Source organism: Typha latifolia, chromosome 5 (assembly GCF_019914945.1).
Source record: "Typha latifolia isolate L0001 chromosome 5, TyphaL0001v2, whole genome shotgun sequence".
Classification (NCBI taxonomy): Eukaryota; Viridiplantae; Streptophyta; class Magnoliopsida; order Poales; family Typhaceae; genus Typha; species Typha latifolia.
In genome coordinates, this window is record NC_133090.1 from 10411633 (window position 1) to 10551835 (window position 140203).

General features: G+C 35.9%; 17 protein-coding genes across 25 annotated transcripts in view; 11 read left to right on the forward strand and 6 right to left on the reverse strand.

Moving 5' to 3' along the window:
- Positions 1 to 12908, forward strand: part of LOC140789351 (outer envelope protein 80, chloroplastic) — a 23853-nt gene extending 10945 nt beyond the window's left edge. Inside the window, exons 9-16 of the mRNA XM_073139016.1 lie at positions 5110 to 5263; positions 5342 to 5485; positions 8613 to 8683; positions 8841 to 8919; positions 9013 to 9128; positions 11268 to 11415; positions 11963 to 12032; positions 12438 to 12908. Of these exons, the coding sequence (XP_072995117.1) occupies positions 5110 to 5263; positions 5342 to 5485; positions 8613 to 8683; positions 8841 to 8919; positions 9013 to 9128; positions 11268 to 11415; positions 11963 to 12032; positions 12438 to 12592 (937 nt within the window). The 3' untranslated portion in view covers positions 12593 to 12908. The remainder of the gene's footprint in view (positions 1 to 5109; positions 5264 to 5341; positions 5486 to 8612; positions 8684 to 8840; positions 8920 to 9012; positions 9129 to 11267; positions 11416 to 11962; positions 12033 to 12437) is intronic.
- Positions 12909 to 19365: 6457 nt separating this feature from the next.
- On the forward strand, positions 19366 to 21182 carry LOC140788598 (zinc finger A20 and AN1 domain-containing stress-associated protein 8-like). Of its 4 annotated transcripts, none has more exons than XM_073137904.1 (3): positions 19366 to 19594; positions 19735 to 19783; positions 20326 to 21182. In XM_073137904.1, the coding sequence occupies exon 3, from the start codon at positions 20355 to 20357 to the stop codon at positions 20868 to 20870; it is 516 nt and encodes a 171-aa protein (XP_072994005.1). In that variant the 5' UTR covers positions 19366 to 19594; positions 19735 to 19783; positions 20326 to 20354; the 3' UTR covers positions 20871 to 21182. The 4 variants fall into 4 exon arrangements, with proteins under 4 accessions (XP_072994005.1, XP_072994006.1, XP_072994007.1 ...); XM_073137905.1 differs by having other exon boundaries at positions 19437 to 19600; XM_073137906.1 differs by having other exon boundaries at positions 19524 to 19594; positions 20315 to 21182.
- Positions 21183 to 23655: 2473 nt separating this feature from the next.
- LOC140788599 (transcription factor bHLH48-like) lies at positions 23656 to 28720 on the reverse strand. Of its 4 annotated transcripts, none has more exons than XM_073137911.1 (7): positions 27933 to 28720; positions 27699 to 27833; positions 27517 to 27582; positions 26724 to 26792; positions 26413 to 26487; positions 25262 to 25505; positions 23656 to 23992 (listed from the first exon to the last, which is right to left on the reverse strand). In XM_073137911.1, exons 1-7 carry the CDS (start codon positions 28416 to 28418, stop codon positions 23955 to 23957), a joined length of 1113 nt encoding a protein of 370 aa, XP_072994012.1. In that variant the 5' UTR covers positions 28419 to 28720; the 3' UTR covers positions 23656 to 23954. The 4 variants fall into 4 exon arrangements, with proteins under 4 accessions (XP_072994012.1, XP_072994011.1, XP_072994010.1 ...); XM_073137910.1 differs by having other exon boundaries at positions 26724 to 26795; XM_073137909.1 differs by having other exon boundaries at positions 25258 to 25505; positions 27933 to 28714.
- Positions 28721 to 32090: 3370 nt separating this feature from the next.
- On the forward strand, positions 32091 to 38314 carry LOC140788509 (SURP and G-patch domain-containing protein 1-like protein). Its single transcript, XM_073137773.1, has 10 exons — positions 32091 to 32228; positions 32839 to 33289; positions 34519 to 34645; positions 35027 to 35130; positions 35216 to 35359; positions 36552 to 36686; positions 37130 to 37309; positions 37418 to 37596; positions 37753 to 37803; positions 37964 to 38314. The coding sequence occupies exons 2-9, from the start codon at positions 32890 to 32892 to the stop codon at positions 37777 to 37779; spliced, it is 1296 nt and encodes a 431-aa protein (XP_072993874.1). The 5' UTR covers positions 32091 to 32228; positions 32839 to 32889; the 3' UTR covers positions 37780 to 37803; positions 37964 to 38314.
- Positions 38315 to 40967: 2653 nt separating this feature from the next.
- Positions 40968 to 44204, forward strand: LOC140788510 (ras-related protein RABA4d-like). The gene is made up of 2 exons (XM_073137774.1): positions 40968 to 41443; positions 43606 to 44204. Exons 1-2 carry the CDS (start codon positions 41217 to 41219, stop codon positions 44051 to 44053), a joined length of 675 nt encoding a protein of 224 aa, XP_072993875.1. The 5' UTR covers positions 40968 to 41216; the 3' UTR covers positions 44054 to 44204.
- A 376-nt stretch (positions 44205 to 44580) lies between these two features.
- LOC140789134 (uncharacterized) lies at positions 44581 to 44982 on the forward strand. The gene has a single exon (XM_073138742.1). It carries the CDS (start codon positions 44581 to 44583, stop codon positions 44980 to 44982), a length of 402 nt encoding a protein of 133 aa, XP_072994843.1.
- Positions 44983 to 46142: 1160 nt separating this feature from the next.
- LOC140789678 (DNA topoisomerase 6 subunit B) lies at positions 46143 to 55897 on the reverse strand. The gene is made up of 19 exons (XM_073139466.1): positions 55589 to 55897; positions 55459 to 55511; positions 55258 to 55355; positions 55076 to 55181; positions 54723 to 54860; positions 54578 to 54629; positions 54405 to 54469; positions 51359 to 51465; positions 51148 to 51250; positions 50916 to 51001; positions 50624 to 50820; positions 50122 to 50237; positions 49910 to 49995; positions 49584 to 49656; positions 48109 to 48200; positions 47866 to 48004; positions 47701 to 47795; positions 46513 to 46687; positions 46143 to 46404 (listed from the first exon to the last, which is right to left on the reverse strand). The coding sequence occupies exons 1-19, from the start codon at positions 55689 to 55691 to the stop codon at positions 46258 to 46260; spliced, it is 2031 nt and encodes a 676-aa protein (XP_072995567.1). The 5' UTR covers positions 55692 to 55897; the 3' UTR covers positions 46143 to 46257.
- A 3525-nt stretch (positions 55898 to 59422) lies between these two features.
- LOC140789827 (protein EMSY-LIKE 3-like) lies at positions 59423 to 64789 on the forward strand. Of its 2 annotated transcripts, none has more exons than XM_073139681.1 (11): positions 59423 to 59607; positions 59698 to 59779; positions 60939 to 61141; positions 61243 to 61352; positions 61463 to 61709; positions 61821 to 62048; positions 62132 to 62200; positions 62790 to 63035; positions 63612 to 63680; positions 63766 to 63829; positions 64348 to 64789. In XM_073139681.1, the coding sequence occupies exons 2-11, from the start codon at positions 59752 to 59754 to the stop codon at positions 64350 to 64352; spliced, it is 1269 nt and encodes a 422-aa protein (XP_072995782.1). In that variant the 5' UTR covers positions 59423 to 59607; positions 59698 to 59751; the 3' UTR covers positions 64353 to 64789. The 2 variants fall into 2 exon arrangements, with proteins under 2 accessions (XP_072995782.1, XP_072995781.1); XM_073139680.1 differs by having other exon boundaries at positions 64417 to 64789.
- A 730-nt stretch (positions 64790 to 65519) lies between these two features.
- On the forward strand, positions 65520 to 69275 carry LOC140789340 (non-structural maintenance of chromosomes element 4 homolog A-like). Its single transcript, XM_073139006.1, has 7 exons — positions 65520 to 65701; positions 65804 to 65884; positions 66965 to 67211; positions 67320 to 67413; positions 67818 to 68034; positions 68126 to 68217; positions 68863 to 69275. Exons 1-7 carry the CDS (start codon positions 65584 to 65586, stop codon positions 69091 to 69093), a joined length of 1080 nt encoding a protein of 359 aa, XP_072995107.1. The 5' UTR covers positions 65520 to 65583; the 3' UTR covers positions 69094 to 69275.
- A 640-nt stretch (positions 69276 to 69915) lies between these two features.
- LOC140789136 (VQ motif-containing protein 17-like) lies at positions 69916 to 70341 on the reverse strand. The gene has a single exon (XM_073138743.1). It carries the CDS (start codon positions 70339 to 70341, stop codon positions 69916 to 69918), a length of 426 nt encoding a protein of 141 aa, XP_072994844.1.
- A 7826-nt stretch (positions 70342 to 78167) lies between these two features.
- Positions 78168 to 79519, forward strand: LOC140789711 (uncharacterized). Of its 2 annotated transcripts, none has more exons than XM_073139506.1 (4): positions 78168 to 78270; positions 78419 to 78595; positions 79011 to 79151; positions 79220 to 79519. In XM_073139506.1, the coding sequence occupies exons 1-4, from the start codon at positions 78199 to 78201 to the stop codon at positions 79337 to 79339; spliced, it is 510 nt and encodes a 169-aa protein (XP_072995607.1). In that variant the 5' UTR covers positions 78168 to 78198; the 3' UTR covers positions 79340 to 79519. The 2 variants fall into 2 exon arrangements, with proteins under 2 accessions (XP_072995607.1, XP_072995608.1); XM_073139507.1 differs by having other exon boundaries at positions 78428 to 78595.
- Positions 79520 to 86230: 6711 nt separating this feature from the next.
- LOC140788012 (3-hydroxy-3-methylglutaryl-coenzyme A reductase 1-like) lies at positions 86231 to 90091 on the forward strand. Its single transcript, XM_073137091.1, has 4 exons — positions 86231 to 87202; positions 87868 to 88049; positions 88306 to 88652; positions 89363 to 90091. The coding sequence occupies exons 1-4, from the start codon at positions 86352 to 86354 to the stop codon at positions 89600 to 89602; spliced, it is 1620 nt and encodes a 539-aa protein (XP_072993192.1). The 5' UTR covers positions 86231 to 86351; the 3' UTR covers positions 89603 to 90091.
- An 8182-nt stretch (positions 90092 to 98273) lies between these two features.
- Positions 98274 to 112056, reverse strand: LOC140787913 (mitotic spindle checkpoint protein BUBR1). Its single transcript, XM_073136939.1, has 10 exons — positions 111760 to 112056; positions 111610 to 111669; positions 101787 to 101931; positions 101540 to 101697; positions 100358 to 100439; positions 100209 to 100275; positions 100088 to 100142; positions 99185 to 99433; positions 98626 to 98706; positions 98274 to 98536 (listed from the first exon to the last, which is right to left on the reverse strand). The coding sequence occupies exons 1-10, from the start codon at positions 111972 to 111974 to the stop codon at positions 98476 to 98478; spliced, it is 1173 nt and encodes a 390-aa protein (XP_072993040.1). The 5' UTR covers positions 111975 to 112056; the 3' UTR covers positions 98274 to 98475.
- A 7272-nt stretch (positions 112057 to 119328) lies between these two features.
- On the forward strand, positions 119329 to 124254 carry LOC140787912 (subtilisin-like serine-protease S). The gene is made up of 11 exons (XM_073136938.1): positions 119329 to 119830; positions 119930 to 120024; positions 120104 to 120201; positions 120289 to 120447; positions 121065 to 121176; positions 121269 to 121815; positions 121916 to 122010; positions 122092 to 122334; positions 122442 to 122556; positions 122670 to 122856; positions 123521 to 124254. Exons 1-11 carry the CDS (start codon positions 119753 to 119755, stop codon positions 124072 to 124074), a joined length of 2283 nt encoding a protein of 760 aa, XP_072993039.1. The 5' UTR covers positions 119329 to 119752; the 3' UTR covers positions 124075 to 124254.
- A 2369-nt stretch (positions 124255 to 126623) lies between these two features.
- LOC140788937 (uncharacterized) lies at positions 126624 to 127439 on the reverse strand. Its single transcript, XM_073138484.1, has one exon. The coding sequence runs from the start codon at positions 127388 to 127390 to the stop codon at positions 126827 to 126829; it is 564 nt and encodes a 187-aa protein (XP_072994585.1). The 5' UTR covers positions 127391 to 127439; the 3' UTR covers positions 126624 to 126826.
- A 4414-nt stretch (positions 127440 to 131853) lies between these two features.
- On the forward strand, positions 131854 to 132655 carry LOC140788207 (uncharacterized). The gene has a single exon (XM_073137375.1). It carries the CDS (start codon positions 132018 to 132020, stop codon positions 132537 to 132539), a length of 522 nt encoding a protein of 173 aa, XP_072993476.1. The 5' UTR covers positions 131854 to 132017; the 3' UTR covers positions 132540 to 132655.
- Positions 132656 to 134584: 1929 nt separating this feature from the next.
- Positions 134585 to 140203, reverse strand: part of LOC140789463 (kinesin-like protein KIN-14I) — a 12129-nt gene continuing 6510 nt past the window's right edge. The window contains exons 14-24 of the mRNA XM_073139171.1: positions 139692 to 139856; positions 139423 to 139575; positions 139141 to 139281; positions 138729 to 138923; positions 138497 to 138623; positions 138193 to 138395; positions 137863 to 138045; positions 137409 to 137504; positions 136960 to 137157; positions 135739 to 136010; positions 134585 to 135071 (exon numbers count right to left, since the gene is read on the reverse strand). Coding sequence (XP_072995272.1) covers positions 134897 to 135071; positions 135739 to 136010; positions 136960 to 137157; positions 137409 to 137504; positions 137863 to 138045; positions 138193 to 138395; positions 138497 to 138623; positions 138729 to 138923; positions 139141 to 139281; positions 139423 to 139575; positions 139692 to 139856 — 1908 coding nt within the window. The 3' untranslated portion in view covers positions 134585 to 134896. The remainder of the gene's footprint in view (positions 135072 to 135738; positions 136011 to 136959; positions 137158 to 137408; positions 137505 to 137862; positions 138046 to 138192; positions 138396 to 138496; positions 138624 to 138728; positions 138924 to 139140; positions 139282 to 139422; positions 139576 to 139691; positions 139857 to 140203) is intronic.

A 140203-nucleotide genomic window follows, 5' to 3' on the forward strand; every position in this document is an offset into this window, starting at 1 on the left:
CTTTTTTTTTTCTTTTGGTTCTTCCACTCTCTCCTAATTTTTTTTAAAGTTTTGGGGCTTCATATGTGAGTAATTATTATTTTTTTAATTTACTGTCTATTGCAAATTGTTTAGAGATTTTCTGCATTTTTAGATAATATTTAGAATTTTACGTAATTAAAAAATAATTTGATCCAATACGGTGATATATTTCCTTCCGTTTAGTGATCTAAAAATATATTCCAACCCTCAAGATCGAGGAGAGTCCGAATATACCTTCGGATCTAAGTTTCGACATTTGTGGCGAAAGTTGGAACTTACTGTGGATACTTGAGATGGTGAGATTTTAAGATCAGACGGTTAGAACGACTTAAGATTTTGAGGGTTGGTAGACCGAGGCGAAGGTCACGGATCTATAGGAGTAGATGGTGGAATGGAGGCCGAGAAGGCGATGGTCGACCTTAGTGGTGCAGCAACAATGGTGGTGGTGGCAGCAATGGAAGGTTAGGGCTTTTGATGGTAGAGAAGGTGATAAAAAGAAGTAGGGGCCATCTATCCAGGTCAAGATACACTGGCCGGATGTCACGGGAGGCAACAATGGTCAACCCTAGGAGGTGTTAGGGTTGGCCAAGGTTGGTAGGGTTGAACAAGAGGAGGAAGGAGATGATCTCAGCAATTTGATTAATCCAAGATAAGTGAATTAGGTGCACACCACAAGTTTATATAATGGCTATCTAATTGGACTCCAGTTGGCTTGCACCAAATGGAAGGTTTTTGCTACCCTAGTAGCACTCAAGATACTTTGGTTGAAAGAGCATATTTCATGTGTAACATAGATAAGCTAAGCAATGCTGCCAACCACAATCTGTTTTGTGGCAAGAATTTTGTTTACGGGTCCCTACAGAAGTTTTATCTAATAGCTCATTATGAAAGTTTTGTTGGCATGGAAGTAGAGAGGGGAGAGATTTACTTAATTCCTACGTAGTGTTAGTGTTCTATCTCATATGTTGCATTCATAGTTCTATTTTGTTGTACTTTCTTTTGTTAATGACTAGAAGATGATCTGCTTGAGCTCGAGGCAGATGTGATGGATAGATTTTCTAACTTCACACCTTGAGGACTAGGTCAGAAAGCATGGTGGGCTGATATGGCTCAACCAGACCGAGCCAAATCAAGAGCGAGGAGAACATTAGGTTCATCGCCCAAGGCAAAATCTAGAAAATGTAATGAAGAACATTGAATTCTGCTATTTGCTTTCAGCTTTGAATTTGCTTATTTAAGTTGTAATTCAGTATCGTTGGATGGCTTACCAAGCCACTCGACGAGTTTCTCCGTCTCAGTCAACACATGGACCATATCGACGACGCTATCTAACCAACACATGGACCGGCGCAATCGTCTCAATCTCCTCCTCGGGCTCGAGCAAAACCACACCCACAATTTGGAACACCGAGTGCACTCAAATCCCATCAAGCAGATCCAAATGAAAGGTGACGGGTCTGATCCTCTCTACCAACTAAATGGACCAAAGAAACGGTGTGATAACTTCTGGTTTCGCACTGAGCGCAACGTCACTTGACGATATGGTTGCACCCGCCCAAAAATTGTCGGTCACCTTAAAGTCGTGCTCACAGTGACCATAGTCATATATTTGCTTCATGAAGTTTTGGGCTGTCTTCATGTGAGTCCTCAACCTTCTCAAGATTTCACCTTTGTCCATTAAGGCCACGACGGCTTCCGTCTGGTTGTAAGAAGCTAGTCGATCAAAACTGTGGAAAACCAACACCGTGCACCCATAAATTGCCTCAAAAGGTGTCATTCCCATGATGTTGTGATGCGTGGTGTTGTACAACCACTCTGTTCATGGTAAATACTCTAACCAGCGCCTAAGACGGTCTTCCACAAAGCACCAAAGGTATTGCTTGATCCCTCGGTTCACCACCTTCATTTGGCCGTCAGTTTGTGGATAATACGTCGAACTCAAGTCCAAATGGGTCCCCGGCAACATTAGATAATCGATCCAAAACTCACTAATGAAGACACGATTGTGATCTAAAACGATACTGCATGGCATGCCATGAAGTTTGAAACTTTGACGACATTTTGGACAAATGATTCAGCCACTGTCTTTATCGATAATGGATGTGCTAAGGTTGAAAAATGGGCGTATGCGTGCAATGATATCTCCACTTGCATGTCCTTCTCATACTCATTTACGATTTGCTTATGGATCTCCTCAGCACTCTCCTCGTCTGTAGCAAGGTCCTCCTCAACATCATCATGGCTATTTATCACCATCACACTCTTCGTCGTCTTTGTACACTGGTGACCGAGCGTGAAGTGCTCTATCATATCGGAAGCAAAGTCCTTTTACCTATCGCTCCACTTGTGCAGGTGTGAGAGTCCGAACAGCTAGTCAATTGCGTCCCCTCACATCAGCTAAAGGCCGTAGTGGAGCTTTCAACCCCCCATAAGCTGCTGCTGGTCTTAGAATTGCAGCAAAATTGTCTTTCGTTGCAATTGATCGAGCTGGGTAGGGGGCAGCCGCTACCTGGCTCGGTTGATTGCAACGATAGACATTTTTGCTGCAATACTAAGACCAGTAGCAGCTTTTTGGCCATGGTGCCTTATTTTTATTCCTCAGGTCTCTATGCTTCCTCTTCATTAAGATGGCATACTAAAAAGCATTGTCCAAGGTTACTAATCGAAGTACCTTGACGTTCACTTGGATGTCTCCTTATAGCTCGGATACAAACATACTTCGTAATAGCAGATTTGGCCATGTTGGGTTGCAACGGCTACTTATTTTCTCAAATTCTTCTTGATATGCTATTATTGTAATCCACTGCTCTGATACCGGTTGATATAGCTCGACCAGGCCAAGCCAAATCAAGGGCGATGAGAGCATTGCCAAGGCAAAATCCAGAAAATGCAATAAAGACCCTGGAATTCTACTATCTGCTTTCAGCTTTGAATTTGCTTATTTAAGTTGTAATTCAGATTAGACTCTAAAGTCTAATCATTTAATTTTTTCTCCTGTTTACTTATTAGTTAGTGTTAGTTGGACCTAAGCTCATCAAGCTAGGCCAATAGAGTTCAATTAGATAGCCACTATAAACTTGTGGTACACACCTAATTCACTTATCTTAGATTAATCAAATTGCTGAGATCATCTCCTTCCACCTCTTGGTCGACCCTAGCAGCACCTAGGGCCAATCGTTATTGCCTACTAGTCATCTCGCTAGTGCCTCTTGACCTGGAGAGTCGATCCCTACTTCTTTCTTACACATTCTCTACCATAAAAAAAAGCCCTTACCTTCCATGGCCGCCACCTCCACCATTATTATCGCACCACCAAGGTCGACCACCACCACCTTCTTGGCTTCCACTCCACTATCCACTTCGATAGATCTGGACCTTCACCCCTGATCTACCAACCCTCAAAATCCCAAGTTGTTCTAACTGTCAGATCTTAAGATCTCGCCATCTCAAGTATCTGCAGTAAGTCCCAGCTTTCGCCACGAACGTCGAAACTTAGATCCGAAGGTATGTTCAAATTCTTCTCGATCTTGGAAGTTGGAATATATTTTTAGATGAAGGAGTTCTATCATACAGATTGCTAATATGATCGACACATATCATTTTTCTGAGCAGCCGATCCTGATCCCGAATTTTGAAACCTTGCTCATGAGTGCTGATTTGCTATCATGAAGTACCAAGAGCATCGCTGAATTATCAAGTTCTTTATAATGGATGTTTGCTCTTTCATTGGCGACCTTATTCATAATCACTATAATCAATGACCTCAAAGAAAGAAACTTAATGCTAGAGACTAATGATTGCAACATTTAATGCTAGAAATTATCTTTCACATGAGGTAAGATATAACACTACTTCCGCTCTGTTTTGCATTGGTTCTTGGTCCTTTTCTTGTTCCACCTGAATTTCTGCAGCCACCTATGTTTTCTTGAAACCTAGGCCTAGCTTTGGCTGGCTGTTGATTAATCCACTCCTTTTGTTTATTTGGTCGCATTTTGCAATTGGAAGTTCATTACTGGTTTGATAAGTTCAAGACTGAATTGTTTCTAACTTTCTATATTGCAGTTAGCAACCTTATGTTGTTGTACTTCTAAAGTTGGAGCAATTAACATGTAAAGTCTCACATAGAGGTGTAAGAGAGCGGAGCTTGAGTGAGCAGACTCTAGCTCAGGCTCGGCTCGATTCAAGCTGAGCTGAGCCAAATCAAGCATAAGCTAAGTTCGAGCCTAAATCGGCCTATTTTCAAACCAAACTTAAGCTGAGCCGGATCGAGCCGAGCAAGCCCAAGCTTGAAATTAGGCTATTTTTAAGCTGAGCCTATCTTTAGATCAAATATCTAATGGTTATGGATATAATTGTATATTAATATATATATATATATACATATATATAATTTTAATAAAAAAATTGAGCCGAGCTTGAGCAAGCCAGCCCCCCGGCTCATGCTTGGCTATAGATTCAATTTGAGATTTATTTAGGCTCAGTTCAGTCCAAGCCGAGTTGAGTCGAGCCCAAGGTTTAGTTGAGCGTAGCCCGAGCTAAGCCCAAGCAGCTCGTTTATTTTGACACCCCTAGTGCCACGTGATTGTTGAGTGCTGGACACAGCACAACACTGGAAGTGTATGGATGATACGGATCTTCATGGCACAGCCCCGTTTTCATTGCTGGCAACCTTTATGAGTTATGACATTGGCACAGGCTGCATGGCAATCCATGTTTTCAGTAGCTACTAGCACTAAAACATGTAAGAAAGAATGTATTAGAACTCAATAGGAGAGTTTCTTGGTTGTTAGTTAATATGCTGACCTTGTACGCATGCTCTTTATTTTTTAAGTTCTTAGTCCTGTGTCTGTTTAACCCTATTGTGCCATCTAGCACTGGTACAACTGATGTTATATTTGCTATGTTAGTGAAAGCTTGCTCAAAAATCTTAGCTAATATATCTTCTACTAGCATGGATGTACTTACCAAGTAACTCGATGTATTATTGATGAATGATCAGTACATGCTAATTTCTTTTCTCCAGTATCCATGGTTTGTCAATGTTCTTGTATGATATGCTGTTTTTCTCATCTCTGAATGCAATTGCAGCTTTGCGTATTCCCATCGAAATGTTTTTGGGAGGAATAAGAAGCTAAATCTTTCACTAGAAAGGGGTCAAATCGATTCCATATTCCGCATAAATTATACTGACCCATGGATTGATGGAGACAATAAGAGGACTTCTAAAACAATCATGATTCAGGTAATTTTTCTTCATTCTAATGATGAACTTTGATGTCATGATAATAACTATTTTGGCAATAAAATTTTCTTGTTCTAGAATTCTAGGACTCCTGGAACACTAGTTCATGGGAATGACCAATTTCATCATGGTGGTCTAATAATTGGACGAGTGACTGCTGGAATTGAATACAGTCGACCTTTTAGGCCTAAGTGGAGTGGAACACTTGGCATGATTTTTCAGGTATTTAATTAGAATAGCATGTTACAATTTTGTGCTAATACCTTTTATTATTTGATTGTTGCAATTCTGTTATTCATCAATTTTCAGTATATTTATTGTATAATAGAATAGACATTTTTTTTTTTGTAGAAACCTTAGGCCTTGTTTGTTTTGAGTTGGTAGTCCGTGAACTTGGTCAGGACTCTTTAGTAACCAAACTCTTTTTAACTTTTTTTTACCTAATAAAGTTCGGTCATGAATAAATAAATGAATAATACATAAATTCTAATATTCTTTCAAGTTGATTCTAATTTTAACCTTGACATGATTTAAATCTATCAATTTCATGTCTTGTCAATCTTCTATCATCTCTCTCTCCGTATTCTCTCCTCTCTTCCAAAAGAATATATAATTGTTTACTATAAAAGAGCTCCTCTTTCACCATGGCTTATAAAAATAATATTTATACACAAATGAAAAAAATATTATTTAATACAATTTTCTGATAGGTTAAATATGAGTTTAAAATAGCTAATTTACATTTATATATTTTTTAATTTAATAATAATATTTTAGTAATATTTGCATGACATTCAATTTTCCTAAAAATATAAATATTTGCATTGTTTCATGTCGCATCAAACTAATAATTACACCCCTATTTTAAATCTTCTCTCATCTATCTATAATTGATTAATTTCCCTCCAATCTTTTTTTTTAATTTACTAAATCTACAACAATTTGTAACTCGCTTCTTTATTTAATAAAAGTTTGCAATACGACAAATTCTTAAAAAATATTAAAATTTTAAATTTTAAAAATAATTTGTTAAAAAAATAAATTATTAGAAAATATTTAAGAAACTAAAAATTAATATTAGAAAAAATTTACAATTATTATGAAATGTTAAAATAATAATATAGCCTTGCATGTGGGCTTAAAACCAAAACAAGAGAAAATGAAAATAGTAATTTTATATTATTATTTAAAATAAAATATTAACCTTAGATTGTTTTAGGAAAAAAGAAAAATAATAATAATATGTAAGCCCATTTGCGGGCATGTAAGCCTAGACGTAATCATTGGGTGAGCTGGGCCGGGTTCGAGTCGTGTTTTTCAGGCCAATCGGGCTTAAATATTTGTTTACGACCCGACCCATCAATCACTCGGGTTCAGGCCGGGCTAGAATATTTTAGCCCGTTACCGCCCACTAGCCCATTAGATATTGGGCTTGGGTTGGTATAATAGTTTTAACATAATGGGTTAAATATAAAAAATATTATATTTTATTGGGCCGAGTTTAATGGGCTTATATGAAGATATTTTAGTTATCTTTCATGGAAACATACTTATATATTGATATATAGTTTACTAAATATCCAATTTGAGACTAAAAAAATTATAGAAATATGCATGCATTATGGGTTGGACCAAGCTTAGCCCACTACCATCTCGGGCTCAGGTCGGACCAGACTTAGCTCGGTTAAAACCGAGCGGGTTCGAGCCGGGTTTGGGCGGGTTGGGCCTAATGATCATGTCTATGTAAGCATGTGTACGGGCATACACAAATCAGTATTAAACATTTTAATTGATTAAAAAAATTTATTTTTAAATTTTATCATTAAAGTTAAAGGACATTTTGTTCCACAAATTTTATATATCATTTATTTTCTCTCCAAAACTAATACTTTTTTATTTTTTCACGTCACATCAAAAATAATTATTACACTTTAGTTTAGCTCACAACTAAATACCATATTTTCTTATCCTAATTCAAGGTATTTAAATCAAAACTAAGAAATGGGCCTGCTAATTAAGTTTAAGGCTTAACCTCAAACCAAACAAAGCCTAAATATTATTTTTTATTCAAGAGATGTAATCACAATTGATTATAGTCATAATTGAAAATTATACATGTTCACTCCAAAGATTGATTTCATTTGATCATTTGATGAGTCAGTCCACTCTGAATTATGTTAGTTGGTGATTGTGTTGATGGCATTGATATCAATCAAAATTCAAAACCTTTGATTTTGTTGTTATTCCTTTATATAAGTATTAATGCTTTCTAACTTGAATATTTATTTCCTTCTCATTTGTGTATAAACTCGATTAAATCTATAGAGGATGTCTTTACTTCATATTCTTAAAACAATTAAACTCAGTGGATGGCTCTGCTCTACCTCTCCTATTTGATTTGCCACCTGAACTAAGAAATAGTTGACCAATATTATTTTTTGTTGTCGTATTGGATCATTCTGTTCTACTAGTTGCAGAAGTCTGTCTACCATGTTTATTTTCTTATTTTCATTTGAAATCAATGTGGAGTGGCCACATTTTCAGCTTGCTAAAAATTGCTTACCTTTCTTATTTTATTAGTTGTAGATGACTTTTTCTGTACTTTAGTTGCTTCAAGTGATGTTTCTATAATAATTTTGAAAATTGAAAGTGATATGCTACTCTAGCTTAACTTGTAACATAAGTAGTTGATTTTCAACTATTTATGTTCCTACTATTGCCTAGTTATTGTTTTTCTGTATATATTCTCTTTGCCCTTGTTTGCTTTAGAATTATCTTTTTTTATTCTAGTTTAGGGAACACTACTATAGATTAGAAAGCAAAATCAAACTATTTTTACTCTAGATTAGAAACACTATTCAAGTTATTTCACACATAAGATCAATTATAATTTACCCTTGATTTGACTCAAGTTATTTAAAAAGTCCTCTCTCCTCTCTCCTACATTTATCTATCTCATTCCACAAACAAAGAAATTCCCGCTCAATTGTCCCATCTATCTTGTCTCTTGCGTAATTGTCCCATCTATCTTGTCTCTTCTTACTCAAGTATGCAATGTATACGAATGCATACCTACAAGAAATTAGAATGCTTTAATTTAAATGTATATATCAAATTAAGGGTATTTGAGTCCATTTTTACTTCTTATTTATACCTTTAAACTTCATATCACATCAAAGGTAATTATTACACTATTATTCTAAATTACAAGCAAATATTAGAATACCCGACTCTAAATTAGAGATATAATTTTAAGAGTACGAATCTAGAATATTTACTCTAGATTTTCCCTTAATCTCAAAGCAAACAAGGCGTTTGATAACTCAAAATTAACCTTCATTACTTTTAGCATGCTGGTGCTCGTGATGATAAAGGCAATCCCATCATCAGAGATTTCTATAACAGCCAATTAACTGCAAGGTATGCAATTATTCATTTACCTTTGCTGGACATCAGATATAATCAGTTCATTATATCATTTTATTTTATATTAATCTAGTTATCGTTCTACGAGGTCATTTTTTGGGGGTTTTAATGTAGTCATAGCTTTGTGGATTTCCTTTTTGGCCTATTATAGTGGAAATGCTTATGATGACACACTACTTGCAAAGTTTGAAAGCATCTATACAGATTCTGCTGATCATAGCTCCACAATGGTTAGCACTTTATCTTATCCCTTTGGTATGGCCAAGATTGTTATTAGATGGTTTCTTTGCCATTTTCTTAGACTTCCATTACCATACTTGCAGTTTGTATTCAGCATGGAACAAGGACTTCCTTTACTTCCTGAGTGGTTGTGTTTCAACAGAGTGACCGCTCGTGTTAGGCAAGGTTACGAAGTTGGGCCTGCTCGATTTCTCTTAAGGTATGATATCTGGTCTCAGTTAGTTACTTTCTTCATCAAAGGAAATCTGATCCTGAGTATTATGGAAATAGTTGGAATGGGCATTTCTTTGAAGCAAATGGAAAGGAAAGTTCTGATTCTTCTGTTACAATTTGAAGGCATTTTGTTGGATATTATAATAATGCATTACAACTCGTCAAAGTTGAGATTTAGTCTTCCAACCTTGGAAGTAAGTTGCAGAGTTATCTGATGGAGACAAATCAGTATATCGTAATGCAGTCAGGGCAGCTGCCCTGCAAACAAAGAAGGCGGGTGGCCGCCTTGGTGGTTCTGGCAGCCCACCTTAGCAGTTTTGTTATAATTTATAAAAAAATTACTTTTTATTCAGCAGAATGTGTTATTTTTAATATTGTTTTTTGCATGTTTGTTTGCTAATTACTATTCTGCTGAGAAATTGAGAGAGATTGCTATTTGTTTCTGCAAGTATGTGATTAGTATTAATGTTTGTGATATTGTTTGTAATTGTGATTACTGTTTATTAAAATAGTTGCTATTCTGCTAGAGGAATTATTGTTAATTTTTTATATGGTATATATTACATATCATATATAATTTTATTAAAATAGTTGCTATTCTGCTTTAGCGACCACATACTGCCTAGACGCTATGAGGTGGGTTGGCCACCCGCAAACCACGGCTGTCTTTTAAAATATTGAGGCAAATATTTTCTTAAGACTATCATAACTATTTTTACCTCTTACTGTTGTCTATATAATCTACAGATTAAATGCTTTCAGTGATCTAAGCCTCATAAGACATTGAAGATGTTTTGTCTTACTGCCTCTCTTTGGAATTACTGTTTCTATTTCACTAGTGCATTTAAGTATTAGTAAGAATGCAAAACCATGCTATAATTTGTGAAGGTTATGGGAAGAGTTTATGAATGGGTAATTTGGTTGCTCTTACTATAAGTGGGGAAACTCATTTGACACTTTGCATTTTAATGATACTAGGTGCACCTTATGTTTTTATATTGCCAAATTGGGTCAATAGTTTCGAGTCGTTAACCAAAACTCCCTTTGAATAACTGGTCATAAAGTGCACCAGACTCAATACTAGGCAAAGTGGTCCGATCAGTGGCTGTATTTGTTGGTTTGGGCAATTGTTTGGATTGGTAGTTGTGTCAAAATGACCTTCTCTTATATAAGATAGACAGTATCTTTGGTAATCAAAGTGAAAAATTCCAAAGAAAATTATGTCATTTTATCATAGACATCTGCTTAGATCTAACATAGGGTGTAAAATCAGTAGCGTAGGACTGGATTTGTAACTAACAAAATCATAGGTTGCAAAGTGGAATGTTCGGCTTGAAATTTAATATTTATTATGAATTTCAATAATAGAGGTCTTGAGATCTTATAAAGGAATTAATAAGTAATATTGGTGATTTTTCATGAATGCTAGTATTTTATATATGCTTCTTGAGATCTTATAAAGGAATAAATAAGTAATATTGGTGATTTTTCATGAATGCTAGTATCTTATATATGCGCCCTTTAATAGAAGACCTCGTATATGTTTTGCTCAATTTATGTAAAACTTCAGATAAAATTGGAGGAATAATGAGAGAAAAAAATAGTTAAAATTGATTGACATCACATTTTTATGCAAAATTTTCTCTAGTATTTTAATTCATTATTACAAGTCAAATTTGGTATTAGAATACTTAAACAGAGAAGCCAGCTCAAAACCATTTTTACTCAATCTGGCATAGCAGGATCATCATAACTTAATTGTTCTATTTAAATGGTGTCTTCTGATGTTTCTCCATTATTTCGCTTGTGCTCCCTAGAGACTTGTATGAGTGCCAAAGTAGACTCATAGATCCCATGTATATATGCATGAACATTTACTTTGTAAGTCTTTCCTCTTGTGATTCGAAGAATACATATTGTTGTGTACCTGCTAATCTTGGTTACATTCTTTTAAATAGAAATATTCATTGTTGCACTATTTTGGTGTTTTTTATGTATTATATATTTAAACTTATTTCTATTTCTTCTCTTATGTTCGATTTGTTCACCTTCTCAGCCACTTCAATGTACGAATATTTCTTCCTTTATTATTTGCTATATTTACTTTCTTTTTGGTGTTGTTTAGTGCATCAGGAGGTCATGTGGAGGGAAACTTTTCACCTCATGAAGCATTTGCCATTGGTGGGACAAACAGTGTTAGAGGTTATGAGGAAGGTGCAGTGGGTTCTGGACGATCATATGCAGTTGGTAGTGGGGAAGTCTCTTTTCGCCTGGTAGGAGTTGATTTCTTTCTTTTGCATTACGTAGGACATGCTATTACTTTCTTACCTATATTCATTGCAATAATTTAGTGTAAAATTGCTTATTATCGTACAATGATTATCATCATCATCATAAGTTCTAAGCTTATCTTAAGGTTAAACAGTGCTTATTAATTCACGTTTTGCGATGCTCAGAAAGATTATCTAAGAATCATTAAGTTTCTTCCTTGCAAATTGGCCAAATGTGAACCTGTTTCATGATGATAAACAGTTTGTGTATCTCATTTTTCCAAAGAAATTTTCTGCTACTTTGTTTAGACAAGTGAAATGTCAGAGATAAAATGGTTGTTAAGCTATCTGTGAATTATTTCCTAAAGATTATTTCAGACGTATATTTGGCAAGTCGAACATTGCATGGTTATTTTGTCAGAGGTATATAGATTCAGAGACAACCACGAGGAAATTTGCTTGTCCAAGAGTCCCATGTGTTGATTGATGTAATGAACATTTGATGGCATCTTTCTAGATTATGTATTCATCTAAAATCCTTGTTTTGTAGTTTGCACCACTGGAAGGTGTGGTATTTGTGGACTATGGAAGTGATCTAGGCTCCGGACCTAAAGTGCCTGGTAAGTCTATTTTCCATTCTTAAGTTATTCTTAGCTAGCTCTTACATTTCCAGTGTACTAAGTAAAAAGAAGATAAGCAGGAGGTAAGAAGCAGGCAATGGTTGTTGAAAATGGCATCTTTCGGGGCTTACAATTTTAGATATCATTTGTTATTGTCTTTCTGGAACTCAGCACATGGGAAATCTGAACTGGATTTTAGTATTTCGTCAATTGCAGCGGACACCTATTATTTTGAACAAAATGCTCCATTATTTCTTTTTCTGTTTATCAATGAACTTTTCTTAGAAAATTCATTCAGTATCTCTAAATTGTAGACATGAGATCTTCTAACAAGGAGATAGTACTCAAAAGTAGGCTATGCATGGGTGTTATCCTCATGCATAAACTTTTTTGTTGTTTGATCAGGTGACCCAGCTGGAGCAAGAGGAAAACCTGGGAATGGTTGCGGGTACGGTGTTGGCATTCGAGTGGACTCCCCACTGGGACCTCTACGCCTCGAATACGCATTTAATGATAGACAGGCAAGGAGGTTTCACTTTGGTGTTGGCTATCGGAACTAATTTATTTTTCCAAGCTCAGCTCTGCTGAAATCTTCAACATCTTTTGCCTCTTCTAACCCACAAATTCTGCTTTGGTATCACGTCACCAATGGGAAGTATAATGCCTTCATTCTTTTTCCTTTATTTTTATTTTTAAAGAGGTCAAGACTATTTTTTCAGGCTATTTCCTATTGCCTTTTTTTTGTATATGAAACTGTTGGAAGATTTTTGAGCTCTACTTTATGGCTATAAGGCCATTTGTGTAGATATTGAATTTTTCCTGTAATTTAGTAATGTTGTGAAAGTCTCCAGGTTAAAAAAAAAAGTTTGCGTTCAAGTTCTGCCTCTTCAGTAATGTTCCTTCTTAATCAGAATTAGTAATTGAAGCTAATCAGTGTGCAGCTTGATTGGACCGAAAAATGCTGAGATTTAGTAATTGAGGCTAATTACTGTGCATTCTAATTAGCCTCACCAAAGGTGTGGGAAACAGAGATTACATTTGAATTACCACACCATTTGAATTAGTATGCTAGGGTTCGTGTGGTTGCTAGAAAATAAAAGTGCCTATTCTTTCAAAACAAAAACAAAAAAAAGAGAATTGAAAAAAAAAAGTGAAGCTATTTTTAGTAGATAAGAAATTCGACTCTTTAATTTAATTTTTGTAACTAAATTTTTTAAATAGAAAAATTCTTGAAAGCGAGTATTTCTCTTTTGTTTCTTCACTTTTCAGCGACCAAAATTAGCTTGGGTAGAATATCTTATGTCAATCAACTCTCGAGTGTATCAGAAGTTTACCTTGGTCAAGCCCAAGATTTCTGTGAATTTTGCCCCTTGAGCCTCTTAATTTTCTCTTGGATACCATAAAAAATTTGTTTTCGGTGCATTAATAGCTGTTAAATTTCTTTCTTACTAAGAGTCAAATATATGAAGAGTTTAAAAAATAAAAAGAAAACGAAGAAAGACCCAGTAGGGAAATCCCAATTGAGTGGGCTTTTCGATACAATCAAATAGAGTGTCGTAAAGGTGCTATATTCTAGGAGCCCAAACTATGTGATAAAATAAATCCGTCTCTATATGTTACAACAAGAAGAGGACTGATGACTTGCTCTAATTCTTGACTGAAGTGGAACACTCTAATCACTCGGGATCCCTCTGGATTTGAGAGTAATTAGCTTGGATTTAGGTAGAAGACTCTCCCCTCAACTAAGTATGAGAGCATAATTTATTTCTCTCCTTCAGATTGAAAAAAAAATGGCTTACAATGGAATTGGGGATTTCAGATTTTATATCAGATTCTCTTTCTCTCTCTTCCCAACAACCTGCAGTCGAACGCCTATTTCCCTCTAATCAACAACACGTGTGCAGCACGTTTTAACTAAGGGTATTTTGATGAACTAGTGATAGATATAGGACTTAATTAAAAAATAACATCCCTTATATCACTGATACAGGGCTTATTTGTAAAAATATCTCAATCTTCTTCTCCAGCCAATTATGCGCGTCAGCTCTGGTCATTACAGTCACCCGTCCTTAAGAGCCTTATCCTCAAGGGTCCAAGGAGGAGAATTGGCCGACGATAGCATGGTAATATTCCCACGTTGCCCCCTTCGTTCCCGAGTTGCACCATTGCACCAGAATTTATGCGACAATGCGGTTGTCATGTTTGATCATCCTCCGAGCCAAAATCTTTTTTAGGGTGAAGAAGTGACTCCCCCTCAACATCAACCTATGGCAATGGAGAGCTAACTGTCTTGTTAGCACGCAGATGCGGTTTCAACTGATAAACATGGAAGATAGGGGTGGATCTTTAAATCTGACAGCAATTGGAGGTGGTATGCAATTGCGCCTAGCTTGGCCACTATTTGATAAGGTCGATAGAACTTCACTACTAGCTTAAAGTTCAGCCTAATGTGCACTGATGATTGTTTGTAAGGTTGCAGTTTAAGATAGACCCTATCACCCACCTGATATTGCCACTCGGTTCGTTGTTTGTCTGCAAACTACTTCATCCTTGCTTGAGCCTTGGTCAGATCAGCTCGCAAAAGCTAGATCATCTGCAGCCTCTCTTGTAAGTAAGTTTCAACTGAACTTACTAATGATGAGGTATTGCTATTGAGGGCCAGTTGGGGAGGAGCGCACCCATATAAAGCTTGGAAGTGAGTGATGCCCAAATTGCTGTGGAAGTTGGTGTTGTACCACCACCCAGCCAAAGACAACCAGTTAGCCTATTTTTTGGGAGTTAGAGCTAGTCATGCACCTCAAATAAGACTCCAAACGGTTGTTCACCCTCTCGATTTGACCGTCGATTTATGGGTGGTAGGTCGTACTGAATTAAAGTGAGGTTCCAAGGCGTTTAAATAACTCCCTCCATAATTTGCTGAGAAAAATGGATCCCTGGTCACTGATGATGGTGGACGACAGCCCATGTAGTTTGTATATGTGGTCAAAGAAAAGGTTGGCCCACTTACTTAGTCGGTCCACGAGCACCCACACAACATATTTCCCTTTTGATTTTGGAAAACCCTCCACAAAATCTATGATAATATCAGTCCATAGCTAGTTCAGCATGAGTAAGGGCTGCCAAAGTCCGTCAGGATATGTGGTAGCATGCTTATGCCTCTGACATATATCACAACCTTGGATAAATTTAGTGATATTTTGTTTCATTCCATTCCAATAGAAAAAAAAATTTTACCATCTTAAGTTGCTTGGATGCTAGAATGTCCACCAATTTGTGAGGCATTGAGGGCTTCAATTATGGATTACCTTGTATTTGTGTCTGTCATAATATAAATTATGCCCTTGAATTTGATCATTCCTTGCATTAGGAAATAATTTTCGTAGGTCTTAGAGATAGCCAACTTTGGAAGCAAGGTGGTTGCAAAGCTGTCACTATGATATGAGTTTGTTACCTCTTCCATCCAACTTGGAGTGACACTTGACATGGTGCAAAGTATGTCATTTGTCTCTAGTAGCCAAGAAAGAGCATCGACTACCCTATTCAATTTGCCTTGCCTATAATGCAATTCGTAATCCAAGCCTAACAGCTTGGAGAGCCACTTTTGCTGAAGTGAAGTATGTAGTTTTTGATCCAAAAAATATTTAATATTTGGTGGTCAGTATGAATCACAAAGTGTGTTCCTTCAAGATAGGATTTCCACCTTGCAATGGCCATGCCGATAGCTAGCAGTTCCTTCTCATAGACTGAATAGGAGAGAAATTTTTGACCCAATGCACGTCTTAAATAAACTATGGGGTGGCCTCCTTGCTGAAGAACAGCCCCTACTCCAACACTGCTAGAATCAGTTTCTAGTTCAAAGGGTTTAAAATCAGGTAAGGCTAAGACTGACAGGGACGTCATGGCCGATTTAAGAGCTTGGAAAGCCGTTTCCGCCTTAGCGAACCATTTGAAACTATCTTTCTTCAACAATTCAGTTAAGGGCTTGGCATTTAACCAATAATTCCTCACAAATTTGCAATAGTAACCCATGAGGCCTAAAAATCCTCTTAACTATTTGACTAATGTGGGTATTGGCCAATCGGTCATACATTGCACCTTGTTGGGATCCACTGCCACCCCTTTTTTAAAGATAATGTGTCCCAAGTTTGTATTTCTCCTAACGCAATGTCGCACTTAGAATTTTTTGCAAAGAGAATTTTCTTTCGAAATTGTAAATACTTGCTCCAAGTGTTGTCGATGTGCCTCCAAGGTAGAGCTGTAAATTAGTATGTCATTAAAGAAGACAAGAACAAACATTCGTATCGAGGCCTGGAAGAGTGTGTTCATCAAGGATTGGAAGGTGGTCGGTGCATTACAAAGTCCAAAAGGCATCACTCTAAACTCATAATGGCCAAAATGAGTTCGGAAGACTATTTTTTCAATATCCACAGGTGAATTCTGATTTGGTGGTATCCCAACTGAAGATCAAGCTTTGATAAGACTTTAGCGCCATGTAATTCATCCAATAACTCTTCAATAACCAGTATGGGATATTTATCCTTGACCGTGAGGTCATTAAGCTTTCGATAATCGACACACATTCTCCAACTACCATCTTTTTTTAACTAAAAGGATAAGTGAAGAAAAGGGGTTGTGGCTTGGCTGAATTATACAATTCTTCAACATTTCCTACACAAATACCTTCCACTATAGACTTTTGGGCAAATGGAACTCGATGCGGCCGCAAGTTTGGTGGAGTAGCTTCAGATTTTAGATGTATATGGTGGTCTTAGGCTCTAGGTGGAGGCAACTATGTAGGTTCAGCAAAAACTTCCGAGTATTGTGAGAGGAGTTCCTTGAAGAGCTGATTGGGTTCAGTACCTATCGATGCTATACTTGCTTCTAACAATTGTGTTATGTATGCCTGATATCCTTTTTTTATCAGTTTATGCATTAATGATTCCGACACTACTTGACAAGGAGATATGGCCTCATTACTGCTTAAGGTGATCTCTTGGCCCTCTTTTTGAATGTTAATTTAAGCTGATTGAAATAAAAAATTATGGGGCTATATACCGTTTCATCCAATCCACACCGAGCACCATATCACCAAGCTGTAACACTCTCACGTCAGCCTGGAATTTGTACCCTTGCATGGTCCATAACAAATTGGCGCACCTTGAAGAGCTAACTAGTTGTTGTCCATTTGCTACCATCACATAGAAGGGGGTGGTAACTTCAAATATACACTACCCTTCCCTAATTGCTCGAGGGTCAATGAAACTATGGGTGCTCCCGTTATCCGCAGGTATACACAGTTCTCGGGTGTTAAGGAATCCTTGTATCCGTATGGTGTTTGGTGAGGATAATCCTTCTAGGGCATGGAGAGATATGCCCATCTCAAGGTTAGACTCCTCACTAATACCTAAAACAGCAACCTCAGGAATTACCTCAGCCTCTAGTTCATCCTTCTAATGAAACTCGTCACAATTATAACATAAACCTTCGTCTCGCCTAGCTTTGATTTCCGCATGCGACAGCTTATTGATTGGAGGAAAGGAGGCAGCAGGGAAACCAAATTTCGGTTGCATAACTAGACCATTTTTGTTGGTATTTGATGCTGCTGAAGAGGCCAGAGAGAAAATAGGAGCTAAAGGAGGTTTTAGGGCTGAATAACCAGCTGAATTGGTACTAAAACTACTCACTAGATGGCTGGCTGGAGTCCGAGTGTAAGTAAAGCCCCAAGCTGGTATTTTCTTGACTTTACTTGATGAATATACCACGCTTTCCTGCATCTTAGCAATAAAAAATAATATGCTGAAAGGTTTGAGGGTGGAACATGCATACGTTAGACCTTATATCCTCTCATAACCCGCTGATAAAGCTCTGAAATAAATACTCTTGTGTGAAGAATTTGTTTTTTATTAACATCAGCGCCTTGAGCTCTTCGAAATGCTCTTGGCAGGCCGTCACGATAGTTTCTCACTTCAATTTGTTAAATTCCCCAATAATATTGTCGTAACCCAAGTCGTCAAACAGCAAGCATAAATCCTCTTCAAATTCCTCTCAGGTTATGCGGTCTTTCGACTCTTGATAGTCTTGGAACCATGCTTCAGCTTTGCCTTCTAAAAACAGTGAAGTGTACAATACCTTATGCTCCTCGAGTATTATCGTGAATGTGAAGAAGAGTCAATAGCATCTACACCAAGATTTGGGGTTCTTTCCATCAAAATGGGGCAGCTCCACCTTTGGGATATGGATGGTTGTTCTAGTGCCATTTTGCCAGCAATTAGGTCGACCGCGTGCCTTGGAATCTAGAATGTCTTCCCTCGGCTGCATTGGCTCTCCCTAATTTCTCTGATTAGATGAAGCATGGGACCGTGGGGAGTCATCTGGTTCCGCTTCCTTCTCCTTGATATGGAGTTCATTCAACCCTCTAAAAATGGCCTCAAATTGAGCTCCGATGTGCTGCTGGAACTGCTCCATCGACTCGCGCATTATTTCAGAATGGATCTGAAATTTATTGGTCAGATCTTGGATCTTCACCTCATTGTTGCGTGAGAGCTCTAGTACAGTCGCCAAGCGAGTTGCTTCTGCCATGGCGCCCCTTGCTTTCTTCCCAACGTTGCTAGAAGCAGATCTGCACCGCTCTGATATCAAATGTCAGGACTGAACACATGACTAAAGTGGAACACTCTAATCACTCGAGATCCCCCTGGATTTGAGAGTAATTAGCCTTAAAAATATCATGCATCAGCTATCTAATTTATGTGCATCGATTACACAAAATATACGCTCTAATTTTTAGAAAAATAACTATCGAGTTTTAAAAAAAAATGTTACGCATCACTTATGTACGTCTATACAAAAGGTACATTTTTTTTTAAAATACTACACATCATATATATATATATATATACGCATTATCTATGCAAAATGTACACTGTAATATTCAATGATGTGCGCATGAAGATTTTAAAACGAATGTCACACATTACTTATATAATTTATACATATCACTTTTTAATAATGTGCGGCGTCGAGTTTAAAATGATAAATTAGTCTAAATCAGTAAAAAAAAATCTAAATTTACAATTCAATAAATGGTGGGGTATTTTTTATAATTAAAAAAATAAAAAGTTTTTTTCTGCAAATTACGCCGTTATGAACCTACTTACTCATAATTTATTAAAAAAGAAAAAGATCTAATCGTCTATGCTTCTTTTATCTTGTAATTTATCTTCAAAATAAATGGCGTCATCACTGGTTCACATTATTACTTGCCCAGCCAGCAATCCACGTCATGTGCTCATGCTATTAAAGTTAAGAATCGCACATTTGGCGGTCAAAAGTTGGCACCGATTTGGTATCACAATGTCCAAATTAAGCTCCTATTAAATATTATATCTGGCGACCATCTCTACTGTCAATTTATAAATCCAACGGGCGGGAGGGAAAATTTTATTTTCCGCATATAAAAATATATAGACAAGTACTGATGTGAAGAAGCGAGGTGTGTTAAATAGGGTTGGAAATCTCTCTCCGTGTCTTTGCGATTCCTACTCCGACATCTAACCGCTAGGGTTAGGGTTCGATCCCTTCCTCTTTGATATATATTTTCTCTTTTTTTTTAATTCTTTGTGTTTTCGATTGGTGTCATCTTTCGTGCGGGGTTTGGAATCGATTTCCTTGTTCTTGTGGTTTGATATTATTTTGGTTGCAGGAATCGTCGGGGGATCGCCGCGAGGGTAAAGCCGGTCTTTCTGAAGCAGGTGAGTTGGGAATTTTTTTTTTTTTCAATTGGGGCTCGAATTGGTGTGTTTTATTGTGATTCTTAGAGGATTTGTTGTTGGATTGAGTGTGAGGGCTCTCTAATTTTCTTGTAGCTGGGAGTAGATATATTACAGTTCGTGGCGTTTTTGCAACAAAACAAAAACAAACAAAAAAAAATTCTTTTGAATATCGTGATGTTTACTTCACTCTTATTTCCTGCTAATTATTGTATCAGTTTCCTTTTTGGATTCGCCATGTATACAATAAAGGTGGGAGCTTTAGCTTGGAGTTCTTCGTTGTCCTCTGTCTATATCTGATTGAGTGATGTTATTACCACTTTTTGTTGGTGGAATTTGAGAATGCTAATCTATTACCCGGACTGAAATGTTCGGCGACCGAGTCTTCTTGGTTTTTTTCTTTTTATTTTTCTTTTTGCCTTGAATTCACATCCCTCTTTGTTTTCAAACGATGGGCTTGGTTTAGTTCATATAGTCATAGGCCTTTGTCATCTTTGCATAAAGGGTTAATAGATAAGTTGCAGGTGTGTTGCAAAGTAGAAGAATTGGAAGCATGGAGCACAAGGAGACTGGATGCCAAGCACCCAAAGGTCCGATTCTATGCATCAACAACTGTGGCTTCTTTGGAAGTGCGGCGACAATGAACATGTGCTCCAAGTGCCACAAGGATATGATCTTGAAGCAGGAACAGGCTAAGCAGGCGGCATCCTCCATAGACAGTATTGTGAATGGTAGTAGCAGTGGAAAAGAGCTCGTCTTTCCTGATAATGCTGATGTAGCAGTTGCTTTAGTGGAACCAAATCCTGTACCTGCACAGAGGGCTGATACCATGGACTCCAGTGAGGGCAATCCGGCAAATACTAAGGTGAAGGATGGCCCTAGTAGATGCAACACTTGTAGGAAACGGGTGGGTTTGACAGGGTTCAACTGTCGATGTGGAAACCTCTTCTGTGCAACACATCGCTATTCTGATAAGCACCACTGCCCATTTGACTACCAGACAGCAGCTAGGGATGCTATTGCCAAGGCAAATCCTGTTGTGAAAGCTGGAAAGCTTGACAAGATCTAGGATGCTGTGGAAGGAAGATTAAGGTATCTAGCTTGGTTCTTCAATTATATATCCATGCCCTTCTGGTTCATCTTGGGTGCTCTTCAGGGTCCTCTATCATCCTAAGTGGCTGGATATGTGATGCCCAGAGCATCGCGTGCAGCCTCAAAACTCTCTTGTGGATTGCAAAATGGTTTGCCTGTTGTCGAAGTGTGTGCTTTTAGTTGTGCTGTTTTATGGATTGTCTCATCACTTATGCTTTGGCTAGCTTTGTATTGTACTATCATGGTTACCATGTTATATAAGCAGTAATAATCAGCGGTAGTCATGAAATAGTTGAGCGCTTCTAAGCTGTTTGATTTTTCTTTAGATCTGTTTGTAGGCATTTCGTGGGTGACATATGGAGGTAAAGTGCAATGTGCAAGTTGTCATCCCTTTTAACTCAGCGACTTATTCTTTTCATGCATCTAACAGGTATATGTTCTTCCTTTACTGTACAGTTTCACTATTCTGACTGATCTACTAGCATTCAGTATTTTTCCATTTCTTGGTGACATTCTGGTTGCTCCAATATGACATATTTCCAGTGTTCACCAAATCCTGAAATTACCTAGCAATATTTGTTCTATCCTGGGTGTGAATATGTTCTTTAACTTTTCTTATGCTTGCTATATTTCTCTTTGGCTTTCTGGAAGATAGACAAATCTGAAGATGACACCTTTGCTGATCTATATCTCTCTGCTTTTTCTTGGTGAATGCTGGGGATTTTTTTTATTTCATCTCACAATTGTAAATGACTACTGTATAGGGTTGTCACAACAACTGTCAAGAAACATTTTTATATTTCAATTTATCTCTAAGCATTGAGAAATAAGAATCCTGAAGGACAAGATATGCCTTTTTAGATGAATTAGGTATAATATATTTGGTATTGGACAAGGACTTATTCTGTTACACTTATGCTAATCAAATGTAAAATTTAGTTAGGAGGTATGCTAAGTGCGATGGAGCAATCTGAATGTCATCTTCTCTCTCTCTCTCTCTCTCTCTTTGGTGGAGGATCCCTTGATTGGTATTTAGGAATATGATAAATATGAACTATCTGATGGATGTGTAAGTTAGTCTCTCACTTTGAACCTGGAACATACTTCTATTATCTATATGCTCTCTATGTTTGTTTTGTGTGTCATATTCAGTGTAGCTGTGTAAATAAGTTATTGTTTGAAAGATGGTCTTTGTGGGTACCTGATAAAATGGTCTTCTAACTTTGAGGGTTGATGGATTTTTTTTTACTGCATAGATCATAGGAATTTTCTTTTTAATGGCTACCCAGCATAACTGCTTGCCTTCAGAGTTTTAAGATAAAAAAAAGTTTACTCTCTCTGTTCCAAACTTTCTAAGATAGATTATGAAGAAAAAAGAAAAGGAATTCACTGGATTGCGTTCTTTATTGACTGATAAATTTAAACCTAGTTACCCCTATTAAACAGAGAAGCAAGCAAGAATAGTACTTAGACTAAAATAGAAGAGCATTGCATGTGAGACAATCTTTCGATTCAACTGCTTGAGAAGTACAGAAATTTGTCTGCCTAAATGTAAAGTGATGTTCTCTTATGTAGGCTAGCCATCACACCTCTTCTAAGGATTTCTTTTTCCCCCTTTTTCTAATATTTTTCTTCACCTTCTCTAAGAAACTATTCTTTTAACTATACAGCAACATGTTCATGAATAAATACACCAGCTAAACAATCCAAATCTGAGCATTTGGGAAGCAAAAGTAACTCTAAATATCTACTTCAAAAAACTAGGGTTTGGACCATATCCCATGAATGTGTCCTGATGATCCAAGTACTAGCGTATGTACTCAAGCTTCTTCTCTGTGTGGTCTCTTGAACAGGCCTAAGGTGGGCTAGGTTAATAGTACTGTGCTGCATCACCGGAGGATGAAAAGAAACGGGGAGAACACATTCATTCATTGCTTACCTCATAAATGTCAGAAGATATGCATTTTATAATAGTGGTCACAACCCTAACAAGATCCAACTCTGCGGATATGTTTCAGGAAACCCTAGATTGGGGCTGTTTGTAAATTTTTTTTTTTAACCTGACAACCTACTTCAAAGCTATGCTAATTTTGAATCAGTTGCCTTAAAAATCTTTCAACACCTGAGATGAGATTTCGGACTAGATAATCTGAAGCTTGACTATTTGTTAAAATATTTTTCTCTGAATTAGTTTGACTTGCACAAGATAGATCTCTTATCTGTTTGGTTGTGGTATAAGTATAACTTTATTCTAGTATAGTAAGGTCTATACGAATTTCATATCCAAGAAGCAATTTAACTTAAAACTAGTTTAGTAATACTTACCTCTCTCCTCTCCTATCTAATATTTTCTATTTATCAACAAAATCCAGTTGCCATTTTGCCCTTAAAAAACATCAGGTTAGTGACTCTTATTTCAATCTCTCTTTTCTTCTAAAAGGTGTTTTGATCATTTACTAAAATATCTGCTAAAGTTTATTACTTTTTCATGTCATATTAAATGTAATTGTTACATTAATATATTGGTTTACATCCAAACACAATATTAATCTAAACTGGTTTAAATTAGTCTTATTTAAGAAATGAGAATAGCTAAACTAATTTAGAATTTATACCACAATCGAAACACCACCTTAAACTCGGTGATAGTTTTTGACAAATTATTACCAAACTATTAATTTTGGTAAATCAATCCTATGTTGTGCCTGTGCGTAAAAGAAGAGTGCTTTGATGCTGGACAGTTACCATCAGTGACAATATAATTGGCAAGGAACCAACATTTAGACTTACAACTTCATAACCTGTTGTACTGATGACAGTGCTGCTCATCAAATATTATGTAAAAATTAGACCAGTAGTGAGGTACATATATATGTAAGAAATTAGGGTTTTATCAAGTTCTGCAAGCAATAAGCAGAAAGTAGATAACCCTCCTCTGAGATGTAGGGAAAGCTTCCCTTTTCATCATCCACTCTAATTAGCCTAGCAATAATATCGTCTCCCTTATGTACATCGCATCTATATGCTGGTGCAATTAAGTCCATGGTAATCAACTATTGCTTCAGAGCTCCATCTTTAACTGGTTCGAGTGCAACGATGCTAAACAGACAAAGCAACAGAAAAGCAGACAGGTCAATACCGTGTCCAGTATCCAAATAATAAACTGAAATGCATTTTTGTTAAGTAAATGAAGAGATGTCTAGTGTCATATTGACAGAATTGTATCAACTTTATATTCTTGATTTGCAAAATACAGCTGCAGCCAAGGGGGAGAAGTCAGAAGTGGGCTTCAAACATTTTTCTGTTGTTGGTTTATAATAGCTTGGCTTGAGCTCAATCTGGTTTAACACAAGCCCTCTTATATGCTTAATTCATAAACTAGTCGACCTTGAGCACATTAAAAATGCACATCTGTGATATACCTTGAATTGATAAAGGCTCAACTTTGAGCAAAGATTTAGACAGGAAAACCATATTTAGAGCAGAAGCTCAAGTTTGGTTTGAATTTGTAAACCTACTGTGACAGACAATTCAAAAGAAAAACTCTACTGTTCATTCATTTGCTAGCTGCTTAGTCAATCAGACCTACCAGCATTTGATTGTGGGTCATCGATAGCTGCTCTGCAGCGATATACTAGGGGAAATGGGGTCACTGCATGACTATGATGATCTGCCATTGATAACAGTCCTTTAAATAGCACAGTTATCATTCTCCCAAACTAATTGCCAACGTTATCTGGAAAGAGCAGTCTCAACAGCCCAGCTGCCTGTTGGTAGAGAAGTGTTTAATCTCACCAGATCCAAGAAGGCAATTAATCTTGCCTCCTAAGGATGGCAAGAGGTGGTTTTGAATTAGTCCATGTAGTTGGCATGGAACCCCACAGGGTACAAGATTTTCCAAGGTCTGAATAGTCTTTTAGATGAGCTGGTCTCCACCAAGCTCGAGACACAAACAGCTGTCACTAGGCCCAAGAAATGCAATCCATAAACTTCAAGTGGATTTATGTCTGTGTAAGTAGGGAGGGATCAAATGGAGCTAGCTAATCTACCAACCTCTTTCGAGGGACCATGGTGACCAGATCTGAATGAAGTGGACCCCTGTGCAGCTCAATAAAAAAGGAAGGGGCTGATTACTTCAAGCAATCATTAATTGCACTGGGCCCGACAAGACCACCCAATTGGGACCGCAGCAGTGGGGATCCCTCAGACAGCAGATCTCTACTTACCAAAAGCCTGTCTCCCCAATAATTTAAGTCTAGGTCTATTGAATTCAGTAAAGAATTTATATTAGAAACTATTGAGCTATAGCACGGAGTGAATTCAAGAAAGAAATTACCAGATAGAGATAAGGGTCATTCACATACTTACTGGAATTGTTAGGATCATAGCTTAATATCGATGCAACAGGGTTGGCGAAGGCATGGGGTTGGGGCTCATTTCCTTCCCACATTTGCGAGATATGATGTGGGTGTACCAAATCAACGTGCCAGAACTGCTGTGGCTGTGGCTGTGGCTGTGGCTGCCGTCTGCCTCCATTTACGCCCATTTCCAACCACGCCGTTTGTTCCAAATCTGCTCCACTCTTACTGCTAACCGCGGTTGGCCGCCCACACTGCAAAGCTAAGAAACTAATTAGATTTACAAAATAATTTCGATCCCCCATGAATAGGTTCAAGTTTACGACAGAGGTGAAATATTTCGTATATCTAGGGAACAAGCAAAGATCCCATTTATTATGTTATCCCATAACGAAGTTATGAAGCTCACCATGAAAAACTTCCTACAGTCCAAATCTTTGAACTGACTGACAAATCAGAAAGCAATAGTGAGAAAAAACAAGATTAACCAACATGGCAGCCAATCACGAGGTGTCAATTAAGTACATGGACTGCGGCAAAACTTCTGCATTTAGATACCAAATATAAAAGATTCGATATACTATGTCATCCTTGGTGTAATGAAACCAATGACATATATGCCACTATAATTAGCCGAGACTTGTATTATTATATGTAGATAAGGCATCTTTTGCAATAAAGGACCTTTTTAATAGTTATATATACATACGTAAAAGATAAGTAGCTCTGATTGATATGTACGGAGGAAGCAGAGACGTTCCGTTACCCGTACGTGTGCACATCGCTGAGAGGAGGCATTACGGATCGGGGTAATCAAAACGTTTGCTCGCCAAAAAGGGTGTTCGCCAGTGTAAGCTAGCGTTACGGCTGTCTTCTTGTCTGTTTCCGAGTTTTGATAGAACGGGGGCTTTTTTTTTCCCAATTCTGTTTCCGTTTCTGTTCGACGCACCCAAAGGGCAACCGGCAATTATGAGTTAAAAGAACTCTAGCCCGACCCACGGGGCCCATTGCGGTATTGTTTTTAATGCGAGCACCGCGGAGCAGCCGATCTGGTCATTAATTATTGTTTTCTCTCCCATCCTTTATTACGTGCTACTTAGAAAGCAATACAATAATAAGATGGTGGGCATGGGATTCAGGGAAAGGAGTTAGAATACGTGCCTCAGAGGATAGGAAGCTGTCGAGCCCGCCAAAGTCGACTCTTGGGTTCACCGCCGCGAGCCTCATCGACAAGAACTACACCAACCAAAAATTAACACCAAAATAATTTTATTAGATTTGTCAGAATTGGAGTAAAATGCAGAAAGAGGGTCCTTCTTTTTTGTATAATTATAAGTTAAAATAGAGGGAAAAAAGAGGCAATTTAAGAGTGAATTTAGTACAAAGTACAAAAGAGCTCTAGGAGCATTGAAGAGAAAAGGTGGGAGCAGGGGGACAGGTTAACCAAAAAGCTTTTATAGGTGCGGTCGTACCTCAACCTGGCGTTGTAGAGACTGTACGTGGTTGATGATCTCATCCAGCACTAGCGCTGTACCCGATATCTGCTGCGCCATCCACAGTCACAATTTACTCATTTATCTCATCTTATGCACAGAAACCCAAAACCAAAACTACTCACTTTACTAACTAATAATATTTCCTTTTCTCCTTTTTTTTTTTTTTAACTACTGTTGGCGTAGAAGAAAGTTGGCATGCTATGCTAGACTTCGTCGAGTACGATGCAAAATGTGAACTACAAATTAGTGGGCACACCAAAACTGTATTGCAGTAAGGCAAGCATCTTGATTGGGCCAATTTGAAAAGGACCGATCGGGATCCAAAGAGCAATGATTCAAGCATAATCTCTTATACTAGTTTAAATTTATGCCAAGGCTTTCAAGTTGTAGCACAGCCACCGAAGTGGAGTAGCAAACAGCAGGGAGTTTGACTTTGCATTAGAGAATCAAACAGAGATATAATAAGTGCTAAACTCCTGATTACCAAATTCTTAAGTGGATTGGTAAATAAAGGCCCTTTCCCTCCAAGATCTAAAGACAAAAACGCTTTTAGATCACACCTAATTCGGAGCATGGAAAGAGATTCTAAATTAAGAGCCAACCAAAGCTTCCGACCAAAGCCAACTTCTGTTCGTTACACCAAACCACTATCACGTGCTGGTCCCATGACTCAAAATTTGCAATTTTTGATATTTTTAAATCCTCAGGGTTTTAAATATAATTTTATTTTATTTTTGCAATTATAAAAGAGGAAAAGGGAGAGGCTCACCTTGCTACAGCCGGGGACCAGCTCTTGGAGAAGCTTCATCCGAGCATTTATTTTTTCCCTTCTCGCCTAAAAAAGTAATAAAAATAGAGAAGTTTAAATTGAGGTATAATACTTAATTATGTACTTAATCTATTAAGAGTAGGGGTTAATTAAGGAAGGGGGAGGTGGTCGGATAGGATTACTCGCTCCGCGAGGCTGTGGCTATCAGTCGCCTGTCCGCGGCGCGCACGGACGTGGACGTAAGGGAGCTGCTCACCACCTCCGGTATCCTCCTTCGCGGTCCCATCCTCTGCGTTCCTACTCTTCTTCGCCTTCGCCTGCGCGGGTCACTCCACAAATGGTAATCAGCTCATCACCTCGGATCCCAAATACTCCCACATTACCCGGAAATGGAAACCCTAACCCTAAAACCGTACCTTGCTTCCCTTCTCTCCGGCTTCCTTCCGCTTCGCCACCGGCGACTGCCGCTGCGGCGGAAGGGGGTCGGTCCTGGTCTTCGGTGAGGGGTCGCCGGAGCTGGACGGCGAGCCGTCGCCGGCTCCGGCGAAAACCGAGAAGCGGGCGGCGCGTTCGACGAGGGCGGCGTTGGAGGGGAAGGTCGGGGAGGAGCGGGGAAGCGGGAGGCGGAGCCGCGGCCAAAGATCGCCTCCGGCGGCGGAGGCGGCGCCGGCGCCGGTGGGGTCGGGAGAGTGGAGGAGCTCGACGGCTTGGTTAGGGGGGAGGCCGAGAAGGGCGGTGAAGGAGCTGCTCCCGGCGGCGGCGGAGGAGGAAGCCGGAGGAGGAGGAGGGTCGCGGATTAAGCTCTGGATCTCCTCCTCAAAGCGTATGGAGTCGGCGATCTCAGGCGTGTAGGTGCCGGAATCGCCGGATCCGGCGGCGGAGCTCCGGGTCGGTGGATCCATCGCCGAATTCGCCCAGGACGAAATGAGGGGGGAAACGGGGTGGAGAGGGAGAAGAGAGAGAGCTATAGAGGGAATAATTTATAGAGCTCCTTTGTTGTCGTTCGAGTGTTTTCTTTCTCTAGAGATGTCTGTGTAGAGGGAGGGAGATTTCTCTCTCTACTATAAACTCTATCGGCGGTTTTACCGGAAAGAGACGCGCCCTGAAAGTAACGTCTGGAAAGAGTATAAAAAGCGGGGGGAGAGAGAGAGAGAGTAGTCACCTCTCTCTAACTAGTGATAGTGAAGAAGGAAGAGAGAAGGATAAGGAATCTTTCTAGTGTGGCTTTACGGGTTTTATATAAACCTCCAGTACTGGAGTCCTCCATTTCTGATCTGACGGATCGTCCGAATCACGATGCACTTATCGAAAACACCGCAAAATGATACTTTTTTTTACCATTCTGGGACCAATTTTATGCTCTATAAATATATCATTTTACAACCAAAATTCATATTAATCCCTCTTTTTTGAATAAAATTTCTTTGTCCCATTAATGTTGGAATTGATATTTGTTCATTTATGAGCTCATAATTTATAAATATATTTTCTTTTTCATGTACCAGTTACTAAATTATTCTAAAAGTCACCTGATCATTAGCTAAGTTGGTATAACAAGAAACCACAGCCAATAATTTATCCTGATCATGATAGCATAATAGCAATTATTTAGGGGTTGTAATTTAGCCAAATTAGTCTTGAAATTATTCAACCTATGACTAATCAGTTTAATAGTCTTGATTGTTGTTGATTCAATTTTAAATTACAGCTTATTCTGAGTTGAGCTAAATGCAAGTATAATCTAAGTATTTTCTTTCAAAATATAGATATGCTAAATTATATACATATATTTATATATGTATATAAAGGTCAAGGGTGATCTTGACAAGACTAGTTACTTACTCTATCACTGTCACACAACGTCGTTCTTCATTTAGATCACAATTCACAACTATTACAAATGATTCACTCTTATTCTCACTCTCCATCTCAATCACTAATGAAGATAATGACAATGCTTGTCGCGATGAACATTCGTTACTATCCATCCATAGAAGATAGAGAGAGAGAGAGAGAGAGACACCAAGTTAACTAAGAAGCGTGTAGAAAATTCATCACATATTATTTATTCAATCCAATGTTATGGTGAACTCCATGTAAAACATTTATAGGCTTTCTTTCAGAACTTATTCTAAATATTGACATTTGTTTATGGATGCCCTTGTGGTCCAAAAGATGCATTTATACTTCATTAGTGTTGCCTTGAGGAGATTGTAAACTGTAATGTAGTTTGTTTCAGGAGAAGGTTGATCCTTGCAAGGAAGATAAAAAGAGCAAATTTTAATTAAGCTGTATATAATTGCAGCCTTCTCCCCCTAGAAATATATCATCAAGTACATTTTATCCTAATGGTTATTGGTGTCATCCTTTTTTATATATTTGCAAATCAAGTCCCCAATTTGGGTCATTATACAAAAATATGCTTTCTTTGTTATTAATATTGGGATGTTCTTCGGTCCCTCTTCTTTTTAAGAGAATTAAAGATCTAATTGTGTCCCAATTAAATTAGTGTCACTGTGTTCTAACTTAAATATACTCATTTAACATGAGCCTCCCTTATTTGCTTCTTCTTCCTCTCTTATTCTTTGTGGTATTTTTTTTTCATCCTTATAGTTTTATGTAAAAAAATTAAAGTGATTTGTCTGTATAACAAAAGGACAACTTTTTATTTAATTTATTAAAAATGTAGGTGGTGATGCAAACCATACATTATTATTATTTTTTATCCTAAATCCTCTTCCATTTTACAAAATTTCTTCAACTAAAATCCTACTATTATCAGCATAGCACTTAACTGGTGCCATCATAAATATTAGATAATTTTATTATCTATGAGAGTAAAATCTTTAATGTGAGTCTGTTGTTGTAGTGTTTGACAAGGGTAATTTAAAAAAAAATCAATAATAAGATAGAGTTGAGATCATATAAACTTCATAACAAAGGAGTTTTTTTTCTTGGCAAATTTTCCTTGAATATAAATAGATCTAGTAGCATGTATAATGAATAAGGAAGAAAATAATAAACTTGCATGTGCTACATAATGGATATTCCAGTCTTTGTTTAAGGTGCTCAAAACAATGCCACATTCTTCATCAAGCCCAATATTTTAGAATCCTCTCCAAGAAAAGACCTTGCAATTGTAAATGGAACCCAAAGTAACCTATACTTGGACTACTAGTTGACTACTATGATTTATTACCAATCCCCTCTACTTCCAAATGATTTCTGTTTATCTCCAAATGGTACCAAGGGAAGGATCAAATAAATCTATGATATACAAGAATTAATGATAAGAACTCTCTTGTTTGTTCCCTTTTTAGTCTGAAAATATTACAATTCCTAACAAACAAGTAGGGTTTTAAATTAGGTTGAAAGAATCCCTACAAATTTTAGGTTGAAACCATAATCTTCTTTACACTATTTAAATCCTTGGTTGCACATCGGAATGGTTTAAAATTCAACGGTAGAGAACGATCATTTGATCTTACAGAGCAAAAGAATAATATTTTCTTCAAAATGTATAGTTAAGGCTAATCATAACAATCCACAAGATGATGGCCGATGGTGCCACAACGAAAGTAAGTACTAAGTAGATTCTTATAGGCAATTATGATCATGAGGTCTTCTTCTTTCAACCCGATAAATAAATTCTATTTAAGAAGGTTAGATAAATAATATCAATGCAAACCCTAATGTAGTACTCAATGAGGACGTCAATGAAGCGAATACAGACAAGAGTATAAGATAACTTCTCTTGGGAGGCATAAAAATTAGGTCAGTGAAAAAGGTTAGAAGCTTATCTTATACTATCTAAGACACTCATAAAGACAGAGAGTATGTCGTCATGGTAGATAAACTTAAAAGCACAGAAATCCACCATCTTGTTGATAATTGTGGCCGCCTCTTACAATTGTCAAATACGGCTAGTAAGTTGAGTGATAATTTTCAGAAAAACAATGTTTTTCAGAAATTTTCAGAAATTTCAAGATAGGGTTAGTAACACTCCGCTTTGTTTTGTTCTACAAGTTCAAGATCGAAAATGACTAATCAAAAGTGTTTTGCTTGATTCACTTAAGTTGATCCTTGGAGATGAAACCTAAGGAGAAAAAATGAGTCAAAAATGCCTTTGGTTACTTATGCCCAAGAATGAGTATTAGGATAGTCAGTAGTGAAATAAAGGTCAAAAGAGCGAAGAAAACAATTTCACATAAGGCTAAGCCCAAAGCCAAAAGAAAATTTATAAATCGAGAAGAGAGGAGAGAGGAAAGGGGAGAAATAATAGGTGATAACTCTACAACGATAATGAAAGAGCACCATATGGGAGGATAGCAAAGGGGACCCTACAAGGAGCACCTCTTCCTTCGCCGTAGGGAGAAGGGGCGAAATGTTTAAAAAAAGGATAGCTAATATAGAGAATTTTGAAGGCGTGGAAATTCCTCTAATGCTACTTGTTATCTATCCCAAGAAACAAATAAAAAAAAAACAGCCCATCTGAATTGAACCTAGAACCTTTGCATCTGGATATCAATCCGACCCGATAATGGTTCCGGTATAACTTTCGGATCCTAACTGGTCCGATCCCGATCCGGATCCGGATCCGGATCCGGTTGGCGGGTTAACTACTTGACAAGGAGTTATTAAAGAAACTAGGGCTAGCCTTCCCCGAACTATTTCTCTCTCTCGTCGAAACCGCTGTCTGGCGGAGATCCGAGGTATGCGAAGACTGATTCCGACGAGAATCGCCCTATCTTTTTACGAAAATTCGATTCTCTGTTTCTTGCATTACTTCAAGCCTGGATTTTTATGAGTCCGTCGATCCAGGTTTAGCCAGGAGTCTTTGAGCTGAATTATCATAGGGTTAGGGTTTCTATCTCAGATTCACCTTTTTGGTTAATTTGGATGCTTGTCGTCGATAACGTGGTAATTTAAGAAATCTTAATCGTAGTTGGCGGAAAAATTGGCGAGATTTTCTGTTTCGCCTATATTTATGCTAACAAATTTGATGTTTGATCGGTCCACTTAGGCTAGGGTTTTTATTCTTTGTGATATTTCATGATGTTGTTAGTGCATCTGCCCTGTCTTACCCCTTAATCGTTGGCTGAATCGTCTTGGTTTTTTTGTTTCCATCTTAGGTCGTCGTTATATTTTTGGTTATTTTTATGAGAAAGTTGGATTCTTGTCGTTTCGCTTTTTATTGTCATTTGGGATGGGAATCTATTAGTTTGATTGACGTCTCTAGGTTTGTAGGTTTGATTCTCTAGCTATTTCATCCTTTATATTGGTTGACCTACAAGTCCTCTAATCGGAGCTTAAAGAGTGCAGCTTTTGAGTTCCGATCACACTTGCTTTTGATTGCTCCTTGGGAAATCAATCATGGATAAAGGAATTGGATCGAGCCTTTTTGTAAATGATGGCTCTTTCATGGAGAAGTTTAAGCAACTCCAGCAAGAGAAGGAAGCGAAAGCCCAAGCAGTGGAGGCCAAATCATCCAACTCAGCCAGCTCTTCTGCCCCCTTGAAGGCCCCGGTCATAACAAACAAAAGGCCTTTGGAAGTAAAGGACACAAAGAAAAGTAGCCTGCTTGCTTCAGGTGGAAAGCTTGCTTTCAGCTTGAAACAGAAATCCAAGGTTGCAGCTGCACCAGTTAAGTTTGCTGTGGATGAAGAAGAGGAAGGTGGGGGTGATGAAGTTGTTTCAGGTGATGAATCTGCAAAGAGAAAGAAATTGTCTACAGTGGAGATTTCTGAGCCATCAGCACAGCAGGGGAACGTTGGTAATTACTTTTTGCATGCACACCCTCTTTTATGCTGCAATCATAGATAAAGGTAGATAATAACAGTTGCCAATTGCTTGCTATCTTGTAGATAATGCTTCATTTTGTATTTGCGTACTGTGGCAGTATTTGTTTCGAGACATATATAAATAAGTGATTCCTTGTAGATGCTTATATTCAACTGTCTTAATTGTTGGTAGCATGTGAAAACTTTTGTCCATATTAGAATATCCAATCCGAAAATCTTAATTTGACTGCTATTCTTTATTACCTTTTGTTTAGTGAAGGTTAATATTCTCTGGGTTTTTCTATAATTATCTTGTATTATCATGCATGCTGTTATTACCAATTGTGTATTGATGTACTACTTGTATCATTGTGCAATTTATTTGAGTAAATTTTATGTATTTTTCATAACTTTAGTATTTGGAGCTGCTTTAGATTTTGATTAAATGTGCCCTACTCAACTAATTAGTAATTAGTTATGTCTTATCATAACATAAAAGTATCTGCTTCGACCTGTTCAAATTTGAGCGTAATAGTTCATTAAGAAGTTTCTCATCCACCTCAAGTGGGGACTTCATGAGGGTCTCTCCTGACAATGATATATATGCATATATATATATAGTTTCTTCCAAGAATAAATAAAGGAAAAGCTCTTATCTTTTTTCTTCTGTAGTTTTTCGTTGTTGTGTTGCCTGATATTTAGAACATTATTACCCATAATAGCTTTGCACATGTAAATTACATATAGTCTGGGTGCAAAGGCCAGGTGGTCATATGTTTTCCTTGGTCTTGGAGCTATATTATCCTATACCAAATTGCTATAAGAGCTGTATTATCCCACTTCACTCTCATTGTTAGAAAAACTATTTGTATGATAATGGAATATTCTACTGAAGATCAGAGGAAGCAGCTCTATTGTGACAGTCTTAAAAGTTGCTCCATCATTTTCCAAAGTTATTTGTAAATGACAGGATCACAAAACATCCCTTTCAGCATCAGATTTGCTACACTGCTGCCTTATCTTTATCACATGTCTGTTCTGTGGCAGGCATTCTTGAACTTTCTTGTCTCATGAATGCAGCTTATAACTTATGTATCTATCAACCTTGCTGGAAAGGGATGTTGAGTGAAAGATTGGAAAATGTGGCACCCCTGCCACAACCATAATTTTCATTCCCTCGTTAATGCTCTCGGTATTAATCGGTTATTTAAGTGACATGCAGCACCGTCACCACCAAGCGACATGACAGTGAGGAAGGTAGCAGATAAATTAGCAAGTTTTGTTGCAAAAAATGGAAGACAGTTTGAGCATATCACACGTCAACGGAACCCTGGAGATACACCATTCAAGTATGAACTCTATCCACATGTTCAGTTTATGCAGCTTCTGGAAATTTTCTATAGTACTATCAGCAGAAGTTCCCCAATTTGGTAGTCCTATCATACATCTGTGCTCATGCTTTATTTATGTAATAATTTTGTGTAATTAAATTTTGGAAGAGGGAAAATCATCTGCCTATGTTCTTATTGAAATCCATTCAAATCTGCTCAAATCAATTGACATCTGATAAGAGTCGTAACTTAATGGTTCCAAAAAATGGATTTTGAGAAATTAGAATGCTAAATCAATTGAATTCCAGAGATTTGGGGTTTCCAAACTGGGTGGTAGTGAGAAATCTATCTCTTAAACATAGGACTCCTTTACTAATTTTTCAGTTTTTCTGTTTGCAGGTTTTTGTTTGACTCAACCTGTTCAGACTATAAATATTACGAGTATCAGCTTCATGAGGAGGAAAAAGCTCTTGCTCAGATGGAATCACAGACATCACATACTGGTTTGTTCAGCCTATCACATTTCCAAATTTCAAAGTGTTACTCTTTTGTATGTTTATTCTACTATCTTAACTTATTGTCCTACAGCAAGTGCTAGCAGTTCATCTTCTAGAGCACCCAATGTTCCTCATAGGAGTAATTTTCAACCACCATCGAATTACCAAACCCCTGCTTCAGCTTTATATGGGACACATGAGGAGTCTTCATCCTCAGGAAGATCTTCAAGTCATGGTAACCTATCTCTAATTCTTTTATTGGGATAGTTTGTGCAGTTACATGAAATACTTTCTTGAGCATGTAATTCTTCTTCTTACTAAGCTCTTACCATGCAGACAATCCTTACTGGCATTTCACATGCTATATTTCTTGGATAGTAATTATTGGAGGTGCTTATGAAAAAAATTCCCCATGAGATTTTATTGCAGTTGCAAGTTCTGTTATCCTACTTAACATATAATGAGGTTGAGATATTCTTGCAGAATTGTCTCCAATGAATCTGCCATCAGGGGACCAACTTATTTTAGTGCATTAACTATCATCGCAAGTGCTGACTTTTATGGCTTTTTTGCTTTTTCAACATCAATTTTGCACAGGCTTGAAAAAGATTTTCTACTAACTGTAGAGATAGGTACTAGGTAGAACATGGGGATTACAAATGAAATCATGTAGGTCACTTTTGATATTTTCTGATTCTGTTACAAATATTACTAATTGTTGTCACAAAATTTTGATAAATGGTATGGCAATGGATTTCATTTTAATATATGTAAGGAGGACAAAAACTACTCCATTTTGATTTATGAACTTATTTGAGATGGTTATCCCTTTCTCTTTTTATCACGCCACGATTATTTGTTTGTAACATCAGAGTAAATTAATGATGAGAGAATCTCTCAATTGTTATCTGTAAATGTCATTAAGTTTGTAAACTATTCTTTCCAGGAAGATCATCAGCAAGTGCTTAAACTCAGATATTTCCTGTTTTTGTTCTTGTCATGTTCAATTTCCAATTTTTTTGTCTTTTAGGTATCTATCTATACTTGAGCATGATAATTAGATTCGGACATGAAGGCTTTCAAATGGGATTTCTATTTCTTGGTATTTCACATAAAGTCTTTAAGATATAAATGTTTTGTTATGCCAGAAACTTTTTCAGTGCCATCAGAAAATTGTACGTACATTAAGCTTTCACTGTTCAAGATTTGAGCAGTATCTTCAGATGTTAAACTAATATATTTGATTCCTCCTTAATGCATTGCTTATGAAACAAAAGAATAGTTGACCTATTGAGAACTGTTATGTCATGTGCCGTTTCGGTCTTACTTAGAACTATACAAAAAATTTGACGAAATTTTGCATCGAAGTGTCATTTTTTCTCTTTCAGGAATGTTCAGACTCTAAATTTCTAATTCTTGAACTGCAGATGAATCCAGTGGGCCTCCAGGTGCAGATCCTATTGCCATGATGGAATTCTACATGAAAAAAGCTGCCCAAGAAGAGCGAAAGAGGCCATATAAACAATCAAAAGATGAGATGCCGCCACCTCCTTCACTTCAAGGTTTTCTTTCCTCATCATGATTGTTAATTTCAAGTTCTTCATGTTGTTTAGTCACTGAGCAATATAAAACAAATAGTTTTATGGTTGAGCTTTTGGTGTCTCTTTATGCTAAGGTGATCTTCAGTTCTATACCCACACTTAGGGTTTGGTACTCCCAAGTCAAAAGTGGTAATCCTTGTTGGAATGAATATCCTTTTCAAAGTTGAGCTAATATCTACTCCCTGCTTCCAGGGGATTTGAATCCCAGAATTTTATTTTTCAAAAATCCTTCTTTTCGTACTTTGTTTTTCTCTGTCAGCCAGGTTTGATAAAGTCAGAATAAGATTTTTATATCCTAATCTTATCCCAATCTAATCGGATATTGTTTCAATGGGAACCTTTCTTTTATGCTATATGACATATTTTATTGACTTTTTCTGAAGAACTGGAATTTGTTCTTTCAGCTCCTGTTAAGAAGGGTCACCACATGGGTGATTACATTCCACAAGAAGAACTTGAGAAATTTTTGTCTACTTGTAATGATGTGGCTGCACAGAAAGCTGCCAAAGAAGCTGCCGAGAAGGCTAAAATCCAGGCAGACAATATTGGGCATAAGCTTTTGTCTAAGATGGGCTGGAAAGAAGGTACAATCAACAGTGATCCTACTTTTCCTCTAACATGCTGCATCGCTGAACAAACATCTCTCAAGAGAGTCTTCCTGTGGTTTTTGTGTAAATCATTTTTCATTGCAGGTGAGGGGCTTGGCAGTGATAAGAGTGGACGTGCAGATCCAGTTACAGCAGGGAATGTTAAGTTGAACAATTTAGGTGTTGGTGCACAACAGCCTGGTGAGGTCAACCCTGATGATGATATTTATGAGCAGTACAAGAAGCGCATGATGCTTGGTTACCGCTATAGACCGAATCCTCTGGTATTTGCCTTTTTAGTTATCCATTTTTTTACACTATTTTTAATTTTTAATGGATAGGCTATTTTCTAGATGTGTGCCAGAAGTAAATTGCATGTATAATTGCCTACAGTCTGTAAATGGACATGGAATAAGACTGTTTTCTATGTCCTTGTGCAGAATAATCCACGAAAAGCATATTATTGATGGGAGCATCAGTGCCCTTCTGATGTAAGCATATTTCTCTGTGGTTTGACTTTCAACTACAAACTTTTGCCAAAGAACTGAGTAGAAAATTTAGTCGAATTATTACATACATAATAAGCTAAATGTTCTCACTGCCACAAATTTTCTTTGGGTACTGTTCTCATATTTGTTTCCTCTATGCCAGGAGAAGGTCACAGGTTGCATATATTGCCTGCAGAAACTTTAAAACCTGGAAATGCTTGAATATTGTGATTGCTGGAGGTTTATCGAGCCTTCTTTCCAATATCAGATGTAAAAGGGTACGAGTTCATTCATGCTCATGATGTTTGTCTTTTTCTAATATGGTGGACAATGTATCATCCACTGCTCTTAAAATCTGTCAATCCACTCACTAAATCCTTAGTATTCCAATTCTGTTAATTTGTACCGACTTCTGCTATGATGCTCACTTGATATTTGTGGAGCTCGAAGCCCTATCATTTATTTGTGACGTGTGCAACTTTGATGACGTATGGATTTTGAGCTATTACAGTTATCTACATGTCTTGTTTGTTTCCTTGATATAAACTTGCTGGAAGTAAAAGAAAATAAGGTAAACTTGCGGTCCTCTGTGAGATACCTTCTCTTAAAATCATCAGAGATACCTTCTTTTTACAAGTTCCGCAGCCCTCTTTCTGGATAAATATTGCGAGTTACCAACAGGAGACAAGATGAAAACAGGTCTTGTTATGATGAAGTGTTGCTCTAGAAGTATCATACTTTTGGAAACTAAAAATGCAGCTACAGGTAGTCATTGGGACTGCAAACCATTTTCAAAGATTGTGATGTTCTAAAGGTGTGGCAGATAAGTTGCATTTTGTTCGACCTAAGGATCGTCCATTGTGCAAAGTTTTCCCTACTCGACGTTCAGATGTTACACTTGTTCCTATAAAAGTTCCATTACCAGGAAGCATGTGTGGCTGACCAATTAATCTAGCTGAGTTTGATTAATTGGTTTTGGTTTTTTATTATCTTCAAGCCGAGCTTGGTCATTTGGCAGGCTCTATCAGGCTCTCAGGTAAATGACGTGCTAAATAAGGCTAAAAAATTTAGATGGATATAATTTGGAAACTATTAGATCAAAATTTAAAATGTTTTTTAGAGAGCATAACGAATGTCTTGTTTAGGCTCAAAGCGAATGAGGTTATATGCAGCGCCAAAATAAATCCTCTCGTTACAGCAGAATTTTTTAGCTTGGTCTGAAGAATTAGGCCAACTCTATACCCCTTTATTGAGCTATAAACTCCAGTCGTATCTAAGTTGCTTTCTAAGTTAACATTCGCTGGTCAAGATGAATGGCTTGCTTATTTGGACGACGCTCATGCCGGTTGATATATTCTAATTGACCAAGCTCATCCCATATGGACATATTCATGTACTTTCTTCATACCCAATTCACATAACTAAGAAGAATCTTTACAGTCATCTCATTTCCTTGTGTAACTTAGAACTATAATTTTCTTCCTACTTTTTAAAAAAATTTGGATAAATTTGCATATGGCAACTTATCTTATAATAAAATTACGGTTGACACCGTATATTTTATTATTAGTAAATCGAGACTATTTAATTTAGAAAATTTGTGCATAAAGCATCCGGCTGATAGCTAAACTTAACCAAATTCTTAGGTTAAGTTAACTACACTAAAAAAATTATAAAAATATACTTAACTAACTAAGTACTTATCCAACCGACGCTAAGATTATTGTAGTCATTTAAAAAATAATTTTAAGAAAATATTCTCACTAATTATAGAGCCCAATTTATAAATAGTCAAAATATATAGTGTAAACAGTAATTTTATTAAAATACTGGGCGTGATATGCAAATTTACCAAATTTTTTTTATAAATCGACGAGAATGTATATAATTTTGATCCCAATATAAATTAATCCCAGAAAGAAAGGACTATGACTTATGACATGGGTCAGCATTAACTAGTGAAGCTTGAAAACAAGAACATAAATGTGACATTATTAATATTCTGATAATGATTTTGGTTTGCACCTCATCTTTTTTCTCAACAATATCATGCCCACACCTTACATTTTTCACAATTAATAAAACACTCATTTTATATTAAATATTTTTCCTAAAAATATATCTCACACAGCGAAGCTTGTTAAAGTTACCGAAGGGCCTTCTTGGTAATTAAGTCAAATAAGCTTGAAATTAGCGATTATATTATTCTTGATGGCTTTTTGTTTGGATCCTTTTGACTTTTTGTTGGATCTAACATAGAAGGTTATAGACAAAAATTACAGAGTTCTATTTGTAATTAGTAAATATCAAGAAGAACAAGTGTCATGCATTCAAAAGTAAAAGGTTAATTATGAACTCTTTTTTTATTCTCACAAAGACATTCTTATGTAAAAGAGTATTCGAAGTACTTAAAATTGGTCACATAGTATTTTCTAATTAAAAAAGTTTAAATGAATAATTAATGGAAGGAATGTTTAGGAGGGTTAAAATAATTCAGGGAGTTAATGTGCCAAAAAATAAATGAGAGATTATATGTTAAAAAAAAGTGTAATAATTTAATTATCTCAAAACTAAAATGATCTGATGAAATATAATTAGATGTAATTAGTTTTGCAAACTAAAACAAAAGAAAAACTAGGTGACCCTACAAAATAGAAACTACTATTTTTTTTTTTGGAGAAAATAATCTAAAATTGAATGAAATTTAATTTATAATAATTAATTAATAATAAAATTAAGGAATAATTATACTGGACTCTTAAACTACTGCTTATTTCCCCATACATCCTCTTATTTTGTTTTGGTGCATATTAATTTTTAAATTATAGAAAATCTTTTATCATGTTGTGATGGTCTTAACAAAGAGCGTTGACCTTCAATTTTTCTTCGTCTTCTAATATAATATAGGTAAAATAATCTACTTAAAATTGACCACACGATACTCACATGCTATTTTTTTTTTTTTAAAATAATAATCTACAATATTTAATAGCGGGAGATTTTATAGGTTGTTCATACTTAAGGGGTCAATATGTAAAATAAATAAGGAGATCAACGTATAGATATTCAAAGTTCGGGGGAGTTGGTGTAATTTATTCCTAAAATTAATAATGCATGGAGGAATAGAGAAAGTACTGAGGACCGCACGAGGCGTTGAACCAGTTGCCATGTCAATGGCTTAATCTTTCTTCTCACGTTCATCTCTCTCTCTCTCTCTCTCTCTCTCTCGTGGTCTCTTGATGATCCCTTCAACTCTTTTAAAATTTAAGCGCATACAAGAAGAAGAGTATAAAAAGGAGAGGTGAGACGGGGGAGATCTCATGAACACTTCTCCAATCTTTTCTAATTCGATTTGGGTCTCCTCCAAATCCTCTCCTCCGTCCTAAAGCTGCGATCTTTGGCGGTCCTCCGCTGGGATGTCGAATCTCCACGGCGAGTTCAACCAAAAGATCGACTTCGTGTACAAGGTGGTGCTCATCGGGGACTCGGCGGTGGGGAAGTCGCAGTTGCTTGCGCGGTTCTCGAGGAATGAGTTTAGCCTCGATTCCAAGGCCACTATTGGGGTTGAGTTCAATACCAAGACGGTCACCATCGATCACAAGACCATCAAGGCCCAGATTTGGGACACTGCTGGCCAGGAAAGGTGGCAACTTTTCCCTTCTCTTTTGCTTGATTTGGGCTTCCCTTATTGCTTTTTTTTAATGAATTCTTTGTTGGGCAACTGAGGAATCAACGGTTTGGCATGTGGGTCTTCTTTCCTCGTCGGTCGTGTGGGTTTAACTGTCTTAATTTGATGCTCTTTACATGCCATATGTTGATCTCTGTTCTTGTGACGAAATGATAGGAATCTCTGTTGGATCTCTGATTCTTGTGTGGTATACTGTTCAACAGATGCGCCGAAATTTAGTAATTTCTCTCTTGGATTGCTTTGTCAATAGTGAAATCCTCTGTTTTGCTAAATCTGATTCTCTCTTTAATATGCTTTACGTCATCTAGTTTCAACATCATGGCTTTGATTGGGGACGTCTGAATATATTCTATTATGGTTATTGAGGGAATGTATTTGAAACCAGAGATTTTCATGGCTACCAGAATCCGATTCTGTGTAGTTATTGCTTTTGTTGGTTTCCTCTTTGAATTCATATCTGAGTGAAATAATTCATTTTGATGATTCAGGACATGAACGCATACTTTCCTTCAGCTTTTGGAATAGACATCCTCATCCCTCCTCTCTTCTTTGATTAGTCCTTTTGTTCCTTTCATGACAACAACCAGCATTTTGGTCTTAGCCTGCTTGTTTGATTTCTTCTCTAGGTCCATAGAAATAATCGATGGAGGTGATAGCACAATGAACATCTAAAAGACTAAGACCACGATATTCATTTTAGCAGAATCTCTTTCATATATCTTCAGTCTGACATAACATACAAATGTCATTAATGGAGGCAACCTTTTTCAGTTCTATACTCAGTAAATCGACGAGATTTGGGATCTGTTTCGCTTTTAGTATAGAGAAAAAGTAGTTGACTTGTTGATTTTCTTTTTTCCCCTCAAAATCTCCTGTTATAGTCTTATAGCAGCTGTGGAGATCGTCTCTCAGGAGCAAGTTCTCTAGAGTCTAGATGCAGCTACCCATTCAACATCATCACTGCGGCACTGCCACTAATAGAGTTCATGATGTCTAACATAAAACCAATATTGGAAACAGTCCCATAATCTAATACAAAATGTTCCCTTCATTCTCTCATTCTTGCAGTTCTATCTGTCACGAAAATTCAGGGTAGACAGCACTGTCCATCTTCCTCTATTAACCTCTAGACCAAGGTACTCATGTCAACTAATGGTCCTAAAATATCTCATTCAACCACTCTGGGGTTTTATGGTGACTTGAACTGATTGATTATTTGTGGAGTTAGTGCATGCTGAGCCTAGATTTTTACAAGATCACCTCCACAGTTAGATTTAAATTCTTTATAATGTTTATCAGTTTGTATTTTTTTTCAGGTAATCATCTCCAATTTAGGTTTATCTTTCTACAAAGAGGGGTCTGTCTGGTATATCCTCAATAATTGGCATTTTATAAGTGAAGTGCTACTGCTGTGCTCAAATTCTTTTAAAGAGTTTTTTCCCCCTCATTCTAGCTTGATTTACAAATTAGCCGCTTAAGATTGAAACCATTATAGATGAAAAGCTCTTCTTTTGTACTTTGGTTGGGGTTGTGGAAATAGAGAACAAAAGGAGCTTCACTATTAATTTTCTGTCTGAATTATCACCTTGCATGCTCTTGTTCATGGCGGCCGGTTCAAGTTTCCATTGTCAGATCTGTTTCTATGTTATAACCTCTCTGCGTAAATGATGCCGAATTTCATTTTATACCACGCAGAAACTACGCCGAGCTGACTGCAATATTTGCTATTGAAGACTTGCTTGATTGTAGTTGTTGTCTACTCGTCGTAAATGCCAGATTGGAGTTCAAGAATATTAAGTGAAAATTATGCATGCATGATGAAATGCTACTCTACCATTTTTGTCCAGTTTTATTACTCCTATCATATTTGACTTAATTCTCTGGAATCATACAAGAGATGATTAATGAAGCAAATGAACCTTCAGCTTTAAAGAACTGAAACTTCATCAGTTTTGCCTTAGTTTTCTGAAGTAGTTAAGTAGCTAAAGGAAAACAGATGGATTAAATTGTTAAAGTAGAACATTCGATCCTTGAGGATCCATTTTCTGTGTCTTACCTCCCATGTTCTCTAAAACACCTCAGCCTTCTTATTTTTCTGGTTGTTTCAATGGTGATAGGTACCGAGCAGTGACGAGTGCATACTACAGAGGAGCTGTGGGAGCAATGTTGGTCTACGATATGACGAAGCGCAAGACTTTCGACCATGTCGGAAGGTGGCTCGAGGAACTGCGTGGCCATGCAGACAAGAACCTCATTATCATGCTCATCGGTAACAAGTCGGATCTTGGGACACTACGAGCAGTCCCAACCGAGGATGCGAAGGAGTTTGCGCAACGCGAGAGCCTGTTCTTCATGGAGACATCTGCTCTTGAGGCCACTAATGTCGAGACTGCATTTCTAACTATCCTCAATGAGATCTACCGGATTACCAGCAAGAAAACCCTTATTGCCATCGATGAACCAGAGTCAAGAGGGAATTCAAACCTGCTCAAAGGAACTAAATTAATAGTCCCTGGTCAGGAGCAAGCAGTTGGAATTAGATCCATGTGTTGTACTTCCTCGTAGATGTTATAGTTTATTTAGCTTACGTTTTTGAAAATATACATGGATTCAAACATTTATTCACCAGTCGCGGGCTGCGTTTTATTTTCTTCTGTTTAGCTTAGACCTCGTGTGAGCATCTCAAAGAGCAATAAATCAGCAAACTCTATCCAAATATTTTCTCGTTTCTTTTTTTAAGAGTTCTGTGAGTACATTCTCTTTTATTCTTCTTGCAGTTCATCTATAAGGTAAAAATGTCAGGTAAGAACTTCACCAATAAATCTTTTGACACATCTTGGTAACCATTTTGGCCTAAAATTAGAAGATAATTTTGGCAGTGTCAAATTCATGGATCTCTCTCTCTCTCTCTCTCCAACCTCATGCAACCAACGCCAACCCTAGGAGTACACACATATCAACCCCATCACCAACCCAACTCTACCATGACAACCCCATGCATGATCCCCCCAAAACCTCACCTATATAACCATCTTCACCACACGGCCAAACTCCGGCAGCACATATAGGTTTGCCAATTAGTTCTCATGACCATGAAGCTTATCAAGATTCATACTTCCATTGCTTGTAGTTCTTGGCTAGTAATATTGGTCCTCTTACTGGGCTCAGCAGGCCATGCAATGGGCCAAGGTTGTACGAGCACCTTCTTTGCGACGCTGGTGCAGCTGCTGCCGTGCAGGCCGGCCGTCGCGCCGTTCAGCCCGGCATCGCCAAGCGAGGCTTGCTGCAATGCCATAAAAACATTAGGGCAGCCCTGCCTCTGCGTGCTCGTAAATGGGCCGCCGATCACCGGCATCGACCGTGTCATGGCCATGCAGCTGCCCGGAAAGTGCACCGTGAATTTCCAGCCATGTAGTCCCTCTTCTTATCCCTCTAACTCCTATGAACATTCACCATTGAAAATGTTTCTAAGTTGCATATGGCTTTGCTGTTGACAGTTGCATATATGTGATTTAGCTTTTGATATTGGTGCAGGTAATTCTGGGAGCTAAGCAAATTAAGGTGTCTTGTGGTTTTAGTTCTGTACTCCTGTGGCAATAAAGGGCTGGAGAAGCAGCAAATCTGCAATGTGTCTACTGAATTACTAGTATTTGATGAAGGAATATTTAGAGAGTTTCATATCGTAGTTACTTTGTTGATGTAATCTTTCTACTACCCTTTTACGGAGCGATATAATATGAATGATATTTAGCTACCTTGAATCTAACACCTTATTATTTAGCTGCTATTTTTCACTTTATGTAACGAGAAGTTCTCATCTCAAGGATAGTTTGTCTACCCAAAATGCCTGTAGCAAGTGATCATGGTTAGGGCTGTCAAAATAATCAAGCCAGCTCGAGCCCGAGTGGCTCCATCAAGCTCGGCTCGAAAAATAAGTTGAATCTAGCTGAGATTTTTAAAATAGGCTTGAAAATAATTTTAAGCTAAGCTTGATCATGAGTCTGCTTGATTAATTAGACTTGATAAGACTCAAAATTATATATATATACGAGTAATACTTTTTATACTATTATACTATAATTCTATTATATTTTAAATTTTACTTAAGTAGATTGTTATGTACCCTGCTTTTATAAAGTTTAGTTATAAATTTTAATCTTATCATGTCTTTTCTAAATATATAAATATTTTGATTAGTTTTTATCTTTGAATTAGGCCTTATTTTAACCTTAATTCAAAACCTAAACAAGCTTAATTTAATTTAAGCTTGATCAGACTCAAAATTTAGCTTAAATTAATTAAAACTTAAAATTATTTATTAATTGGCTCGTTTGGGCACGAGCTCGATAATTTCAATCCAAGCTTGGCTCAAAATTATTTTGAATTCAAGAGCGATCAGAGCTCAGCTCAACTACACCCCTAATCATGGTCAGTGTTCTATCATCCACGACCAACTCTTTATTAGCATATTATTGTCATTCAGTATAAAGTACCTTCATGCATATGAGACGTTCCTCTGTTTATAGAATGAGATCAGAAGCATTTGTCCACGTAATTGGTGGCAAACCATCAACCAACCTTTATACCTATAATGCAAGCCGCCCTGATCAACTTTTTTGAGGGATATGCAGAGAAAAAGGTTTTGCATCACAGCTTCTGCTAATAACTTCACTTCCAATAATCAGCTAGAATTTCATTTACAAAGATCAAATATGAAGGCAAGATTACATTACTTTATGCTCAGAAATTTACACGGAGACAACAATTGCCTAAGGAATGAGTCTAAAAACAAAGACAGGGCTATGGAAATTGAAGAAATTATGTGAACCTTCGAGTGAGTTCAAATAAATAGCTTCTCGAGGTTCCTCATTCACTCCACTTTGTGTAGCATACTCTAATGCCATCTCATAATCGACCTGATTGTTTAGGATGGAAACAAGGTATATGATAAGTATTCTCATTCATGTACACGATCCAATTAACATCTTTTAAATTCACTAAACGGAGTTTATCTGTTTCCTTACCTGTTCGACATGTTGTGTAAGACACTCTCTGAGAGTCATCTCAGATATTTCCTGAGATGCGACTTTCTTGAGTATTTCATCATCTTCCTTGTCAGAATGGAGCTGCTTCGCTTCAGGATCATGTGCCATTTGTTGCAGGACCTCCATGACAGCCCTTGAGGCATCAGGGATATACCTATAATTGATGTTATTGGGAAAAGTATATCATGTTACAGCAAGGACGAGTGAACACTGTTAGTTGTCATAGTGATTAATGACCTCGAAACTAGCTTAACAGGACGGAATCTGCAGAGAGTTGAGGAGCAAGACACTGCTATATCTATAAAAACATGCCTACAACTTTCAAGAGTAAATCATCAACCTCCTGAACTCGTGTCGAAAGAACTGCAGAGAAGTCAGAAATAGAATAGCATATGCATAATGCTATCTCATTTACCCGTTTACTTTAAGAATAACTTTTTATTCCATAATACAACTCTTTATTTCATAATAACAGCTAAACATAGTAATAATCTAGAATACAAATACTATTCATCAAAATTATATTTTATATCACACACCAACCTAATTACTAATTTACCCTTAACATTTATTTCATCAATCTACTTTATATCAAATAAAAGGACATTCATGGTAATTTCATAAAAAAATAAAATATTTTTTTTATCTTTTCATTCACTTTATATTACATCAAAATTAATCATTACATCATAATTTCATAATACAAAATGAACATAAGAATGACTATTTATGAAATAAAAACTTTATTTTTGAATTAAAAAATACTTATTTTAGAATTGGCCTTATTCCTGAAGTAAACAAGGCTTTAGTGTTGTCGAGAAATGTACAATTAATTGTAATACATACCGTAAGTAATCTCAGATACATTACTGCAAAAGGAACTGAAAAGGACTGCAATGCAAATACTGTTGGTCATTTTTCTAAAACAAAGTCAATAAGGCTTCAAATTAAACCAAGTGAACAACTACTGATAAAGCTGGCAAGAGAAATTATGCTTCAACCGAGCTATCTAATCGGCCCCATACTTCATGCCTTGTCAGCAAAACTTAATCCAGATGTTACCATAAAAAGGTCTTCAGGGAACATAACATGACAACAATAACTTGCTAGTTTCTACTGATCTTGGTGATGTAGCAAACTCACCTATACTTCTACAAGAAGAATTACCTGTTTAAATTCCGTTTTCTTTCCTGCCGTTCACGGGCCTGAAGTCTTTTCACTATCTTTGATTTCAGTTGAAGGCAACATTGCTGAATGGCAGACTGTATATATTCCACTACCTGTTAGTACACTTAACACTACTTGAGTATCAAGACATAGTGCACAAGCTACCTTGACAGCAGAAGAGATCTCAGTTATATCATCTCCAATATATTCCTTTCCGGTTCCTTTGAAGGGTATTTTTGTGCTTACAATGCTTACAAAAACACCAATCTTATCTTGCATCTGGTTTATTTTGTAGCTATTCCAACTGAAATAAAAAATAAGAAACTATTAAAGGCTAACAATGTCAAGGAAAAAAGAATAATCCTAAATATTAATAATTAAATATTAGTTTGATAAATTTGAACTTACTTGATCCTTTTCAAAGCAGTTCTTGTAATGACGTCAGCACCTTGTTCAAAAAGAAGTGGTATGCGGTTTGCAAAACGGAAAATATTCAGACCCTACAAATAATTGAGTAACCATTTGCTTCAAACAGCATGGAAATAACTATATGAAAATACAAATAGTAACCCTGTCAGCTTTTCAGGGCAAAAAGATACAGTGATGTAAGCAAGGCACCACATAGAGTTTGAGGACTCTGTTATGCATAAGATTATTGCAACTTTGTGAACCGTGTTGCCATTTCCACAAAATAACATGTTAAATGGATAAAAGATCAATTAAAGAAAAAGGGTTCACAGATAGGATGGACTAAGAGTCATAAGTATAATGATGTGTAAGTGAAGATTGCTAGAAATTTAAACCCCAGGTGAGTGTTTTAGTTTCTTATTTCTCCTCTTTTTCTTACCCACTCTTTAACTTCTTTTTTCTTATTACTACAAAACAACGGTGAAGAAAGAGATCTCCTTCTTTACTATTGTTCTATAGTAGTAATATACAATTATAAAAATTTGTCAAATTCAAATTGGAATTCATCAAAGTTTTTGAGTAAATTTTTTTTCCAAAAAAGGCTTTTAGGCTTCATATATGACTAATCCTTTTGTCTTATTTTTTTGTTATTTTTTTAAATCTTTAGAATTTTTTTCTGTATTAAATAATATTTAGAATTTTACGTAATTAAAAATAGTATGATTCGATACAGGCGGTCGATACGACAAATACAACCAATACGTATTGTTTTTTTCTAACAATTGATCCCAATCCTAATATTGAGTTTCAGAACCTTAATTATACATGATGAATATCAAAGATTGCATCTTTATCGTGGTAAAGATTGTCAAGCAGAATGACAAAATTCTATAAATAAACTAAATATCCACCAAAAGTGATAAAAAAGTACAAAAATATGATAAGTGCACATTTCATGCATTCGAAGTGCAGAAGTAACTATGCATCTCACACTAATGAACTGCTGAGCAAAATTGGGTGGGTAAGCATGTCAATTATTGTAGGCTTCTTCTTCTTGAAAATTAGAAGCTACATCAGCCAAGGTGATTGTAGAGAGTTAACTATTTCTGAACATCATCAGGAAAATAAGCTGCTTAAATCAGAGGGCCGGCTAAGAATGATAATCAAAGTACTACTAGTCATTAGTTCTGTTTTTATAACCAAACAACAGGGATGAAGAAGACAAACAGCTAGAGAGCCATTCTAAACACATTCCTATTGACAAGATTCAGATATGCTAAAGCATCAAAAGGATATAGCAAAGAATATTGATAAGTGTTAGTGATACTTCATAACTTAGAAAGGTAGCTAGCGATTTTCCTGAAAAACCTAGCTTGGTGGATAAAAAGATTCCATTCTTGACAATGTCATTAACAATTAACTATTAAATACAAGGTATTTTCCAGCTTAAACATCAAATATGAAGGATCTCTTACTTGTTTGACATCTTTCCCTCCCAGGCTTATGCCAGCTTCAACGATAAACGGATGGCCTTCAAAAACCTGAGGGCTAGTTGTACAAAATTATATTAAACAGAAAGAAAGAATATCCAGATACATAAAAGTCCCAAAGTTATGCTATAGACTAATAAATTCAACATGCCTTTGAAGTAGTCAATTAAATGAGAAATGACACGTCTTGCAATGTCAGTAATGCTTTCAAGATTTCATACAGACATGTAGAGGTTGGATATAGAGCCAAAAAAAAAAAAATAGACATGGAATGCAAAGCAGGGGTTCAGTTGATTAAAGAAAAGTCCAACCTGCCTGCATAAGTGGCAACCAAGTCGGGCTGCAGTTCCTTTATAATTCCCAGACGTAGATTATATTCCCCTGCCGGACTAAGACACTAGAGATAGAATAATATTCATAATAGTTTATGTAGCAAATGAATGAACTATAATGATCAAATAATGAAAATCTAGTGCACTGTCGAATTGATAGAAATATAACTAATGCTAACGGGCAAACGTACATCCCCACTTGGATCATCAAATTTAGCCTGGCGGAACAACTGATGTATTCGAACTATTTGCTGTGACGTGAGACTTTTCACTGACATTTTGGGACTGAAATCAGGTCCCATCTCCCCTATAAAATAAAACTTGTCAATACAGATCCCATAATGTATACATGAAAAACTTAACTGGATTGCAGTTGCCTCGCTGCCTACTTGGATGACATTGGGTATGTTGCAGCACATGGTGATAAGGAGAAGAATAGGACAAACTCTACCAGGTTTACCACTACTTTCTCCCAAATGCAAAATAAGTTGGATAGGTAAGATATAACATTTTCCAAAATTTTCTAATGTATGGATTTGCATGTAGCCATCATAGAAACAGGAACTGTTATAGGGGCAACAAATTCTTCCAGGAGCAAGCTGCTTGTCTGATGAAAATGGGAACTCTCATATGGTGTGGGAAACATCAATCAGAAATTCAGAATGATATATGACATTGAAACTTAGTGCTTACCAATTAAACGTTCAGCATATGATTTTCTTATATTCACAAATTCATGTTGCAGGAATTGCAGAAGGTTTTTCTTTGAAGTCTCTGTGATCAGCCGTTTGATGAGTAGTAAATCAACAGCAGATGGATGGTGCTTCGTTTCAGGAGGAACTGGTGGCATTACATCTGTTCGTCGTGCAAATCTTATTGTCACATTCTTGCTGAGTAACCAAAAGAGCTAAAGAAAATTAGAGATGATAATTAATGCGATGAGGCCTGAAGTTTGCAGCATCCACATGCTCAAAAGGAAACTTACTCTGCTGTGTCTGAGATGAACTTAAAGAGAAACTGAGCATATGGAGTAATGACAGCCATCTGACGCATATAATGAAGAATCTTTGACTGCAGATTTAAGACAATCAATCACCATTATCAATTCCTTTTGAAAGCATAAATCCGTTCTCCATTCTCCATAAGTAAAAGTTTGCATTTATCAACTATACTATCTATGAGGAGACAGAAATATCCTATATAAAATCACCACTCACACGGTAAGTTGTCCAGTTGCCCTCAATAATAACTTGAATTTCTGCTCCATGCCAGTGATCCTTATTTTCCCTCTTCTCATGTAAATGAACATGAGGAATATTTCTGAGCAAGAGGAAACACAACAACATCAGTCAATGAGAAGTGCAGAAGGTCAACAATTTTGATAAGCAAAAAAGTCATTCCATATAGTTCCCAGTTCTTGCTACATACCGATGAATATCAATATCTAGTCGACAAAAGGAAACATAATTTTGCCCCCTCATTGATGAAACAATATCAATTGGAAGCCCAGTGCTCATCTTTGACCAAATTAGTGCCTGTTTTATTCAGCGGATGGATCGCCAAGCATATCATGAGAAACAGAAAGGGTAGTAATTAGATTAGAAACACAGTATGAAAGGAAATAAGTCATAACAAAATAAAGAAGATAGAGGCACACGATGACCAGTAATTCAGATCTGCAAGAGTTAATTCTTATTATTTGTCTATAGTGCTAGGCTACAAACTTCATGTTAAATCTTGAAAAAAGATTGATACTTTTGCTGTCCTTTTTGTATGTGCCCCAGGATTTGAAATAGTTCATCCCAAGGTGACAAAAAGTACAAGAACTCTATGCACCTTACAAGAGGTGTTCCACGATCGACAAGTTTTTACGTAAATTTTGCAGTCCAACTCTTTGCCTAAAATTAAAATGGCAAATCCTGAGATGAACTGAATAGTTCAGAGACTAGATAAGGTATTGTACGTCACATAGGTTATACTGCCATGGCACGGGCACAAGACTTGTCTTAGGCTACATGGTACTAAACTACCGATGGAAAACCAAGTTCCTTTGAAATTTTTGTGTCAAATTTAACAAAAAATTATGATATATAGCTATTGAAGGATAGATCTACAAGATGTACCCTTCAACAGTTCTCTTTTTACTTATCTAATGCACCATCAATCCAAATTTGCATAGAACAAACTGATTTAAATGCTCAATTGCATCCATATGAAGTTCTTTTGCTCAATTGGACTAATTGTCATTTTGTTAATTTGATTTGTTTCAAGTTTTGCTTTGATTTAGTTAACTGACCAGATAGCTCTCCATTTGGGCTACTCTGTATATAGGGATTTCCCACATAACTAGATATAATCTTTTGATTAGCCATAGCTTATGAAATTTTGGTTAGACTTAGGTTAGGGAAGAAATTTCCAGGGAAATTAGAAGAAAATATAAATTTGGAAAGCCTCATGATTAATGACCATATTTCTCCCTAAGCTAATTGGGAATCTGGTCACCATTACTGGATCCTTATTACTAGCTAAGTGAGGGTGTTCTCCAATTTCCAATGGAAAATCACAGATTTCCTTGGTAAACCCTAATTTACTACTGAAGTAAGCACCAATCTATCTTTATCAGGACTCTTAAGGAATAACTATGTTATCTGACATATACATGGCAGCCTTAAACCACTCAATATTTTGGTGCGGAGTACCATTTGTCCCCTTAATTTTCTCCCCTTTTCTGTTATATGACACTACCCTTTTCCCTTTCGTTTGGCCTACCAAACCCTATCCCATCTTCTTTTCTCCTCTGAACCTCTTTCTTTTGTCTCTTCTCCATATCGCTGCTCCTTTCTCTCATTCTTCTTTTATTGCTCTATCTTTCCATACTCCCAGATCTTCCATGCCACCACTGCAGAAAATATATCCGATTTTATTATCGTTGTGCTACTGGAAATTGGTTCTGCAGCCATCATTTCCTTGCTGCTGTAGCCACAATTTCCTTATTTGTTTATTAGGTTAATTTTCTTAAAATTTTAGATTTGAGACTATTTGTGTTTAATATGAAACGATCTCTTTTTATGGTTTCTTCTCTTAAACTCTTATTCTATTGCTTACTACTCTTCAAATATCTCTGTCTCATGCACAATAAATTGCTTGACTATTTCTTTTGTGCTTGTATTCTCCAAACATAATCCTAGTAACTTAAATTGCATAATGAACAAATCATGAATTTTTCTAACTACATGTAAACAAATAAGAGAAAATCATGTTTCCCCAATTTGACTCAAATTTCATCCTAAATCTTAGCAAATTTGTGCAAGACAATTAGAAGTAGATCTAGAAATCAGTGATCATCAATTTTTTTTATTTTTACTCAAAGAATAAGATTGATATTTGGTAAAATAATTAAGGAAGTCATTTTCTTCAAATTTAATCATACAATAATGAAGAAAATGAGTTCCTTAAAAAAATTTCAATAATTTGGAAATACCAAACTTAGTCTTAGAGTAAAAATGGATGATCATTGATTCATCTACTCTTTTCTCGACTCAATTTGATGGCTTGATAACTTAGGAACTACCTCTCAAGGACATACACAGCTAAAACATTAATCTTCCCTGCATGGTTCCAAGGTATTCCATATACCTAAGGGTGAAAACGAATTGGATATTACTCAACCCATATCAAGATCTATATTTTTTTATCCAGATACGAATTCAAATATAGATATTAGAAGGATAACAAATTTTAAAATTATATCTTAGCTAAACGGATACGGATAATTTTCGGATAGACGATAAGATCTTAAAATACGCATCGAATTTTAAATAAATTATGACGTTTTTTTTACACAATTAACACAAAATACTAAAAAAAAGCTTATATGTCAAATACATATAAAATTAACAATCAATCTCTATAAACAATATATTAACATATTATTAGTAACAAAATTAGTATTCACAATTTAAATAAGCAAACTAAAAACTACAAATTATTCAAAAAATATATAGGTAAATGAATATCAGATATCCATATCCATATCCAAAAGATTATACCTGACTCGTATCCATCCCATATCCAAGTTTTCTAAAAAATCTATTTGTATCTTATTCTGTATCTGAATTTTTTTTTTTAAATCTTACCCATATCCGAATTCGTATTGGACTGGATAGCGGGTCAAGTCGGAGTTAATCCGACCCATTTTCACCCCTACACATACCCTATATAGGTTCTATTACAAGGTTAGCGTGGTGCAATTCTAATTTGTGTCGGCTGACACAAGGTAGCATGGCAATCCTCAATATCTCAATGTACTAATAAAACACCCAAGCACCCAAAAGATAATATCTGGGGTCAGTCTTAAATCTTAAGATAACATTGACAAAGCACAATTTTATTTCATTAGCTCTTAGTATATATAATTGATATTTCCACAACCAAAAAATGTCAAAAGACTACGTTGCCAAAGATAAAACCTTACCATTTTAGCACCAAGTCCAAACTTTCCACGAGTTTGTTTTAGTCCATATTTTGTTCCGGACAAAACTGCAAGAGATTAAAAAAGCAATATTTAATACAAATCCATATTTCATCCCTAATCTTTCTTGACCAAATAATCTGTTTTGGAATCATTAACAGCAGAATGATACATACCTCGTCCAAACATATTTGGGATGTCATCATGTGGCATTCCTCTTCCATTATCCTAAAATCATACATTCATCAGAAAAAATGGATATTACTAACTGCAGAAGATGATATCACTTACAACAGAGTCAAGCAGAGTGGTAAATAGCACCTTACAGGTCACTCTGAAGAATGCTGCTTCACCTCGACCTTTTACTCCTTTCACAGTTGCTGCCTCCTTCAATTTCTTCCCTAGGGCAACATTCTTAGCTTGAATTTCTTGAATGCGTGCTTCTTTGGCAAGGCGTTTCTAAAAGAACATCAAATGCAAAAGGGCAGAAATGAGCACAGTGGGTTCTTCAATTAACTCAGTTGTCAGTAGAGAACAATAGAATACACAACTTACAAACAGATTATGCAAAAGAAGGCAACACAACCAAACAATCATCTCAATCACAAATTCTCATGCAGTTACACAATAACCATCAACCTGGTAAACAATATTGTGGCCAGAAAGAAGCACACCTCACGAGCTTTAGTGGACTCAAAATCATCGTACAACTCTTTGTCAACACGCTCACGATCAACAAGGCCGATCATTGTATTGAACTTGCTCTTACTAATCTCTTCTCTAGCCATTGAGAACACAAGCTATCTTAGCCACATAGAAGAAAGCCATAATAGGAGTAATATCATGAATCACTTACATTGCAATTTCAATGACAGGGAGCTCAGAGATCGACTCAGCTGAGTCAAGAGAGTTTTCAACTAGCTCTCTAACAGTAGTGTACAGGGATTTCCCAGGCTGTCCATCATCGGGGGAAAAAACCAACTTTATCACGTAATCACCACACAAAAAAAAATGTGAAAAAAAAATAATCTACACAAATCAAGCTAAAAGGTCTCACATTGTCAAAACCGGCAATGTTCTTGTTCTCGGCGAAGAATTCCGCAGGGGATTCTGCAAGAAAACGCATCAAAAACGCAAATTGAAACGAGAAAAGGGAGCACACTGAAGGACTGGGGGAGAAAGATCACTTTGTTTGAGGAGGCTCTCGTTAGACTTCTGAGGCGTCTTGGATCTTCCTCGCTTCGCCTTCTTTGGTTCCTCGGGGCTTCCACTGCTGCCTTCGGTGTCCATGAAGACCGACGAGCGCAGATTGAGGAGGACAAGGGAGAATTGAAATGGAGGAAGCAATTAAAGCATATAACTCTAGCGAGAGGGAACGAGGACTTCAATTACAACAGCGTCAGGGTTAGGATTTAGCCGGGGTTTTATGTCGCCAGAAGACCAGAAGACATCGAGAGAAGACAGGTAGGATTAGGGTTATACGTCAGGAGAGACGGAAAGAACTGGGCGGCGACTCCGGAACTCAAATAAGACCCATGGTTGATTACATTTACGTCTACACCCTAAACTATGGACAATTTCTAATTACATCCCTAAACTTTTTTTTCTAATCTTTTTTTTTCAAAAAACATCAAACCTAAAATATTTTATAACTTTAACCCTATTTACCAACCTAACTCTAGTAGAGTTGGTACGTACTTTGCTTATGACCAATGAGGTCATGAGTTAACAGTTTGGCAATGCAACGGCTTGAAACATATTTTAGCGGCGTTTTGATTCGAAGCAATTGTTCGGCGACACATATGGCTTGAAACCTAGACTAGAGACGGCTAAAAGCTCGATGAGACCTAAAGTGTCTTTGTATTTAGGGAGGTTTGGCCCTTTGTCTAGCTCATATCTAGCCTTTCATGAACGATCAAAAAACTCAATTCAATGAATCGTAAAAACACACACACACAAAAGTAACTAAGTAACTAAGTAAAGTTACTTAAAGTGTCAAATATAAAAATCGTAAAGCTACTTTTGTGTGTGTGTTTTTACCCAGGCCATCGATCAAATATAAAAATCATTTTATATTTGACACTCTAATTGGCTTGTTATATTTGAGACTTTAATTGTTAATTATTCATAGTTTACGCTCTAGGCTGAGAAAGAAACTCTAAATTTACCCCGGCCACCGACAGCTCACACGAGACCATAGTGAGCTCAACTTCAAAAGGATTCAAAGGACCCGAGTTAAACTAGCAACGTCAATTTAGACCGATCTGCTCAAATTGAGTCAAACAAGATTGAAAAAGCAACTCATATACCAATTATTTTGAGGACAAAGTGAGTGGAAGCATGATAGAATGATGTGATCCGAATCAAACTGGACAACCTTGTGGATATTAGGCTCATAGCTTGGGTTACTTATTTAGATAAAGAGTTAATCTCAACACTTAGTTTAAGTTACTTTTAGTTTATGGTTGAGTCAGTTTAGTATTGGACTTAATGTGGTTTGGTTAATAATTATGTTTTTGGTTAACCGGTTAATTTTTAATATACAATATAGTGGGCAACCTGAATTAAGGATGTCTTGATAAATAAAGATTTCTAGCTGAGGCGTTCGAATGCTAAGAAAGGCTATTTGAACGCTTGCATCACGTTTGCATATTAGAGATCCTATTTTGGCTGTTCAAACGCATCATGAGGCCATTGAAACACCCTTAGCGAGAATGATAGCATGATTTATCTTAAGATGAATTATATGAGTGCATGTGGTGTATCTTTGTGTGGTAGGCCTACTCGTCCCGTCATGTGTGTTGTGCGTGTTGTTTGGGCATGTGAATATTCACGTACCTATGCCGGGCAAGAGGCATTACAAAACTTTTTTAATCGAGATGGAGATAGAGAGTCCTTTGACAAGGGTTTAGTATTTTTTGATTTAGGTATAGCTTGCGCTTGGGTTTTTGTATAGCTTTGATTTTTTATTTGAGTTGAGTACGGCCCGGTAGTTAGGGCATAGTTTGGATTAAAATATTTTTATAATCTTCTTAGTATAATTAACTTAATTTAAGAATTTTGTTAAACTTAGTTAACAAATTTAGATCTACCAACATAGGGCTTTTTATCAATATATGATAAAACATAGAGATCGATTTGCAAATGTTAATAAATAGAGGGTATAAATTGCAAAAAAAGTTTTATTAAAAGATCGGAAGTTAAGTACGAATTTTCTCCAAGTAATTACCGGATAAGCAAGAGTATATGAGGATTCCGCATGAGGTCCACGAAGGATAAAAAGCGAACTAGATAAACCTTAATATGACTCTTTTTATTTAAATATTAAATAAATTATGTTCTTGTTTATCATCTCAACTCATTTAATCTATTTAAATTTAATTTATTTATAACTCGCCAACCTAGTTAAATCAAATCCACTCAACGTATTTATTAAACAAACTATACAAGTAATTTGTTAATCTACTAAATAAAACCAGTTATATGGGTGACATGTATAAATAAATTATTGGTGCTCTCTTTTCCTACTAAATAGCAAGATATGCATTTTAACCTTAAATAGGGTGTAATTATTAAATAAAATAGCTTTTCTTTTTGACAAAAGGCAATACTGCCCTGTTTCTTTGAAACAAATAATAAAAAACCCACAAAATATTGCATATGAGCATATCCCCTTAACAAAATTAACACCACACCTAAATGAGGATATACTGACATCCCACCACAAAGTTAACCATAAATTATACTAATGCCAAAAGCTAACAACTTAAGAACCAAAATTGTTTGTGAAATAGAACTTGATTTCAAACATTTGAACTGAGAAAACAAAACAAGCACCAACCAGTTTAGCATTTGTTATGATCCGACCACAGGGGATCGAGTTAGTCGACTCAAACCGAGTCGAGTTTAGTTAGTCTAATTTATTTATTAATATTTTTTTAATTTTGAATTAAAACGGATAATCTACATGTGGATCTGATCCGCTAGAATTTTACTCATATAAATAGGAGTAGTTTTGGGTTAATTAGGAGTATGAGATGATTATTGAGTTAAGTTATTTTATATTTGAGTTATTATTATTTTATTATAGCTGTAAACCATTTTTATCTTTGTAGAAGTAGATCTTAACCCTAGATCTATGCAGAACACCTAAACCCTAGCCACCATACTATATGACTGTCCACCACCAACTGTCCGCCACCTTCCGACCATTGTCGCAACGTCGAATATTTCCACTCTTATTTCGTTCTAACTTCCATTTTTTTTTATCTTCTAATCCTGACTTCTAATTTATGTGAAACTAAAACTATTAGATCTGTAGTTTATGAAGCTACCACCACATAAATTATCATAATATTTTGTGTCCAGATCAGTCTAATTTGTAACATCATTAAGCGATAGTAAAATAAAACCCAAGCAAACTCCTCCACTGATAGACCACCATCATTAGTCCACGGTGTCCATACTCTGAGACATTTTTTTCGTTTTTACTTTTTTGACCTCCTCTTTCCTTTGCAGTCCTGCCGAATAAAAGAATAGAAAAGTTTTTCTATGTCGGAGGTCTTCTCAAGGTCTGAATTTATCGGTACATATTTTACTATTTCTTTTTCCACATTGTAAACTTCAAATTAGGGCGACAACCCAAAATAGATGCCACTTTTTAAAATATTTTTGAGTAATCTTTGTGTCAAAAAAAAAACCAGTATTTAGTATGTTTTATTAAATAAATTAGTTGGCCTTCATTCAATAAAAAGCAATCATATTTGAACTTTCAGAACTTAGTTTGCCCATCATCGTACTCCCTCCACAGGGCCAGGGTTATTTGCTTTGACTTTGAGGTGCTATGCACCTATAATGATGTTCAATTATCAACGGATTCGATAAATAATTCGTTCACTGTTATAAGTTCAGCGATCTAGTGATTGGCTGCCACGTTGGCCCCACAAATTCACCTATATTGGTTATATAGGTGTTTAGTTTGGTAAGTAGCTATTTATATATTTAATTTTGGCTAGAAACCTAATATGATAAAAACAATTCACGCTCTCACCTTATTCGGATGTGCCCTAGACACCGAAGGTTCGACCTTCTCTCTCTACCGATCTCTCGTATCTCCGCTTCTAATCTCGCATCGCAGTTCCAAGTATTCTTCGCGTAGTTGGCCTCGATCGGAACTGAAGATACCCGGTGATCTTGATTTTTGGGAGTAAGCATCGAGAATGTGGATTGATCTCTCAGTTCTTGATGCAAATTCTATCTAGTTTTAAGAAAGCTCTCTCTTTTCTGCTTTTTTAAGGTGATTGCAACTTTTTTTGGAGTGTCGCAGTCAGCTTCGTGACAGTAAGCGTCCATGGAATATTGTCCTTCAGACAGTAGCGGTGAGTTGCATTGATCTTTCTTAGAATTTGAAGGCTTTCTCATGAATTTATGTGAAATCAAGTTCATTAGCTGTTAAAATATCCTTGTTGATTTGTTTTTAAATGGCGCGAAGTAGTGCAATTATGAGGGTAAACTTGTATAGATTGTGTGCTGGGCGTGATCAGGAAATTAGGGCTTAGAGCTTGTATTTGTGATGAATTAGGTCTAGGATTTTATATTTGCCTTCTGATTAACCATCTATTGATACGCATTAAATATTGCGTGCTATTGTTTGACCATGAAGCACCTTTAAAGGTGACTTGTATTTGATTTCCTGGAAAGATTTCAAATCTTTCAATGAAGAAAGAAACAAGAGTAGACAAACGTGCTACCGGCAAAAATAATAATAATAATAATAATAATAATAACGAAAAGATGTTGCTACTGTCACTGACAACTGTGTTCAACTACTGCATATATGTGAGTTCCTTTTGCACTTCTCTTATTTATAGATATGGAGAATTGTCACAGTATTATATTTTTCCTCAACTTAGACTTGTATAATATCATGCCTTGAGGACTTACCAGAGGATCCCTCTTACTTTGCGTAGACCTAAGAAGTACTTGTTTATCAAATTTTGCAACAGTTGGAAACTTAGAATGTGGCACCAGGTAGTTGTAAAAGTTTGCTGATCTCTACTGACGCTTTCTCAAGACTATTCTTTTATTACCTCATATTTGCTTTTGGAGAATGCTTGAAAGATGATGATTATATTCATGGCAACAGCAGCTCCTGCTGCTTTTTCATGATATTGGCTTTTCTGGTCGGTGCATATGGAGCTCAGCAGTTGTTTGTTTATCCTGTTTGCATTGTATTATTTGGTCTGTGTACTGGAACTACTGGGAACTTAAGATGGAGGATATGCCATTGAAGTTAAGTAGGCCTTCAATGAGCAGATGTGTGAGCTTCGATGTTGCCTGCATTTTCTGTTATTTCGACACCCTATATTCTCATACTAACTGAAGCCATAATATAGTGACTACTGAATGTTTCAATCCCACTAATACTTTACAAAAAGTTTTAGAAGTTTACCATACTTCAGCTAAACTTGTCTTGGATCTTCTGATTTGCGATTATAATTTTGTGATGTTTATTCTATTTCTCAATGTTGTCTGCAGGAACTGATGATGACTTTCCACCGCCACATCAGAACAGGGGCACAAGAGGAGGACATATAACTGGAAATGGAAGAGCTATTGTTGGTGGTATTTCATACCCCAGGGTACAGAATGATATGGAGATCCAAGTCCATCGACTTGAGCAAGAAGCATACAGTTCTGTTCTTCGAGCATTTAAGGCTCAGTCTGATGCCATTACTTGGGTATACATCCCGCATCATCTGAGCCAAATACTTTTTCTGTACATTCATTTTATTTCTTTTTCTAGTGTTAATCATAAGTTGGCTTCCACTAATTTCTTCAGGAGAAGGAAGGTCTAATAACTGAACTTAGAAAGGAGCTGAGAGTATCTGATCAAGAACATAGAGAGTTATTAAGCAGGGTCAATGCCGATGACATCATTCGTAGTATAAGGTTTCTTTTATTCAATACATTTTACCTATGTCCAGCTGCATAACATTGTCAATTCAGAAGAAGTCGCCTCAATTTTTATTTTTATCTAGACTGTTAATTTAACTTATCAGGGAGTGGAGACAGGCAGGTGGGACTCAAACTGCTTTGATTAATAATGCTCAAACCACACATGATCCTGTACCAAGTCCGACCATGTCAGCTTCTCGCAAGAGGCAAAGAACATCTCAGTCTATACCTCCTTTGGATGTGCCATCACTTGCCATGCACTCCCAACCGCTTTCTGCTTCAATGCAGCCATCATCATCAACTTCAAAAAAGGGAGCTCCACCAGGAGCAAGATGGAAAAACCCTAAATCAGTAAGTCAATGATTTAAAGAGAACAAATGTTCTCGTAGCTTTGTAGGTAAACTGCATTATGCATTTTCTGTTCATTTTGTTTTTCTGATTGCTGTTCCTGTTGCTTTTTAGGGTCAAGTCTTGCCAGGTGGATCTTCAACAAAATCAATGCAGTATCCTTCTGCTGGTCCAAGTGGTAGAGTCCACGCTGTGAGTAGAGGTTCTTCTGGTGCTCTTGCTGCAATTGGATCTGCTGAGCCACAATCATATAATTCATTCGTTGGGCGTAAAGTCATGACAAGGTGGCCTGATGACAATAACTTTTATGAGGCTGTAATAACGGATTACAATCCGACAGAGGTACGTCTGGTTGTTCTATCATTCAACTTCTGCCTGTGGCAGTAGGTGACTGACAACCTTATTATTTTCTAATTTACTGCCAGGATCTGCATTTTCTGGTTTATGACATAAATACACCAAATGAGACACATGAGTGGGTCAATCTCAAAGAGGTAATTTTTTTTTCTTTCCTGTGCCTGAGATAATTTATTTCAGACATTTTTTCTATTGTTGCCTGTTTTGTCCAGCTTTGGTCAGCTCTTATATACTTAGCAACAAATAGAATCAATAGTTAAAGCCAGACAGCAATGTTTTCTCTTATTTATTTGTGTATATCATTTATGTCTTTATGATATTATCAGAGAGTCAGTAACAATACTTGGTTGGACACTAAGGATTACCCCTTTCATCCAAGAAGTTGTGAGCTCTAGTCATTAAAATAATCTCTTAGTAACAAAAGGCTATGTGCATCTTCCCTCATCACCCTCAAAGTAGAGGCCTTGTGAAGGGACTTTGTTTTTAGTAAAAGGTTCTGTCTGCATATCCCGAGCTAATTTCCAGCCTCAGCAGATTTCTCTGAGCAATTCTTGTGTTCCTTTTCTGGATGTTGGTCTTGAATTTCTAGTTATTTATGTAGGTGACCTTCCACATTATATCATCAGATTACTGATGTTTATCCTTAAACGCTTTCTGTATCTGACTCAAATCTGACAACTGTCCAGCGTCTGCTTGTGTTTCATATAGTAAGCTACTTGGTTGCAGATTTCACCTGAAGATATAAGATGGGAGGGTGAGTACCCAGGTATCAATCATCAGTCAGGCCGTGGTATACCAGTACGAGGAATTATGAAAACAACAGATAATGGCAGTGCACTCCCTGGTTCAGTAAGGGGAAGAGGATCCCTTAAGAATCAGGCCAAGAAAGATTTACTACACTTGCAAAATGGCATTGGGAAGAAGAATACCAGTGACATCGAAATACTTCACACTGAAACTCTCATAAAAGAGGTATGTTCTACAGAAACATTGTATATGTTGAATGAGAGGTTTACATGGAAAGGCAGCCCTTAGTTGGGTTTTCCCCTAAAATTCTATATGACCTTCTAAACCCCTTATTTGACAGTATAACCCTCTAAATTGTTATTTGCTTGAATACCCCCTCAAGATCGCTTTTTGCATGGAGCCATGGATATTCCTCAAGACCTTTGTATTTCACATTGATGCCCCTCAAGTTAGTTTTTGTCTATCAAGAAGTTTAAAAATCTGAATCATTGAAAAATAAAAGGGCAAAAGTCTCTTATTCCTTTTTGTATATGCACAACCTAGCTAAGGGTAGTTCTCTCATTTTACAGATTAATTGTTTAGGTTTTAATGTATGGTTGTCAAGGTAACATACTAAATTGTTAACATAAAAGGATATTCGTGCAAAAAAAGCAAATGTTTTGAGCAGATATACATCAGTACATGCAAATATCAAACTTAGAAGGGTGTACACATAAATATGGGACTTTTAACAAAATATACATGAAAAAGAAGCTCTTCATTTAATATGTAATGTTTCATTCATTTTGTGATGCCAAGCAGGTTGAGAGAGTTTGTGATGCAAGTCATCCTGATCCCCATCAGATTGAGAAGGCAAAGAAACTGCTGAAGGTAAAAGAGACATTCATAACATCTTACTTTTAAGGGGTTACTGAAGTTAATCAACAAGTGTGAAGGCTTCTTGTATCAAATGCAGGAGCATGAGCAATCATTGATCCGTGCAATTGCAAGGCTTGCTGATGCATCTGACGGTGAAAGTGGTAAATACTGATTCACCATTCCTTTATTCATTCTGTGCTTGATGATTTTCTAGGCATTTAATGGGTTGTAAAATATTCTTTCAAATTTATATTTGATATGTTTATATGATTTGTTGGTACCTTAAACAAATGTGGAGGGCCTAGCATCAGTTCATGCAAAATTCTGATGTATAGGTTCTTAAGGTAGAAATACTATGAGCATCTTACTAATGCATGGAAAATAATGTACAGAGAGAAAATTTGAAAATTTCTACTTTTTTCAATTTGCTCTTACCAAAACATGTGGGATACTCGCGACTCTCTCTTTCTTCCGATAGGGCTAATGAGCACTGCTGCATTATTCACTGCTCTTTTCCCCCCTCTTATCTGATATTATGCCATTTGTATCATCACATCTAAGTATTTTGCATGAATCTCCTGATACAAAAGTATATGTTCTACTTACAATCAAGTGTACTTATACATGCATGGACGGAGGAGATGATCTGAAGCTATAAGAACGCATATAATGTCTGCAGATTGACTTGGATTGAGGGAATATATTCATTTCCGCAGCAGATTGTAACACTTCTTTTTCTGTGAGGCAGAAGGTGAGCACTAATTCTCGCACGGCTGAGTGCAGTCTGTCATCTGAGATCAATCGGCAATTAAAAGGTATGTTGCAAATCAGCACACCAGCAACTATGCGGATGATGTGGCTTGTGCAGGGAGAGAAGCCTCTGATGCTGATCACATGGTTGGAGATGGTGTTTCATGGCAGCATGACAATGATGATTATGATGAAATTTAATTTGTGGAAGCAACTACTGTGTCAAAATCTTCCAGTATTTATTGCTTACCACATTGAAATAATGTATCTCATTCATATTTAGTTGAAATTACTAAAGGAAAACTCTCTGTTTTGGAGATGATGGAAAGAGTAATGGAAAGAAGTAGGAAGGCTCTGCCAAATTGATTTAAGATGGTTTTCCCTTTTTGTCTCGTATTTTTTGGTTAGAATGTTTTTGTCTGCTTAAATATGTTGGAGGCTTGTCAATTTTGAACCCAGTTTCTAAGCCTCAGTTTTGTTCTACGATATCTTTTTCTCTATTCTATATAGAAAAATACTACTCTAGGTTTATAACTAAATTTCAAATTATCTCATACATAAGTTTAATTACAATTTTATTTTTGATTTGACTAAAATTATTTTAAAAATATTCTCTTCTACCGTTCATCTATTTCATTCCATAAATCAGATGTTCCTACTTAATTTTTTGTTCAATTCTTTTTTATCTATCTCCTCCCTCCTCTCTCGGAGCGAGCCTGAATCTTACACGAGTATGCTATCAAACATTAAGCTCATCAATCCTTAAAGTGAGCATATTTTTAAGCCCTAAATGAATTGACTATATTTTTAAGCCTTAAATGAGACAGTTTCGGATTCTACCGAAGTATATATATAAATATATATATATATATATATATATATATCCAAATTTGCAAGTGTATCGAAAGAACGAGGAGTTGATTTATATATTTGTAAAAGAACGGTAGGTTTTTGCAATAAGATTCAAATGCATGTGGTTATTTGCATAAAAGACTTTCTTCTTTTTGTCCATATTTCTCCCGCGAAACAAAACGAAAAGCATTTGAGCGCGGGAACTCTCAAACATTATTCAAATTACCACCACCCATTTCAAATTCCATCAATCCGTTCTCTCTTTCCCTCGTCTCTCTTCGTTTTCTAAACCAGACCTCTCGAGGTGGAATCCATGGCGAGGTCGGGGAAGCGGGAGGAGGCGAGAGGGGAGGACGAGAGCAGCCGGCAAGGTGCGGCGGAGCGCCGCGTCCTCCGGTCTCGTTATCTCGCCGTCAAGAATTTAATCAGTGGTATTGGTCATAGTCTTCTTCCATTTTATTCTCTCTTTTTTCTTAAAATTGGCTTGTTTTTTCTTCGTATATTCCACATCTTCTTGTTTGGTTTGCTTGCAGATGAGAGGGACGATTTGAACAAAGTGGATTCGGATAAGTTTCAGAGCATTATCACCCAGGTGGATAGTTTGCATCAATTTGGTAAGATTCCCACATCTTATTCTGCTCTCTAACTCCACCATCCAAGAAAGAGTTGCTTTTAAATAATGTGAGCTGTAAAATATCTAAAAAATGCCTTCAAACGGCAATTTTAGAAGACTATTTGATGCTACATAAAGATGTGGTGCCTGGTCAACTGTTTGTTTTGCCATGGTTTGGAAATTGGTATGGTGTTTTTATGGTTTTCTTTATGTCTTTGATCCTCTCTAATGTAAAAGTTCAATGCTTGGCTTATGGTAAGACCTGTTAACATTATCTAGTGTTTCATCTATTGGGGATGCTCACTTTAACGGCATGTACAACCTAAAGATGAAGAATAAGGAAAAGTACTTTTTCAAACTACATTTGATGCAAAAACTCTGTCAAACATGTTCACCAAGAAGTTTTCTCGATAAATTTCACTGAATTAGAAGTATTGAGTGTCCACAACTAGTTTTTGAGAGTGGTGCATTGACAGTAATTGCCAATTATCTGATTTAATCTTGCATCCAAACATTATACTTTTTTGTCATACTTAGTTGGAACGTGTTATCCTATTCCCTTTGGACTTGTACCTGAATCAAACAGGCCCTAGTATGTGAAGGCTAATTAGTATTTTCAGTTACTGGACTCACATTGGCAGCCATATATTAAATTATAAATGGCCACGTTAATACTCAACAAATTAAAATTTTAACTTTCTTAGGTCACTCTGGAACAGGAACGATTTTCTTGGATTTATTTGCTTTTTTTGCTTCTATATGTGGTAGAAGAGAGCCTCTCTGTTTTTTCTTTTAATTGTCTGTTCCATGAATATTAACAGTTTTTCTGAATTTGTGTTCTATGATATTGCAAGTTCATATTTTTATATTGTCCTTTTTTGTTGCTGATCATCACTGAAACATACTATGTTACAATGCTTAAAGTGGCACAATTTGCTTAGTAGAGTCCTTCTCTGCTAGTGTTTGATGCCAAATGAAATTAGAATCAAGAGTCATGTCCTTTCTCTTATACTTTCTACCTAGGTCCTCTTAACCCTGTTCCATTCTTTCTATTTACTGTTGAATTTAACTTACACCACAGTTCAAAAACCGAGGGAACAAGTGGCAGATGCAGAGGCACTATTGGACATTGCCAACACGTTGGTAACCTCTGTTAGGTCTCAATCAAATGAGGGAATTACACCTTCTGACTTTGTAACTGCATTGGTAAGTAAATTTGGTGACCAAAGTGGAGCAATTTCTGGGAACGGTCCAAGCATATTTCATTGGGAAAAAGTTGGCCGTGCTGTCTCTCATGTTTTCATGTTTGGCTCTGGATGCTGCACCATGTAAAGAACCTAATTCAGCTTTCTACTTAGCATTCTGATTTGTGGCTAATATAGTTTCTTCCAGAACGACTTGTAAGTTAATCGCTGTTTACTTGTTACTTATGCCAGGCTCGGTCCTATGAGTACTGAAGTAAAGCAGCGCAAGGTTGTGCTTAACAGAAAACGCACAAAAGTAAATGAAAGCACTAGGCGGCCTGAAGAGGTTAATCCTTTGCTCCCTAATGCCTATTTGGCTGAAGGAAAAATATCTTTCAATGGACATACACTTAGTATATAGATTACTGCGGGAATTTCAAGAGTCATCCTTCTTTGTGATAGAATTATGGTTTTCTTTGTCCTGGGAATCCACTGTGACCTTTAATTTATTTACTTCCTGATTCTCATTTTGTTAGTGTGATTCGTTTATTCAATTAGCTTAGTGTCTTATATTGTGAGTTCTGTTTAGCTTTTCTTTTTAAGGACCTCTTAAAGTTCCAGTTTTGCTTCGTCTATTATCTTTGGAAAGAAAGCTTGTCTGGAGATTTGTCAGTTTATAGGTCATTATAACCAAAAAGATATTATGGTCCCATCATAGCTTTCTTTAACTCTTCCTTCTTTGATCAACAGCTTGTTGATTCAGAGGAAGAAATGAAAACTGATACTGATAAGAATATGTCTATGATGTTTGATATCTTGAGGAGGAAGAAGAGTGCTCGGCTAGAAAATTTGGTGCTAAACAGGTCATCCTTTGCACAAACTGTAGAGAATATATTTGCGCTATCATTTCTAGTGAAAGATGGCAGGGTTGAAATTAATATGAATGATAGTAACCATCACATAGTCTGTAAGTATCTCATCCTTATAACCCTTTCTTTTCACTTTACTCTATTCGATGTTTAGTTGAAATATCTAATTTCTTTGGCATTGTTTCCTAGCTCCAAGAAATGCTCCTGCAGCAAGTGCAGTAGCCTCAGGCAAAGTCTCCTACAATCATTTTGTGTTCAGATATGATTTCAAGGACTGGAAGGTACAAAATGCGACTAAACTCATTCTTTCTCAATTTATTCTTCCAAGATTTTTAACTTTTATGTTATATGTTGCCTCTGGGCTTTGCTTTAAAGAAAAAACAAACAAACAAACTTTTATGCTATATGTAGAAGTTAAAAAAGTAAATCCTAATAGTCCAACAATCTGCATGTAGTAAGTAAAAAGATATCATGAGCATTATATTCAAGCATTTCCCAATTATCAGGCCCTGTTATGCAGTCATAAGAATCCTTGAAGATCGACGTGATCATAGTTTTACTTTCTTGTTAACCAGACAACTGTGATGTAGGAATTGGTACAAGATCATGTTAATTACTTAATATTGATTTTGTTTTTTCTTCTCTTTTATTCTTTTGTATCTTTTCATCAATACACTGATAGATTGCACAAGGGGAGCTAATCTCATCTCATGTGATATCAATATCAGTTACCTCAAGTAACCCCATTTTCCTTAACTAGCAGAATGAATCGGTCACCCATAGGAGTCATCGTGATTTGGCACGTTGAGTCATCCATAATTTATGCCACAGAATACCATTATCTATGTCATAATCTACGGCGTTCTTCAGAATTGAGGTGCACCGATTACTAATATTTCTATAATTTTTGAACTTGTGTTTTCCAGCTGATGAAGGATATTGTCAAAGTTGGAGAAGAACTGATGCCACACAGGAACAGTCCATTTACATCAGGCACTCAAGAAAATTGTGAATCTGATAAAGCTGTCCCTAGAACTCCAATCAGAAAGCTCTGTAGGAATCGAGGTTTGGTCATGCAGGACATGACGGTTGACGACACGCCAGGAAATGATAGTTCTGGTGAGAAACGGAAGCGCAGACGCCTCTTCAATGGCTAGAGGCACAATTACCATGTTACTTTGATTCATTTTTTTTGTGTCAATCAATGTCTCTAATCTAACTATATCTCTGTGTACTTCGGGCAATTAGCAAATTGCAGCAGTAGCCTCATTTCAGTGCCGAATTGTAAATACCACAAACTCAGTGTCATTTTGTGGAGTCTGTAGCAGGTTATTTCCAACTTACAGAGAGCAGTCGTCTTTTTTCCTTGTATTGCATAACAACTAACTGATTCCTTGTAAATATATCTGTCAAGCCAAACAAACTTAGATGTTGAAATTGATCATGACCATATGATACATCTCAAGAGAAATAGTATCGTTGCTATGTCGTCAAGTTGGGATCTTTGATCAACATGACAATATCATAGGTGCCAGACTATCTTAACTTGCATTTGTCTATGTACCAACTTAGAATTTACTGCTCATCATACTTGGTTTTGCAAGTTTCCAAATGCTTGAGCCATCCATGCAAAAGCAGCAAATTTAATCATCTTATAATCTTTTAAATCCATCAAAGAAAATAAAGATCTACATCCTGCAAGTGACCAATTTCATGAATCAAAGCTATTCGGAATGCCAAAAGAAACAAACTCATATGCTACAAATCTCAAAGGAAAGCTAACATGACTATCAAAATGAGCAGAAGAATTAATGGAGCTTACTACGCCCTTCGTGTATTTACCAATCACGAAAACAAACTACAAGGAGATAAAAGAACAGATCCATGCACCACCTCCAACACCAAACCAAGAGACCCAAAGATCTAGCCAACTATAAAATCCAATGATCTAATAACCAGATGAAGAAGCTAAAAGAGAACTAAAAGGGAAGCAATGGGAAATCACCAAGCTCTTGGAAGAAGCCATCCATCTCTTCCAAACCACTCAAGAATCCACCTGATCTGCTCTCCATGCACATCATCCTCCCTTTATCCTCTCTCATTTCCTCCTTGACCTTCTCTCCACGCCATGGCTCCTGGCACCCATATCTTGATCCCATGTTTAGTGCATCGGCTTTACGCCGTGCCACTGCCTTCTTCTTCCCGCCAACGCTCTTGGTGGGCTTTCCAGTGAGCCGCTGCACGAGCTCGCGGAAGTTTTTGACGTCGGTTTTTATGATTTCCGGTGCAAAGATGTGCACTATTCTTATCTTCGGCTGTATCTTTGATACTGTATGTGAATCTTTGTGCAAGGCTAATGTTTCAGACCGGCGGTTGCCGGCTTTTGAGTCTTTGATATCCTCCATGGTTGCTACTCTAACTGCACTTGCCATGAGATGGAACTAAGAGAGAAGAGTAGAAGGGAGGAGGCATTATATAGACTGGTGAAAGTGATAGTTGCAAGCAGGCATGTATTGGATGAATAGAAGTGTCTGCCAAAAAGTTGGAAGAAGGAAAAGTGAATCTAAAAAGACAAGGTGCAAGAAGGCAATCGTAGGCAAATGCCTGCACAAAAGCGTGTGAACGAAGTAGAGATTCTTCTTCTCTTTCTAAGCTCATCATCTATGTGTAGTAGGTTTCTCTTGACCTCACTTTCTTAAAACCACATAGATGGACAACTCCTCTATAACATGGCTGTATTAATAATGACTAGTTTTATCCTTTGTTATAGTTTTTAAAACGCTTATAATGACTTGTACCATCTCCTTGTCATTAGTAACTCATTCTTTAGCTCTCTCAATATATAATAACATGGATTTGCTGCCCTTTAAAGAACTCAAATTGAATTTATTTTTTATAAGAAGGTGGTTGATATTACATGAATAACATACAAAATGCTTATCAGAATGTAACACCCAAGACTAAAAAAAAGAAAAATTAACGCACGCGCCATGCATGTGCACTCCGCAACGCACGCACTGACCCAATCCTCTTCTCCCCTATCTCTCGTAGTTAGTTGCGAAAGGTTGGAGAGGTGCTGGAGTGGAGCCGGACTCCACTCCGCCCTCACTCTTCCCCTCATCTCTATATATAATTCCACACCCCCCTCGTGCTTTCTTCTTTCGCAATCTTTCTCTCTCACTCTTCCACCTCTTCCTCTCTTTTCTCTTTTCGAGCAACCGAAGATCTCGTCACGGACAGTGGATCACTAGAGCGTCGGCAGCCAATCAAAACCCCCTCACCTCAATCCTTAGGTCAGCCTCCTTCTCCCTTTAAATTAATTTGAATATTGCCTAGTATAGTTAATTATGGTTTATTCATTTCTATCTTCGCTGGAGAAATTCGTCGATCGATGACTTCGGGTCGACTACCCATCGGTTCGAAAAGTTTTCCCGCATCAACCCCTTGTCGTGGGTACCCACGAGGTGTGTGGGAGGCAATGCCATGTCGCCTCCCACCGTTAGGTTCCTTGGTCACTGGTGGGTGGTGGCCTTGCACATCAGCCTCAATCGACTCACCTCTTCACGTGGAAGAGGTGGGTACGCAAGTTGAGGGCTTTGAGCCTATTTTCACCTAGTTAGGAAGCTCCATGGCCGCCGGCCATGGAGTTCCTCACTCCTCGCTGTCGGCCACACTGGCCAATGGTTCAACCCTGGTTTCAACCCAAGTCGCCCCATTGACTTTGGGGAGCCAGTGGAGCTTGGCTGCCGGCGACGGTGATCGTCGACAGCAACAACTCCATCTCAATCTCTCTATCTCAGTCTTCTTCTCTAAAGGAAAACTAAGCTGGGTGGGGGTTGGATCAAACCTCCACCAGCTTGTGTTTAGTCCTCATGAGCCCAGTCCACCCGACCTCTTTGGGCTATGGGGTCGGCCGCAGCCCCATGCCGTAGCTAGTGGTGGATTGGGCTCAGCCCAGTCCACCCAAAATTTTGGTGGTTGTAGTGGTGGACTGGACTCGTAAGCCCAGCCCATCCAATCTCTAGGCAAGCTACAGGGTGGGCCATGGCCCACACCTATAGCCAGTCTATTGTTTGGCCTAGTGGGCTGTAGGTAGGTCCTCGCGGCCCACTTCCTCAACACTGATGCTGGCTGAGCCTTGAGCCCAGCCCAAACTATGAATCATAAGCCATCCCTTTTAATATTTTTATAAATTTATGTTAGCTACCTTTCTAGATTTTTCTCAATCATGTTATTAACATAATACATAATTAAATTAGGTAGTTGAATTTATTAATCATTTCAATTATTTTGACATTTGCAAATATGGATAATTATAATTTTACCATAAATGACCATTTTTTATTAATACAAAATAATATATTAATAGAGAAGAATAAATGCAAGACCAAGTCACTTATGTGGACCTAGAAAATCAAACTTAATTTATGTAACAAGGTAGTTAGTTCTATAAGTTCATCATTTTTATATTTTATTTTATTTTATAAATTATTAGACTTATTATTGTGCGAGAAAATCTCGAAATTCAAGAGAAGCCAACTATTTAGGAGAGAGACAGATTCTAGGGATATTTCAGATGAGTTAGATCCTATATTAGTCTACAAATAATGTTATTGTTATGATGATAATTACATATGTCATTTCTTACTTGCATTAATTACTGTTTATTACTTAAGTATGATAGACCCCATGCCTAGTTATAATACATGTTACTTTGATGATCATGATATAATAAATAATAGAAGTCATGACACCATATGCACATATTATTGTTAGTCTAGTCCCAACTAAGTAGTGCCCCTCTCACCCACTCAATGGAGGGTTAAGGGTAGAGTGTATTATATAGTATTATATTAGCAATCTACACCTGAGGTTGTTAGCTGATGGAGCATTCAGGTGATTATACTGTCCTATTTGGAGACTAGCCTAGGATGATATTAGTAAGATGTTTGAGAGGTAGGGTTAGAGTCTAGTGGTATCCAAGAACGCAATGTCAGGGCGTCTATTGAGCTGTGAGCTCTTTCCCACTGTATGCGATGATTCTGCTCTGTGCGATGATTTACTAGAGCGGTGATAATGTTGGTGATGATGGGCTTATGACTGTGGTCCTTAGTCTGATGGCCACAGACAACTGATCATATACAACGTCGCCATGCATGTACGGGCGATAATACCGCTAGATAACTAGTCCCTCTCGTTACTATGTTGTTTTGTGAAATATGACATTATTGACACGGTTGCTTGTGTGGATTCGATATAAATTGAGTTATGATGATGAAAGTTTATTGAAAATTGCATTGTACATATTTACTTTGATTTGCTGATAATTATGGCTATGCATTTCTATTTATCATGCAATATAATATTCATAGATTACTATTGGATTATACTTGCTAGGCCATGTGCTCACCGTCATTTTGGTGGAAATATTTTAGAGCTAATTATGAAAGATGCGGATATCGAGGAGTAGTATATTATTTTCTTATTAGCATTGTTTATTATGTTATTCCTAGTTAGACTTTAGTCCCTACGAGGGTTATTATGCTTTAAATTTTGTGTATGGACTTGTATTTCTAAAGGCTTGTTAAGGCCTGTGATAATTGTAACTTTGAATTATTTGCTTGAATTATTATGATATTTCTAGACTTAGCTTAGATACTTTGTGAGATTATTACACTGATAGGTCATGTGGATCTCTCCACGTGAGGAACATGTGATTTTTGAAAGTGTGTTTCACAGAAGTACTTAAGAGATGGACAACATTTGGAACGTAAAGTAAGTTAGAACAACTAATTTCCAAATTAATTAACAATCATAGCCATTCTTTATCTCCTTAATTAGGAATTAAGATCCTTTACCTAAACCTTTAATTAGATCTCATACAACTCTCCAATCAAGGGGAAAACCTTATCTGTAATGCTGAGGTATAAAGTATGACTCTAAAATCATTTCGAGGCCCACTTGGACATCTCAGTGCAATATACAATAGACCATAATAAGAGAATTTCTTTCTAATTTTTTTTAAAAAAAAATAAGGTAGACTCTTGTGCTCAATTTGCAATACTCGTGTATCCTGCAAACTTTTCAATTTCTGCACCTTCTATGCATCAACCAAGTAGTTCTATATGCACCATCTTATCTTCCATGCGGCACTGTTTGTTTGCGCCTATATATATATATTTATCGACTAAAGAGGTTGTTAAATCGAATCAGATTTGAAATAATTATTATGAAGGAAATTATTTGGTGAGGGTCAATGAGTTAGCTTGATTGATGGGTTGGTTGTGTTGTTGATTTAGAAGAGCAACTTAGCAGCGCGATAGCACAGCAGCTTGATGTCTCAATAACTAATAGTTCGACAATATATATAACTTGAAGCCTAGACTATGCGGCTTAGTATATTAGTTAAAGTTTGTTTTCGTTTGGTGTCTCTATATTTAGGGAGGGTTGACTTTTTTGTCGATTCCATATATAGTATTCTGGCTCTTAAATGATAAAAAAATAATGTATAATTTGATTACGAAAATGGTTTCGGCTGCCCTATTATCACTCTTCCCATCGTCAAATCTCTTTACACCAACTCCACCATATCTATCTGGAATCAGACGGATCACAATTCACCTTCTATTTTTTCTCTTTCTATTTAAGCTTTTGTTTTGGGGTAGTAGTTGGAGAGTGAGTCCACGAGGAGGGCGTTACGATTCGCATCGTCCGTGTGAAACCGCCCGTCCGATCCGGTCGGGGGACGGGGACGGTGACGGCAGCGAGGAGAGCGGACAGTGCGCAGCACGTGGGACGCGCCGGGCCCCGTGAAGCGCCGTCATCGAGCAACGTGGCGCAAAATGGAGACGCGTCGTGGGAGCCAGCACGAGGTTGACGTCGCCGGCCGTTGCAGCGGGGTCCACCGGCAGTTGAGTCGCCTCGCACTCGGATAATTACATGAGGGTTATATTATACCTCAAACAATAAAAGCCTATATATATTTTGCTATTAAGTTTTCAAACAGTAAATTTAAACTCTTTTATTTATTTAACTCTTAGTCTTTACATATAATTTAAATATGTAAATAAATGTCTTTTTTACTAATTCTATATGCGTAGACTTTTTACTACAGTAGTGGATGCCGCATCCAAAATCTCCTTTGCGTCTCTACATAATGTGATCCAATTTTTCAATACATTTCGTAACACAGGACTTGTTCATACTTATCTTTCAATAACATCTAGAATCCTTACTGTAGTATATTACTTTTCTTTTCTTTTCCCTTAATAAGTTGCTATCAACATGCAAAGTACACAGAAAAAAGGAAGAATTATTATCAACATCACCAACCACTACCTGACATTCAACATATATATGCTCAGTTTGAATAAATAAATAGAATGTTCAATTATCACTTGTAAATCATCTAGAATACCAGTTGCATTTAACTTAATGTCAGTTAATCTAAAAGCTTAAGCTATTAAGTAAAACCAGTCATTCATGGCATCATTACAGAGTCATGAAATAGAGTAGCATGCAAAACTATGCACGTACACAAGTCTGAACCGTAAAGTGCTCAAGAAGTAAAAGCTCCAGCAGAGACAGATGGAACGGATGACAAGAAGCTAAATGGCATGACCGCCAAAGCTGCTAGAGAATCCCCGAGGCCGGTTCTGACAAAATGCGATCGACGAATAGTTTCTTATGATCATCTCTTCTTGCCATGAATGCCATAGCTTCTTGATCCTTGCCAATGAAATAATCACAGACTATGAGGGGATCTTTTCGTTGTATCCGTATTGCTCCATTTTCCAATTCCTCCTGCAGTAGTAGAAGAATTAATCCAATGACTGCTACTCCAGCAGCTGTGGCACTAACGGCTTGCAGCGTGCATCATCATTTCTCGACGTCCTTTACCCATCTACAGATGCCATTTTGAAGTTGAACATCATCGTCAAAATGATTTAGAAGAGGGAAAAAGAAAAGCTCTCATGAATGAATTCATATAGACATGTATCAGCCAATTATGTATAGCCTTTCTTTTAGAGAGATGAGAACTTAATGGCATCTTAGTAAAACTAATATCGTTATAAATTTGAATCAAAATATTCATACAACATAGAGGTTTTTTTAACTATCTGAGCACTATCTCATTTGCCTTGAATTATTTATAGTTGCTCTATCATTACATAGACATATTATGTAGTTTGGAACTTTATGCATTTTTTTATTAAAATCATGTACACTTTGGTCTCTGTTCAATTCTTGTGGTAGTTTTAGTTGCAGATACAAAGAATGGTGTTCTTCTGAAGTTTGAGAAGTAGATGAATCCAGCGAAGTTAGCCAGTGTTTAGCAAATTGAGGTTTTCTTGATTCGGATCATCTTGATGCTGAGTATTTAATTTTCTAGGCTAATTAATATGAAGTGTTTGATTTTCCTTAACCTTTTAAAGATCTAGTGCTTATTTTGAAATATAGAAGAATGGCAAAGAAAGACCAATATAGCTGACACAATATTTGATTTTTTTTTACTCCACTAATATTATTGACTTGTAGTGATTTTACATTCAATATCATCCTCAGCAGTCAACTTTGTTGGGATCTTGTAAGAGTTAATTTATTCCTGTATTGCATGCATCTGGGGATTGTTTCTTGAGAGTAATATATGAACATTCTACTTTGGTCTTGCCTCTCAAAAGCTTTTTGTTTGCTTAGCCTAGCCATTAAACTGGTCTTCCTAGTTTCCATTTGCATTATATTTCTTTCCTAGTCTCTAGTGAGAGTACTGCTAGGATTCAAACCTGAATGAAATTGAAAAATGCTGCATTGAGGAACCAATTGAACAATGTTCGCAGTGCCTAATTTTTCTCGTCTAATGTTTTTATGAGTTTTTCGTTTGGTATTGGTGCTTTCATTTGATATGCTGGAAAATGAATCTTCCCTAAATGCTTTGTTTCTTTAATCTCTCTTTCCTTTTCTCCCTATAAATTTACTAAGATGGTGAAATAGGTGACATTTACATTATGTATTTGTAATGCAAGATCTTTATTCCTAATCCTGGTTTGTTACTCTTCTTCAAGTAGATAGATATCAATTTAATCGTTTATGAGTATGTTTCTCAATGCTATGTGATGTGGTTCAAACTTCAAACAATGTAGCCTTTCTCGTGAACAGAAATTTATCAGTGGTGTAATGGTGTGTGTGCATACTAATATTTGATGGGATTATTTCATCTTAATCAATATACTTGCACATACTACTTTATGGGATTATTTTGAAAATAGATCTTCTACTTTCAGAGACCAATATGCACATTTTCCCTATTACAGAAGTGTCTACTCGAATCTGTATATATCCTATTAGTTCAATGATCAGTTGAATCCATGGTGAAAGCTTGTTATCAGATAAGTATATATAGAATGATGCATATGATTGACAGATTGTGCCTCATGATATTCTCAGACATTGGCTTTATTTTCTCTGTTTCTTTCTGTTATCTATTACAGGAATTCTCATATCTAAAAGTTTTATTAGGTTCTGAGATTATCATTTCTGATTCTTTCAACTATTGATGCAATGGATGAGCCAGCAGTAAATTTTATTGGATTAGACAAATGTGCTGCATAATCCAGTCAGATTGCTCTAATATCTTTATATCAGGCTATCTTGTGCCAGTTGGAAGCAAGACTGAAGAAGGTAAGATAAGATAATTAAATTCATAAAAATTGCCATGAAATGACTAAATTAAAGCTCATGGATTCGACCAGGTTCTAATGTCAGGTTACACCAAGATCTTGAAGCACTTCTATATTTTCCCCACCAATTTGTTTGGAAACACTGACACTCTGTTGAGCAGACAGTCGTGCTTCTCACCGTTCATATAATATCTCAATATGCCAAGTCCATGACATCTCCAGATTCTCCACGTATCCATCTACCCAGTTGAGAAGAAAAGAGTCTCTATGGAAAACGTGAATGTTTATTTTATCCATGTAGCTCTATAGCTATTAATGTGTCCAAAGATGAGGGTATAAGCAGATAAGATACTTGCAGGCAAGAAAATGTTTCAAAGAAAGAATAGAAAATAGTATGAGGACAAAGGAGTATGGGCATCATTCAATGCTTTGAAATGGTCACATTGCTATATAAATTTTCTGGATGCCTTCTTTTCTCTTCACTAGATCTGACCAAGACGTTAATTGCAGATCTGAATCAAGTCTGACAAGTGAAACTGAGGAGTTGAGTGAGAGACTCCTGTTTCATATCATCCTTTGGTGGTAATGGAACAAGAAGAGCTTCCAAGAATGTATCTGATGCCGGTTATACCGAGGTTGGATCGATTGGATCGTGTGGTATGGCTTCTCTTGTCATAATTAGTGAGATCTTTATGCTTATCTTACATGTTTATAGAGATTTTTAAGAGACTCTTGTTTTAATAGATCGTAAGAATGCACCTCTTGGGAGACACTCTTTGTTTGTTTAGTCTTAATAAAGAAATAGCTCTTGCAGCTTGATTACATTGAGGAGAAACACAATTTATCAGGAAGATATGAAGCTGATTTAGTTCCAACAGAATCCAGTGAACAATGCAAGCCTCTAGTCTCTGCTCTTGAGGAGGTTCCAGTGAAAGGTACTCTCATGGAGAGAGTAGCATCACTCGAGCATCGCGTATTAAAGGTAACACTAGCATACAATTGTAACTCATTGCTGTACATGCACAAATTTACTCTTTTCTTTCTTTCTCTTTTCTCTTCTGTTGCAAATGTACAAAATTTCTCACTGTCATTTTTATCCAGATAGATCTTTGTGGTGTAATGCTTGGCAACCCTTTAAAAAAAATATTGAACTTTGTAAACCTACTCTCTGTGGTTTAAACCCAAGATGACTAGTAGTTATTATGAAGTAAAACAACATGGGAGTAATTCTAAAATGTTGCATATCAGAAAGTAAAACCACCAAGTTGAAAACAAGAATTATTAGACTGCTACTCTGGCTACCAATTCCAAGAAGTTGGAAAACATAAGAACTGAAATGTTGTGTCAATTAACATACACATGAATCATTCTGATCTTATGACCTACTTCTTCTGCAGTTGACTCTTGAATTGGAAGGAGAGAAATTAAAATCCTTCATGCTACCTGTGCCTGAAAGTTGTAAATGTGATTCACCAGTGAAGCAAAAGGAGGATGCTCCTCAAGCAGCTAAAAGAGAGCATAAAAAAGGAATGTTTGAAGTAAGTCTGTATCAAATTTAGTTTTGCAAACAACAAGATTGTAGTAAAAATTTATTAGCATTTTACAGATCAAGGCGACCGAGGGCAAGGGCTCGCAGTTGCCATCAGATTGCACAAAGAAGAACAGAAGGATTCATCCTATTCCACATTATAAAAGATGGCTAACCTGGTTTCAAATAGGGTGCTGATCCAGCTTTTGAAGTAATCAATCAACAATGTGGGAGGACAAATTGCAGTAGAAAATAATATAGTTAACATGTTGCTGCTTAATAATGTAATGGTATTTACCAAGTCAGCAGGTGTTTTTGTGTTACATTTTTCGATAAGAAGATGGATGAAGAACACTTCCTGATTTCTTTTTCTTGTTTTTCTTAACAAATAAAGGGAACTTGAGAAAGAAAAACAGAAATACTTCTGATTTCAAGAAGTGCTTATCATTTTCTTTTCTCCTGCTAAGTTAGTGACATGAATTCACTAGAAAGAAATTTTAAAATTTCTCTCTCTGAAGGAGTACTGATCAAAATCTGCAGCAGTTACATGAAGCCACTGCATGCATTCACTAATCTGTCAGACTGATGGGTTTCCATTTCAAAAAGGCATGGGCATGTTGGATTATTTGTAAAATATTATTCTTACATAGAAAAGAAATGTAGTTTCTGATATAAAGTCCACAGGCATGGTTAATGCCAGGTACAGGTAGGTGATAGACTTCAATTTTATGAAATTCTAGTCTGCAGCTGCCACACAGGGAACCTTATCTATGCTGTGAATTATATATTCCATCTTTAAACTCACAATTACAAACTATCAACTTAATGAGTATACCTTTTGTGGGCAATTGGGTATAAAAATAACACAGTCCTGCATGATGTCAACCATCACTGCTACCTGACAAGTTTATAATCCTGGGGCAATCCAACCCAGTTAGATATTATTTTATAAAGTCTTTATACCAGCCATCATTATAGAACTAATTTTCTAGGTTTGTCTATATTTATATGGTCTAACAAATATAAACAACTTCTTCTTTTTCTACTGTGAACCAGATTAGCGGCTTCTTTATAAGGTTTATTCATTGTGAAAATTACTTTGTATTATTGCCATCAAAGTGGCCCTAAGATAAGGTAGTGCTTTTGTATTGCCACTTTAAGATTATAATATCATCACTTACATCACTAGGATGAAAGCAATAATAGCCTCTTGCCATCAATCTACGAGTACTTCTTTCCTTATGCAATTGTTTTTTTGCTACATCATTCACTTTAGTAGTCAAAATATTTGCAAAATATATCATATAAAAGAACAGTGATATTATACAAATTTAAGTTCTCATTTTTTGCTGCTACTTTCCGTAACATTAATTACTAAAGTTTACTAATAGTCCATATGTTAATACCTTGTTTGAATGGAGAGAATACGAAGAAAAATAGAGACAAAATAATTTTCTTTTGTTATGATTGAATTTTTAGATGTGAAAGGGAGAGATAACTAAATATACTATTTACTTAATTTTTTAAGATTCTATTAAGAAATTTAATGAAGAATAATTAAATATTAGATATTATAGTTTTTGAGTATTATAGCTTGTATATGTTACTTTTATTCATTTCAAAGAGTAATCTTATGGACATTATATATTGTGTTGTTATTTTAATTTTTAAATATTATAATAAAGGTATAATGGTAAAAAAAAATTCTTTGCTTTTCTCTCAATAAACTTAATTTTCTCCTCTTATTTCGAAATTATATCCAAGTAAGATGAAGAAAATTATCTTATCTTCTCTTTTCTCCCTAATTCTCTTTCTCCAAACAGAACATAAAGACATCAGATGACATCTTAATATTCCAGTCATTATGTTATTACTTCAAAATATTTATGCAAGTAATCATCTGTGCAAGTATTTGGCGAAGGTTGGTCTATATAATCTAAACAAACTGAATAAAAAAAGAGAAAAATTTCCGACATGATAACAAGGATGACGAATGAGAAAGTATAATAAGTTAAGAATCAAGAGGGTCATCAATCTGTTTGATGTTTAGGCATTACTTGAACTAATAAACTAACAAGATTATAAAGTAGTGGGATGTTGACATTATCACACTTGATACTTCCATAATATATAATTAAAACACACACAATTGAAACAATATTAGTCTAAAGTGTGAAGGATGTCACTATGTTCTCAAAGTTATATTATTATACCTGAAGTATATAGTACTTAGTCTCAGATTACTAAGTGCTACAAAATGGCATTGACTAATTAAGGAAGTGATGATTACTTTGATAGCAAACTTTTACTAAGTGGAGTAGTCAATATAATCACAAAGAAAGTTTGTCTCTCGTTTGGATAAACTTCATTTATGCACTTCCATCAGTTAAATCTGTGGGAGCTTCTGGTATTATGTTTTTAATTATTGCTATAAGGTTGTGGTAAATGGATTGGAGAAGAATTCTTTATTTATGTTTCAAAGGGCTTGTTATTTCCAAGAAATATTAATCTGAAAATTTTCCATTTCTAGTTGAAAGTAAAGGTGTTACTGATATATAAATGAAATTATTTGATAAGACTTGAGATAAGATGCTGAATGATTTTTCCATAATACACAAAGAATTGCAAGAAATTTAATAACAAAAAAACGTCCAAAATGCATGATCTCAAACATTATACAATTCAATGGAGATGAATCATGGACCTTTTCTCAGATCACAATAAATAATAACAAAGAATCCAATTCAAACGAATAAGCTTTTACCGGAGTCGCTGATGCCTTAGAAAGTGATCGTCTTCTAACCTCGGAATCACTTTAATTTAGAATCCAAAGCTTAATTTTTGAACATATATATATATATACAAAAGTCAAAGGCACTAAATCTCAGCATAAATGATACATATGGTAGGCCAAACATGCATATCTAAAACTATCCAATTATTCACCTTTTTCTATTCTCTTTTACGAATGAAACTGTTATTTTATGTGATACTTAGTTTAGAGAGTCCATATATTTCAAGAGTTCTATGTGGATAATAAAAAGGTTCAGAGGCTATGGTAGTTTAGAAGAAGCTAAATGTAATTATTCTTATGAACTTGGAAACAAACAGTTGCCTAAATTAATTCTACTTAGTAGAAGCTGCTAAATGTAAGGCTATGGATTAATATAGGATGCCAAAATCCCATAGTTTGGTATCTTTGTCAATACTCAAGCAAGCTATAGATCACTCACTCTCTTAATTTAGATACCAATACTAAATTGAAACTAGTGATTAGTTTCAATCCCTGCTTATCACATCATAATCATTGAGGGATTTAAAATAGGTATTAATTTGTCATCATTGTCATAGTTGAGGAATATCAAATTAACCAGCAATTGTCATCCAGAAAATTAAAGATATAGGAAATGCTAAGTAGCTATCAGTGTGGATACTCATGTATGTCTCTGTGGATATTTTTCATTTCATAGCTGAACCAACTCTTTGTCATAAATTATAGAAAATTGCAGATTAGATAGTTTTGAATAATTGTCATTATCGTTGCTGAAATAATTATGATGAATAACTCCAGGTATTTGGACAATCTTCTGAATATTCCGACTGGTTCTTAGAGCATCTATCAACTTGGAAAAATGTTCTAATTCTTTCTCCAGAAATCTTAGTTTATAGACGAGGTTAAGCTCAGACTGCCCACAAGTAATTAAGTTATATGCAAACTTAATTAATAGCAACTTGTCATTCTTGCAAGGAGATCAAACTATTTCATCATCCATGTTATATCCAGAATATATACAAGAGCCTAACTTTGGATATATTATATGATAATATGAGTCTAATATGAGATTACTTCAAACATTAGATTAGAAACTTCAGAAATAATCGTAGAGATTTAGAATTTGTAGATATATATATATATATATATATATATATATATATATATATATATATATATATATATATTCAAACATTAGATTGGAAACTTCAGAAATAATCATAGAGATTTAGACTTTGTAGATATATACATATGCTCTACCTTTTAAGTTCATGGTGCATAAAGAGAATGGGGGCTAAGATACAAGATTTTATGTGACAATTGTAGTATCACCAGTTAGAAGAATACAGGTAAATGAAACAAAAAGATGTACTTACCATTGAAATAGCAAAAGCTTTAGAAATTCTTCTTCTTCTTCTTCTATCCCGTTAAACGGATGTTATTGAGATTTGAACCCGAGAACCTTAATATAATATTATCTTGTATTTATGTCGACTCTAAGATAAAAGGAGATAATTTTTCTTACTCAAATGTGGCTTATATATACACGAAGATGTGCTGTTTGTCCACACCACATAAGCACAGATAATAGAAAATTAAAAGTTAGATAGAACTATACGCTCTGATACCATGTTAGATAAATAATTAATTAAAAAAATATTGTTAAGTAATAGACTAATAATAACAACAATTAATCTTGTGAGATGTCACGTAATTGCTCCTCCTCGTGTCCTAGTAGGCGTTTTGAGTGACAAGAATAATAATGCCATGAATAAGATTAAGCATGGCATAGAAATTAGAGGTAGTTTTAAACCTTATCTTGTTCACTGTATAATTCACTGCCATTAATGAGGATCCACTAGATACACTAGCAGAGCACTTGGATTTGCTTATTTACATCACTATATCTTTAAAAGGTTTTAGGCTGGATTATAAATTTATACTACTAATTGCAAGCCCTAATTAGCAAATTGGATTTGGATCTAGCTACAAGTAAGTTTTAGAGTGATTTTAGATTCGGATTTTCACTTAATTACCACTGGAAACTCTCAAAATATCATAATTATCACAGAAAATATTAAGCTATTTTAAAAATATCATTCTATCAGTTAGATCTAATTAATATTACTGACATAAGGAAAGACTATCTTTCCCTTATGTAAATTCCTTAAGATGGTTTGAAAGTTATTTAATATTACTCAATATCATAGTATAAGAAATATTAAAATAAGTGATAAATATTTTGTGCTCTAAACTACAATAGATAAGAGTGTTATAGTTGTTTATATCCATCTGTTAACTTTAGCAGCCTAAGTAATTATGTTAGTAATATTCTATCAGTACTTTTTCTAAAACTAAACTTAATAGCAATTATGAATGAATAAAAAAATTGAGTGGCAATTATAGTATATTAGAGAATGTAACGGTCATTATAATATTTTAAAAGTTTTCGGTGCCAATTATGCAAAAAACCCTTTCAGATTATTTGTCACAAAGCGAGGATTAACTAAGATAATTTTACTTAAAATAAGCCCCATGACATTATAATCATGAGGTGATCCATATCCTAAGAGGACTTAATTTACAAATTACAGTATCATACACAATTAACTAATAGCCATACAATTTTGTCTAAATATTGAAAACCATGATTAATTTGATAGAATATTATCTGATTCTTATCTTTAGGAAAATGCATAAGGCTATAATATTTAGTTTGAAAGATGGTGGTTTGAAGCTCATTTCTAGTTCTAGAATTTTACAAATTAAATTCTCTATGGTTTAATATTTTAAAAAAAAGTTACTTATATGATTTACTTGCTTTAATTTTGAGTTATGAAGAGTGATCACTAATTAAAATCATTAGGAGTAATTAGACAAAGGTGCACTTCACGTGAATAAAAATCAAATAACAGGAACGATTTTGCAAATGATTTGCAGGAAGTTTCCGCAATTACGAGGGAACTTTTATAATTTAATTATATGTTTAGTTTTTTATGTGCGCTCTGTTGTAATAAAAATTATATATCAGGAATGATTTTGCAAATCATTTGCAGGAACTTTTTGCAATTACGAGGGAGCTCTTATAATTTAATTATATTTAGTTTTTTTTAATATTTGTAATAGTATAATATAGAGTGCACGGCAGACTTGGTCAGAGACCTCTATTCTTATATAAATTTAAATTAATTTAAATTTTATTTTCGACATAATTTAAATATATTACTTTTATTATTAAAGTTAAAAAATATTTTAGTCCATTAATTTTATATATTATTTATTATCCTGTAAAAATATATATATATTTTTTCTCATCGCATCAAAATTAATAATTATACTTTAGTCTAGTTCACAACTAAACTCCATAACTTTTTAGCCTAATTTAATTTAAGATACCTAAATGAGCGCTAAGAAATGTGGCTAAGTAAACTAATTAAGTTGGGGCTTAGTATTAGACAGACATATAAATTATATTTTATTTTTAAATTTAACATATAAATTAAGTGTATTATTAGTTAATACACATTTGGTTCATTATTATATTTAAAAATTAAATTGCGAAGCCGGACTGTAGGTAGGGGTGAAAACAGATCGGATACGAATTGGATAGTGCTCAACCCATATCCGAATCTATATTTTTAGTCCGAATATAGATTCGGATACGGATATTAGGCGGATAGCAAAATTTAAAATTATATCCTAACTAAACAACGAATACGGATAATTTTCGGATAGAGGATCGGATCTTAAACAGATATTGATTGAATTTAAAAAAATTATAATATTTTATTTAGATATAATTAACACAAAAATATTAAGAGTTTTACAATAAATAAATTTTTTGTATATCAAATATGTAAAATTAGAGAAATTAATCTCTTTAAATAATATATAATGTATTATTAGTAATAATATTAATATTTACTATTTAAATAAGTAAACTAAAAACTATAAATCATTCAAAATAATATGCGGGTAAACAGATATCCGATATCCGTATCCGAATTCAAAAAATATATCTGACCCGTATCCGAATTCGTATCCGAATTTTTTTCAAAAACTCTATCCGTATCCGAATCGGATAGAAATTCGATCCGAATTTTCTATCAGTATCCGAATCGGATAGAAATTCGATCCGAATTTTCTATCCGAATCCGATCCGAATCGGGTCGGATCGGAGTAAATCCGACCCGTTTTCACCCCCTAACTGCAGGGTATCCATTTAGGAGGAGTGTATCATCACCGGAGGTGAGCATATCGCAGTCCTTCCTCCAAACGCTATAAAAATGACTCCTTCTCCACCCTCTCGTATTCTCCTCCATCTTCCTAGAGAAGAAGAAGGAGGACGAGGAAGAGGAAGAGAACAATCCAATACAAAACGAACATTGTTTTAGCCTTCTTTCCCCCAAGGTGGAGCACTGCCGTAGTCCTCCATCAATGGCGGCAAGGAAGAAGGTCAACACAAAGACACAGAAGAGAAATCTACAAGCCTCGGACGCGCTTCCTCTCCCGATCCGCTACACCAACAAGCTCGTTTGGGTCCTCTTAATCGCCTCCGCTTACCATCTATGGCCGTACACCAAACGCCTCCATTCCCCATCTCACCACTCCCTTAAAGGTCTCACCTTTCCCGACCTCTCCGCTGTTATCACCTTCCTGGGATCGCTGCTCTACCTCCTCGGCTTCTTCGGCATCCCGTTCGTTCAAAACGACGATTCCGGCAATACCCATTTCGCCAATCCACCTCCATCTCCGTCTTCTCAGTGCCACGAGAAGAAGACCCAGAACCACCCGATTCCAATCTCCTTAGATGACGAGGATTTGGTCCGCCAAGTGCTCGATGGAAAGCTTCCGTCTTATGCGCTCGAATCGAGGCTTGGGGACTGCACACGTGCGGCGAGAATCCGGCGCGAGGCAGTGAGGAGAATGACGGGGAGGGAGATGGATGGGTTGCCGGTTGATGGGTTCGACTACGAGTCGATTCTTGGGCAATGCTGCGAGATGCCGGTGGGGTACGTACAACTGCCGGTTGGGGTCGCGGGGCCCCTGGTGCTTAACGGCGCCCAGTACTATTTGCCAATGGCGACAACAGAGGGGTGCCTCGTAGCAAGTACCAATAGGGGGTGCAAAGCCATCGCCGACTCAGGTGGGGCCGATGCGGTCGTAATCAAGGACGGCATGACGAGGGCGCCTGTAGTGAGATTTGCGACGGCGAGGAGGGCCACCGAGCTCAAGTTCTTCGTTGAGGAAGCCGACAATTTTGACACGATAGCCGCCATCTTCAACAGGTATTCTGGTGGAAAATTTGGGTTTTGCAATTTTTGGTGCGAAGGTGATTGGCTAATTTGATGTTAGACTGCAGGGTAAACGTCCTTGCCTGTTTTTTTTAGATTGTTGATGATGTGTTTGATGGTTGATTATTTTGGGTAGTTTGCTTTTGTTCTTAGTTTCTTACTAAACTTTTGGTTCAAATATTTGGGTATTTTGGTTCCCATAATTCCTTTTCTATACATGTTAGTCATTGGATTTATGAACTATTTCTGCATTATAAACAGGAACGATTAATCCCCCGTTCTCATCTTTTTGCTACATAAATTTCTAGCCTTCCCGTCAAAAAGCTTCTCCTTGATTCAATTATAAGGCTATTTTGGCTACCACAGTTCATTTTGATTCATCATAATTATTGATTTAATATATGCACAGTACTTGCCTATTATAAGCATGAATGTTCAATCCTATGTCCTCATCTGTTTAGAGAAATAATCACGTATCATCTTTTCCTGCAACTTTATAATTGATAATATTTAGAAAATCTATGGCGTTTCTTTTTTTTGTCTCTAATTTTTGGTAAGATATATTTTGGTTCAGTTAGTCAGCTATATTTGACAATTCTATAATTTCCTTTCTACTTATTACGTTTTGATGATGACGTCGTACTTGATTCGTCCACCAGGTCTAGTAGGTTTGCCAGATTCCAAGGGATCAAGTGCTCACTCGCGGGGAAGAACCTCTACATGAGATTCAGTTGCAGCACTGGAGATGCGATGGGGATGAACATGGTGTCTAAGGGTGTGCAAAATGTTCTGGACTATCTGCTTCAAGACTTCCCTGACATGGAAGTGATGAGCATCTCTGGTTTGACTCATTTTTCCTGTCTTAAGTATCTCTGTTTATTCTATTCTTGCCTTGGTTAAATTTGGTTTGACAGAGGACTATTACTGGATGTCTCTACTTGAATGGGTCAATTTCTAGTGATACCTCTGTCATTTTCCTGATTAAGACACTGAAAACCTAGCTGTTTGAAGCATCGCAACATGTCAAATTCTTATAATTACCAAGTGCAAATCTTGAAATCTCTCGTTGTCCTGTATCTTTTTGCAATGGATCATAGGCAACTTCTGTTCGGACAAGAAACCTGCTGCTGTGAATTGGATTGAGGGGAGAGGCAAGTCAGTTGTCTGTGAGGCAATTATTAAGGAGGATGTAGTGAAGAGGGTCCTCAAGACAACTGTATCAGCACTAGTGGAGCTCAATATGCTTAAGAACCTTGCCGGTTCAGCTGTGGCTGGCACTATGGGGGGTTTCAATGCACATGCCAGCAACATCGTGACCGCCATCTTCATTGCCACCGGCCAAGATCCAGCGCAGAATGTTGAGAGCTCACACTGTATCACGATGATGGAAGCAGTGAATAATGGAAAGGATCTTCATGTCTCCGTTACCATGCCATCCATTGAGGTAATCTTTACCTTTGCATCAAACCTTTTCAATATTATGGGTGGCATCCTATCGTTGTCTTCGCTAATTTTTTCCTCTATTTTATCCAGCAAATTAGCGATTATCTGCATGTCTGTCTAATTATTTTTGCTATTATCTTTTTACCTTTGGCAATATATTGCTGTTATGTTGTACCAATGTGATGATTTCTATTCTGGTATTTGCTGCATGCCCGAATGTAGGGTTGTTAGTTTGTCATGACTCATGGGGCAGCATGATATAACTGAAACCTGGAAGTCTGCAGCATTTGTTGCATGATAGTTTGGTGATATATTAATTGTTCTGTTATGTTTCTTCCCCGTAAAACTTCAGTTGCTCTTTCTCCTAACAGGTGTTCTCTTAGACTTCTCTAAGGTTAACACCTCAATTTCCCCTTTTTCCAATACAAGAAACAACCCCTGAACCCCATAATCTGCCAAATCTAGATTCCCCCAGCTCCACTCATGGTTTATTGCTCTTCTAAAATAAGTCCAACACATCTACTAATATATTTGCCAGTATGACACATATCAGTCTGCAAGGTTGAGACTAGTTGTCCTTTATATGAATGACTACAATGCAACAACCTTGTTTTGTCCTGATCAATTCTCTATTACTTTTTTTGGTACAACTAGTTGTTCCTATTACATTTCTCTATGGACCATGCGTGATGTTGTTGTTTCCCCATGTAGGTGGGAACCGTTGGAGGTGGGACCCAGTTGGCATCTCAGGCTGCCTGTTTGGACCTACTAGGTGTGAAGGGTTCAAGCTTGGAATCTCCTGGAGCAAATGCCAGGCTTCTGGCCACCATCATAGCTGGTGCTGTGATTGCAGGAGAACTCTCCCTCATGTCTGCCCTTGCAGCTGGTCAGCTTGTGAAAAGCCACATGAAGTATAACAGATCCAGCAAAGATTTCTCCAAGGCTGCATGATGAGCACTCCTTCCATATTAATGTAACCAGATGGAGCAAGAAATGAACCTAACTTTGAAAAAAAATTCAAGAAATAAATGTCCTCTGGAAAGTATGCGAGATGAGAAGGAAAGTTTAGATGGTAAAATTCAAGCTAATGATGTTTGTTCATCCCATGTTCTCTGAGTTTTGCCTTTCACAAGCTATTAAGATTCTTGGAGCCAATTTTCTTAGTAGCACTTTGATCATCCTTGCCACCTTTCAGAAGGGGAGTAACATGTTGGTCTTTAATGTCTGTATGATAAAGAAGTCCTCTACCAGAAGCTAGCCTTTGCTGTTGTAATCTCTGTAAATGATCTCTGCAGAAATTTGAATACCTTCTAGTTGTTTGGGCCCAATGAGATCTATTTTAATTAGTGATTATTATTTTGTTTAACATCTTTGTTGCTTATTGGGAACCTTGCTTTATGGATCACATGATGGACTCTAATAAAGCTCCTACATTTAACATCTTCTTGTATGATCAAATTTCGGTAAAATGATATTTTGTTATCCACTGAAAATCTTTTGTTGTTGCAGAAAGTAATGAACATTTTGTGCTGAAAACCTATTTGGATGCTGAATTCCTAAAAGCTGATAAATGCAAGATTAGGTCTCAGCAACACTCATTAAGGGGTATTGAATTGTTGTCATAGTTTTATATAGATCTTTTCATTTTATTTCCGTGGCACATTTAAGAGATACATAACAATGAAGAAGGTAATATATCACAGAATATAAATGATGGTATTCATATGAAAATGGACAATAGTTTAAAATGTCTAAATATAAAAAATCTCACTAATAAATTATGTCCTTGTTATTGGATAGAATCATCCAAGTGATACATCTTATGATGTCCTTAAACACAATCTTTTACAGGTAGATCAAAATCTTCCACAAATGGCTCAATGCAGGTTGCAGTAGCTGTTTACATGCCAGCCATCATCAGGTGGTCACCATTACCCAATAAGAGATACCAATATTGCTTGATAGAATTATTGGGAATACTTAGTTTATTATCCCAGATGTCCTCAATGAGATGAATGATGCATCCCACCCTGTGCATGGGTCATAAAGTGTACTAAAACCACATGCATTCCCAGATGGGACAATTCACAAGGAGTACCATTCTATGTGCTAGAAAGCACCAAACCAAATCATGTGCTTCAAAGAGATCAAAGAGCTTCACCAAATAATTCTCATCTTGGCTTTTGTTGAGGAGATAGAGAGGAGCTTAATGCAAGTGAAATATGAAAGAGTTGACATGAAAATTAGAACCCATATGGAAGGAGATATTTCAGCTATTTCTATGGAGTTCTAGACTAATTTGTTGTTCTTCTCCAAACATTATTACCGTTCTATTATAGTTTTTAAACTACTAACAAAATTATGACATTCTTTCCCAAGTAAACAGCCATCTAGATTTCTTTAGGTAAATTGCTGTTATAGAAAGCAGTTTATAAAGTCTTTCTCTCAATCAATAATTTAGAATGATTTTATAAGAAAGCGACTCTCATTTAAGACATTGGTGTGAAATAAAGGGATCTTTAGGTAGGGGCGTTAAAATTAACGAGCCACTTGGACTCGGCTTGGCTTGACTTAGCTCGAATTGAGTTTTGAGTTGAGCCTGGGCTAAAAAGATATTTATTACTATTACATATATTATATATAAGTATATCTATAACTATTAAAAAAATTTTATCCAAAAATGGGCTTGACTTGAAAATAGCTTAGTTTCATGCATGGGTTTGGCAGTCTGGGTTAGTTCCAGCGCAATTCTGCTTGATCCAAGCTAAGACTAAATAAAAAAATAGGGCTCAAAATTAATTTTAAGTTGAGCTATTTACACCCCTATTATCAAGGTTCTAATAAAAAAAAGTGTTTAGAAAGAGAAAATGAGAGAAGTATTAGTGATAGGGTTTCACACATCTCCCCTTAAACTAGGATTTCACACTCAAATCTCAAAATGGAGGTAGAAAATACTTTTCAAAATCATTTGTTAAATCCTAATTAGGTATAAGTTGGTTTATATATAGACTTTACAATTACAATAAGTAAATACAATCATAAACACCAAAAGTAAGCAAATACAATCTCAAATACCAAAAATAACTTGCATACATAATAAAAATAACATAGAACCAAATCCTTGAAGAAGGGATTATCCGTCATCTTCTGTGCTGATGCACACAACGTTTTCTGTGTTGATGCACACACCAATGTAATTTGTCAATGATGTCCACATTATTCTCCCTTGGTGGAAGATAACTCAACTCTGTCAAGTGTGTTAGGTTTCAACATCTCTGATAGATATGACCTCATTATCTAATTTTTTTAATCATTTTCATCTACTATACTTATGAATGATAAAAATTTGGAGGTACATGATAAAAATTTGGGGGTACAAAGTGTATCACACAATAGGCTCATAGATAGGCACATTTGCTAGTGGACTCTCGAGAGTAAAATCTAGATCTTTATAAGCTACTAGATTCTGAATATTAAAAATAGATCTAATACCAAAATCATCGAGTAGATCTAAAATATAAGCGTTATCATTAATTCTCTTTCTTAGAAAATTTAAAACATTTTGCACTTCATACATGCAACTTTTTTTATGGAGACCTGCGTTAATGGCGGAGCTCACTCTAGGAGGTGAACTGACCATTAAGAAAGAAGACGGGACTGTTGAGGAAGGAGGTTGGTGAAGGAGCTTAAGGAGACCACACCAAGGTTGGAAACGAAGCGACTGTTAGTGGCGGTGAAAAGAAGGTGGGCCAGATTGAAGAGGATTAGTGTCAAACAAAAGGATTAGGGCTAAATACAATTTATCACTTTACCCTCTTATAGTTTTAAACCTGTCCATATACGTATGGCTAAAATGGAACTGTTAATTTTTCTATCAAATTTAACTGATTTTTATGACTATTTTGGTTATTTAGCAGTATTATCTCAAAAATATGTATTTTATCTAACAAACACAATAGGGATATTTTGGTTATTTTGGCATCATTCAGTTAAGTTTAATAGAAAAATTAATAATCTCACTTTAATTATAAGTACATAGACTAGTTCGAGACTTTTAAAATACAAAAAGGTAAAATAGATTTTAGAAATAGGATAATTGAAGTTCTAGAAAATAATGTGACTAGAAATAGGATTTCACATCTCCTGTCTCAATTAGGTTTTCACACTCAGAACTTATGAAAAAGTTGAAAAGCAATAAATATAACTCACTAATACAAAATTTATATAATACTTTGATAAATAGTTTGAAAAAGTACTACAAAAAAAGGGTAATTTTTTTTTAACCAGAATAGTAGATTGGTTCAAACTCCATTTCTATGATTAAACTGGGCTCAGACATACATTTTTATCATCACTATCTTAATACCAATCAAAGGAGAACAAAGATATTCTTACTTAGTGCCATTAACAACTTTTATACTTTTACTTGTTTTAAATGCATTTTCTGGGTTCCTAATTGGCACTCTTTCCTGTGGCTCAAAAAGAGAAATAGTCATGCTTTCTATACTTATATATGGGTGATTAGATCTATAAGTAATTAGAACTTTCGGATGGCATTGCCCGTAAGTTAGACAATACTCACTGATATTAGAGCTAATAAAGCTGGTTGGTTATTATACTAATCACCCAGAATTTAAGCTTCTTTTGACATATATATGCTACTTACAATACCTCGAATTTCGTGCAAGATTGTCTTGGAGATGCGTGCAATTCATGCAATATAGTCATGCATTTATCAATGACTAGAAACATCTGTGAGTTAGGAAAGATATTGTAAATTAAGTTGGAATATTTATTTCAATGGCTAGTCCTCCATTTTGGAGGTAAAAGTATGTATTAAACATAGACTAATCATGTATATATATATTTTGATGACAAGAAATTAATCTTGCAAAAAAATCTTGGTTCATAATATGCTCCTGTTATGAAATTTCTCATATCAATCAACAATAACATTTCATATGAGAGAATGTGATTTGGATTGGGAGAAGCATGCAGCAACTCAGATGGAAGAGCTTAATACAAGGTGATGTATATTATTTGCTGATCAAACTTTGATCTCCTAGTTGAAATAGAATAGCATGTGTGACCACTTGAATTAAATAAAACCAAAGAGAGATCTACCTTTGGTTCTCTTTTAATGTCTCAGGTAATTATGAAACATTCATTTGGAGTCACCCTACTTGCAAAACTACCCAATAAATTACATAGATTTCATTCAATTCATTACTTCTTTTTCACAAATTAATTAATGGTATTTATCTCCTTTGTATTATTAGATTCAGTTAACCAGAAGTTAAGCAGCATTGGCTCCATAACCTTTTGTTGTACTATGCTATATAAAAATAAATACCTAGAGATTTCAAGTTACTAAATTTATTTTGTTCATGGTATAGCTTCAATGCATCATAAACCACTCTTAATTCATAAATTGCTCTTCTTTCAATGTATTTACTGTTTGAGTAGATAGAAGAAAAAGAATGGGGGCAGGGATGGCAAAGTTGGACTCTTGATGGGTTACCTTTTAATTTGTTGCACTTCTCTCTTTTACTTGGAAAGAATCAGATTCTCATTAATGATATTGAAAAACTGAAAAATGTAATAACTGATAATGAACAAAGAATAACACAACGGGAAAGAGAAAAAGTTTATATTTTCTGCACAATTAACACTGCCTTTGACAGAAGACTAGGAAGCTTAATTACTATTTGAGCAAGCTTATGATAAAAGAAGAACAAAGTGATAGATAGATAGATAGATATGAGAGATATATAGATATCTCAACCATCAAATTAAAACTCATCTCTTTAAGGCCTTAGCATATCATATTACAAGCATCCTTGTCTGACATCCATGCTCACCATTGGCTTTCTCTTCTTGCTCACTCAGTGAACACTCATGCAAAGGAAGAGATGAACGTTTAATGAACTCCAAGCAATCAGCAATGGCTTCTGCATAAAATGAGTTCGAACTGTCCATCAACCACGGCTGGCTTTGATTATATTGGCCTGCGGTCTGCGGTTTCGACAGCAAATCTCTTCGACTGCCCGTTCGCTCGCAAGGCAATCTACTCTTTCTCCTTGCACTAAACTTCATCTCTTCCAAACATCGCACGAATTGGCCAAGGAAAGAAAACAACCTAACTCGCAAGCGAAGAAGAGGGAATCGGAAATAGCTCAATCGAAATCCTCTCATCCGACGCCATCTCCGACCTAACCTGCTATAATTCACTTGTGCCATTGGTGTCTATAGTTAGCTTCAACCATGTCTAGCTCTATATATAGTGAGTGGGTCTATGGAGATATCTACTTTAATTCATTTGTTTAAGAATTACATATGGACTTTGGTTTGGAGATTACTAAAATTAGGAGAGTTTAACACTGACTCGTCTACTTCTCTTTCAAACATTAGCACCTAACAATATTATAAATGCTTTCAAATCTTGATTGCGAGTAAACCACCTTCTGTTTCTTTTCAAATCTTACGACAGAAGTCTCTAAGATGCAACTCCAACGTCAGATACGGAGATCGATCACTAATTAATGGTGTCTGTCCTATTGTTGAAACTAGATAGCATTCTTGCACATAAAAAAAATACCAACCTAAAGGGAATCTAAAGGGGTATGGAAGTCAGCTAGGGTTGTCCATCAACCTTTTCTATCCCTTATATATATTAGAACTATCATAATATATAACACAGGCAATACTACGTGCTTATTTCCATGGGCTACTTACTGTTCTGAAACAAGCACTATGAATGCCTTATCTTCTAGTTAATTCAACCAACTGCTCCAAAACCATAAACTACGTACTGAGTCGTTTGATCAAACTCAATTTGCTCACCTGCCATGGCTTCTCCACCATTGTTATCAATGCGTTTGAGTTCTAGGCGGAATATTCTCAAGTGAGTTAAACGTCATAGGGAGTTAAGGTGGGGTCTTTGTCTGTCTTCTTCCATGAGCCATGAGAACACCTTAATCTACTTGGTAATTTGCTCTTCCTCTTCTTCCTTTTTTCCTCTAACCTACTTGTAGATAAATTTCTAGACAATGAAACTGCTTAATGTTTATGTTATATATCACATGCATAATAAGAGAGTAAAGAGTGCTTCTGATTTCACTAAAACTCAGGAATCATGAAGTAGTTAAACCTTCTCATTATTTGAAAAATATTTACAGTTGATATGGTGCATTTGAATTCAAATTCCAATAGTATTAATTTAACAAAAGAGATTTATTGAGGAAAATATTCAAAGTCTAAGGAATCACCTGAAATTTTGGTGATACTTAGATGCACTTTTATTTTCTCATTCAAATATGGAGTTGACTTAAAAATATTTAGTTTGAAAGATTCTCATGCCTGTCTAATTGGGTCGGATCTTGGTAGATCACTAACCTACCCAACAGCATCTGCTGCTCTGCAGGCCCTACATATTATCATATACCCATTTGGCATGAATGAGTATTAAATAAAAAAATGCACGAGCACAAGTATTAAATAAAAATTAAGAATTAGGTACATGTCCTCTTCGATCTGAAGGCCCACAAATGATAATTAAAGTACAATCGTTTAACAACGTTCGTACTTAAAATTCTTCAATTTTTAAAGTCACACTGGTATTTATCATTCAATTCCTATATTCTACTTATAATAATATTAGTCTTCTTAAGGATAATTTGCAGCAAAAAATTTTTTTGGAAAACCACCCCGCATTTATTAAATTATAAATTCAGACTTTTTTTTTTACTAATTTAGACTAATTTCGATACGCACATTATCAAAAATCAAATCATACCTTTAGCATAAGTAATACGTATAAATTACATAAATGACATATGATATTTTTTTTAAAATTTCAATGCGCACATCCTTGAAAATTACAGCGTGCATTTTATATAATTGATGGATATATATTACATAAGTAATGTGCAATATTTTTTTAAAATTAAAGCATACCTTTTATATATGCGATGCGTATAAATTACATAAGTGATACGTGACTTTTTATTTTTTTTTAATCTCGATATATATATATTTTTTAAATTAAAGCATACATTTTATATAATCGATACATATAACTTGTATAGGTGATGCATTACGTCTTTATAACACAATAGTCTTTTTAAGATTTGTCAGAGCTAAATCATTAAAATAAATGTCCGAAATTGTAATTTAATAAACGGGAGGCCTATTTCTATCAATTAGAAAACTAAAGGGATTTTTGGCTACAAATTGCCCGTCCTCTTAAGAATAATAACTATATAAATAAGTTAAATTAAGTAGATATAAAATAATCTTAATACCTCTCGAGTAAGTTTTATAAGATAAGTTAAAAGGCGATAACAAGGTATTTTTGAGGTATTAAAAAGTAAAATATAGGGAGATCAGTTGATAGATACATATGGATATGGTAGAGCATGAATGAGAATAAAAAATAATAATGAAAATTCTAATAGAGAACGGCAGCATTTCTCTTTTTATATTCCAATGCTCTCGTATAGAACATATTAATCAAAATAGAAGCTACTAAATAGGAGTATCTAGAATCAGCTAGGGTTGTCCATCAACTCCTTTCATCCTTCAATTGAAGCCATAATATACAACTACATACAACGTGCTAATTACCATGGGCAAATAAACAAGTTCCTACTGTCACACTTCACTCACAAAGTGTCCATTTCCATGGGCCACCAAAACAAAGCTCCTTGGCATTCTTCCCTTTTATTAATTCAACAAGTTTAAGTTCCACATATACACCATCATCTCAGTACTAAATTTCCTATTTTTGTTTCATCACTATCATTCCTGCATCAGTGCTTAGGTGGATCTCCTCAGCTTAAGTTAACATCCACATATAATAAAACATGAAGAACAAAAGATTAATTGCCTCTCTCCTGCAATATTTCTACTACAAAACGGTGGCTCGTCCACTTCCACCTGACTGTTATTTTGGCAGTTTCTTGCAACAAGTACTTGCAAAGGTGGTGAGAGAGCTTTCATCCTCTTTGAACCCTTCAGGAGTTGCTGGTTGATTGTTCTACTTTCATGGCCTTTTACATCACTTATCTTCCATTATTTATTAGAGCATTATGCATTCTCCGTTGGTTTGCTAACACTTTTCTGGGATGTATAATTCTACCAATGCTCTTGATATAACATAGTTTTCTGGCTTTTATATCATGTAGGTTCTATTCATCTTAGAAGTAAACAAAAAGAAGAGAACCTATTTGTTATCCCTTGTGGTGGATCAACAGAAAAAGGAAGAGAACCCATAAAGTGGCCTAGTTAGACAACAGCTGAGCAAATTTGTTTGATAGAAAGAAAATATACTTGCTTCACTTTGTGATTATCCTGTCTTATTTTGGAAAGTGACTGTTCTTGCTTAAGATATCATAAAAGTTTGAATGAAGAATCTTAACATGATCGCTAATATCAGGTTCGGATTATGTCTATAAGATAATATCAAGAAAGTAATAGTGGTTACTCCTCATGTGTGACCCCAATTTGCCTCTCATTAAAGTTTCTAGACACTAGTAATGTTATAGAATCTCTGGATATCATTCAGTGGAGTAAAAAGCACACTAAAATAGACAAAAACAAGAGGAACCAAGGCAGCAAGATCTAAGATTTAACAGCAGTAGTGCAAATTTCTTAATTGGAAATGAGCATACAAGCTTAAGAGATAAAAGCTTATGTAACACATTACACACAAAAGCATATCAGGAAGGATCAGACTGAGAAAGTAACTGGTAAATGAGTGGCACAACACAGTCTTAAGAAAACACCAGAGAAAGAGCATAAAAGGAGAAAGGGAATAAGGCAAGTTATCTGAGGCTATTCAAAGGAAAATTGCGCAATGGATTCTCCTTCAGCAATTCTGCTTCCCTGTTCAGAAAACAGAGAGTTAAGTCGACGAGTTGAGTAAAATACAAAATATAATGAATGAAAAATAAAGAGTTAAGTCAACTGCTTACTTCTTAAGGTTTTGATTACTCGCTTTCCTAAGCTTCAATAGAGAAGGCTTGGGACTCTTGGCAACCTCATCTGATGTTAATCTGAGACAAAAGGAAGCACATGATAATAATAAGTGGATAAGTTCTCAAATCAAAATATGACTATGAAGTTTCTAGCGGTCGTGAAAATCATAACAATGATTTTTCAGGGGCAATATCCATAGATAGAAACTATCACTGGTGTAATTAGATATCTTGCTGAAATATTTTGAAGTTACTAATCTTGGAGAGTAACAGAGCAAAAAAGAAGCAGTTAACCAATCAGCTGGTAAGTGCTAGAAAATTGTAAGATGCATCTAATCAAATTAGTGTATTATAGGACTTTGAAATTAGGATGTATATATTCTTGACTCTGTTTTATTTTACAAAGGATGATATAGGCTGGGTGATCTCAGTTGGTGATCTGCATGCATGGAGAAAATGAAATTAAAAAAAATCTAAGGGAAGTCAGAAAATGTATAACAGAATCGTATAATTAAAATAGAAAACAATTTTCACTAAATGTTGCAGTAGAACATACTCTGAACATTCTTCGTCCACATAGATCTCAATAGAAGTACTAGGAGTTGTCTGCCCTCTCCTAGCTCCCAATTTTTGTGGAACCTTATATTGCACCCATTTTGAAGGGATCAACGTATTCTCCTTGTTTCGTTCGGATTGTGTCCCAAGATTGTGCCAGATTTTGTCATTACTCTTGACTTTGTCATTGTATTGACTTGCTACAAAATTTTCATCCTTGTAAATAGAAAGGGGCTTGTTACCATCTATCCTGTAAACGCAAAGTTATCTATAAATATTAGCATCAATATATTTAGCAAATTGAATATACAAGAAAGCATCTGAAAATCTAATGCTGTAGGCCCTCTGATTCCAAACCAAAGTCCACCATAGAAACCACTTGCTTATTGAATAAGAGAAAGAACTTTGCTAATCAATTATCGACGATTTGTAGAACAATTAATCAGCTTTCATACATTTGAAATTTAAAAAGGAACAGTTTTGAAGAAAAAGTTAAAAACATACACGTAATCAAACCTTGAGAGCAATTCTTCAATGATGAGTTTGTTAGTCATCAATTTAAGGAAATCAAAGTGTTCCACGGAAGAAACAAAAGAAATCCATTGTCATGTTATTTACAATTTCACAAGTTATAATAGACAGCAAGTTGCATAATTGCATTAAACAAGGATCTACGACCTAACAACCATGGAAAGTGATTATAGCAGGTATTCTTTTACTAGGAAAACAAATGATATTGTGCCCTTAATTTCTCAAGTACTTTCAAGAGTGAATTTGCAACATCCAAGTTCAGCTCATAAAAATGAAAGCAAGAATGGGACTTTTTCAGGCGATGGTGAACTGCCTTTCACTTGCATAATTCAGAATGTATGCTTAGCATCCTAGTACTACAGAAGAAGCTCACCTTTGCTGCTTTACCTTCTGTTTAGTCAAGTTAGATGTTTCGATGGGCTGCCTTCCTGGAACGTTGTAGACATGGTAAGTAGCCAATCAATTTGAACATCATGATATCATCATAGACTTACTTGTTTCTCCTTCAGTCAAAACAGTTCCAAAGCTTCGAACTGGCAACTGATTAGTTGTTGAATCATCCTATAAAAGAAAGAAGCAAAAGGATCAGGACATGCTTGAGTATAACCATAAAAGAGTCCCAGAACTAGATAGGATGGTAAACCTCATTGAGCTGTTTCGTTCGTGTTGTCCTTACAAGAAATGTCCTGTATGCCTCTTCTAACTTCTCCAATGGACGTGCATTCCTAATGTTCAACATATAAATGGTAAAGAATCAAATGGGAAAATCAAAACACAAAAACATAAACTGTGAAAAGCATACGTCTACAACTGTCAGTAGCAGCTTTATAGTGCAAGGAGCCTTCTCAGGAATCAGAATATCTTAGTTAGGCACCACTATATATCAGTTATCCAAAAAGAGTACTTCTTGTTGCTTCTTGAAAGTATGAGAACTATAATTGGCACAAAATCCAATTTGAACCCGTCAAATTCAATTTTCTTTTTACTAAATCTATAGCCCAAATACAAGCTCTGTAAGATGGCCAAGTTGACAAGGAGAGATTCATCTTTGTCATCCACGGATATGGATATGCGATGCTAGGATATGGATACGAAGATACTACAAATTCTTAAAAGTAGAGTACGGATACAAGATGGATACGCCAATAAATAAATAGCTAATATATTTTCAATATGTTGTCAACTAATATAACATAAGGTGAAAAAAGAATGTCTCAAAAATAATAAAATAAAAGCAATGAAAGCTATAAATTTAGTATCTACATGTCTAAAATTTTAGAATAATATTGTAACATAAACTAATATGAAACTCAAAATGTCAATGAAGCATTGGAACATAATTCTACTATTCATCTACAATTAATTTGGATTTTTAAATGACCTTCAACTTATATGTTTAATTTATTATCAAAAAATGAAACTTCAAATATTACAAAGGATTACATAATCATATATGCATATAAAGTATATGTTTTATATCATTTTTTAGCAAAAATAAAAAATAAAAATGATTATATAATCAAGAAATATATTGGAGCCACATCAGAGTCTTGTCAAAAAATTAAAACCATTTTTTTAAATTTGGATACCCCTCTATCCGTATCCAATACGTACCAGATACTGGTACGAGGGGGCAAATAAAATATTCGTGCTTCATAGTATAAGATCTACCAGAATGGTTGGCTTCAACTAGACATGCTTCTCTATCTATAAGAAACTCCTATGGATATTCCTTTTGGTTCACCACTTTTTCTTGTATAATCAGACATGGACAAAGCACAAACAGCTGTAGTTCAAGATTGACAAATTGTCAATATTGATTCACCTAGCTATTCCAAGGTTGAAAATCTCATCAGCTTTTCTCAACTTGTTCTTCGCTTCCATGTACAGGGAATATGAGGAATAGAATATGGCATGATTTTGTCCAATCTGATTTGCCTCGAGGAAACTAAAGATCACTTCAGCATCAGCACAATTTGCTGCCTGCAGAAGTAAAACAAATTCCAATATAACTTACAATCAAATTCAAAGATGATAAAGAGGGCATATTAAGAATTAATGAAGAAACCTACATATTCCAACCAAACTTTTAGATAACGCAAATCATCTTTGTAGCAAGTGTCATGCCAAAATTTGCGTACACATTGCTCATATATTACAACCAGCCCTGCACTATCTCCACCACTTGGGAATGATTCTTGGACCCACTTGATGCAGCTTCGTAGGAAAAAAAAACAGGAATCATAGTTTAGCAATAAACTATGGTCAAACTACACTAGGAGGCAAAAAAAAAGAATAGAAAAAGAAAAGGAAAAGAAGAGACCCAAAGGAAGCAAAGGAGAGGAATTCTGAGATAGTCAGAGTTTCTAATAATAACAGGTTTAGAACTAGCACAATTTCAAGAAGCAATCCAATGAAATAATCTGTTATGTGCACGAAATTCTTTACAGCATCCCAAAAAAAATCTGCACATGAAAAACTGGAGATTCAGAAAAACAAAAAAGATCTAAAGCGTTCAACCAATTGCAGCAGCATCTTACGTGGTAACCATATATTAATGGAATAAGTCAACAATAGAAAAGGTTCTCAAATAAAGAATATGCCCAAAACCCAAATGATACTCAAAATTTATATAAAAAGTAGATCATGCAATTAATTAAAATTTTATTATTTGAAAAGACCTCGTTTCTAGTCTGGAAATCAATAAAGCCGAATAGAATACAAATTATTGCCATGTGTCAAGGCCTCATTTACATACAGGATTTTTCAAAAAAATTCCAGTTCTCATTCATAAACTTAGAAATGGTAATTGGATAATCATATTGCAAATACTAATTTTAATTCAAACGGACCTCTGTTTAGCCCAGGAAGAGTTATTCCGAATTAATTGACTTTGATAAGCAGTCTAAATTTGTTCACAACAAGATATTGCTCTACTATGTTAATTTGAGAGGCTAACTCAGATTAGAACTGTTACATTTAATGATTTTGTTAACATTCTCCAATATCTTATTTTTAACCAATAAAATATTCTAACCTCTCCTATATATAGAAGGGGTAGATAGACGAAAAAAAGAGTTTGAATGCTTACGAACTAGAGACAGGAGGCAAATCTAGAGATCAGAAAGGGACTAGAGAGGAAAGGTCTAGAAGAAGTCTTTGACATATCAAACATCCGTGGAGTGATTGCAAATTATTTAAGATAAGAGCCATTGAACTTACAACAAGATACTTTCATCTGTTCGGATATTCTTATCTTTCGCAAATGTCAATCTAGCTATTCAGATTTATGGAGTTTCTCCTGTCCTTTGGCAAGTCTAATTCGAGGAGGGTGATTCTACTTCGACCTATGCTCATTTTTCATCTTCTATATGTCAATAAACAACAAATTGTCAGTCCAAAGGCTAAGGGTGTGACCTCTTTCGCTGAGGGATGATTTTGTAAACCATCTTCAACAATTCTCTATTTGTCATTAAATAGTGGATTATCATGCCAAAAGCCAAGGGCAAATAGTCCGAACTAGGTCAGATTAGATCACATCATGAGAACATTAGGTTTGATGAATCAAATCTAATTATTTTTCAATTAATTTATGCGAAGTCATTGATGCGAACCGAGTCAGATCAGATCACATCAAGAGGGGATTAGACTCAATGGATTGAGTCTAATTATCTTTGGTTTATATTAGAGTTATTAGATTTAAATATTATCTAATTATCTTATTTCATGGTGACTTTGTATAAATAGGGGTCAACCCCTCTTTGATCAAATGTGAAATCCAAAATATTTCTCACCACTCCTCTCCTCTCTCTTCTCTTCTCCTCTCTTTTCTCCTTCAACCCAATCTAGAGTAATCCAACTATCGTTTCATGGTATCAGAGCGCCCCGATCTCTAGCTCTCACTCTCTAATAGTCATCTCCCTCTTGAATCATTTTTCACCATCGTTGAGCTTGGGAGCTGCCACCTCATTCCTCGAGCTCGCTGACACTACAGCAGCCACTGCCGCAGCCTCCATCACCACAGCCACTGCAGCAGCCACAGCCCCCACAGCAGCAATCGTAGCCACCGCAACAGTAGCCGCAGCCACCGTACCAGCTGCAGCAGCCAAAACCACCGCAGTAGCAGCAACGGTAGTGGCAGCTGCCTCTATTTTCAGCAGCATAGCATCAGTCTCCTTCCTCTTCTTAGTTCAGAAGCAACAGTGCAGCAACCACCCTTTAAGCTGTTATTCTTGAACAAGCTGTCTTTCATCTCCTTTAATTCTAACAGCTTGGCACCACTATTTTGGCTAGCGCCCACCAAGTGTTCGACGAAAGTTCCCTGCCTCCACAACACTCTTTTTTTCTGCAGTTCTTTAATTCTGCACCTGCAACATTATATTTTCACCTACTGCCCACCAAGTATTCAACGAAAATTCATTATATTCTCAGCTCTCTTTCTGTTGTTCTGTTCAAAACTTCCGCTCACCAAATGTTCGACGAAAGACTTGAGTGGGCTAAGTGGAAAATCTTACATCACTCTCTAGGTGGCTAAATCAATTATCGTTGCTTCCAATGGCATCTTATGATCCGATCGATCGTGAGAGTGTATCATTAATCGGTTTTCTATCCAAAACATGCTCAGCTCTCTATCCAGGACTTTTACGCCCGCATGATTGACATATGGCGTGAGCTTACGTCTGTGGAGCACACTTTAAGCCACCCCTCTGACTCGATGTCCACTCAGCGCCATCGTGACGAGGATCATCTGACTCGTCATTTATAGCATCGCTCCACTCTACCAAGCCTGGACAGTGCCATAGCTGAGTTACTAGCTGAGGAGATTAGGCAGCGTCTTACACCACCTTCTGTAGCCATAGAGAGGGTGCTTGATGTTGCTCCTACTCCTATATCAGTCACGCTTGATATTTCGACTGCTGCTCGCGTCACCTATGTCACTTATGTGCCTAATATTTCGACTGATGCTGCTCGCGTCACTTGCAAAAGGGGATCAAGCAAGGACAGAAGTCATCACTTGCCTTCCTCTACCGCTGCACCAAATATTAGTCCATCTAATCACTTTAACAATCTCACCTTCAACAATGCGCAGCTCCAGCAGATTCAGCAGCTCATTCATGGAGCTCTCAGCTTCACTAGTGCCTCTACTTTTGCATCTGTTGTCTCTGGTATGACTAAGCCCTAGATTTTTTATTCTGGCACCTCACATCATATGACTGGTGACCCTTCCATCTTCACTAGCCTTACATCTGCCCCTATCACTTTTCCTCATGTTCATACAGCTGATGGGACTCATTATCCTATCTCTCATATTGGTTACATTACTACTACCACAGATCTCACGAGTCGTCTTACTTTATCTGATGTTTGGCTTATTCCCAACCTAACCATGAGTCTTATTTCTATTACTCAACTTTCTGACTATGGTTACACTGTATCCTTCTCTTCTACTTCTTGTGTTGTGCAGGACCCATCTACAGGCCAGAGGATTGGGATCGATAGTCGGATACATGAGCTTTATTACCTGGATAAACTTCACCTTCCATCACCTCGTCCCAGTGCTTGTCCAGTCACTCCTCACTCTCCTTCAGACTTGTGGCATCAGCGTCTAGGTCATGTATCGAGTCAGCGTCTCAAGACCTTGTCCCGGTCTGGATGTTTAGGCAATGGTCATTTTTCTTGTTTGTCCCCTTGTACGGCTGGCAGGTTGGCAGAATACTAGGCCCTTCCGTTTCCTCTTAGTACGAATATCTTTGATTCCCCTTTTCACCTTGTGCACTATGATATTTAGGGACCCGCTCCACTCCCTTTGGATCTTGGTTTTATCTACTATGTGTGTTTCATTGATGATTCTTCTTGTTTCACTTGGATTTACCTTATGCATCAACGCTTTGAAGTGTGTCAGATTTATCGTGATTTCTCTTCTATAGTTCGTACTCAATTTGATCGATCCATTAAGATCTTTCGATCTGATGGTGCCGTGAGTATCTTTCCTCTGAGTTTCGTTCCATTCATACTTCTGATGGTACAACCTCAGCAGTCGTGTCCCTATACCCCTGTTTAGAATGGAGTTGACGAACAAAAATATCATCATCTTCTTGAGACCACTCAAGCTCTTCTCTTTGATACTTCTGTTCCTCGTTCTTATTGGGCTGAGGCCCTTCTTACTGCTCTCTATCTCATCACTCGAACTCCATCATCTGTCATTGATAGTTTGACTCCATACGATCGTCTCTATGGTACTTCCCCCTCATATGGTCATCTTTGTGTTTTGGGTGCACCTGTTTTGTTCTTCCTTCTCCGAGTGAACGTAACAAGTTATCCCCTAGGGCAGCTAAGTGTGTCTTTCTAGGATATAATCCCGAGCTATCCTTAGCTCCCTTAGATTTCTCTTTTCTAGATCTCCCTACTCCTAGCCTATCCTCCATCCCCTCCAAGGTGCCTAGTTCAGCCCCACCATCAATATCCCACATGCCTCAAATTTCTCTACCCACCGACACGCCTTTACTACCAATTCCTTCTGCTCCACCGGCCCGCTCTCTCGCTGAGATCCCAGCCCCCCCTGAGGAGACTTTGTCCTACTTCTATACTCGCAGATCCTGTCCTCCTCCCACAAATGAGCCTCCCACTCTTGGTAATATCTCTCTGATCGTCCTATCCTCTACTGTGACGGCTCCTATGCCCACTCGTCGTTACCCAGAACGTGAGCATCACCCTCCTAACTAGTATGGCTTTCTGATGTCTTCCGCTACATACTCCCCTCAATTTCATATTTTTTTGCAGTTATCCACTCCACCCCTCAGCCTAGGTCCTATCGTAAGGCTGTCCAGGTATCAGAGTGGCAGCAGGCCAAGGCAGATGAGCTTCAAGCCCAGGTACAAAGCTCGTCTGGTTGCTCGGGGTTTTACTCAAGAATACGGGATAGATTATGAGGAGACTTTTGCTCCAGTTGCCCGGATGACTTCTGTCCTCACTCTTCTAGCTGTCGCTTCTAGTCGCCAGTAGCTTTTACATCAGATGGATGTGAAGAATGCGTTTCTTCACGGCCTTCTTGACGAGGAGGTATATATGGACCCTCCACCTGGTTTCCCTCTTCATCCATGTCACATCTGTCGATTGCGGCGGGCTATCTATGGGCTCAAGTAGGCCCCTCGTGCCTGGTTTGATCATTTTTGTAATGTTCTCACAGCCTACGGATTTCAAGAGAGCCCTTCTGAGCCATCTATGTTTCTACGGTCTTTTGCGCAGGGTCGGATCATCCTCTTATATGTCGATGACATGATTATAATTGGAGATGACTCAACCGGGATCCACTCCCTTCAGCAGCATCTTTAGAGTCAGTTTGAGATGAAGGACCTTGGTCCTCTCCGGTACTTTCTGGGTATTGAAATTGCTCAGTTATCCCATGGTCTAAGGAGATTGTTTGGCTCCGTTGTCTCCTTAGTGATATGGGTGTTTCCTTACCCATCCCAACTCATCTTCATGTCGACAATGATAGTGCTAAAAAGCTCACTGAAAATCTTATTTTTCATGAGGACAAAGCACATTGAAGTCGATATGCACTACACTCGGCAGCAATATCGAGCTGGCATCATTACGCTCCATCACCTTAGCACTGAGGAGCAGATTGCCAACTTTTTCACGAAGTCTCTTCCCCTTCCACGCTTTCAGCATTTAGTTGGCAAACTTTCAGTTTATGATCCACCTTGAATTTGAGGGGGGTATTAGAGTTATTAGATTTAAATATTATCTAATTATCTTATTTCATAGTGACTTTGTATAAATAGAGGTCAACCCCTCTTTGATCAAATGTGAAATACAAAATATTTCTCACCACTCTTCTCCTCTCCGCTCTCTTCTCTTCTCCTCTCTCTTCTCCTTCAACCCAATCTAGAGTAATCCAACTATCGTTTCAGTTTAGTTAGATGCTTAGGATTTTATTTAATTAGCTAAATTCAACTTTGCATAGTTTCGGAAAAATATTCACAGAATATTCTACAGACGTTCGAATAATATCAAACCAGCTGGATAAAATCGCTAACCTCCAAATCTACAACCTACGAAGTATTAATTCGAGAAAGATAAAAAACGTTGATTTAGTTAGTTAGCTAGCTTTATCTTATTGTTTGAATTTCAAATAAATCGGATAATCCGCATGTGAATCCGATCTGCTATAGATTTTTACTCCTATAAATAAGAGTGGACTGTATTATAAAAAAAATGGAATTGAATTGAGAGAAATCTGAGTTTAGCCGTTGGATTATCTTTATCTTCATAAGAGTAGATCTTAACCATAGATCACTTTCAAACATCCAAACCCTAGCCAATTCCTACCTCCAGTAGCCACCCTACTACACGGCCGTTCACCACCACCCTTGGCCGTCCATCACCCTCCGACGACCGCCACAACATCAGAAATTACCATTCTGCCCTCCCTGATCTCTCTCCACTATTTTATTTTTATCTTTTCATTCGGACCTCCGATTTAGGTGAAACTAGAGCTATTAGAACCCTAACTCATGAGGCTACCTCCATCTAAATTGTCATAATCATCCTACGAACGGATTGTTCCAGATCTGGTTCGTAACAGTCATGTATAGACATGATTATTAGGCCCGATCCGCCCAAACCCAGCCAGAACCTACCTGGTTGTAATCAGGCTACGCCCGGCCCGAGACCGATTTAAGATTGACCATATATAAGCCCGAGATGGTAGTGCATGGCATGGGCTAAGCCTTTGCTTATTCGGCCCGACCCAAAATCCCCAATTTGAACCCGGCCTAGCGCACCCGATGATCACGTCTAGTCATGTAAACATATAAGGCAAGTCCATTTAAGTCAAGTAAGCCCTTAAGACAAGTCTAGTTAAGTCAAGTAAGCTTTTAAAACAAATCTAATTAAATTATGTAATGTAAACCTTAAAGACAAATCCTATTTCAAGTCGTGTAAAAGCTAATCCTAAAGTACTCATTGTACCCAACTTTTATATATAGAGAGCTTAGGCTACTTAATTTAGTTTATTTTAGGAGTAAAAAAAAATAATTAGAATAATTTTTTTTCCTAAGAGTAGATTTAACTTAGAATCATAATTCTACCTCCAAACCCTAACAATCATCACCTCCATAAGCCATCTTACCTTACTACCATCTACCATCACCCTTAACTATCCACCACCCTCCGACAACCGCCGCAATGCCAAATAATTATCAATCTGTCCAGATCTGACCTTCCTTCACTGTTTTAATTTTATCTTTCCAAACCGACCTCGAAATCATGTGAAATGAAAGCCATTAAATCCGTGACTTTTGAGACTTTTTCCTATAAAACTATTATATTTTTTTTAAGTCCAAATAATTTCAGATCTCGTTCGTAACAGCATGACCCTTTGACAATGACATGATATTCTAAACTATCTTCGATGAAAAATATGTTGCAGGTCTACATGTACAATCATTACAATATGTTGCAGGCCTACATGTACAATCAAACTATGAGATAAAGGCCTTTTGACTTTCATTTGGGCCATGATAGCCAGTTGTAATGCCTCATCAAAGTTTTGGTCAAAATCATGGTGCCAAAGGCATCAGCAACACAAATGGCAAAACTAAACCCAAGGAACACTACGGTAATTAAGCAACTTGATCTTCTCCATTGTTGGATTGGCCTCAAACTTATCCACTACTAGATAGATAAGGGCAACACATCATCAATCTTTATCCATTTCTTTCTAAGTATCAAAGAAAGATATTTGTTAGAGTAACTTAGTAGCTAAGTTTTTTTCATATATAAAGAGTTTGAACCCACTATTTATATTTGATCTAAAGTTTGAGCAAATAAAAAGAAGACTTTATCAAGATAATTTTTCTCTAAGTATTAGTGAAGGCTTTCTCCATTTTTTTACTTCTATACTAACTTTATTTCAAGGCTTACTTCATCTTGTAAAAAGTTGAAGAGCTACATGGAATTGCCAAAACGCTAAAAAACGTTAAGTCTATGGCACAGTGCTCATGATGGATAATTATCTTATTAAAGCGTTAGGCATTGATCGTTGAAATATTGATATATTAGACGTGTTGGAAGATTTCGATGATGCTTATGCAACGAAAATAGAAAATTTAATGCAGATGGAGGAAGACTCAATCACAAGATGACAATCAAATAGATGCTTAGATGATTTACTTTGATGTCAATGTTGAATAACTCTATGTCAAGTGAGAACTACATATTGATTCGCCATTCAAATCCCAAGCCTAGATGGTGCCTTAGATGTGGCTTTAAGAGAACAGAAAGATGTGGCTTAAAAAGAAAAAGAATTAGAATAAAGACAATCTACAGATCTAGTATATCTCTACTATAGTCCCCTCATCATAATATATATATGGTGCTTTTAAGCAGAGCTGTACTAGGAATTTAAGTCTTTTCCTAATAGGATAAGAACCTCTAAGATACAACCCTTTTACGAGCATCTTAACCCGGTAAGGACCTGACCAATCCTAACCTACTTAGAATAATAAGACATTGGAATATTAGATGTTGAAATATCACATGAATATTTTGGACTAGCATATTTTAAGGAGGCCCAAACTAGATGAGATTTTACAAATGTACTTGGACTTAAATAGGAATCATTTCTAGAAAATTTCATAACAATCTCCAGACTGATCTACAGATCAAAATCTCGCTTTATACCCAATGATAACTACTTGCAGCAGAATTTTTGAAGTAGCAAATTTGAGTAACTTATACCTTTTAATCGATAAGTCCAACCTTAATGAAATTTGACGAACATGTTCTTAATTTAGAGAAAAATCATTGGAAACTCCTAGAACGGCCACTCTATTACTCAAGTTATTTAGCTTGCTTCTCAAATTAGGGATTACAAACGAATTATACACTCAAATCCCCAATTCACTCACTCCCAACTAATTAAATTCAAATATTACTCAAACTTAATCGTCAGCACATGATATGCGCACACTAACTTAAAGGACTCTTAACTAATTGAATTCATACTCCACACAGCTAAACCGTTCGCCCATGACATGCGCGTGCTGACTTAAGGACTTGATTATACCAATCCAATTGTTACAGAACCTAAGTGAAAATTCAGATTCCCCTTTAGTCTAATATGAGTAGGGGTAAGATCGATCGAATTAACTCCGACCCAACGCTCTATCTGTATCCGATTCAAATGGGATTCGGATAAGAAATTTCTACCTAACCCGAATACAAATTCTGATAGAATTTTAAAAAAAATGAATACAAATTCAGATACAGATAAAAACCTCAAATACAAATTCGAATATAATTTTTTGTATATGGATACGAATATTAGATATCCATTTAATTGTGTATTTTTTTAATGATTTACAATTTTTAATTTACTTACTTAAATAGTAAATAATGATATTATTACTAATAATATCTTTTATATTATTTCTAGAGATTGATTCTGTTAAATTTATATGTATTTGACATGTAAAAAAAAATTAACTCATAATATGTTGTGCTAAATTGTCTCAAAAAAAATAGTCATAATTCATTTAAAAGTTGATCATTGTCCCTTTAAAATTGATTATCTATCCAAAAATTATCTTATCCGTATCTAAAATTTATTCATGTTCGTTTGGTTAGGATACGGTTTCAAATTTTACTAACAGTCTAATATTTGGATAACCTAAAATATGAATCTAAATGTTGTTTGAGCACTACCCAGTTTGTATATGCATCCGTATCCGATCCGTTTTCACCCCTAGAATATGGGACTTATTTAGAAAATTACTTTATCTTCATTGGCCTGACAGCGTTCATGACAGTATTAAAAGAAGTAAAGTTCAAGAGGTCTGAAAGATCAAATCTTTAAACCAATAAAACAGCAGATCTAAAAAAACAACTCACTCGAGCCACGGCTGAAGGGGGTCGTCGCCCTGGTACTCGTCGATTGCCTCGATCATCCTCCTGAATGAATCGATCGATCTCAAAATTAAAAGAGAGAGAGAGAAGAAATCAACAAGCAGGAATTCTAGAGAAGGAAAGTTTGCAACTTACCTTCGTGTGAGGTGGAGTTGGGATCTAAGAGCTGGATTATGGTGCGATTTGAGGGCGTGGTTCAGGAGGGAGACGTTGCGGCCGCGCTTGAGAGGTCGGACGTTTTCTTTGTAGAGCTCCCATTCGTTACCCGTCTCCACGCCTGAAGCCAAGAACAGCGCCTCCTCATCCACCGCTGCATTCACTTCCGCCACCTCCACCGCCTCCGTCGCCATGGACACGGAAGGAAGGAAAGAAAGAAAAGAGGAAGATAGGAGAGAGAGAAACGAGAGAAAGGGGAAGGGTTTGGATTTCGAATTCAAATGAGGAGTTATCCCGCTTTGGCTTCTATTATTCTATACTACGCTACCCCGTCCGTTCGCACCACGTGTCCGACAACAAACATAATAAATAGGGACTTTTACATAATTACCAATTACATTCTTTAAAATATCGGAACTATCATTATCGATTAATTTTAATATAATATTCCTAGCAAATTATCATTAAAATTAATGGACACATGTAAATGACTAAGGCACCCAGTATTTTTAAATTTAGAGCGTAAAATATTTATTAACAATTATTGCCTCACATGTAATAAGATATATTTCATGGTACTATAGTATTGAGCATAATATTGTTATGTCTAAGATAAAATAAGATATATTTCATTGTACTGTAGTATTGAGTATAATATTGTTATGTCAAGATGATGATGTTGGCGATGGAGTGGAAGATACTGAAGGTGATGATGGAAATGGTAAATTTGTAGAGAGGAAGAGGAGGGAGAAATAACCGGTCATAAGGGTCTAAGGAGATACTGCAGTTGAGGAGGGAGGAGTGACGACAATCTTGGAGAGGATGGCGACCTAGCTTGAGAGAACGAGAGAGGGAGGAGATCCAGAGAAGAGAGGGCGATGAGAGGTAGAAAATAATCAATATTCTTTAATGATCTCTAAACTAGGTTGCTCTCTATTTATATATTTAGAGGCTAACCCTAAGGAATCAAAATTAATTATACCCTAACCCCAAACAAAAAACCAAAATAACTATAATTGAATTGAAATCAACATTCGAGTGTTTGAACGTCATTAGTCTGGTGTTCGAGTCGATTTTGGGCATTCAATGCCTCGACAAAGGAAGGTTGCACTCAGATTTGAGCATTCAAATTTCATTGGTCGGGCATTTCAACGCCTCAAAGAAGGCTACTCTCATATTTGGGCATGTGAACACCTTGATGACGTCATGAAACTAGGGCATTCGAACGTCGTTGGACAAGCATTCAACCGCTCTGAATTTGAAAACCAAAAGCAACAACTAAACTAGATAGTTGAGTTCAACCTAGTGAACCTAATATCTCCCATGAGGTATACCCAAGTAGGCCCGGATCACATCAAATATTAAAATATTAGATAGCTTTTAAAATATTTTTAATAATTGATATAAGGGCAAAATAGTTTTTAATCTAAATTATGATTAGTTAAATTTAACTAATCCAGTGATATTTTTAGAAGAACACACTGATTTTATAAAATATAGTGACAATTATGATATTTAAAAAAAAATTTAGTAGCAATTATATAAAAACTGCAAAAAAATATTATGACATAACATTTTATATGGTGGAATGATAACTGATTAACTACGGATAATTAAAGTATCAAAATCAGGTATCATATTTGCTTAATAGGATAGGATGTCACAACATATATCCATAATTATTTTTGTAGGTGAAACTCATCAATTCTATAGAACAATATATAAGAAAATTATAATAAAATATTACAAGAACTCTACATATTCGTAGACGGCTAAGCAAATCTAAGTCCATATCCACAAAAGTTTGATAGTTATCTACTTCTAAATTACTTTCTTTGATTAATTAAAAAAATATAATATCCTTTTTTGCAAGCAATAAAAATTAGAGCATCATTAACTAATAGGCTAATCGTAGACTAGATAAAAAAAATATAATTCTTAATATATTGGTTGGATAACTAAATCTATCCTCTTAAAAAATTGGATCACGATGAGGCAAAACTAAAAATAAATAGATAATGTTCTGCTCTAAATTTTGTTCAAATTTGACTCGCTAGTTTAGTTAATGAGTTGAAAACGAGCCAAGTTTGAACTCGAAATATAAACGAGTTGAACACGAACAGAGCTTTGCTCGCTTATATTTCAGCTCAATATAGCTTAAATATATATACACACAAAAATCCGTCGATTAAAAATTAATTATTATATATATATATATATATATATATATATATATATATTCTAGTCGTTAGATTGAAAATTTAAAAGTTCGATCTCTAATTGTATAATTCTACTACTTTAACCCTAGCCAGTTAAGCAACACTCTAAACGAGCTTAACTTAGCTCGCCAAGCCAAATAAGCCACACATGAGCTATGACTTTAGCTTGTTCTTTCAGCTCGGCTCATGTTCGAGTTTGGTAAATTTAAATATTAATGGAAGTGCCACAAGGACACTAATAGTTTCTCCTGGTTGAGCCCAAGACTTAGAGCAAGCATCCCTTCTCCTTGAAATCAAGCATCATAATAGTTTGTTCCCATTATATGTCATGGAAGGTGGTCTAAAGTTCTCAAGGATTTCTTGAGTTTTCTATATTTTGGTAATCCAAGAGCTTGTAGGCTTATAAACTAGGTTAGATATTGAGTATAGTCATTGGGTAATAATTAGATTGGACAACTAAGTCAATCCTACTATTGAGATAAGCTATAGTTAAAAGGGTAACTCTAGTTATGATACACCTGACTCAATCTAAGGATTCAAAATCAACCACTTGTACTAATGTTTAGGCTTAAATATATAATAATCAAGAACTAACGGAGAAATGGGATCGTGTTTCTTGACATGTAATCGCTTCTAATCAATCTCTGCATTCCTTAATTTGAAAGTTTGGATATTGTGAGTATTATATCTGCCATAGAAACATAAATTGGGTTGATTAATATCCAAGTTTTATCTCAATGTTAAGCAAAAGCTCAAGAATAAGTGATATATATTTGGCTAGGCATGCTATAATGGCTTTCACTTTCAGCATTAGACTCTTGAAGGATTGGCGTCCACTCTTCTATAACTCTAGAAGCAAGAAAAGATTCTCTTCCGTAGTAGTTTTTAATTCTTATGTGATGGAATGCTCATCAAGAATATTCTAGTAATACATGCCATCACCCTAGTAGTGTTTTAGAAATATAGAATATTGAGTTGAGACTAAGGCATTTACACTAAAAAATAGTTAAGTTTTTAAAACAGCAAGATTAAGCCCTTGTGTGGATCTCCAAAAGCTCAATTTCAAAAGCTTTTTGAAACTTAAAGACTTTTTTATGCAAATAACCCGTCAATATTAGAAGAAGAAATGTCTAAGTAGTATATCTTTAATTTCTTGGTTAGAAATGGGTATTGGTGTATTTTAGATTTGAGGATTAGTGAGGTTTATCAAGGAGCTTCTTAGTTTAGAAGGCTGGAATTTTTGATACTATTTTAACTTTTCTAATTAATGAAAGTATATTTTCCAATGTCAGAATAGACTGGATAAATAGGACTTCATTTCAGACAACCTCAAGTTGTTGATTTGGTGGTTGTGTGAAGAAGAGTTGCAGGTATTTGGATATTTATATACACATTATATGTAAATGATGGTCAAGCTTACAGAAAATTGTAAACTTTGTGTACTGATGGCTTTAATTTAGTTTGTATGATTGACATGATTGTTATTTGTATATAGGGAGTTACTCTTTTAATATGAATATATATATTTTTTAAACCTTTTCTTTAGTTGTTGCTGCAGTTCCTGGTGATGTACCTTCCAAAAAGCACAACAAGATATATTGCTTTTGGGTAGGATTTAGTTGGTTCTCACACAAAGCTCACTGCCCTCCTAAATGAACATCCCCGTTTCATTTCATGTGAGACATGCTTGCTTGTAAAATTCAGTATTGTAAAGTTTATATAGGCACACCAAAGAAAGAGTGTATGTGAAATTTTTTAATTACTTACTAGAAAATGTTTTATTCAGTTATAATTCTAAACAATAGTTAAGTAGAAAATATAAGAGTACACGCAAACATAATACTTTTAACGTAAAAAAACTCCTTATCAAATAAGGGTAAAAAACTACGAATCCGTTCTTCGAGATCAAATTAAGCATTATAATAATCAGCGGTTATAAAACACTTCAAACCATCCGTTGTTACCCACAACCGTCTCCGAAGTGATTTGCTTGACTCTCCCAAAATATTTTCAATGGCCTCCAATAAGCTCTATGATATTTTTCTCAATACCTCCTTTTATAGTTCTCAAAAGATAGGCTCTCAAAAAGCCATAATTTGGTGACAACTCGAACTGAAAATATGATTTTTTTACGCTCTGTTCGAACGGGTTGGATCTCGTTTGAATGCCCGAGTGTTCTAAGTGAATCTCATTTGAATGTCCTTCCCACGTTGGATACAATGAGTTATTTAGAAAATCTCGTTCGAACGTCTTTCGCACGTTAGATATAATGAGCTCTTTGGAAAATCGCATTCAAATGACTCTCCCACGTTAGATACAGTGAACTCTCAGAAAATCTCGTTCGAATGAATTTCAAACAAAATTCTTGTAACACTATTCTTCAAACAAAAACAACTCTAATTTTGATTTTTAAATAAGAAAAGGTTGTGTTATTGATCTTTAACAAATATAAAGAATTTATATCATGAAAGACTTTGCTTTCCTACAAATTTGCCAATCACAACAAAAAAACCAATAGTATGCCCTTTTAAAATCTCTTATTTGCATGAATACTCCTCTAGAGTTGATATTCACATGAATATCTTCTTCTTCTTCTTAAGGAGAGAGAAAGCGATGGTAGCTGTTAGCAAGGGAGAGAGTGACACGATTAGGGATGTAAACGATGGTGAGCTAGGAGAAGGTGAAAGCGATGGTTTCATTGGAGTAGGAGGAGAGGAGGTGGACATAACAACCTTGAGGTTGTGGTGTAGAAGAGAACAAAGTTGGTGATGATAGGGCCGACAATGATGAGGAGCAGAAAGACCATAAATGATGTCGACAATGTCATTACCCAAAATAAGAATCATAATCAGCCATGTATCTCAATATACTTAGATATACAAAGCTTTAATAGATAATTCTTTCTAAGTTCATAGTGACAAAATTTTAATATGAATATCTGGCTCCAATAAATATAATCCAACAATAATGAAAATAATCAATGTTACCACTAATTGTGCCTCCAATCAAATTACATTAACAAATAGTTTAAAATATAAAAACTAATAAAACTAAAAAAGTAAAAGAGTAAATCCTAAGTGGAGGTGAGGTTTTAGTGCATCTCGATCAATCGCCGTGTTGATCAGTATCTAAAATGTTAGAAGGAGAATCATATGAGCCAACAATTATTGTTATGGTCACGGATTGCTCCGGCAATGCTCTAGTTGTGCGATCTCACGATGAGAGCTACAATGGGTTTAGAAAAAGATATATATAATGGCGTACATAGAGGAATTAGGGTTAGGTTTTGATTTATAGGGAAAAATTGAATTGGAGTCGGAGTGGCTAGTATTTTGGTAGCCACCTCCTCCTCGTCGCATAATGAGTGAGAGGAGGAGAAGGGGGTCGCACGTTGCTGTTCATGTGAGCAATTATTATTATGATTTATTTACTTTTTCTTCTTTCAATTTTTATCAATTATACCGGAGGCGAGATTGAAAGCAAGGAAGGAAGAGGGAGAGAAAAAGAGTAGAAAGAATTAAACCTCATCTCCCTTCTCCAGGCCACTTTGGCTACGGGAGGGTAGAAGATGGGGACTAACGGTCAAGAAAAGACCCTCATGAAGAGTTAAGAAGAAAAAAAACCTAAACCATAATAAAACAAGCTGCTAGATCTAGTGCTATCTCTTACAAGAACCGCATGCGTGCACATCCTCTAAAGCATTTGGTTTTTGCATAGACACTCGTTAAAACCCTTTTATGTTTTGGCATGGATACTCTTCAAATGTAGCTAACTCTTAATATTTCATCAAATTAAATATAAAAACTAGACATAGTTTTATTCTTATTTGTATTCATTCCTTTAAGTTAAAGATATCTATTACATTTTCGTCTGCTAAATTACTAACCTTTTAAGTCATAAGTATTAAAAGAATAACTTCAATGGCATCCACGCAAAACCTATGGTTTTAAAGAGTATACAATTTAATATGAAATCTATAAGATATATATACATATAGGAAACCTTAGAAAAAAAGAAGAGCCACTTGAGAAAAGGAGGGTGCCAAAGAAGAAAAACAACAACCTTTTAAGATTATTCATTTTACGGGGGAAATTAGAAATGAAGTAGCATCTCATTGATGCTTGAGTCTCTAAGCCCTTGTTCACCTATAGAATAGGAAAAGACTTATTCTAGAATAAGCATCATTTATTCTATTATAATAACTAAATAACATCTTATCATATTCTAGTATACTAATTCAATATTCTCTATCATTTTATTTCATACAACTTTATAAAATTCATTTATTAATAATTCAAAATTATAATTTTACTTTTTGAGATGACAACACATAATTACGAGTCATATCAGCTACATTTTCTATGTCCCCTCTCTCTCTCTCTCCTCTCCAAAAGTAGCCCCACATACCCACACAATATGGGGCATTACTTCACACACCTAAGTGCGGGAGCTATAACCCTGTATACCTACATAGTGTGGGGTTATAACCCCGTATACCCACATAATGCAAATTTTTTTTAAAATATTATTTCTCACCGGCGCAAAGGTATTTTTGTCATTTGGTTTAAAATATTACCAATTTTCAATACTTATATATTAATTTTATGTCACATCAAATATAATTATTATTCTTTATATTAGTACTGAATAAAATATTAGAATAGCTTATACTAGTATTAGCTCTTTTTTTCTAGTATTAAAAATTAGAATAGTTAAATGAACGCAGCAGCCTAAATGCAAGGCTTTGTTTTCCATTAGTACACCATGTTGCACGGATAAAACTAAGCTTGCAACTATTCCTCCTGCAGTTTCCAAATATTTAGGGGCCCATTTGCTTCTAATCCAAAGATTCATTCGTCACGGGCACAAGGGAAGCCAGAGAGACAAGTAGAGAAGAAAAGAAAAAGATACACGGCCTTTGTCTTTTTTGCAGCCATCTAAATATTTAATCCAGCAGCACACCCAATCGGAGCCAACTATTTAGGGGTCATACATGAAATAGAATTATTCAAAAAATTCCATGGCTATCATTATGCTCAATAAATGCATAAAGAGACATCTCTAACGTAGGGACAACAAATAGAAAGATGTAAACAATTTTATATCCATTAGAGGTTATATTATAATTAAATCTTGTGCGCAGTTATGATCTTGCCATGAAAGAATATAGGATGTAAATTTAAAGTGCACAATGGGATCGAGAAATATAGAAACAAGGCCATTTGTAGGATATTATTGACTCTTGATATTCTCACTATTATTAAAATCTTTGCAAGATAGGAAGTGCACAATAACAACTCTTACACTCAAAACAAATTGACACCCCCTCATAATTTAAGCGATTGGTTCCCTCTCTTCTTCCCAAAGGAAGAGTTGTATCTTTTACTTCAATCATTAGCTGTTTAAGAATCACTTCCTCTCTCTCTCTCCTCTCTCTTCCATTAGCTTTAAAGGAACTTCCTCTTTTTGAAGTGTCAGAGAGAAAAGCGCTACAAACATATGTTATTGCGTGACATTATTCCTCTAATCTTGCGCTACTTCTGGCAGAGAGAGAGAAAGAAAAAGGTTAACTGCCACCTGGTCATCCGGAATCCAACGAAGCTTTTTTGTTGCAATCTTGTTCCACTTCTTTACTGGTTAGTTATAAGAGAAGTTGGCTTGGTAGTTCAACTCCTAATCCTTTTCCCAATATAAAACTCAAGTTTCCCTTCTTCTCCTCCTCCCTCCTACTCTTCTCTCTCTCTCTCTCTCTCATGGCTTCATATGGTATCATATGCTCTCTATTCTTCTCTCTGGTACTGGCAGAACTATCTTCCTGTTTCTCTTCTCAGGTTAGTTTCTCAACTCATATCTAAAACTTTGTTATTTTCTTACAAAGAGTAAGATTACCTGACAAAATTATGGTTTTTGATGCTTTCTATATCTGTTAGGTCTATGTTGTTTATATGGGCAAAGGAGGCAGTGATGACCAACATAATATATTGATGCAGAGTCACCAGATGCTTGCTGCTGTTCATGGTGGAAGGTATGGATAAGCAGTAATTGTAGTAAACTCATAGGTTTTATGGGTCAAATTTTACTTAAAGATTGCTGGAATTTTACAGCATGAACAAAGCACAAGCATCCCATGTGTATAGTTACAGCAATGGCTTTAGAGGATTTGCTGCAAAATTAAGTAAAGAGCAAGCTTCAAAGATGGCTGGTATTTTAATTTCTTGCTATTAATTGCTCACAAATTTTCGCTCATAAGATGTTGGTCATTACCTCATTCCAAATTTTGTGCCATTAGAGATGCCTGGAGTGGTCTCAGTGTTCCCAAACAGGAAGAGGAGCCTCCACACTACACATTCATGGGATTTCATGGGTCTGGCTATGGATGAGGAAATGGAAATTCCAGGATTCTCCACCAAGAACCAAGAAAATGTTATTATTGGATTCATTGATACAGGTGAGATTGCTGTCGACATTGCTTATTTTTCAATGAATTTAGAGATATCTGAATCTGAAATTAATCTTGATTTTGGAATGAGAAAAGGAAAGTACAAGGTCTTTTCATCTGTGAGTTATCATAAAGATCATGTGACATGGAACTCAGTTGGTTATTTAGCCTGAAGACAGCCAAGCATGTCATATGAAGTTTGGAGGATTCTGGTGCTTTTAGACACCATTAGAGTGGCAGAGTCTTTTTGCTTGATTAGGTGAGGGGCAGGAGTATATTCTCTCTATTATATTTCACTGATCCAGAAACACCATCTTGATTATTCAATGAGATTTATAAAGTTCCCTATCCCAAATTTTAAACCAAAAATAAAATAAAATAAATAATCTGCTTATCAGTAGAAGGCCTCACCTAGGCATGAACATTTATACATTTATACTTTACTTGTTGATCACTAGATTGTAACTAAAAATGGGTTCTTGAGTCCCCAAAAATTCCATTATTGTTTCAAGTACCCAGATTTTGGTTCAGTAAAGATAATTTAGTTTAGCTTAGTTTCTTTTTTTTTTTTACTGAAAGACATGCGCTTAAATCATCAAATCTGATAGAATTAAGTATGTCTTCAGGAATATGGCCAGAGTCACCAAGTTTCACTGATGATGGAATGCCTCCAGTTCCTTCAAGATGGAAAGGAGTTTGCCAAGGAGGAGACTCGTTCTCAAATTTTACCTGCAACAAGTTAAGAATGTTGCACTTTAATGCGTCTTGGTTATGCGCATTTAGTTATATCCATGAATGGATATTCTCAATTTCCTCCCTCTATCTAACAGGAAAATAATAGGAGCAAGATATTACCTTGGTGGGTATCAAGCAGAAGAGAGCAGTGATCTCCTCACAGAGATGGATAAGACTATCAATTATGAATCTCCAAGGGATACCTCTGGACATGGAAGCCACACAGCCTCAATAGCAGCAGGGCAATACGTGAAGGACATGAATTACTATGGTTTGGCCACAGGAGGAGCAAGAGGAGGGGCTCCGAAGGCGAGGATTGCAGTATATAAGACATGTTGGGACACAGGTTGCTATGATGCAGACTTGTTAGCTGCATTTGATGATGCCATCAGAGATGGAGTAGACATTCTCTCAGTGTCTCTAGGTCCAGATTCTCCTCAGGGAGATTACTTCAGTGATTCAATCTCCATAGGCTCGTTTCATGCAACTAGACATGGTATTCTTGTTGTTTCGTCTGCTGGAAATGCTGGAAGTCGAGGGTCTGCTACTAACCTTGCGCCTTGGATGCTCACGGTAACCGCCAGTTCAACGGACAGAGATTTTGCTTCAACTATTGTACTCGGTAATGGTACTTATATAATGGTAATTGAGCTTTACAAATTTAGTTGCTCAATGAGTTTGATTAAGCCTAATTATCTTCAAGTCGATCTTAAAATTCTGAAGAGTGCTCTTTCATTGCTAGGGTGAAAGCCTGAATACTTTTTGGATGAACACATCAGTGAGGACAATTTTAGCTTCAGAAGCCAATGCAGGATACTTTACTCCATATCAATCAAGGTGAAGGATAATGCTTATCACATGATTGTGTACAGATTAGATGAATTACCAATGGACTAATTTAAATTGTTCCTTATATAGTTTCTGCCTGGATAGCTCCTTAAATAGAACAAAGGCCCAGGGAAAGATTCTCGTTTGTCGCCATATCGATAACTTTTCTGAATCAAGGGTTAAAAAGAGCTCGGTGGTTCAAAAAGCTGGAGGAATTGGGATGATTCTAATAGATGAAACAGAAGATCATGTTGGTATTCCCTTTGTTATTCCTGCAGCTACTGTTGGAAAAGCAATGGGTGATAAGGTTCTTGCATATGTTAACAGAACAAGGTTAGTAGTTGATTATAAACAAGATTAGCGCTCTGATAAATGTATAGCTTTTCTAATCAATTATATATATATATATATATATATATATACACTTTGAAAATATGCAGGAGAGCAAGATCAATTATCTTACCAGCAAAGACAATCTTAGGATCTAGGTCAGCTCCTCGTGTCGCAGCCTTCTCATCAAGAGGTCCCAATTCATTGACACCAGAGATTTTGAAGGTGTGTGAATATTGAATTCATTAAAACTACATTGATTTCAAAGTTTTTCAATCTCAACTCCTCAAGTTTGTCACTAAAGTGGTGATTTGCTTTTCTTTCTTCATGTATCGCAGCCTGACATTGCTGCTCCTGGGCTAAACATTTTGGCAGCTTGGTCTCCTGATAAAGAGAATATGAACTTCAATATACTTTCTGGAACTTCGATGTCCTGCCCTCATGTCACTGGACTTGTGGCATTAGTCAAAGCTATGTATCCATCTTGGTCTCCTTCTGCAATCAAGTCTGCAGTACTGACAACAGGTAAAAAGAGAACCTAAGCATTCTGATACTTTAGCCTGGTTTATGACCATTTGGTTCCATGCATTTCAAGATGCAGTTTTTATAGTGTTAAATGACAAATAAGTGTAGACAAAAGTGTGATATCTTTCTATTAAGGGGGCTGAGAGAATGTATTTTGGCGTCAACTTAATTGAAGTGGATCTCAAGATGCTGCATATGAGCTCAACCTAGCCCTTAGAAAAGATATTTTCATGGAATCAACAAACTAAAAACTAGTTTCTATACTGCACTTTATATGTATAGATGTAATTTTTCTAAACACATGAAGTCAAACGACCCTCTTTACTTTTAAGAACTATGAGCGATGGATCGATCATATGCTACAGATTAGCTTGAAACAAATTGTAGTTTAAATTTACTATATGTTTGTGTTTGTGTCTGTATGTTTATCTGTCCATTTATACTAGATACACAGATTATTGAGAACACAAATCACTCAGAAATTTTCGTGTTTTATTTCTCTGCAGAAGCCAATTAGTTCCCCACTCTGTTGGTCTTCTATGTTCCTTCTAAGACTGTCTGATAACATCTTTATGCGTATAATTTGGCTGAAAATATTATAGATCATATATATCATTCATGATCTCCTCCTCCATCAATTATCTGACATTAAATTCAAATGCAGCGACCATATTGGATAAGAAGGGCAAGGCCATATCTGCAGACCCTCAAGGAAGACAAGCAAATCCATTCGATTACGGCGCAGGCTTTGTAGATCCTACTAGGTTCCTAAATCCAGGACTCATTTATGATGCACAACCTGAAGATTACAAGTCCTTCCTCTGCGCAATAGGCTACGACGACGAGTCCCTACAACTAGTTACAGGAGACAAGAGCATCTGCACTAAGCCTACTGGAACTGCTTCTGACCTAAACTATCCAACAATTACAGTACCAAACATCAAGAAAAGCTACTCAGTCACCAGAACTGTAACAAATGTAGGAAGACCATGGAGTACTTATAGAGCTATCGTGGTTCAACCTACTGGCATCAATGTAACAGTGGTTCCAGAAGTTCTTGCATTCGAAAGCTATGGTCAGAAGAAGAATTTTACAGTCGATTTCAAGGTTGCTGCACCTCCTACGGGTTATGTGTTTGGCTCCTTGACATGGAAGGGGGGTGATACAAAAGTGAGAAGTCCTCTGGTGGTCAGAGTTCAATCCAGTGATGAAGTATGATGAACTTGACAGCAGTTAATTTCGAAACCTCGTAGGATGATTCAGTGGAAAAGCTTAGTAGAATTCCACAAATTCAATTGCTTGTATAGGGAGCTACTAGTTGGAAGTCTCATCTTCACATCATTTCCAATGTAAGACTTTTTTTTTAAAAAAAAGAAAAAGAAAAAATTGATCTTCTAATTGTATTTAAATTCTTTTAAAAAATGTATGGATGAACGAAGAATGCATGATGTGAAGCAGCTCAAGCATAGCCCATTGATCTCATATTAAAGACAGAGATCTCTTCTAAGTTCCACTACTGGACTTGGTCATATCTCTTAGGTCCAGCAAACTGCACTGAAACAAAGACCACAAAAAATAAAAACAGTCAATTTTGGCAAATTGAAAGATGAAGGGAGAATATTATATCAATCAAGAACGAGATGCATCTATTTCCTGAGTTGACCTGAATAGTATAAATCAGCTCATTTTTGAATCAATTGAGCAACCTAAATAGAGATAAGAAAAATATATATATAATCCTACTGACGCAAACCAGGTCAGATGAGATCGAATCACATCATGACGATATTAGGCTCGATAGATCGAGTATATTTATCTTTTAGTTTATTCATGTTTATCTTTTATGTAAGCCTTTAAATTAAATCTAGTTATGTCACGTAAGCTTTTAAGACAAGTGTAATTGAGTTATGTAAACCACTAAAGTAAGTTCAATATTAAGTCATGTAAGCTACTGAGACAAATTTAATTAAATTATGTAAGCTTCTAAGGTAAATCCTAGTTTGAGTCATATAATGTAAGACTCGTTGTACCAAACTTTATATATAGAGAAGTTGGGTTTCTTTGTTTAATCATTCAAGTATTTAAACATTGAGAATTAATTCAGTTTAGCTATTTTCTTATTATCGCATTTACCATTTTATCGTAGCCGTTAAATCATCTTTACCTTTCTAAAAGTATATCATAGCCATACAATATTCAAAGCTTTCAAACGCTAGCCACTACCTTCCTCCAATAGCCACCCTCCCTACTATACGGCTGTTCACCAATTTTCGACGACCATCACAATGTCGGATATTTATTAATCCGTCCTAACTTTCCTCTACTATTTTATTTATATCTTTTCATTCCGACCTTCAATTTACATAAAATTAAAATAATTAGAATCCTAACTTTTGAGGCTACTACCATTTAAAATTTCATAATTTTCTTACGTTCGGATTGTTCTAAATCTAGTTCGTAACACCTACATAATTTCTACAAAGTATATTTTAAAATTAAAATACAAATTAAACAGTATTAGGTTAGATGAAATAAAGTCAATCAGAGAGGGCTAGACAGCTATACATCAACAACAATTAAAAGCTTTGAATATTGTATGACTAATTAGAGAGGACTAATTAGTCATACAATATTTTCAATTAAAAGCTTTGAACAATTAGAGAGGACTAATTGATCAACAACAATTAAAAGCTTCTTAGCATAAGCACAAATGGTTATTTTCAAAACCTTAAACTGAGGTAGGATTAGAGGAGTCTTTAATCAAGTAAACTAATCCATATTCTCTGAGCTGAATCATGCTAACAAGGATCCAAGCTGTCAGGTTAACCAAGATTAGGATTAAGAGTTTAGCTCTTATCATGAAGGCTAGTGGTTAGTGCTAAACTACCTTATTAAACCAAAAGGAATAAAGAACACGAGAACATGACAAGATTGCGTTTGCTCATGTCACTGCAAACCTCGCCATTATAACTGACTATTTCTTGGATCATCGTTGACACCATCACACCATTTCAAAGGTATATAATATACATTGTTTTACGTGGGATGCGTCAACTGGTTGTTTAATAGTAACTTTATCTTCTTTTATTATTAAGGAGTTCTTCTAAATAAAATACTTTTAGGAACAATAGTTTAAGGTAAAGTTGAGATTTATTAAGCATGAAAATGATGCTTTAATGCCTCTTTTTTTTTTTTTTTTTGTAAACAAAAAAGATAGAATCATTTTTATCCCTCTAATTGTGCTCGGCTGTTGTTTTAAATATTCATCATTTGAAAAATAAATTGGAAAAAAAATAATCTCTACAACTCAAGGTGGTGGAAATAACTTATTTCTTTATCTCTAATTTATCTCTAATACTCTTTTTCTATAAATATATATTACTGAAAAAATCTATTTTGAAACGAATTTTTTTTTATCGTTCATAAGAGCGCCAACTAAGCCATCACAAACCACTGACCATCAAGTTGAACTCATGACCTCTTTGGTCATGAATAAGTTACCTACTAACTCTAGTAGAGTTAGTATTTTGAAACGAATTCTAAATAAAAATCTTTTTTTCAGCATCTATCTTTTTATCTGTCTATCCAAAATTTAATTTTAATTAAATTAAATTCGCACAATCTATAGTCTAATTCATTTACTTTACTTTCAAATTCAAATCTATGCAACTTATGTGTTCTTTTTACTATTGTGCTATTTTAGCCATTAAAATTGGATGAATGCCCCGCAAAAAAATACATGAGTGGGTGCCCTCTCACACAATAAATTAAAAGAAATAATCTTTTTGTCCCACTCCAATTATTGCAAAATAATTCAAACAAAATCTCGTCGTGTAGTCCATCTTGCCAAGAAGACTACAAATAATGAATATATTTTTTTAAAATATGTACAAGAATTAAAAACTAGAAAAAATTTAATGCGAAAGATGTAAAAAAGATTATAAAAAATAAAAAATATTGCAGAATTATTTCACTCTGCAACCTCCTGAATAGTACTCAACGTCCTCAACGGCGCTTTACCATGCACATAGACTCTCTTCTTCGCCGTTGACCTCCTGTACGGCGAACTCGTCGCCGAGATAGTGAAACTATTCACGCCAACGCCGACTTCTCCCTCGTGCACCTCCTCGACCGGCATCACCCGAACAATCCTCCTACTACCCCCGCGCCTCCGGGAAGCGAGCGCGGAGCTCGCCTTGACCGCGAGGGCAGCCATGTCAACTCCCGTGAGCGGGTGGTCGAGCTTAGCGTTCGGGAGCACGAAGTAGAGCTGAGCCACTCGGACCCGATCCCGGTGGCCCAGCGCGGGGATCTCGGCGTCGAAGTAGAGCGCGTCGGAGTTGCAAAGGAAGTGGGAGCGGATCTCGTCGCCGAGTACGTCGGCCGCAGCGGTCGGCGCCGAGTACTCCTTCAGAGAGCCGTCGACGGCGATTACTTTGGCCGTCGGCTTGGAGTTGGATTTGGTACGAGACGAGAAGCTTGAACCCATCAATATGAAAAGAGAGAAAGATAGAGAGGTAGGTGGAATTGGCATTAGAGGTATGTATGTATATATATAGGTAAATATAAAGAGAAATGGTTTTGGAAGACTTGGGAAAGACGTAGGTTGGTTGATTTAGAGATAGTGACAGCTGTCACGCGCGTAGATCTCGGGAGTGGAAGGTGGTGTGGTGTGGCTTGGAGAAGAAGTAATTGCTACGATGCGGTCCGCGTGGAGTGGGCCCGAGGCAATTTCTGGAAGGTTCCGGCTCATTTCTTCTCGGGTTCGTCCATTTTTGGAAGGTTCTGATTCATTGTCAATCCGTATTAAATTCTCTCTAGATTTGTTTTATTTTTGTTTTTGTTAAGAAAAAAAAGCTTATGGAGTCGGACACGTTGACCGCAATCTTTGTTGCAAGATAGTTAAAGAGAGACTTTGTTTGGCGTGGTGTCGGAGAACGACGAACGGGCACAAATTGGACGGTGTCACGCATTAGAAAACTAACGGAAATTCCGCCGCCGGCTGCTTCCCTTCGTCGGTTTTCTTTCTTTTAACCCCCCCCCCCCCCCCCATCATTTTTAAGAATACTTTTATTTTTTTTTTTACATAATAAGATAATATTTTATCTTAGAATAACAGTATCTACTAAAATTATGTTTTATAACACACTAATCTCAGTTTAGTCTCCATGTAATTTATATCAAATCAAATAGTATTTATTATTATTATTTTATAAATATTAAAATATCTTATTTTTTATTGTTTTCGTATATTTTTATATCATATCAAATATAATTATTACGTCTTTATTTTAGAATACTTGTGAATATACAAATATTTATTCATAGAATAAATTCCTATTTTTGGTAATAATAAATAGAAATTGTTATTATTATTTTAACTTTATTTCACCTGAGATCGAGGTTTTATTATTTATTATATGGGGTTATGTTTTTTGTTACGAACTTTTTTAGAAAATCTTTGGGGTTTCATAAAGTTGTGTAATTGCAATTGTTGGATTACAATAGAACTTAATAAAAGTTAGGTCTTTTTTTTTTTATGTTGGGAAATATTTTACTATTGTAACCGAGTGTGTACGAGGCTTGCGTCAAAGGATCATTATCTTATTTTTCTTATCAAATTGTGTATCAGATCGTACTCAGCAAAATCTGTGCTTATCGGCTTATATTAAGGATGGCAAAAGTTGACCCGACTTGATACCCGAGACAGTAACTCAACACTTAAACAAGTTTGTGTTTAGTTTAATTGTGTTTAGGTCATAAACGGATCAACTCATCGAATCTGATTATTAAATAGCTCATGTTTGTATTTATTACCTCAACCCGATTAACACATTTTTGTCTCGACCTGCTAATCCGTTTATAATCCGACTAACTCATTTATGACCTAATTAATCTATTTATTAGATTAAAAAAATCTATTTATAACTCGAATAAACTTATTTATAACTCGAATAAACTCATTTATAAACCCAAATAACTTATAAACAATTAAATATTTTGTACTATCCGATAACTCGTTTATGATTCATGTAATTTGTTTAATAAATGGGTGTTGTCAGTGTTTAGAAATTCTGACTAGTTTAATACAGAGTAATCAAGTGAAACTCAGTAACTATATTAAGGAAATCTGCCTAACTACTATTATACCCTCTATAAAGATACCACCTTATTATATTCTAGACTAAATTAATTAGAAATATTAAAATGAGAAAGAATAAAAGGAGTTAAAAAGATGAAAGATGAGATTGAGTAAGAACATTTCAGTCCACTTTTATTAGACTAAAATGATCTTATACCAAGGTTCTCTCCAATTAAGTGTATTTCGATACACTATACATCTTTTATAGACATGAAATTGGATAATAATTAAACTAGTGTTAAGCGTAATCCACCCACCTAATTTTGAGGTCAAATAGAGTTGTGACATGATTCACAACTTGTGCTTATATATCATAATCATGAACTCCTCAGCCCCACATTCTTCCCACTCAATTAGAAATAGTAGGAAGCTTCGTTTCCAGTTCCAGATCATAAGGCGAACTTGTTGGAAGATGTGAAGCATTAATATTAATATAAAAGCTATTTATGCCTTACAGCCTGAAAGGAAACAGCGTGCTCATCTCTAACTAAAGAGAAAGGAAAAGTTAGTGGGTCGCCCATTGGTTTTGGAGTCTATCATCTTTGGTTTGGTTAATTTTAATGTTAATCTTATCAAGATATTAACATTAATACTGTTCGTACGTATGACAAGGGATTGCTAAACCCACAGTACTCGACACAGGAATAGAATAACTACCAATTGACAAGGGATTAACGATAGAGTAATTCTTGGTTCCCCACCCAGAAAAGGTCCTTTAGAGGCATAATTGCAATTTTTCTTTTTTAAACTTTTGATCTAAAGGTATCCATGTTGGGTTTTACTTCACTAATTAAATTAGTTTGGATTGAACTCTAGTTCTTATGTGGGCTTTTTCGTGCTATTTAAGAGTGTAGCTAAGCTACTTGAAGATAAGAAGAAAAACAATAGAAGAAGAGAAGAGAGTAAGATGATTTCTCTGCACGCAATAAGAGTTTGCGGCTAAAAATTTTTTTAATTGGGATTAAAATGTAAGGATCTTTTCTAGTATTCTTATTTAAAAATGTTTAGTTTTCTCTATTGAAAGTGCTATCTAAATTTTATAATTTGAAACTATGATTATTAATTTTCATATGGGTTCTTATATTAATTCTCTTGATAGTAAATTTCATGTTATGCTTCGTGGTTTTTGTCTTTAAGAAGAGTCTTCTATATAAATTTGGTGTTCTAGCTCTCTTTGATTCTTAGTATTATTAAATTACATATCTTTTTTAATTAATATCATTGCTATAGTTTATCATTACGATAGATCTATTGGTAGGAAAGATAGCTTATTTTCAGCAATATTCTTGTAATATGAGCAAGTAGGACACATTACTAAGCTACAGCAGTAACTTTGATATAATATTTTAAACTATAGACAAAAAAAAATATTTTGATTCTTAATGAAACTAGACAAACTTATTCACCTCAATCAAAGCAAATCAAACAACTCTACTGCTTATAATTTTGCCGATTTTAATAAAGCAATGAATCGATACTAACCAATTAGTTATTACAATATTTTTTTATCTATTGATAAATTAAATGGTATATAAGATATTATATATATATATATATGACTAGATTAACTGATAAGCAAAGTATAATATTTTTAATTAGAGAGAGAGAGAGAGAGAGAGATTAACATGCTAAACACAAATGTTTTTAATTAGATCACGTTTTTTTATTTCTACAATCAACTTAATTGCTCTTTGTATATAGTAAACAGGTTGTCTCAAGGTTAGTTGCTTACATGGCTAATAGATAACTTCGCGCTTAATTTGATAAAATTAATCCACTTGTTCATTGAGAGATTCGGATTAGTATGTCTGGCCTAATTGTCTCTAAGTCAACTATATTAACAAATATTAGCCTACCAAAAGAGTTTTAAAAAAAGAAGTTTTTTATATATATATATATATATATATATATATAATTTACACTCGTAATTAGGCTAAAATTCAAGAGTATCTCTCTAAATTTTATTTTTGTCATTTAATCCTCTTTATATTATTAGTTGGCATATATTAATTTTAATATATAATAACCAAAATATTCTTCTTATGTTTTTTTTTTCTTATAATCTCAATATTTCTCACTCATAGAATTTCAAAAAAAAAAATTATAATATAAAAATAATACAATCAAAAGGTTACGGAAACTAGTTAACTAATACCATGGATACCAAACTCTTTAGTTGTTTTTCTTATTCTAATTTGAAGTTGGAATAAGATATATGGCCTGCTATTCTAGTACTGCAAACAAACATAATAAAATATAGCCCTCCCTTGAACCATTGATAATAAAATAAATATAACACTTTTTTTATATACATTATCTTATTCTTCATCCAATCAAGGCCATAATAATTTTAATAAAAAGAAAAATTTCACATAGAGCATGACAAGAGGATTAAATAACTTGACCTAACTTTGATGCCCTTAAATCTAATAAAGGCGAGAAAAAACTCTGAGAAACATCTCCTGGACAACTTCGGCTAAAAGCTCAAGAATGTCTGAGCTAACCTCTATTTTATACTGTAATACTTATGATACTACATATGTAGAGCACTGTTGTGTAATTTTGGAAGAGTAAAATATATTTCACCCTGAAAAAAAAGAAAAAAGAAACCCAACAAAAAGGAAATAAAAAGAAAAGAAAGTTAAACTAATAGGATTCAACTGTTTAACAGCAGCAAGGATTAGAAATAGTCAACCACATAATCTAGACTCCAGATAGAGATGAACATTCCTAGTCAACTGTCCAAAGTTCACCGTACGCAAACGCGGACACATGGAAGAAACGAACGTTTCTTGTCAACAACGTTCACACCCTTCAAAATGACTTCCAATCCAACGGGCGGAATTCTTAAAACCATTTCTCCCTTTCCCACCTCCCACGTTTATTTTTCTCTCTCTCTCTCTCTCTCTCTCTCTCTCTTTTTTGTTCTTCTTATAAATATACCTCCAATACCCATTCCACTTTCCCAAAACTCTCTCATTCTCTTCCATTCTTATTAAATGTCTTCTTCTTCTCATTGATGGGCTCAAAGTTCTCGTCTCACACCGAATCCAGCTCGCAACCGACGGCCAAAGTAATCGCCGCCGACGGCTCTCTGAAGGAGTACACGGCGCCGACCGCTGCGTCCGCCGTACTTGGCGACGACATCCGTTCCCACTTCCTCTGCAACTCCGACGCGCTCTACTTCGACGCCGACATCCCCGCGCTGGGCCACCGGGACCGGGTCCAAGTGGGTCAGCTCTACTTCGTGCTCCCGAACGCTAAGCTCGGCCACGCGCTCACGGGAGTTGACATGGCTGCCCTCGCGGTCAAGGCGAGCTCCGCGCTCGCTTCCCGGAGGCGCGGGGGTAGTAGGAGGGTTATTCGGGTGATGCCGGTCGAGGAGATGCACGAGGGAGAAGTCGGCGTCGGTGTGAATAGTTTGACTATCTCGGCGACGACTTCGGGATCTAATAAGAAATCAATGGCGAAGAAGAGGGTCTATGTGCACGGTAAAGCGCCGTTGAGGACGTTGAGTACTATTCAGGAGGTTGCAGAGTGAAATAATTCTACAATCTTTTTTTGTTTTAATTTAATCTGAGAGTGAAATTTGTACAAGAGCTAAACTTATTACATTTTTTTTGTAATATAAAATAATATTTGGGATGTTATTGGTTATGATCATAGCCCTCTAAATAAATTAACTAGATTCTAGTTAATAAATGCAGCAATTGATTGAATTCATTAAATTCAATTCATTTTTCCTCAAAAAAAAAAAAAAAAATATATATATATATATATATATTTATCCATTACCAATTGTTAAACGCTAACCTCAGACTAGAATAATATATTTTGTCTGGCTGCTTGCCTGCCTACGTAGATGATACGTGGCAAAACAATCTAAGGCAGGACATGGATCCAAACAACTTCTCTACTTCACCGTAGAATAATATACATTTTCCATTCACAAGCTACACCATAGTGTGTCATTTTATTTGAGCCGAGCTTTTCGGGTCAACCGGGCTTAAGTATTTGTTTATGGCCCGACCCACCAATCACTAGGACCGGGCTAGAATAGTCTCTAGCACGTTACCGCCCGTCGGCCCGCGACCAATCATTCAGCCCAACCCACATTTTAGCTATTTTTAGAATTTTTTTACTATTAGCTTATTTTTAAAAAAATATTTATATTTGTCTATTTAAAATAATAATAGTAAATTAAAAAATTTTAAATGTGTTTTTAAAAAAATATAAAATGGTACAGTACCAAAATTTTAGTTGGTTTCTACTGTAGCAGAACGGGCGAGCTTCCGGGCCGGGTTGGAAGGGCTGGCCCGTGCCGCCCATGGGTAGATCAAGCTCGGGCCGGGCCGAGCACAGGCGAGCTGGGCCGTTTGATCACGTCTAACTATACTTGACTTTTAGAGATCCCCTATACTTTTTTAGGTTATAATGTCCTCCCTAAATTTTTAACAAATTTTTATGTCACCCTTCCATTAATGTACCGTCAAAAAAATTATACTAGTTAGCTTACGTGACACAGTCATATCAATATCAGACATAATTAACTTCAAATAACCTAAATACTTTTATAACCCTTGTTTGACCATTAAATTAAATTAAGATAAAAGAATATATATTGATATAACTTAATTTTTCAATCCTTGTCAATCTCTTCCTTATAATCTCTTCCTCTCAATCCTTGTCAATCATTTCTATCATCATTCTTCCAACATTTTGCCTCTCCTAATAACTATCTCTATGAATTCCTTTATACTTATTGCTTTGATATCAATAATTAATGGGTAAATCTTTTCTTTTGTTCTTATTTATTTATTTATTTATTTAAGGGCTAGAGAGCAGTATTCTTCTGGTGACAATAAAAGTTATGCAATCAAGGATAAAAACCAAAGCTATCATCCTATCAAACATTATAGTGTTTCTTTTCCAAGAAACCATTAATCATGGTGATAATAAAAGATTCTGTTAAACTTTAAATCAAACAGAAACAATAAATTTCCAATTTCAAAAGGAAAATCCAACAATCTCACAGTCAAGATCACAAAGCATAAAAAAAAAAAAAAAAAAAACCCTCTAGTCTAGGCCCTGTGCCAATGTAATTTGGATAAAACCCTACTTGATCATCACCAATATTATTAACCCATTTAACTTCATTCAACTGACATAAACTAAACTGGTCGAGTTCAGGTTAAGCTGTAATTCAGTAAATAAGTTCGATTACTTAAGTATTAACCAACTAACTCAACCCCTAACAAACAATACCATAATTACACAAGGCCTGCTACTAAGCAAGTAAACAAAACCATTTTCTTATAGAAATGAGCTGGTTCAGATTGGATCCAGATGTATCATAGCCAAGAACAAAGTTCTATCGAAGTCGGAGGATAGACCAATCTTTTCAACGCAACAAAAATAAATACTGGTCCAAATTCAGCCATGTATTGCAGCAGTTCACCTGTACAAATAACTTCTACTTTCCCTGAATACTTTCTAAATTTGAGAAAAAAAAATTCCCCTTTTCTACTGCTACTCTTTGCAGAATCATAAGAAAAGAAAAGAATTTAGGTAAAGAGTGAACGAAGATTTTGTGATACAATATTGAAGCTTTTCTTGTAAATATAGATTGCATTTCTGTATAGACAAGCATCCTTGTGAATTAAATTCTAACTGTACAGGATCATTCTAAAGAAATTCTAAGAGAAAATACATCATGTATTGCTGAAATGTAGCTGGGAGACCCTCTTACTATGAACGGATTTTACAATCCATGTGCTATCTGGAGTACACCACAAGTATGAACTTCCACTTCAAAAGATGCAATGATACAAGAAGGGCCGCAGGGCATACCAGAGATAGGAGTTGTTTGTGGACTTGTTTGAAGTGGGTAGGTAATGTCTACTCCCTCTCTCTTGCATGTCGTTCTTCCTCTATCTCTGTTAATTCTTCATCATTGCCCCGCTTTCCTGCTTGTTCCTTCCAGAAGGCGACCAGCTTCTTCAAGCGTACAACTTCTTTTGAGCAGACATTCTTGCTTGTATCATTTACAATACACCGTACCCTTGATGCATACCTTCATGTACAACACAAGTAAAAATCTGGTCACATTTTTTGGACAAACAACTACAAGATGCTAAAAGGACAGGAAGAAACTCAGAATAATTTGGCAAATTAATTATTACATTGAAAGAAACACTATGCAGATACTACAAGCATGTTCAGTATGATATCCGTATGGTCCATAGTATGGACCATATGGGATGATGATGAGATGATACTTGAAGCAACTTTATAGATAGTTTAGAATGCGCAAGGAAATGTAAGGAAATTAATAGAGTAACTATTTGTGAAGAAATATGTTCAATAGTTGACCTATCTGAATCAACTTGATTAATCTCTGAGTAGTCTACGAATGTTGAACAATTTTAAAACTGACATGACAATAATTTCACCATACTTAAACTCTATGTAAGATTCAGTCTTTTTTGAAAACCCTATATTAGTTTTTATTAACTAAACAGGATATATAAATATCAACTGCACCAAGAATAAGGGCATATTTAAGTAATTGATCAATCAAACTGAAAAAACTTGGTACGCTGCAAAAAGGAGCTATATTTGTCTGAAGAGATCAGTCTAATAAAAGAAAAAGTATTGCGTGAATTCTAAATTGACTTTAAAAGTGTAATCCTGAAAAACATCTGAGAAGATTAAATTAAGGGAATGAAAGGAGCACATACATGAGCGAATTATAAGTTTCGTCCAAGTTTGACTCAGCCGGGGACACATTCACAAACATTAGAGTCTTGGCATTTCCCCCAAGAGAGTCACTCATAAGCATGGTCAATTTGTGGTTCCTATATGGTATATGTTGTCCATCTGAGGATAAAGCACTGATAACATCTCCAAGAGCAGAAAGAGATTTATTGATACTTTGGGCTTCTTTCAACTGTTTTCCAGCTGAACCAGACTTCTTCACTCTTTCAGAACCAGCAAGATCTACAAAACTAAGCTGCCAAAATATCATAAAAGAATGTCAGCCCTTGCTTGACAAAAATCTGATTAATAGGTTGAATCTCTCTATTTGAATTTGAAAAAGCGTATTAATAATAAAAGCAATACCATTGAAGTATAATAGTTGGACTTTTCTAAGGTTCCTTTGCTACATTCTTTTCATTAGATATCAGCTGATATCCAATGTGAAACATGAAAATGAACTAGTTACTAAGATTGATTGTCCAGATAGACAACCAAAAATATAGAATCCACACAATGGTTAGAAATAGCTTTCTTTTTTCAGTCATATGAAGGTGCTGCAGTACATGATTATGAAATAAGTGAATAAGGCCTCCATACAGAATGCCAAAAATAATAATACACAACTATATATTTTTATAGGGAGATTCGATTATCATAAGAATGTGAACAACACTAATCACATCTAGTAATGTAGTCACCAGTCACTGACTACGTCTCCAGCTGTTTTTTCTTGATTCTTAGAAGTTGGTAATTTAGGTTTTCTGATAAATCTCTAAATAATAATACACAACTATATATTTTTATAGGGAGATTCGATTATCATAAGAATGTGAACAACACTAATCACATCTAGTAAAGTAGTCACCAGAGTCACTGACTACTTCTCCAGCTATTTTTATGTTGTCTAATTTTTCTTGATTCTTAGAAGTTGGTAATTTAGGTTTTCTGATAAATCTCTAAATAATATACTTGATTTATCGCAAAAGTACTATTAATTTGTTCTTCATGCATGAGCTTTTCAAATTTTTTTCTTGAGAATTTGTAAATTTGCACCTAGAAATATGTTTATTACATGTTAAATTTTGAATCTAACAGAGAGACCAGAAAACGTGTTACATTTTTTCTATTTGAAGAATGTTAACATACATGATAAGGTCTAAACAGTTGCAGGAGAATTATGCTAGCTTGTTTATTTATCCTACCTTTCCTCTAGCAAGAGACTGAGTTTGAAGATTGGTACTTTCAATGATGATTGAAAGAATAAAGTGTGATCTTGAACTTTCATCATTCATATTAGTCCCGGAAGTATGTCGTTGCTCGGATCCTCTCAATATAATAGCTTTTAGTTCTTCATAGTTTGCAATTTGGACAACAGTCGCATTCTCAATGGAAACCATGCCCTGTAAGAAAGAAAGGGAAATAGTGACAAATTTGAGAAACCAATACAATACATATTCAAAACCACGTGAATCTTGACAAAAAGGCATAACGTTTTGGAATGCTTAAGGCAAACATATTCGTGAAAATTTCATTGTCCATGCATATATTTTTTTGCAAATATATCCCTATATTCCTAATAAACTACTTTCTGTTCTAAACAAGATAAAATAACAGAATTAGATAACACAGCTAATAGTTAATTGAAGTTTACCCTGGAATCCTTCTTGATTTCCAATTTAGAGCGCTGTGCATTTTTAGGAAGTAAGAGGTCCATCAAAGTATCTTGATAAAGCTCTACCATATAAACCTGCATATCCAATAGGAAGTCTTAGACTAGAAATAGATATAAAAGAATGAGTGGGCGTTACCATTTGGAAAGAACAAACTGAGAGCCGAAAAAAGTAAAGCATTGCTTGTGAATTAGTCAGTGCCAGTTATACCATCGTCATATTATTAGGCACAGTAGAAGACAACAACAAATTCAAAAAGGGTGTACTAATTATGCAAAAAAACTGAAAAGGGTCTCCAAAGTTACAAAAATAATTGAACAAGCACAAAACAACGATACCAGTAGCAGCTTGCAACAAATCAATTATATAGATCATTTTCCTCAAGAACATAATTGAATCATTGCAAAAAGATTATTACGTTTCTTTCTTACTCACCTTTAATGAAAATGAATATTTGCTGCTATCACGCTTTATCACTTTAAAAAGTTCAGCAGTTGCTCTTGGAGTGAGACCAGGGTTGCTTTCTGAACCATAAATAGTAAAAGTCTTCCCAGAACCCGTTTGACCGTAAGCAAATATACAAACATTATAACCATCTACAGCAGATTGCACGAGATACTGCATAACAATTATAAATGAAGTCAAACACCCACATACATCATAAATGCACATGATACATGAAAAGGCCTAATTTATGCGGAGATATGAACTATGACAACCGACATTATTTTAGAAGATTAAAATCAAATTTCAGAAATGAATTACCTTTGTGTCTTCAAATACTTCATCTTGAGAAGCATCTTGATCAAAAACACGATCATATATATGTTGCTTCGACTTATCGTCTTTCCACGGATGCGCAACTGTGAATTCATCTTGACTTACGAGTACATTCTTTTCCCTTTCAACAATTTCCTTCTCATTTAAAGGACGCAAACGACAAAAAACTCTTATTTTTCCCTTCATATCTGTGAAGTTAAAGAGTTATGTACTGAAATAGTTTGTTAACAGTATATAAAATTATAAATGTAAGTAAACTTATGATATCAACATTAATTTGTGAGCAAACCTTCAATTGTGTTGTAATATCGTTTACGCAGGACTTGCTCTTCCTTATAAAGTGTTTCTAGTTCAACCAACTGTGCTCCTTGTTTCTTTATAATAGCAGCCGTCTGCTCATTCTTCTTATCAATTTCCTATAACAGTTCCATATGGATTCATACAAGTTGTTAAAGATCTTGATAGTATGGTAAACACACTGAATCTTGAAATTTTGTTCATATAACATGTGAAATATATACCGCTTTAAATTCTCTTAGTTCGTCTAGCTCTTTTACGTAGGTTTGAAGTGTATCGAGTTCAGTATTCCTCATAGTAAGAGTAGATTCAGCAATTGATAAAGCTTGCGAAGTATTTTCCAGCTTCTGCTCCAATTCTGCTATTCGTGCCTTTTGTTTTCTACATTCCTCCTCATACTTTTTCTCAATTGCACACTTCTGCATTTCATAGCCAAAGAAACATCAATCAGCATCAATTTATAGCTTCAAAAGAGCAAAACAAAATTAAGAAAAGTTGGACTAGATAAAAGCTATAAAGTCACTACAGGATGTAGCAAATATAAGGGCGGTACATGTAACCAATATTGAATAATGGACTAAGACTAAGATATAAGAATGGCAAATTCAATTCAAAGTTATCTACATAAACACAGACCTCGTCGCTCTTTATTCTATCTAATCTTTGAACCTTCTGTTCAAGCAAGGATTTTTCCATTAGCAGCTTCTTAGTGGTTTCTTTCAAAGCATGCAACTCTTGTGTACATGCCTTCAAATCCTCCTGAATCTTGCTCGACATCTATATACAAAAGAGAAAAGAAAAGAAAAAAGAATTCACTAAGTCCCGAACTCATTTTGTATGAAATCTAAAGTGACCTGCACAACATGCCCTATGCTGAAGCTAGTCAGCTAATTAAAACTCTAATGTACGGAAACTTACCTGGTTGTCACCATAGTTATTTGTTATATTCGCCATCATTACAGAATTACCGGATCCAACTGCCTGTTTGTCATTGCTATCTGATGAAAAATGCCCTTGAGTGCTAATTCTTGCTAACCTGGTCTCCAGCCTACCTTTTTCCAGCAATGCAGCCTAATGAATAACATTGAGAAATAGAGGACATGAAGTAATTTCTAAGGCATGATGACATTAAAGAGTGTTGTAAAAAAGGAATGTTAGACCTACTAGCTGCAGGTCTGCAGCTGTACCTGCAAAGCAAAACCTTTTTCATCACATTGTGATTTAAGCTTATCACGGTCACCTATTACTTCTTTTAAGTTTTTCCTTTCAGACTGCAAAGTATCTCTTAGCGCTTCCAATTCTTCTTGTATCTCTCTTTCTTGTGTCTGCTTTGAACGTAGTTCTTCCAGCACCTAGAAAGCATTTAAAGAAGCTTAATTCCTCAAGAGAAAGTGGTAGAACTTTTGGCAGTTCATTTGAAAATCTTCTAGCAGGACTTAATTGAAGAACTTTGCAGGTAAAATTTAGAAATATTGAACAATGATATGCAAATTGATGAGTAGAATTATACTAGATTAGAATCAAAAGGCCAAAAAGAGATACATATAGAAACAGCTATATATAATGCAGATAGTAATCAATAGATATAAAGAGATGAACAGCTACATATACAGATATGTACTCGAGTACTATCACATGTTACAACAACCTTTTCAGTCTCTGGAGTTTATGATGCGAGCACACATCCACATAAGCTTCT

Coding starts and splice junctions, on each gene's coding strand:
- LOC140789827 (XM_073139680.1), top strand. CDS start 59,752: ATGGAATATTGTCCTTCAGACAGTAGCG. Junction 59,780..60,938: donor TTGTCCTTCAGACAGTAGCG/GTGAGTTGCATT, acceptor TGTTGTCTGCAG/GAACTGATGATGACTTTCCA. Junction 61,353..61,462: donor GACATCATTCGTAGTATAAG/GTTTCTTTTATT, acceptor TTAACTTATCAG/GGAGTGGAGACAGGCAGGTG.
- LOC140787913 (XM_073136939.1), bottom strand. CDS start 111,974: ATGGCGACGGAGGCGGTGGAGGTGGCGGAAGTGAATGCAGCGGTGGAT. Junction 100,276..100,357: donor GAACGAAACAGCTCAATGAG/GTTTACCATCCT, acceptor TTTCTTTTATAG/GATGATTCAACAACTAATCA. Junction 100,143..100,208: donor TTTGACTGAAGGAGAAACAA/GTAAGTCTATGA, acceptor ACAACGTTCCAG/GAAGGCAGCCCATCGAAACA.
- LOC140789134 (XM_073138742.1), top strand. CDS start 44,581: ATGAAGCTTATCAAGATTCATACTTCCATTGCTTGTAGTTCTTGGCTA.
- LOC140788012 (XM_073137091.1), top strand. CDS start 86,352: ATGGCGGCAAGGAAGAAGGTCAACACAAAGACACAGAAGAGAAATCTA. Junction 87,203..87,867: donor ATAGCCGCCATCTTCAACAG/GTATTCTGGTGG, acceptor TTCGTCCACCAG/GTCTAGTAGGTTTGCCAGAT. Junction 88,653..89,362: donor TTACCATGCCATCCATTGAG/GTAATCTTTACC, acceptor TTCCCCATGTAG/GTGGGAACCGTTGGAGGTGG.
- LOC140788937 (XM_073138484.1), bottom strand. CDS start 127,390: ATGCCAATTCCACCTACCTCTCTATCTTTCTCTCTTTTCATATTGATG.
- LOC140788598 (XM_073137904.1), top strand. CDS start 20,355: ATGGAGCACAAGGAGACTGGATGCCAAGCACCCAAAGGTCCGATTCTA.
- LOC140788599 (XM_073137908.1), bottom strand. CDS start 28,418: ATGGATCCACCGACCCGGAGCTCCGCCGCCGGATCCGGCGATTCCGGC. Junction 26,796..27,516: donor TGGTCCCCGGCTGTAGCAAG/GTGAGCCTCTCC, acceptor TGGATGGCGCAG/CAGATATCGGGTACAGCGCT. Junction 25,506..26,412: donor ACAGCTTCCTATCCTCTGAG/GCACGTATTCTA, acceptor TTAGCTTTGCAG/TGTGGGCGGCCAACCGCGGT.
- LOC140788509 (XM_073137773.1), top strand. CDS start 32,890: ATGGATAAAGGAATTGGATCGAGCCTTTTTGTAAATGATGGCTCTTTC. Junction 34,646..35,026: donor CCTGGAGATACACCATTCAA/GTATGAACTCTA, acceptor TTCTGTTTGCAG/GTTTTTGTTTGACTCAACCT. Junction 37,597..37,752: donor GCTATAGACCGAATCCTCTG/GTATTTGCCTTT, acceptor GTCCTTGTGCAG/AATAATCCACGAAAAGCATA.
- LOC140789136 (XM_073138743.1), bottom strand. CDS start 70,341: ATGGAGGATATCAAAGACTCAAAAGCCGGCAACCGCCGGTCTGAAACA.
- LOC140788510 (XM_073137774.1), top strand. CDS start 41,217: ATGTCGAATCTCCACGGCGAGTTCAACCAAAAGATCGACTTCGTGTAC. Junction 41,444..43,605: donor GACACTGCTGGCCAGGAAAG/GTGGCAACTTTT, acceptor CAATGGTGATAG/GTACCGAGCAGTGACGAGTG.
- LOC140789340 (XM_073139006.1), top strand. CDS start 65,584: ATGGCGAGGTCGGGGAAGCGGGAGGAGGCGAGAGGGGAGGACGAGAGC. Junction 65,702..65,803: donor CGTCAAGAATTTAATCAGTG/GTATTGGTCATA, acceptor GTTTGCTTGCAG/ATGAGAGGGACGATTTGAAC. Junction 68,218..68,862: donor ATGATTTCAAGGACTGGAAG/GTACAAAATGCG, acceptor TGTGTTTTCCAG/CTGATGAAGGATATTGTCAA.
- LOC140787912 (XM_073136938.1), top strand. CDS start 119,753: ATGGCTTCATATGGTATCATATGCTCTCTATTCTTCTCTCTGGTACTG. Junction 120,025..120,103: donor GCTGCTGTTCATGGTGGAAG/GTATGGATAAGC, acceptor GGAATTTTACAG/CATGAACAAAGCACAAGCAT. Junction 122,335..122,441: donor GCATATGTTAACAGAACAAG/GTTAGTAGTTGA, acceptor GAAAATATGCAG/GAGAGCAAGATCAATTATCT.
- LOC140789711 (XM_073139506.1), top strand. CDS start 78,199: ATGGAACAAGAAGAGCTTCCAAGAATGTATCTGATGCCGGTTATACCG. Junction 78,271..78,418: donor TGGATCGATTGGATCGTGTG/GTATGGCTTCTC, acceptor ATAAAGAAATAG/CTCTTGCAGCTTGATTACAT. Junction 78,596..79,010: donor TCGAGCATCGCGTATTAAAG/GTAACACTAGCA, acceptor CTTCTTCTGCAG/TTGACTCTTGAATTGGAAGG.
- LOC140789678 (XM_073139466.1), bottom strand. CDS start 55,691: ATGGACACCGAAGGCAGCAGTGGAAGCCCCGAGGAACCAAAGAAGGCG. Junction 55,512..55,588: donor CGAGAGCCTCCTCAAACAAA/GTGATCTTTCTC, acceptor GTTTTCTTGCAG/AATCCCCTGCGGAATTCTTC. Junction 54,630..54,722: donor TCTTCAGAGTGACCTGTAAG/GTGCTATTTACC, acceptor GTATGATTTTAG/GATAATGGAAGAGGAATGCC.
- LOC140788207 (XM_073137375.1), top strand. CDS start 132,018: ATGGGCTCAAAGTTCTCGTCTCACACCGAATCCAGCTCGCAACCGACG.